General features: G+C 46.6%; 1 protein-coding gene across 1 annotated transcript; it reads left to right on the top strand.

Moving 5' to 3' along the window:
* The first annotated feature begins 68954 nt into the window (after nt 1-68954).
* CBL (Cbl proto-oncogene) lies at nt 68955-124650 on the top strand. The gene is made up of 16 exons (XM_044282351.1): nt 68955-69264; nt 78133-78380; nt 82792-82938; nt 88791-88947; nt 93876-93997; nt 94654-94791; nt 95282-95369; nt 96260-96391; nt 96499-96699; nt 98333-98464; nt 98554-98916; nt 99789-99883; nt 101545-101697; nt 101823-101923; nt 105926-106093; nt 123386-124650. The coding sequence occupies exons 1-16, from the start codon at nt 69124-69126 to the stop codon at nt 123643-123645; spliced, it is 2646 nt and encodes an 881-aa protein (XP_044138286.1). The 5' UTR covers nt 68955-69123; the 3' UTR covers nt 123646-124650.
* Nucleotides 124651-144179: the final 19529 nt, after the last annotated feature.

Below are 144179 nucleotides of genomic sequence, written 5' to 3'. Positions count from 1 at the left end.
GAGCAAAACCGAAAGTGTTGCGTTTATAAAGTGACCGGGGGGGCCCTCATTGCTCATGTTCCTCCGCCATGGCTGCTGTGGCAGGGTGGGGGGGTAGGAGCAGTTCCAGCTCTATCAGCGGCAACTTGAGTCTAGAGTCACTGATGAGCAGCTTTCTTCACCCGCCTAGTGAAGAAACTACTCACCAACAGCAGCAGCAGCTAGACCTGGAGAAGGACCTGAACCAGCAGGTGGTGGCATACTTGGACAGTACCCTGCCATTCACATTGAAGATCTGCTGAACCACTGGGCAGCCAAACTGGATTTGTGGCCGCAACTGGCAGAGTTAGCCCTGGAAAAGCTGTCCTGCCCGGCCAGTAGTGTGGCGTCAGAGCGGGTGTTTAGTGCTGCAGGGGCCATAGTTACCCCAAGAAGAACTCGCCTGTCCACCCAAAATGTGGAGAGACTGACCTATGTCAAGATGAATCAGGTGTGGATCAGCCAGGATTTCCACCCACCAATGCCTGATGCATCAGACTAGATCATCCATGGTGCTGCACCAACACTTTGACAAAAGAGACAGTTTTCTTCTGGCTACCTGCCTCAGCTACTTTTCTGATGCTGCCATCTGCCTGATGCCAAGTACTTCTTTCACCCACCATCTTCAGCTGGTACTGGTATTGCCTCCCACCTCCACACTCTGTCAACGGGTCACTCTGTGGTCTCCTGATGCTGCTGCCACCTCCCCACTCAGATCTCTTGATGCTGCTGCTGCCACATCCACACTGTCATTGTGCCACACTGTGGCCTCTTCCTGATGCTGTTGTTGCCACCTCCACACTGTCATTGTGCCATCCTGTGGCCTCCTCCTGACGCTGCTGCAGCCGCCACCTTCACACTCTGTCATTGGGCCACTCTGTGGCCTCTGCCTGATGCTGCTGCCACCTCCCCACTCAGATCTCTTGATGCTGCTGCTGCCACATCCACACTGTCATTGTGCCACCCTTTGGCCTCTTCCTGATGCTGTTGTTGCCACCTCCACACTGTCATTGTGCCATCCTGTGGCCTCCTCCTGACGCTGCTGCAGCCGCCACCTTCACACTCTGTCATTGGGCCACTCTGTGGTCTCATCATGCTGCTTCCACCTAACCACTCAGATCTCTTTATGCTGCTGCTGCCACATCCACACTGTCATTGTGCCACCCTGTGGCCTCTTCCTGATGCTGTTGTTGCCACCTCCACACTGTCATTGTGCCATCCTGTGGCCTCCTCCTGACGCTGCTGCAGCCGCCACCTTCACACTCTGTCATTGGGCCACTCTGTGGTCTCATCATGCTGCTTCCACCTAACCACTCAGATCTCTTGATGCTGCTGCTGCCATATCCACACTGTCATTGTGCCACCCTGTGGCCTCTTCCTGATGCTGTTGTTGCCACCTCCACACTGTCATTGTGCCATCCTGTGGCCTCCTCCTGACGCTGCTGCAGCCGCCACCTTCACACTCTGTCATTGGGCCACTCTGTGGTCTCATCATGCTGCTTCCACCTAACCACTATGTCATAGGGCCACTCTGTGGACTGCTCATGCTGTTCCCACCCTCCCCACTGACTGGGCCACTATTTTGCCTTTCGGCCTGGCTGACATCATCATTTATTTGACCTTCTTCTGATCTGTCAGAAGGAAGGAAAAATGAGACGCACAACTGTTCCTGTCTATATAACAGCTGTAAGGCCTGTATGGTCCCATCAGCATTGGCTTGTGATTTGGTAGCCAAAAGCAGGAGTTGGTACAAAACAAGGAAGACATGCAAATATTCAATTCACTTGTCAGTCTCTGTTTTGGATCCTGTTTTTTTTTTGGCTTTAGCAATACTGATGGATTACTGACCAAATGCTGACCGAGTGAAGGCGGATGCTCAACAGACAGGATCTGTTTTTTGTGGGTTATTGTTCTGACAGATCAGAGGAAGGGCAAAATAATCAGTGACGTGAACATAAACTTATGCTGAAACCCTCTCCACTCTGTTGGGGGGGCTCTACTTGTATAAGCGTTTAATAGAACAGGTTCTGTAGAAATCTATGTGGAATCAGTGAATTGCTGTAAAAGGAGGGTGCTCTTTCACGCTATAGTAGGATCTTGTGCACGGTTCTTTATACCTGGCACTAATATTGACCTGTAAGGCTGAGTTCATACTTGAGTTATTTGGTCAGTTTTGGCCCCGTGACTGGCCAAATAAGTGAAGTGTACAGTGATTCTAACAGCAACGCCTATCATCTGCATGTCATACTGACTCACAGTATTATTTCACTACCACAGCAGACTCCCTATGCGTGTTACTGCAAGGCACAATGTTCTACACCACTACACAGGCTCTCTGCAGCCAGGAAATAGCCATTTTTAATGGGATTCGCCACAAATAAATTTTGATCGAACCAAATTTTTTTCATAAAATTCGGCCAACCAGCTGAATCACATTTTTGAGAAATTTGCTCATTTCTAATTTCTACAATGTAATTAGATCTCCCCTAAGACCTATTTTTCCACACTAAACAAACACAAGTTTGATAACCTGTCTTGGTACTGCCATCCAATTCACCCATTCTCTTGCTTACTTCGGTCACCCTCTGTGGTGCCCTGAAACAAGGGTACTTTGAACTTTGTACTTTGAACTATGAGCATTTGTGGACATTTGCCCTTATTACTGCTAAACTAAGCCATAATCTCCCTATTTTTTCACTTTGAAAGTTAACGTGCACTGTGATTTATGTTGTTGTGTGCACTTATATCATTTTATATTGTTGAACTGCATTTACAGTATATGTTTATTTTGATGTATCCTGTTCATTTGCACTGTTATTACGCTATATCTGCACTGCACTGTGGAAAGGGTTAATGCACATCCAGCTTAGGCTACACAATTTGAGTAAGGGCCATCCCACGGCCATTTTTAGCACTGGGGCTATTCACATGAGTTTTTTTTTAACGGCCATTGAATAGCGGCCTTCAAAAAATTTGACATTTCTAATTTTGGGCAGTTTTCATGGCCAGACAGACCCTATTTGAATCAATGGGACTGTTTTTAACGGACATGCACACGCAGAGGCAGTTCCTCCTCTCATTGAAAAGGATCTGCCGAAGGATCTGCGCTCGGTGTGATGACGTCACCACACGCTCATGCTGGGAGTCCTTTGGCAGGTCCTTTTCAATGAAGAGAGGAGCAACTGCCTCTGCGCGTGCAAGTGGATGAGGTGAGTGATTTATTTATTTTATTTGCTAAAACGAAACATTACATCTTGTGGCCACTATGGGGGACATTATTACAGAGGGGGGCCACTATAAGGGGCATTATAACAGATGGGGGCCACTATAAGAGACATTATTACAGATGGGGGCCATTATGGAGAACATTATGTGTACTGAGGGCACTGCAGGGATTGGAATCTTTAATAAAAAAAAGCCAATAATTTTTAATTGCCATAAAAAACGGACGCAAAACGGCCATTAAAAATGAACAGACGGACAGAAAATAGATGCATAAGTGGTTGGAAAATGGTCATGAAAAACAGACAGTGTGTCCATATTTAACAGACTTTTTTTCACTGTCGTGTACATGTAGCCTAATACTGAGAGACTTTATGACTTTCTACTTAAGCAACGATTTGGAGGGAAAAAACAGACACACTGTGTGACGGACGTTTCTGCGACAGGTGGCAGGAGATCAGTGAGACTGGCAACACATGATTTGATCGGACAGGTTTTCCTTGTGGATCAATAGGTGTCTGTGTTGTTTCTGGTATGGTCACACTCCTTGCCTCCAGGTGTTGCTTGTGTGGTCATTTAACCTTCCTTTTTTATAGTTGCTTCTCCCACTATGCTGTGCGGTCTATAGCTTCAGCTCCAGTTGTGGCTTGCTGGTGTGTCGTCTCGGCAGAGTTCCTGGTGCTTCCATTGTTCCTTTGAAGTTAAGTCTTTCCTTTCCCTTTTTGTGTCTTGTTTGGGTTCTGTGTGTTGCTTTTCCCTAGTATTTGTATCAGGCCTGAAGGAGACTCCTGTTCGTCCTTCCTTTTGGAGGAACAGGTAGTCTTGTCCCTGCCATTAGTACCAGGGTCCTGTAGGGCTAGATAGGACTGTAGGGCTAGATAGGACTCTAGGTATTCCTGTGTATGAACACACCTACCTCTGGGGTCTGTTCATACTGGTAGTCAGTCAGGATTTTGGTTAGGATTTTACTAGGAGGTGTCCATCTTCCTTCCCTAGTTCTCAGGCCTGATTCCCTATCCCCCCTTCCCTCTTATGCTCGGTGTAGTGTTTCCCTCCCACACCGAAGCGTGACACACTGACCTTCCGACTATCTGGTTTAGCACCCAGAAAGCTGGGTGAGAACGAGGAAATCTGGTCCTTCTCTGGGCTTTCCTTCTCTGTTCATCAGCTAATCTGTTAATGAGGGGTAAATAGCAGCCAGCTGAGGAGCTTAGTGAAATGCTGGCTAAGCTCTTTCCGGCTGGCGAAGAAGCAGGCTGTGCCAAGGCCTGTGGAAGCCAGGATCCTCTGATCATATGTGTGGTATACTCTTCAGAATAGGTCATCAATATCTGATTAGCGGGGGTCCGACTAAATGCACTGCACTTCGTCTCAGAATGAGACTTGACGAGTACTTGCTCCATTCAAGTGTCTGGACAAGTACTTGTAATTGCACTATGTCGCTGCTCCACAGGAGATGAAGCGTAGTGTAATGACCCGAAAGCGGCGCTCGTAAGGAGAGCTGTCTCCTCATTAAACAGCTGATCGGCGCGGGTGCCGGGTGTCGTACCCCCACCGATATGATATTGATGACCTATCCTGATGATAGGTCATCAATATAAACAGCTCGACAACCTTTAAGCTCCCAATTTTGAGTATTATAAACATCCTTATGGGTCATACGGTCATAACATCCCTATGGGTCATACCTTAATGGCCCTTTTACACAAAGCGATAATCAGGTCAACTTTCGGGATGATTGTTGCTCGTTCCCAAAAACTGGTCTGTGTAAAAGTGTTGGCTATCATCCGATCAGTAAGCAGTCGCTTGTTCATCCGGTCATTTTTCTTGCACTAAAATTCATTGTTCCTGTTCAGCAGATTTTATTGTCTAAAATGCGATCTGCTGCCCCGTAACAATGATTTACTATGGAGGACAAGTGAAGACTTTAGTGATCGAGAGTCTCTATATAGCGGAGATTATTGCTGCATGTACCTCATCTCCGCTGATGATCAGGTAATTTTAAGGGATTTGTCTGGTCCATTCCAGATAATTGTCTGACACATTGGTCAGTGTAAAAGGGACCTAATGACCTGAGATGAATATGTATAGAAGGTTGGATGTAACTTGGATGTAACTGCTGGAACCAGAGATAACTCCAATCCCGGCAGTTTAATACCTTAGGCGCAGTAGCCACGGCCACTACACAGTGTAATTCCAGTGTGCCGGAGGTACGTTAAAACAACATGATCATGGGGGTGCTGGAAGTCAGACCCCTGCCAATCTAATATTAAAGGCTATGTACACCTTCGGAGGCTATTATTTTTTTATGATTGCATGTTACTCATTTTAAAAATTGGCCTTTATTAAAAATATTGACCTGTTCTGTCACAAAAGGCCAATTATTTTTCTAGCTGTGTGACTGGTATTTTCACTTTGTGCATGGTCATCTAATAAACCATATCTATAAACTACTGAGAGGTCAATTATTTAAGCCACATTCTTATCAGTAAGATAAGAAAAGAGCTATAAAGAGTGTTTATAATGTCAAGGAGCAGAGATAAGGAGCCCGTCAGCTCCCTGACTAACGGAAAAAGCTGAAAATCCAAAGGGTTCTTCTAGAGCATCTCAGCTCTGTACAGAAAAAAAGTATGCCATATTTTTAATAAAGACCAAATTAATAAAATATTTTTGGCTCAAAATGAGTGCAATGGAGTAATAAAAAATAATTGCCCCAAAGGTGTACATAGCCTTTTGATGTCCCTACCTACTTTAATTCATGGTATATGTGGTTTGTTATCACAGGCATAGCTAATAAAGATATTAATCCTAGAAGAAATGATCTGTGCCTCTAGCTTCTTGGATGAAGCTAAATCAAGAAACAATAAAAAAGAAATCACTGCATACTATAAACTTCTGCTTAATTTTTAGTTACCGCAATTCACATAAAACAAAAACACAGGGCGAAATTAAATGTAAGCATGTCATTAGAATAAAGAGATCAAGTACAGAAAAGTGGTAGGTATGTGGCAGCCAGCCCTGCTTTATGTAACTGTAATCATTTTCTAAAAAATTCTATGCCAGTATGACTCAAAAGTCAGGCTTGTCATGAGATACATTTTTCAAATCTTTCTTCCCTGTGCTTTTATTATAAAGCCTTTATATTTAGGGTAACTGTCATTAAAGAGATTTATTGTATGTTTCATTACTATATTGTTATACTAGGATGTTCGTCCATTGTATAATCAGCGACTGATGTGAAGCTTGACCTGAAAACGTAAGAATTCATACATTAATTACTAGGTAAGGATTTACAACTAGAGATGAGAGGATGGTAGAACCTATAGTTTAAAACAAGTTTTTATTTTAATCATATTTTTAATTTCCCATGCCACCATCTATAGTTAAATCCTAAAATCCTGCAGTTTTCGTCTAATAATAGGTACCTCTTCTTGGTCTGTTCAGATAACTTTTCAGCATTCATATTATTATCATCATAGGCAGGGATACAATGGCAGGTATCATCTATATATAGATAACACACGGTCCACCATTCATAAAAGGAGATATCACAGCTCAGCTACTCTGATCCTGAGATTAAAGGGTTCACAGAGTTTAACCAGTTAGTGGCTGAATTCACCTTATCACAGCAGTCACTAACGGGCCACCGCCTTTTTTAAGTGGCCTAGTCCAAGTGCTGCACTGGTCTCGTACGCAGAGGAGAGCAGTAGCCCAGTGCTTGCATGACAGCCAGGCTTCTGCTCTAATGGCCTGGATTGGCAGAAGCTCCAATCTGGGCCGTTTACCCCCTTAGATGCTGCGGTCAATAGTGACCATGGCATCTAACTGGTTTAGAGGGAGGGTTCTTCCTCTCTCAAACATTGGGACCTATGCAAATGGGATAGTAGGGTGCCGATGTCTTAGTATAGCAGCCAGGGCCTGATGAAGGTCTGTCTGCAGTGTATTCTTATGGCACCCTGATAATGGCTGTCTATTTTGTTCTAAACAAATCTGTGACTTTTTGTGATTTTTTTACGCTTTGCTCTTGCCACTTTAGGAAAGAGTGGGTATGGTTAGCTAGACAAGTAAATATGCAAAAGATTTATTAAAAGTTACATTTTAGAGAAGTTCCAAATACGGCACAATTTCACTCCTGTAGGGGCTGGAAGAAAAAAAAATGGATTACCATCTCCAGACAACAAATTCATCAAACAAGCTTCAAAGTTTCATAAATTTGGCACAAATTACAGCAATTTGGACTGACTTCAAAACTTCCCGTCATGATAAAACTCTCCCATGGCACCTGGTGTGAAGAAGGCTAAATTTGCTATCAGAAGAATTCAGTTGAAATAAATGGGGTTGCTCTCAGTATAGCCGTGGGCATGTGCTTTATGGCCGCTTCAGTAAATGGATGTGGATGGATAGGCATACGGTAGGACTTCAAAAACCAAGGACATCTTTAATAGAAGAGGCAAAGAGAAGAGGGCAGAGATGCAGAGAAGTACTGGAAACTGAAAGGTTACAAGGTTCTGCAAGTAGCTAGTACTGAAGGTGAGCAACAGTTGCTAATGGTGAGCACCACCTCCGAGCCTAGTGAGGAAAAACTATTGCTAGCACCAAAGATGAGCTGAGGCGGAAGCAGAGAGATCCAACCAGATAATGCATCTGTCACGGCCACGGTTAAGGCCGTGACTCCTTGGGAGTCGCATACAGTTGCCCGCGGTTTGGGTTGTTGTGTCAACCGCAGCTGGAGGCATAATGTAGTTAGCCTCAGTGCGGTTGCCGCGGACAACAGCTATGTGTGCGGTTCCCTTGGAGTTGTGTGCTTGTTTATATGCACTTTTGTATGTCTGTGTGCACTGTGTTGTTTTGGTGTGCACTGACATCATTCCCCTCACTGTGGTTGCCCGTGGCAACGTTTGGTGGTATTGTGTACATGTGGTGGCACTGTCCCGGCCTTCGGGCTGACTCCCAGGACATGGTTGCCACCCATGTCGTTGCCAGCGGCAACAGCCACAGTGTGTGACGTTAGTTGGTCACTTCCCCGTTTATGTGGTGTTTTCCCTTTCCTTCTGTGGTGCTGGAAGGGTTAACTCCCTTCCCAGTGTGTGTGTGTCACTGGGTGTGTCCAACCGTTGGGTGTGGCCACTTGGGCCTATATAGTCTCTCTCTTTGGCATGGTTCAGTAGGTTGCTTGAGCCTTGCTAGCTGGAGCAGCCTCCTATGTTTGCTATCTGCCAGTGAGAGCCACCACTGTGGTCATAAGTTTAAGTCAAGTCTGTGTGATGTTCTGTTTATGTTTTCCTGTATAATTCTGTGCAGCCATGTATCTGGGTTCCTGTGTGTGGATGAGTTTGTGCTGAGTTCTGTTTGTTTATTTGTGGACTTCAGCTTGCCTGCACACGGATCCAGTCAGCAAGGCTGTGGCAGGTGGCTGGAACTAGTGCAGCACCTGCCATATACATAGGCTTGCATTTGTTCCCCATTCCTTGCTGCTTGGCCATTGAGACTCCTGCTCCTCCGTGCCTAGGAGGAGTAGGTCGTCTTACCCAGCTCCTAGCTCAGGGATCTGCGGAGGGTAAGACAGGGCTCCGAGGTTCCTGCGCATGAGTCCTCCTACCTTTAAGGTCGGCCCATGCAGGTTAGGAGTTAGGGTCAGGGTAGGGACGCTGTAGGAGGTGACCTGCTCCCTATCCTGTTCTCCTGGCCGAGCAGCCACAACATCATCTGGCATCGCACGGCTGAGGATTTCCCCCATCCTCAGCCATGACAGCATCCTTATCATGGTCACTGCCTGTGGAGGTGTGAGATGGGGAAACAGCTCTCCTTGTCTGAACAACTGTTTGCATAGATTAAATTAAATGATCTGGACTGACATTGTGCTGCTTGGCCACAAGATGCCGCTGTTTCCTAAACACAGCTACAGACTGCATATATATCCATATTCATGAGGGGTTGAGTTACACAAAGCCTGGAGAGGAAGAGAAAGGAAGCAGCCATCTTAGAGGAAGCTGAGACTGAGGAACTGTGTCAGCAGAGGATCCGACGGCATCCAGGTGTGGGAGCCTCAGTGACCAGAGCAGCAGCTAAGTGAAGCTGATAGTGTCCAAGACCCTGATCCTCTCCAGAGGAATGAGGATTGCTTCCAGGAAGGCTGATGAGAGCTGATGAGCAAAGCAATATACACTGCGGTACAGCATGCTTGTTGGAGAGGCATTTGTTCTGTTCAGAGTCACCAGCGGAGGCAGAGCAGACCCAGGTCGGTAAGATCGTGCACACACCTCATTACAGTGTTGCCGCCTAGAGACTGAGACCAGGCCTGTAGTTAGTTAGATAGGGTCTCTGTTTGTGTCAGGGCACAAGTGTTGCTACTGTTCATTGTAAAGACACTATAACTTAAAGTGACATTTCATACCGGAGAGCTGATAAACTTCACACAAACTCGAGCCAGGCTGGCGTTTTGCTCAGGAAGAATACTTAGGCACGTGTTACAAGACCAGTTATGGGAGGGGGAATCCTGTAGAGCTTTGTAAGATTGCAAGCTGTTATGGGGCACCGCAGGCTATCCCGCACCACGCACCCAAACAATTGTTCTTGTTTTTTTAGGTTAATAACAGGTAAGTTGTGGCAGTTTAGTTGTGCCCGCCAGTAGGTAAATTGCCGTATGGAAATTTATTTTGTATGTTCCCAACATTTGTGGTTGTGTTCATTACCACGTTTAAGTAAAATTCTGTTTTGGCAAAAGCTGGTTTTGGAGTTGTTTTCCTCGTTCGTGACTTCACTGTATCCTGGGGAGCCCATCCCGGTACACGGCTTACAGCCTGCAAAGAGCAAATCTATGGAGTGCCTGACTGTGATTTACGAGGGCCAGAGTTCCTTCTAAGCTGCGCAGCCATGTAGCTTCAACAGTGCCCCCGCTCGGGACCTCTGTAGGACCGCTCACCACCGCAAGCTCGGCATCAGACTATTTCACAGAACGTCCTGACGCTAGCGATCACCTCCACAGTATGAAGACAAGGGATGGCTATTGCGATTATCATCCTCATACCGATGGACACCACGGTCTGCTGCCCAGAAATTATAATTTAGATGCCTGCACTAATAACAGTTTCATCGAAATGCTCATTCATCGGGTGATCGGCTGCACCTTTAGACGGGCAGAATGTCTGGAACGAGCATTCGCAGGAATTTTAGTTTCCAATAATATGCCTGATTATTGACCCTTCTAAATCCACCTTAAGTAGGACTGGCATGTATGGAGACATGGGTTAACCTTGCCTTTCTGCTGCCTGAGGCGAAAATTTTAATGGAACCCCCTCCCCCGACCTAGTTAATGGAATACTGTAATACAATTGACTATAGAGAGAAGCACTCATTTACCATAGCCCTGTCACCGCCCCATCTTGTCTGTAGGTCATGCCACCTGAGGCAATCGCCTCATCTGGCCTCATTGGCGGTGCACATCTGTATTGAGATGGACTCGGTGGGCTTAGTGGTGTGGTTTAATGCAAAAAGATTTGCTGAAGAATGCTGCACAGGGGTTGTCCTCCTTTGATCTCTTTGAAAGCTAGGAGGTCTGCTACTATCACTGCTGCATAGGGCCACAGGGAAGGCATGGTTGCTGGAGCTGGAGAGGATGGGAGTGGTGGTCGTGGCAACTACGGTGGCTGTAGTCTTACAGTGGCTAATCCCTCTCCCTCTAGCACTCCTCGGGCCGAATTTTCAGTGAGCAGAAGGGCGCAACCCTTCTTCCCCTTGGAGCACACCCCTGGCCTTTGGTAGATGGGGTGTTCTTAGTGTTAGGTGGACAAGCAGATGAGCGTGACCGCAAGGCAGGAGGGCAAAGGTGCAGGCTGATGATGGAGGCAATGACCAGGCCCATTTGAGTAGAGCAAACAGAGTGTCTCTTTAACTGAAGAGATGATAGGAGTCATAGTATAAATACATGCAGCAGGCACAGTCTGGAGGTATTTCACAGAGTAGGTTTTTCCCAAAAGCTGGATACAGAAGCTGGCAATTCTCTAAGTCTCTCTCTAGATACACTATGCAATCTTTCCAAATAACCACAGGTGTGCAATCAATCTCAATATACTTTGTGCAGTTTCTGGTTGCAGGGTGCAGTCCTTTAAAGGATGGCCAGTCCCTCAGAAGTGTGACAGGTAGCTAAAGCGATTAACCCTTTCCACATGCATTAACCACTTCAGCCCCGCTAGGTGAAACCCCCTTCATGACCAGGCCACTTTTTACACTTCGGCACTACACTCCTTTCACCGTTTATCGCTCGGTCATGCAACTTACCACCCAAATGAATTTTACCTCCTTTTCTTCTCACTAATAGAGCTTTCATTTGGTGGTATTTTATTGCTGCTGACATTTTTACTTTTTTTGTTATTAATCAAAATGTAACGATTTGTTTGCAAAAAAATGACATTTTTCACTTTCAGCTGTGAAATTTTGCAAAAAAAACGACATCCATATATAAATTTTTCGCTAAATTTATAGTTCTACATGTCTTTGATTAAAAAAAAATGTTTGGGAAAAAAAAAATGGTTTGGGTAAAAGTTATAGCATTTACAAACTATGGTACAAAAATGTGAATTTCCGCTTTTTGAAACGGCTCTGATTTTCTGAGCACCTGTCATGTTTCCTGAGGTTCTACAATGCCCAGACAGTAGAAACACCCCACAAATGACCCCATTTCGGAAAGTAGACACCCTAAGGTATTCGCTGATGGGCATAGTGAGTTCATAGAACTTTTTATTTTTTGTCACAAGTTAGCGGAAAATGATGATGATTTTTTTTATTTTATTTTTTTCTTACAAAGTCTCATATTGCACTAACTTGCGACAAAAAATAAAAAATTCTAGGAACTCACCATGCCCCTCACAGAATACCTTGGGGTGTCTTCTTTCCAAAATGGGGTCACTTGTGGGGTAGTTATACTGCCCTGGCAATTTAGGGGCCCAAATGTGTGAGAAGAACTTTGCAATCAAAATGTGTAAGAAATGACCGGTGAAATCCGAAAGGTGCACTTTGGAATATGCGCCCCTTTGCCCACCTTGGCAGCAAAAAAGTGTCACACATGTGGTATCGCCGTACTCAGGAGAAGTTGGGGAATGTGTTTTGGGGTGTCATTTTACATATACCCATGCTGGGTGAGAGAAATATCTTGGCAAAAGACAACTTTTCCCATTTTTTTATACAAAGTTGGCATTTGACCAAGATATTTTTCTCACCCAGCATGGGTATATGTAAAATGACACCCCAAAACACATTCCCCAACTTCTCCTGAGTACGGCGATACCACATGTGTGACACTTTATTGCAGCCTAGGTGGGCAAAGGGGCGCATATTCCAAAGTGCACTTTTCGGATTTCACCGGTCATTTTTTACAGATTTTGATTGCAAAGTACTTCTCACACATATGGGCCCCTAAATTGCCAGGGCAGTATAACTACCCCACAAGTGACCCCATTTTGGAAAGAAGACATCCCAAGGTATTCCGTGAGGGGCACTGCGAGTTCCTAGAATTTTTTATTTTTTGTCACAAGTTAGCGGAAAATGATGATTTTTTTTTTTTCTCTTTTTTCCTTACAAAGTCTCATATTCCACTAACTTGCGACAAAAAATAAAAAATTCTAGGAACTCGCCATGCCCCTCACGGAATACCTTGGGGTGTCTTCTTTCCAAAATGGGGTCACTTGTGGCGTAGTTATACTGCCCTGGCAATTTAGGGGCCCATATGTGTGAGAAGTACTTTGCAATCAAAATCTGTAAAAAATGACCGGTGAAATCCGAAAGGTGCACTTTGGAATATGCGCCCCTTTGCCCACCTTGGCATCAAAAAAGTGTCACACATCTGGTATCGCCGTACTCAGGAGAAGTTGGGGAATGTGTTTTGGGGTGTCATTTTACATATACCCATGCTGGGTGAGAGAAATATCTTGGCAAACGACAACTTTTCCCATTTTTTTATACAAAGTTGGCATTTGACCAAGATATTTTTCTCACCCAGCATGGGTATATGTAAAATGACACCACAAAACACATTCCCCAACTTCTCCTGAGTACGGCGATACCAGATGTGTCACACTTTTTTGCTGCCAAGGTGGGCAAAGGGGCACATATTCCAAAGTGCACCTTTCGGATTTTGCAGGCCATTTTTTACACATTTTGATTGCAAAGTTCTTCTCACACATATGGGCCCCTAAATTGCCAGGGCAGTATAACTACGCCACAAGTGACCCCATTTTGGAAAGAAGACACCCTATGGTATTCCGTGAGGGGCACTGCGAGTTCCTAGAATTTTTTTTTTTTTGTCACAAGTTAGCGGAAAATGATGATGATTTTTTATTTTTATTTGTTTCTTACAAAGTCTCATATTCCACTAACTTGCGACAAAAAATAAAAAATTCTAGGAACTCACCATGCCCCTCACAGAATACCTTGGGGTGTCTTCTTTCCAAAATGGGGTCACTTGTGGGGTAGTTATACTGCCCTGGCAATTTAGGGGCCCAAATGTGTGAGAAGTACTTTGCAATCAAAATGTGTAAAAAATGGCCTGCAAAATCCGAAAGGTGCACTTTGGAATATGTGCCCCTTTGCCCACCTTGGCATCAAAAAAGTGTCACACATCTGGTATCGCCGTACTCAGGAGAAGTTGGGGAATGTGTTTTGGGGTGCCATTTTACATATACCCATGCTGGGTGAGAGAAATATGTTGGCAAAAGACAACTTTTCCCATTTTTTTATACAAAGTTGGCATTTGACCAAGATATTTTTCTCACCCAGCATGGGTATATGTAAAATGACACCCCAAAACACATTCCCCAACTTCTTCTGAGTACGGCGATACCAGATGTGTCACACTTTTTTGCAGCCTAGATGCGCAAAGGTGCCAAAATTCTATTTAGGAGGGCATTTTTAGACATTTGGATCCCAGACTTCTTCTCACGCTTTAGGGCCCCTAAAAAGCCAGGGCAGTATAAATACCCCACATGTGACCCCACTTTGGAAAGAAGACACCCCAAGGTATCCAATGAGGGGCCTGGCAAGTTCATAGAAATTTTTTTTTTTTCGCATAAGTTAGCGGAAATTGATTTTTTTTTGTTTTTTCTCACAAAGTCTCACTTTCCGCTAACTTAGGACAAAAATTTCAATCTTTCATGGACTCAATATGCCCCTCAGCAAATACCTTGGGGTGTCTTCTTTCCAAAATGGGGTCAGTTGTGGGGTGTTTGTACTGCCCTGGCATTTGAGGGTCTCCGCAATCATTACATGTATGGCCAGCATTAGGAGTTTCTGCTATTCTCCTTATATTGAGCATACAGGTAATGAGATTGTTTTTTCCGTTCAGCCTCTGGGCTGAAAGAAAAAAATGAACGGCACAGATTTCTTCATTCGCATCGATCAATGTGGATGAAAAAATCTCTGCCAAAAAAAAAAAATGGAGGGGAAAGGCGTCTGCCAGGACATAGGAGCTCCGCCCTACATCCATACCCACTTAGCTCGTATGCCCTGGCAAACCAGATTTCTCCATTCGCATCAATCGATGTGGATGAATAAATCATTGCCGGGATTTTTTTTTTTATATATATATATATATATATACAAAGTGCTTGCCAAAGCATAGGAACGCCGCCTCCTCCTCAGCTCGTATGCCTCGGCAAACGTATCTGTCACTGCAGAGGAGAAAATCCCGTCTTGCAGCGCCGCATACACCGACTTGCGTGTAATCTGACAGCAGCGCAATGCTTCTGTCAGAATGCACATCGGTGCTGCAGCTGGTCGATCGGTTGGTCCACCTGGAAGGTAAAAAAACAAAAAAAAAAAAACAGGCCACAACGCAATAATTTTATTAACTTTGGAACAGAACATGTAACTTTAACTTTTGGAACTAAACATTAACCTGTTTGCTTACCTGTTTTTTTTTTTTTTGTTTTTTTACCTTTATAGAACAAACCTCTCCTTCCCCATGGGACAATGTGCAAAGCGCAAATCGCCCAAAGATGTGGCGAAGTGCGTTATGCACTTTGTCCCATGTGAAAGGAGACGTTTGCAGCAGCTGTGAGTGAATGGGCCCTAATAGCCCTGTGTGCCTATCCTGGTGAGATGATCCCTATGCTAATAGTGTACCTGTGAGTGGTACTTCCGGAAACACTCTCCAAAGCATAGGGCAGGGTGGTCCGGACAGTCAGGACAGAAATAGCGGGTGTCACGCCTTATTCCACTCCTGCTACAGACACGACATTTTTTTCGGGGTGGCGGTCGGTTTGAGGTACCAGCAACGACACTGGGGAAGTGTCGCTCGTGTAGACGGCTAACTACACTGGTGGATGGGGCCACGGAACCTCCTGGATACAGGAGGTTCGCAATGATCTCTTCCTGAAATTTGAGGAAGGATCCAGTTCTCCCAGCCTTACTGTAGAGAACAAAACTATTGTACAGAGCCAATTGAATTAAATATACAGACACCTTCTTATACCAGCGTCTGGTGCGTCGGGAAACTAAATACGGAGACAACATCTGGTCATTGAAGTCGACCCCTCCCATGTGGAGGTTATAGTCGTGGACTGAGAGGGGCTTTTCAATGACACGGGTTGCTCGCTCAATTTGTATTGTCGTGTCTGCGTGAATGGAGGAGAGCATGTAAACGTCACGCTTGTCTCTCCATTTCACCGCGAGCAGTTCTTCGTTACACAGTGCGGCCCTCTGCCCCCTTGCAAGACGGGTGCTAACGAGCCGTTGGGGGAAGCCCGCGCGACTAGTTCGCGCGGTACCACAGGCGCCAATCCGTTCTAGAAACAAATGCCTAAAGAGGGCCACACTTGTGTAGAAATTGTCCACATAAAGATGGTACCCCTTGCCGAATAAGGGTGACACCAAGTCCCAAACTGTCTTCCCACTGCTCCCCAGGTAGTCAGGGCAACCGACCGGCTCCAGGGTCTGATCTTTTCCCTCATAGACCCGAAATTTGTGGGTATAGCCTGTGGCCCTTTCACAGAGCTTATACAATTTGACCCCATACCGGGCGCGCTTGCTTGGGATGTATTGTTTGAAGCCAAGGCGCCCGGTAAAATGTATAAGGGACTCGTCTACGCAGATGTTTTGCTCTGGGGTATAAATATCTGCAAATTTCAGGTTTAAATGGTCTATGAGGGGCCGAATTTTGTGGAGCCGGTCAAAAGCAGGGTGGCCCCTGGGACGGGAGGTGCTGTTATCACTAAAGTGCAGGAAACGCAGGATGGTCTCAAATCGTGTCCTGGACATAGCAGCAGAGAACATGGGCATGTGATGAATTGGGTTCGTGGACCAATATGACCGCAATTCATGCTTTTTTGTCAGGCCCATGTTGAGGAGGAGGCCCAGAAAAGTTTTAATTTCGGAAACTTGGACTGGTTTCCACCGGAAAGGCTGGGCATAAGAGCTTCCCGGGTTAGCGGTTATAAATTGTGTGGCATATCTGTTTGTTTCGGCCACAACTAAGTCTAAAAGCTCCGCAGTCAAGAACAGCTCAAAAAATCCCAGGGCCGAACCGATCTGAGCTGTCTCAACCCGAACTCCAGACTGGGCAGTGAAAGGGAAAACTACGGGTGCGGCTGAAGTTGGGGACTGCCAATCAGGGTTTGCCAGCACCTCTGGGATTCTAGGGGCTCTACGGGCACGTCTTTGCGGTGGCTGCGACGGGGTCACTACTGCACGTGCCACCGTACCAGCTTCAACTGCCCTTCTGGTGCTCGCTACTTCACCAGGTTGTACGGCAGTGCTGGTACTAGGTCCAGGAAGGGCTGGGCTGCTGGTGTATGCCTCACCACGTAATCCGACAGCACCAGCCCCACTCTGCTGCTCTTGAAGCGGATCCTGCGCAACCTGCGGTCTAGCGACACGGGGCCGGGTACGCCTGCTGCTATCAGGGACCTCAACCTCCTCGTCCGAACTTTGGGTCAGAGAGCCACTGCTTTCTACAGGTTCGTATTCTGACCCGCTGGATTCATCAGATGAGGGTTCCCACTCCTCATCCGACTGGGTCAGAAGCCTGTAGGCCTCTTCAGAGGAATACCCCCTGTTAGACATGTGGGCAACTAAATTTCGGGGTATTCCCTGAGACTACCCAAGAAAAAAAAGCAAGCCTGTCTTACAAAGGGGAGGCTAGCGAAGTACCGGAGGCCGCTGCGGTTGATAAAAAATATCAAAACTATTTTTTTTTATCGCCGCAGTGCGTGTAAAGTGAATGTGCAGTGATCAAAAAAAAAAATTTTTTTGTCACTACGGTGGGGCGGGGCGTGGGCGAACGCACGTGTGGGCGACTGATCAGGCCTGATCGGGCAAACACTGCGTTTTGGGTGGAGGGCGAACTAAAGTGACACTAGTACTATTATAGATCTGACCGTGATCAGTTTTGATCACTTTCAGATACTATAAAAGTACAAATGCTGATTAGCGATACGCTAATCAGCGAATAACGGACTGCGGTGCGGTGGGCTGGGCGCTAACTGATCGCTAACTACCTAACCAAGGGACCTAAACTATACCTAAAACCTAACGGTCAATACCAGTGAAAAAAAAAAAAGTGACAGTTTGCACTGATCACTTTTTTTCCTTTTCACTAGTGATTGACAGGGGCAAGAAGGGGTGATCAAAGGGTTAATTGGGTGCTGGGAGGTGATCTGGGGGCTAAGTGTACTGTAGTGGGTACTCACAGTAATGATGTGCTCCTCTGCTCCTCTCCTGGAACCAACCGACCAAAAGAAGGAGCAGAGGAGCACAGCAGCCATATAACCCCATCATATTTACTAATATGTGGGGTTAAATGGCTGCTGATTGGATTTTTTGAAAATCATCAACCTGCCAGCCAATGATCGTGGCCGGCAGGTTGATGACGAACTTCTTCTTTGAATTTTGCCGGCCCGCGATGCGCATGCGCGGGCCGGCATACCCGGAAATCTCGCGTCTCGCGAGAGGACGCGCCGGCGCGTCCACTCAGAAGAGCACGACCGCCGCGAAGACGCAATCCTGCGTACGGCGGTCGTGAGGAAGTTAAAGTCTATTGTCATAAACATGCATTTACCTTACTGACTCAGTTCAGCACATCCTTTTCAATGGTTCTCAACCTTATGTAAATATTCAATGCTTTCTTTCTCTCTGGGGATAGTTCTTAATAAAGTTGCTTACTGTTAGTTTTCGACTATCAGGAATAGTGTTTTCCTGGATAAGGCTTCAATTTAGGCCTACTTTTCAGCAACACACATAAACAGTTTTTGTTTCTAGCTTTGCTATCTAGCCACTTTCTACACTACAAGCCTGGAAGTGTGTGTGTGTGTGTGAATCGGAATCAACTAAAGACTGCTAGTTTAACTAGTTCCTACCTACAGTATGTACAACTGTTTAGATACACAGTGCACACAACATCATCACAGTGAACAATTTGAAGTGCTGAAATGGTCAACCTGAGTATAACCCTTTTAACAGTGAATCACAGTATTAACCCTTTAGCAGTAAACCACCGGGTCACTGCATCATCTTAATGCATGGAATGCATCATCTTGATGCATGGAATAGCCTTCCTGCAGAAGTGGTAGCTGCAAATACAGTGAAGGAGTTTAAGCATGCATGGGATAGGCAAAAGGCCATCCTTCATATAAGATAGGGCCAGGAGCTATCCCTAGTATTCAATATATTGGGCAAACTAGATGGGCCAAATGGTCCTTATCTGCCGACACACATTAAAAGCAGCTTCCTAAGGTGGCCATACACCTTCGATAGCTGAGTGCTCATTCAGGCAAAGGTTTTGCTTCCGACCCCTTCATACTGGCAGCATTGATTGGATAGTATCAGACTGTTCAGGGACACTCCCTCGACTGGTAATACCCAAGTAGACCTACATTGCAAACTACTAGCAATTCATCTATAACTTTTAGCAGAAATAATAAAGGCACATCATGAATGGCACATCATATAATAAGAACAGATGCTCCAGAATTTGTATTGCATGGGGAATGCAAGCAGTTACTAAAACAGACATGTCAGGAGAGGGGGCGGCTCCTCATTAGCTTGTTAGACTACACTAAGCATCTCATTGCCCACAATTCCTCGTAAGTTGATTAAAAAAGGGGTGCTCCATGCTGAGCTATTCGAGAGTAAGCATCCCATGTATTGCTCTTGCACAGGAGTCCTTTGCTGTTTGTCCTCTGTAGGTTCCCTTTCCATTTGCAAATGGGTGAGGCAATGCTTTGGTATATCTCACGCTTATTACGGACAGCCTTGTGACTTTTTATGTTGAATATATTGTTAATTTTCTTTCTGCAAAAATACATTTCCTTACATTTCAGCATTGCCATTTCTGCTCGCTCACACTAATTCATGCAAAAGGAGCCCTGACCAAGTATTAGTGCATATACTGGACAGCAGGCCAACATTTCGGTAAGACCAGTTTCTACAGGTGCACGCAACAGTTCCTTCTGTCCTCATTCCACTAACCCTTTTTTATTCCTATGTATTCAGGTCAGGTTACGACAGCTCCTCCTATATACACTGTACAGGCTAATTCTCTGCGGAATACTGACATCTTGTGGAGAACTGCTGAAGGTTTCAAAACAGATACTAGTGCATCTCCATAAATTAGAGTATCATCGAAAGGAATTCATTTTAGTAATTCAATCCAAACTGTGAAACTCATGTATTCTATATAGATTCATTACACACGGAGTGATTTTTTTAGAGTATTTCAAGCATTTATTTATTTTAATGTTGATGATTATGGTTTACAGCTAATAAAAAGCCAAAAGTCAGTATCTCAGAAAATTAGAATAGTTCAATATTGTAGTCTCAGGGCAACATAGTAACATCATTTATAAGGCTGAAAAAAGACATCTGTCCATCCAGTTCAGCCTGTTATCTCGCAAGTTGATCCAGAGGAAGGCAAAAAAAAAAAAAAGTGAGGTAGAAGCCAATTTTCCTTCCCGACTCCAATCAGGCAACTAGAATAACTCCCTGGATCAACAACCCCTCTCTAGTAGCTATAACCTGTGATATTATTACACTCCAGAACAGAGGAGCACCCAGGAATGTTGTCTTAGGGCGGTGGGGGGATTTGTCTGAAAAGAAAAAAAGCTGCGTGCGGCGCACAATTTTTTGGGCCCCGCCCATTGTTATAAGCTCCTCCTACATATAATAGTCCACTCCCAACAAACACTGTACAGCTGAAAATATATTGTTGAGGATGACGGTAAGAGTCTCATCCTACATAGAAGCACTGTACTCAATACTCAGTGCCCTGACATAAAGCTCCTGTACTCACACTGCCCCCCATGTAGCTCCGTGGCAGGAGCTGTTGCAGTTTCACTTCCTCCCTCCTAGTCCTGAAGGCGCCAAAAGAGGAGTGGAGGAAGAGCTGCGCGATATTGAAGGTGTGTAGGTCCGGGTAGAGGCCCGGCTCTACACATCATACAGAGAGGGGAGGCCTGTCCTGGGTGCACTGCCTGCTTCACATTATACAATAGACAGCAGACTACAGCCAGGAAGCTCCTCCGATCTCCCTCCCCAGATCCTGCTCAAGGCCTGTGGTTCCCCCCACCATCTGCCACCCGCCCGCGGCCTGCTGCCCCCCTTGGCCGTCCTCACCCATCTCTGAATCCTCCTTCTGCAAATGGCAAGGGGAGGAGCTGGAGCATCTCCTCTCCTACATAAGACGTTCTCTTTCCTCATCTTCTCCATTCAGACCAGACCGCCATGATGATTTTTCAGCCATCTCCCGTCTCTGCAGAGATTGACAAACAGACATTAGTTTCCAACTTTTCCATCAACTTCACATCTTCTGAACACCCTTTCCTGCTGACTCCAATACTATACTGCAGAAACAGTCCCCCTGGAAATACTACTACCACACAGGTAGTGCCCCCAATACTGTGCCCGCTGTGCTCCCCAATACTATACTGCAGAAACAGTCCCCCTGGAAATACTAGTACAACACATATAGTGCCCCCTTTAACAATTATTTACACACAGTGGTCTAAAAAAAATAACTGCACCCAGTAAATAGTGTCCCGGACACTAATAAAATAAACATAATGTCCCCAAAATAATTGTGCTAAGCTGATACTGTGCCAGGGTGCCCCACCAAAGTAACACTGCTTCCCAAAATCCCACCTATAGAAACAATTCTCTGCCAGAGCACACTTAATAGTAATAATGCCCACATACTGCCCATCCTAGTAATCATGTTCCCCATGTCCCCCAGTAGTAGTAAAGCTCACCATAATGCCTCCTAGTAGTAATAATTCTCCTTATAATATGACAGCACAAAAAATACCCCTCCGCTTAGTGCCCGCAGCACTAGCTAATGTCCCCATAATGTATGCCAGTATAAAATACCCCTATATCAGGGCTCCTGGCGCCTGGGTATTTGCTCCTGCTTAAAAATAGGCCCATCACACCAGCAGCCGAGCGCAGTAGCACTTTAAGTTTAGAGTAGATGCGGCGTCATGCAGGAGTCTGCGTCTACTAGGCCCACCCCTCACGCTTCCCACCCCAGACTACAGTGAAGAGGACCGCTACTGGTTCGGGCTCCTCATCGCTGCGGCGCGTCTCCTTCTCAGAACTGTGGCGAGTAGTGGTACGATAGGGGGCGGCCTCCCCCCATCATTGGTGGGCAGTGCGCCCTCCCCCCATGATTGGTGGCAGCGACAGTTCCGAGCGGAGTACCAGCAGTGTAATGCTGGGGCTCCGATCGGTTACCATGGCAGCCAGGACGCTAAGGAAGTAGTGGCCAGTTACTCTGCAGAAATATACTTGCATGCGCTGTGGCCACCCGGCGCTCCTTCTTGTAACTCGTCACAGGTCTGTGCGGCGCATTGCTATAAGCATAAGCAATGCGCCGCAGAGACCTGTGAGTTACAAGAAGAAGGAGCGTCCGGTGGCCACAGCGCATGTAAGTATATTGCTGCAGAGTAACTGGCCATGGCAGACAGGACTTCAGTAGCGTCCTGGCTGCCATGGTAACCGATCGGAGCTCCAGCATTACACTGCTGGGACTCCAATCGGAACTGCCGCTGCTACCAATGATGGGGGGGGGGGCGCACTGCCCACCAATGATTTTAATACTGGGGAGGGGGGGAAGAGGGCGCACTGCCCACCAATGATTTTAATACAAGGGAGGGGGGAGGGCGCACTGCCCACCAATGATTTTAATACAGGGGAGGGTGCACTGCCTACCAATGATTTTAATACCGGGGAGGGGGGGCCGCACTGCCAACCAATGATTTTAATACTGGGGGGTGGGGCGCACTGCCCACCAATGATTTTAATACCGGGGAGGGCCCACTGCCCACCAATGATTTTAATACTGGTGGGGAAGAGGGCGCACTGCCCACCAATGATTTGAATACAGGAGAGGGGGGGAGGGGGGGCGCACTGCTTACCAATGATTTTAATACAGGGGAGGAGGGGGAGGGTGCACTGCCCACCAATGATTTTAATACAGGGGAGGGTGCACTGCCCACCAATGATTTTAATACCGGAGAGGGGGGGGCGCACTGCCCACCAATGATTTTAATACCGGGGAGGAGGGGGAGAGGGAGCACTGCCCACAAATGATTTTAATACCGGGGAGGGGGGGAGGGCGCACTGCCCACCAATGATTTTAATACCGGGGAGGGGCTCCTAACTTTATTTGCTGGCTCCTAGATTCCAAGGAAATTTGTCAAGCCCTGTCCCTATATAGTGCCCCAGTAAATGCCCCCATAATGTGTGGTCTGACTCTGACTAGTGATTTGTATTTTGTATGGTGGCAGGACTATGTTCTCATCACTGACATCTATGCCCCTATTGATGCAACCCATTATCTTATTGGCCTTGGCAGCAGCTGCCTGACACTGGTTTCTACAGCTTAGTTTGCTGTTTACTAAAATTCCAAGATCCTTTTCCATGTCAGTGTTACCCAGTGTTTTACCATTTAGTATGTACGGGTGACTTGCATTATTCCTTCCCATGTGCATAACCTTACATTTGTCAGCTGCCACTTATCTGCCCAAGCCTCCAATCTATCCAGATCCATTTGTAGCAGTATAATGTCCTCTGTAGTATATATATACAGTATACTGTCCTCTGTAGTATATATACAATATACTGTCCTCTGTAGTATATATATATATATACAGTATACTGTCCTCTGTAGTATATATATATATACAGTATACTGTCCTCTGTAGTATATATACATATATATATATTATACTGTCCTCTGTAGTATATATACAGTATACTGTCCTCTTTCGTGTTAATTACCTTACACAGTTTAGTGTCATCTGCAACAATTGATACTTTACTATGCAAGCCTTCTTTAAGATCATTAATAAATATATTGAAAAGAATAGGGCCCAATACTGACCCCTGAGGTACCCACTAGTGACAGTGACCTCATCAATACTGACCTCTGAGGTACCCCACTAGTGACAGTGACCTCATCAATACTGACCCCTGAGGTACCCCACTAGTGACTCTGACCCCTCCAATACTGACCCCTGAGGTACTCCACTAGTGACAGTGACCCAATCTCAGTGTGTACCATTAATAACCACCCTCTGTTTTCTATCACTGAGACAGTTACTTACCCACATACAGACATTTTCTCCCATCCAAGCATTCTCATTTTATGTACTAACCTTTTATGTGGTATCGTATCAAATGCTTTGGAGAAGTCCAGATATACGACATCCATTGACGCACCCTGGTCAAGTCTAGAACTTACATGCTCATAGAAATTGATTAAATTAATTTGACATAACCGATCCCTCATGAAGCCATGCTCTTAGGATATGGTGGTGTATGCCATCTGGTCCCAGTGATTTGTCTATTTTAATCTTTTTAAGACGTCGCTATAATTCTTCCTGGGTCAGGCAGGGCACTTTTAAAGGAGTATTCCCATCACAGACAATAGGGCATATCTACAACGAGAACGGAGCAGGGAGAGTTGTGACTCCCCTGCATAACAGAAACGGGACGGATCCGTTTTGCAGCCCATAGACTTCTATTATGACAGAATGAATAAAGGAATGCCTCTGAAGGCATTCCGTTATGCATTCTGTCATAGAATTGCGTTATGGTCCGTGGTAACGGAATCCATAATGCAATTCTGCTTTTACCACCAAGGGAAGCATGAACGAATTTTAAAATATGAAATTCGCTCATCTCTACTGATGATCTATCCCTGTTATGGCTAACCTCCGGCACTCCAGCTGTGGTAAAACTACAACTCCCAAGATGTACACTTGCTTGGCTGTTCTCAGAACTCCATAGAAATTAATAGAGCATGCTGGGAGTCGTAGTTTCAGCATAGCTGGAGTGCCGGAGGTTAGCCATCACTGACCTATCCTATCCCAGCTGTCGGACCCCCACCGATCAGCTACTGATGACCTATCCAGAGGATAAGTCATAAGTAAAAAAAACTCTCAGAAAACAGTTTTAACATTAAAAAAAGAAATGTTAGAAATAGATGACTCTGTGAATTGAATCAGTGGAATATATGAATTTCACTTTTTGAATTGAATTACCAAAATAAATTAACTCTTTCATGATATTCTAATTTATTGGGATGCACTTGTATACTGGGGAGAATTTATCATGAAGGTAATAGCTCAAGTCAGTTTAGCTTACTTTGCGCCAATTTTATGAAATGTCACACGTTGTTTGTTAAATTTATTACAAACCTAATACCTGTTTCTCGAAATGCCACTCCAGTTTTTCTACGCCACCCTCCCTATAGGAGTGAGTTTTCATATGTTTGGTTTTTTTTTTTTAAAAAGGTGCAGTGATAAAAATTAAGTAATGCTCATTAACCATGCCAACTTTCCCACCCGCTTTTCAAAACTTACGTGGTCAGGGGTGGACTGGGAACTTAAAGAGGACCTTTCACCATTTTCTTTTTATTAAACTAAGTAATTTTACAAGCGGGGTACGCTCCGCTAATGCTACTATAACTTTTCTTTTTTTCAAACTCCCCTTGGCCGCCCCGCTGTGCCTCCATTTTCGCCCTTTGTATGCTAATATATAGCATCCATACAGGATGGAGGAGACGCCAGCACTTCTCAGTGGGTATCTCATTCTCCCTGGCTGTGGCGCGGTCCAATCGCAGCGGACCACTTTACAGCCAGGATGCAGGTGAGCTATTTTTTCTCTCTGGCTGTGACGTGGTCCACTGCGATTGGACCGCGTCACACCTAGGGAGAAGGAGGCGCCCACTGAGGGTCCCAGCTTGTAAAGGTACTTAGTTTAAAAATAAATAAATAAGTTCTCCTTGGAGAAAAACCTAAAAGTGGCCCCTATTTTGTAGGTAGGTCTAAACTGACAGAAGACAGGGCCAACAAAAGTAGTTAGGGTCAACACAAGAAGTTGTGGTCAGCAATACCATAGTACAGCACAGATTACCATCCTAGCAGAACCAAATACCACAGGGCAGCACAAAATACTGCCCCAGAAGATGCCCTTATGGGTTGGCCATCAATAGCTACCATGTTCTGTCCTCCTCTAGTTGTCTCTAAAATATGGACAGGGGGCTTAGGATGTGAGATTTGGGCCACACTAACAAACCAGACCTGTCCTTCAGCATGCTGCCTAGACTGCCCCCAGAAATGACCCTTATAGTGCCTCCAGTAGTATGTTCCCCATAAGGAAAGAAAAATGTCCCATTCCAAGCTGCCGAATTTGGTTCAGGCCTCAGGCCTTTTCCAACCTGTGAACTGAGACACCTGGGCATCTATGCCATTTGTACCACCTCATATAGTGGCCTATGAGGGTGAACAGCAGGACATGGAACCCTGGGCTCCTTTGCCCTTTGTGCAGTATTCAGCTGTATCACAGTCCCGAGGACAGCCATACAATTGAATCAATTTAATTTAGGGGGCACCAGTGGCCACCAGCCAGGTACATAAGTACCTGATGCTTCGAGCGTTAATTAACACAGAGAACATTAGATCATTAGGTACCTGGTCAGCGACATTGAGAAGCACTTAGGCAGCCCCTTGGGGACTCGCCCACTAGGGAATCTCCCTGTACGGTCTATGACCAGTCTACCTCTGTTTGTGCAAATAAGCTCATGAAATCACATAACCCCAGTGCATGGCTTGATACATTCTTTCCATGGATTTCTGCAAACCCCATGAAGATGAATGGGGACTGATTTGCAGTAATAGAAATTCCTGCAACAATAACCTTTATGGTACTGCGGGAAACTAATCACCTGTTTTAGCAGCCGCACTTCCAATAAGGCCTTATACTGGTCAGCAGAGTCTAAGACCTGTTTGAGACGAGCGTGTCCTGTGCGCAAATCACACTCCGCGTGTGAGCGTGATTCTCCATTATGGACATTGCTCTTTTCACAGGTGCACATGGCATTATAACGGCAGTATACTGATTTATAATGAGGGAGTGTCTCTGCATGACCTTACTTCTACAGAATTATACTGACATAATGCTGAGGCAGAGACACATTATTATAACGCCGTGATTTCTGCACAGGACACGCTCATCTGAAACAGGCCTAACCCTGGGTTCACACCTGAGCGTTTTACAGCGCGTTCAAACGCGCTGTAAAACGCTCAAGACATGAAATCCAATGCTTCCCTATGGGAATGGTTCACACCTGGGCGTTTTACAGCGCGTACGAACGCGCTGTAAAAAGCCCGACGCTCAAACAAGTACTTGAGCTTCTTTGGGGCGTTTTGACGCGCGTTTGTGGCCATAGGACACTGCAGTCAATGACACAAACGCGCGTCAAACGCGCGTTTACTATTACAAAAAACGTGCATAAGAACGCGCGACAAAAACGCGCGTTTGAGAAACGCTCAGGTGTGAACCCAGGATTAAGGACTGCTGGTCTTCATACTTGCCCCAGTGAGGAGAGTTGGGCTTGGCGCTGCAAATCACCAAGTTGTCTCTGCAGAGTAGACAGCAACTGGTGGAGCAAACAGGGGAAGAGACAAGGCAAGGCTCAACACCTGATATCCAGAGAGGCACTGATGATCATTTTTCTGAATATATACATGACCAAGTCTAATATTTTTGACTCATTTGTTTGGTTATTTTTATCTACTTTTAGGACATCTAATGCAGTTTTAGGTCAAATTTATGCACACAAACTTTCAAGCACCACTGTGTATCTGCCACCAATCTTCTATCAAAAATGGGCCAGTTAGGATGATGCGAACCCTGCCTGGCCCTGTCTTTCAGCATGAGGAGGACGTGGCCAGAGGAAGAAGAGCTGAGCCTCTAGGAGTAGGGGCAACACCTCCATTGCTCATAGAGGCTCATTTGCATAAAATAAAAGTTCATTTTTCACAAAAACGGAGGCACATAGAAAGAAGGGACAAACACTATTAGCTTCAGCTGACATTAGTGCATGTCTAAAGCCAGGCAGTTTAATAATCATATTCCTGATGACAGAAGCCCTTTAACCCCTTAGTGACCACCCATACACCTTTTTACAGCAGTCACATGAGAGCCACGGCCCTGCTCTAAAAGCCCTGACCGGCAGGAGTGCCGATCCGGGCTGTTTAACACTTTACATGGCGCCCACCGCATGTAAAGTGCTGACAGAGGGAGCAGACTCCCTCTGTCTCCCATCGGCACCCCGCAAATGCGATTGCAGGGTGCCGATGTGTGTGAAGGCTGGCAGGGGTCTGATGTAGGTCCCAGACCAGCCTTCAGTAATTTCCAGAAGGCTGCGCCTCTCTGGCACAGCCTGCTGGTCAATGTTAGAATAGCATTGCCATTAAAATGCAATGCACTATAGAGATAGTGCATTGCATTTTAAAAGCAATCAAAATACTGTCTGTTATAGTTCCCTTGTGGTAAAAAAACTGAATAAAAAAAAACACATTTATTAAATAAAAAAATTCCATTAAAAAATGCCTTTTTTTCGTGGAAAATACGATTTTCAATAAAAAAAATTGCAAAAAACAATCTCCCCCATATGTTTGGTATTGGCGCGTCCGTAACGATCCGGAATACATAAATATCACATAAATTATTCCCTACGGTGAACGCCGTAAAAAAAAAAAAATATATATATATATATACACAATTGCTAATTTATTCTTAGTTGCCACCGAAAAAACATAATAACAAGCGATCAAAAAGCGCCATTTACTCCAAAATCATACCAATGAAAAATACAAGTCGTCCCACAAAAATCAAGCCCTCACACAACTCCATAGAAAGAAAAATAAAAAAGTTATGGGTCTTGGGAAGCAGCAATGCAAAAAACATTTTTTTCTTTAAAAAAAAGTTGTTTTAGTGCAAAAAAGTAGTAAAACGTAAAAATAAACTATATGTACTTGGTATCACTGTAATCGTACTGACCCAGAGAATAAAGATATTATGTTATTTATGCAGAAAAATGAACGCCGTAAAATTTAAAACGTAAAAACGCAGTGGCAGTATTGCTGTTTTTCCTATCTCCCTCCCAGAAAGAGTTAACCAAAGTTAATCAGAAAGTTATGTGTACCCCAAAATGGCGCCATTAAAAAATGCAACTTGTCCCGCAAAAAACAAGCCCTCATAAAGCTATATAGACAGAAAAATAAAAAGGTTATAGCTCTTGGAACGCGATGATCAAAAAAGGAAGAAAAATGCTTGGTCAGTAAGGCCCAAAACAGGCTGGTCACTAAGGGGCTAAGAAGTGGCACACTGTCCGCATCCATATGTCTGTCCATATAGCGCATGTCCTATTCTTGTCCGTTTTGTGGATAAGGATAGGCATTGTTACAATGGATCCGCAAAACTAACAGATGCAACATGTATGTCACACGGACGTCATCCGTCTTTTTTGCGGATCCGCATTTTGCGGATTGCAAAATACATACGGTCGTGTGAATGTAGCCTAATCCATATGCAGAGAGCGGATCTAAGGCAATATGTGCACCTTTGCTCCTTCTACTTCCTGTGCCAGCTCGTTCCTCTCCTTCTTCATTAACAAGGTGCTATAATTTACGAAAGAAGGGGGGGGGGGGGCTGGCAGAGGAAGCTGGAGGAGCAAAAATGCTTGGCTTGGGCCCACCCTCAATGCAAATAACTGTTCATTTGTATATGGTATAAATGTACGTTTTCTTTAGAATGAAGCATTGGATCATCCATGCACACAGTGGTTCAATCAATTTTAAAAGTTCATGTTACGTTGAGGGTAACCATGGCTTAACAAAGAAACGGAGAGGTTTGAAACGCGCAAGCGTTACCAGTGGGTTCATGAACCACTTTACACGTTTACTGGTAGCATGTTTTAATTCAAGATTTTTGGCTGAGCACTGGAAATTTTTCTTAGCACACTCCTCTTGGCAATCTTGCTGGGCATCCACTTGGACACATTTGGACATGGCTATGAATAAGGGTCCATTCACACATCCGTATGTGTTTTGCGGATCCACGGATCCGCAAAACACGGACACTGGCAATGTGCGTTCCGCATTTTGGGGACCGCACATCGCCGGCACTTAATAGAAAATGCCTAATCTTGTCCGCAATTGCGGACAAGAATAGGACATATTCTTTTTTGGGGGAACAGAATTGCGGACCCGGAAGTGCGGATCCGCATTTCCGGATCCAGACAGCACATCGCGTGGCCGCATAGAAATGAATGAGTCCGCAATTCAGTTCCACAAAATGCGGAACAGAATTGCGGACGTGTGAATGGAGCCTAAATTTGAGATACAGTGAGCGCTACTTCTGAACTATACTTGGCATTAGGTCTGCAGGCTTTGCCTGATTACAGGTTTACCCTACAGTAGTCTGTTTCCTGATTGTCCCATTGTTACTTACTCTTGGACTTCTCTATGACCTGATGATTGCTTTATGCCTGAATTGCTGAAGCCAGATGTTCCACAGCTCTGACTGAGGCTTCTTCAAAACTTTGTTACTCTCCCTGCCCTTGGGTTGCCAACACTTGATTTGTACCTATTGTCATTTATCTCAACAGACAAAATCTTTACCAAACTCAGTTCCTTGTGGACCTTATAACTTGAAGAATTAAGGAGGAAGACCAGTGGAAGACAACATTCAACAGACATGAGGAAGACCAGTGGAAGACAACATTCAACATACATGATGTTTGCCAAAGTACCTCGCGATGCTCTGTAATGGTCATGAAATCTTTTAGCACTTTGAAAACGAGATCTTCAAGGATGTGCTCTATGGGTACAACCAGATGGTCAGGTTTCTTGAAGCCAAAATCAAGAGTGGATTATAAAAGGAGAGAAAACATAAAGATCAGATACGACTTCTCCTCTTTTTTGAGTTCGCTCCTGTTTTTGGCTTCCAAAACTGCATCAGGATACCTGAGCATGTGGCTGTACTGTATCAGTACATACCTGTGTACTTAAACAATATTCTTATCTTTTCTCATAACTTAAAATACCTCTGGTTCATGTGTTTTCTGTATTACCCTGAGAGAAATGCCTATTTGTGGGTCAAAATCTCTCGCTTTTACGCTACATCGTATCTGCAGGGGAGCTACGAATGGACCCAGAAAAAGTCTTAGTTCAAAACTGGCCACCACCAGTTGTTAGCATAGTCTTATTACTCTCATTCAGAAAGATACAAATACTCATAACAGGTGCTCTCCATCATCCAGACATTAACAACCATTCTTCCTGGAGGCCAATTCCTCTACAATTGGAGTGGATGGCATTTTATTCCAGCCGTCCAGGGAAAATAAATTTCACCCATGTGGCTTTTTGTCCAAAAAGTTCACTCCTGCTGAGAAGAATTACTTCATAGGAGACTATTAACTTTTGGCCATAAAACACACCTTGGATGAATGACACTATCTTCTAGAAGGAACCAAATTCCTGAGACGATATTTACTGACGATAAAATCTTGAGTATCTTCTATCTCCAACATGTTGAGTTCTAGTCAGTCATACTGGGCATTTCTACTGTTTAAATATTCTGACTCCGACTGTTGTAATAGCGATTTATCCCTAGTGAGACCTCTATGCCTGGCCTGTATAAGCAGATATAATCACTGCGGACAATCCTTATCAGATAGCTTGAACTCACCAACACCGAGTTTATCCGTGTAAGTTGCTTTATTCTGTAAGCCAGAAAACAGAGTACAGCAGAACAGATGGATTCTAGTATTGTGCGGTCAAAAGATGATGCTTTTGTAAGCTTACATGGGAATACATGTCAGGGGCGTAGCTAAAGGCTCATGGGCCCTGGTGCAAGAGTTCAGCTTGGGCCCCCCTTCCCTCAAACCTTCGTGCTGCATGAGGCAAAAATTGAAACTGCACCCCCCTGCTCCATACCAAATTCTTAACCTAACCCCTTCTGTCCAGCCAGAGGTGTAACTTGCATACACTTTCTATAATACCAGTGTCTTCTTATGTGGCACAAGGGTTTTTGGGTCCCTCAGGCTCCTGGGCCCGGTAGCGACTGCTACCTCTGCACTCCCTATAGCTACGCCCCTGATACATGTGTACCTTGTGCAAATGCCGGGAGCAGTACAAAGAAACAGAAAGTGAGGTACACAGAAGAAGGGGTGGAGCAATGAAATGAATGACATATATCACGAACCAGAAAAACAAGTGCATTACTAAAAACGGCCACTAGATGGGAGCATATAACCAAATATAGAATATCATATGGATTAAAGGATATAGATTTAACTGTGTAGCAGCACACTCCCCATCTGGCATTGAAAATGTCACTATTTAAACCATAACGGTAGTTATATAATTGCAAATAAACAACAGTGCAATTTGCTTAATGTCCGAGGACCTGAAAAACAGAAAGAGAACAGGCATATAATGCAACAACTAAAATGTAAGGGTAAGTGTATCAAGTAAAGTTCAAACACTTCTTCCTTGAAGTTTCAAGTAGGATTCAGCAGCCTAGGCAATAAGTTCATTCGTCAAAGGGAAAGAGCAAAATAAGTTCCGTGATAGGCCTGATGATAGTCTTTACAGTCCCTTGCCTTGCAACTTTCACCTCCACCTTGCGTACCTTACCGTCATCACTAGGAACGCTTTTGGTCCCATAGGCCATCCGATTCTTTCGGCTTGCTGGTCCCTGAGCAGAACGAGATCTCCAACTTGTATGTTAGGGTACTGTCGTTGCCATTTCCTGTGTCCTTGCAGAGTGGAAAGATACTCCATCTTCCAATGATTCCAGAAGCGGTCGGCAAGGTTTTGTACTCGCTTCCATTGATCAAAGCACAGATTTCCGTCTTTAAAGTTTCCAGGTGGAACAGGAACGGACCCAAGCTTCTGGGTAAGCAGGGTAGCTGGGGTAAGGATAGTTGGGTTCTCTGGATCCTTGTCAGGTTCTAGAAGACTGAAGACGTCAGCCGTGGTCTCTTCTGTGTGATCCAGCAGGAATTCAGGACCTGTTAACCAGGAAGAATTTGCAAATACACTTGCAGACACTGGCCTAGTAGCATGATCTGCAGGATTAATTTCAGATGGGACATAATGCCATTGTTCAGGTTTAGATGATTTCCTGATTCTTTCTACATGGTTGCTGACGTAGACATAGAAACGTTTAGTCTGGTTGTATATGTAGCCCAGAACAACCTTACTGTCTGTGTAGAATTTGGTGTCATCTATCTGAATGTCTAGCTTACATAATATGAAATCTGCGATTTCTACAGCTAGCACAGTCCCACAAAGTTCAAGCCTAGGAATTGTGTGCTCAGACTTAGGTGCTAACTTAGCTTTCCCAAACAGAAACCCTATGTGGGTTTGATTAGCAGAGTCTCTCACCTTGAGAAAGGCAACAGCCGCTATGGCCTCAGTCGACGCATCTGAGAAGATGTAAAGCTCTTTTCTCCAGCTCGTAGCAAGGGAAGCTGAGGTGTAGCAGAGTGGTATATGGATTCCATCTAAGGCGTGTAGAGATTGCTTCCAGGACTCCCACTTTGAAAGCTTGTCAGATGGCAGTGGAGCATCCCAATCTTTATTGAGACTCTGAGAGCTGTCTAAGTAAGGCTTTACCTTGTATGGTGATGGGAGCCACAAATCCCATTGGATCGCATAGGCTGTTTACCACTGACAGAACACCATGCTTGGTAAATGGCTTGTCTGTAGAGCTGACTTGAAAGCTGAAAGTGTCCTTTAATAAGTCCCACTGTAGGCCCAGACTTCTCTGTATAGGTGGCATGTCCATTCCCAGTTTTAAGTCCTAAACCCTGTGGCATGATCGCCAGGTTGAAAGGCTTTCATAATAGCAACACTATTTGAGGCAATTTTGTGTAGTCTGAGGTTAGCCTCAGAAAGCATACCTTGTGTCCTTTGGAGCAGCTCTATGGCTTCTTCATCTGTAGGTAAAGACTTAAGTCCATCGTCAACATAAAAGTCTCTCTCGACGAATCCGTGCCATACTCCTTTTCTCCATCAATGGCAGTCCTTCGTAAACTGTATGTTGCAACAGCGGGTGAGGGACTATTTCCAAACACATGTACTTTTATGCAGTATTCAATAATCTCATTGTCCATGTTGTTGTCACGGTGCCACAGAAACCTTAGGAAGTTCCTATGGTCTTCACGTACAATGAAGCAATGAAACATCTGTTCAATATCAGCAGTTATGGCAACTGGTTCTCTTCCAAATCTCATAAGTACACCTACAAGGTGGTTGGTTAGATTTGGGCCAGTGAGAAGAACATCGTTTAGGGATACACTTTGATGCTTGGCACTGGAGTCAAATACTATCCTGAATTATTTTGGCTTACGTGGATGAAACACTCCAAAGAAAGGCAGATACCAGCACTCATCGTGTCTTTGAAGTGGTGGCGCTGGTTCGGTGTGATCATTGTCAAAGATCCTTTTCATAAAGGTGATGAAATGGTCCTTCATTTCAGGCCTGTTTCTTAGTGTTCGTTGAAGTGAGTTGAATCTGGATAAAGCCTGTTCACGATTGGTTGGGAGTTTGGCCCTTGTAGCACGAAGAGGTAATGGTGCAACCCAGCTGTTAGACTCATCCAGAAAGAATTCCTTATACATTATTTTGGTGAATTCTCTGTCTTCAACTGACAAGGCTATTTTGTTGTCCTCACTTGTAGTACAAAACACTGTGGTACCTAGGTTGTCATCATAAAGGACAGGAGTAACATCAGGTACTCCTTTACTTCATAATGGTAAGGGCACCAGTGTCGGACTGGGGTAACCAGGGCCCACCAGTAAAATTTATTTTGGGGGCCCACCGTATGGATACATTCAAATATAATAAATAATTTAACAAGTTTTTTATATGAACATAGGCTGGTTGAGGTGCTGTACATTAAATATATGTATGTAGTGCAGTAAATCTAATGTGTTATGTGCCAATTGTGCAGGGGGTGGGATACTAAGGGCCCATCTTGATCAGGGGCCCACCGGGGGATTCCCCTGTAACCCTGTGGGCCAGTCCGAGCCTGAAGGGCACTGTTTGAAGTGGGATGCACGTCCATTTCCCAACACGTAAGTTTTGCAGGAGTGGATCTCAGATGGCGTACACATCCTGTCCAAGCATAAATCGCCCACTATTACCCAGCCTAGGTCAAGTCTTTGTGCATAAGGGGCATCGTCAGGCCCATCGCACTGATCATGTACTTTTGTACTCTGAGAATGTCCCTTCCTAACAGGACTAAGATTTCAGCACTCTTGTCCATTGCAGGAATCTCATCAACAAGGTGCCTTAAATGAGGATGTTGATATGCAGCTTCTGGAGTGGGAATCTCTTCCCTTTCGTCTGGTATCTGGTCGCACTCGACTAACATTGGTAGGGGTATGCCCTCTTTTTTGTTGATATGAGAGACCATGAACCCATCAACCCTTCTGCCGAAGGTCTCTACACGACCAGAACAGGTTCTGAGAGTATATGGTGTTGCGTGACCCTCTATGCCAAAGATCTCAAAGAATTTAGCTGCTGTGTTATTATACCTTGATGATGGTGAGGATGAAGCAGGCAGGTTGGGTTTACTGAAGCTGAAGCTGGGATCGTTTCTCATCCAGGCTTGATCACTAATAAACCTGCAGAAGTATGAGAATGGAGGAAAGGATACATTATTGTCTATTTTGTATCTTGAGCCCTGTTGTGCCCATTTCTCTTGTAGGCCATATGGCAGTTTAAACACCACTGGGTTGATACCATGAGCGGTGTCCAGGAAGCTTAGTCTAGGTAGACGTAGGTCAGTCTTTGCCAACTCTAGCTCCATGAGGAGGTCACAGATTTTGGAGCTTCCGATAGTCTTTGTTCCCTATTTATGGGAAGTTTTGCAGTCTCTTGAATAGAGCGCTTTCTATGGCTTCAGAGCTACCATAGGCTTGCTCAAGTCTTGCCCATGCAGCAACAAGACCTGCATCTGGGTGGTCAACATGTACTGTTCTGAGTCTTTTAACACGACCTGCAGCTTCTAGTCCCAGCCACTTTATGAGCAAATCCAGTTCTTCCTTAGCAGTAAGGTTGAGATCAGCAATAGTAGCCTTGAAGGTTGCTCTCCAGGCCCTGTAGCTCTCTGGACAGTCATCAAACCTTGAGAGGCTGGTGTTAATGAGCTCACGACGTACCATGTATCTGGCAAAGTCATTCATGTTTGGTATCTCACTCCTTGGTGTCAAAGTAACTTGTGGAACCCCTTGAGTGTGAAAGTTCTCTGGTGATGTAGGGTGAGGTTTACCAGGGTAAAATGATGTTGCATGAGAGTTTAACTGTGGTGTAGTCTCTAAGGCTTGTGCTGGCTTTGGTTTGAGCTGCGGATTATCACCGTAAGTCACCTTGTTGACATGAGTTAATCCGGTTTGCTGCATAGATGTACTTGTGTTGTAGACTTGAAGAGGCTCAGACATATAGAGTTGAGAGGTCCCTGCGTTGGGAGTCAGAACAGTGTTGTTAGTAGGAGGTACAGGAGATTACTTTGTATCTTTGCAGATGTTATGCTTTAGAAAGTATTCACTGATACGTTGAGCTGGATCTTCATCCCCTTCCATTTGCCGAATCTGCTTGGAGAGCTTTGCTTTGAGCTTCCTTCTTGGCTTGATGAGCAGCCGTCTCTGCTTGATTTCTGGTAAAGGAGCTTTGCGCCTTTTTTGATTCGGCATCAGCGGGTGCCTCTATTAACTTGTCGCTTAATGTTGATCTTCTGGAACGAGAGGATCCGAAAGAGAGTGCGCTTGGTTGTGGTGGATCTGTGAGATCTGGTTTCTTGCAGTTGAGTAATGCGGAGTTCTGCCTTAAGCTTAGCATTTTGCACTGCGAGATCCTTTGTTGGTTCAGTGCATCAGTCCTGGTCAGTTCTGCTGAAGAATCCTCTATATTAGAGTCCTGCAAGAAGGCTGAGTATTTTGCAGACAGCCGCTGGTAGCGTACATACACAGCAAATAGGTGATTCATAGAGTCTCTTATTTCAGCTGGTTGATCATTAGAGTGTGACAAAACGGACATGCGGTGTGAGGTTCTGTCCCAGAGGTCTGACAGATTATTGGAGAACTCATCTCTAGTGGCTTCATAGTTTTCTCTGAGTTTCTGTGTTGGTTTTATTGTACATTTGGGTCTTACACTCTGTTCGGTAATAACTGTAGAATCTGCTCCCTGTATGTCTGCGGGTTCAGAGGCATGATGTATCTGCATTGGTTCAGCGATAAAAGAGTGTTCAGAGCCTTGTCTAGACATTTCTTACTGTTTTGCGAAAAATGGTACTGTCTCTTTAAGAAGACGAACAGCTGCTTAGACAGGTGAGGTAACACAGTGCAATGTAGAGAAACAGTTTTCAACATTCACTGAAGTGTAGTAAGCTTGTGCGACCATGTGCTTTCACAAGATGGCGGATGGCACTGAGCTTGATTGCAGATTAGGCACACACATATCACAGCAGGCTGTAGGAATTCTATGCATCTTTTGACTATTCTGACTCCGATTGTTGTAATAGCGAATTATCCCTTGTGAGACCTCTATGCCTGGCCTGTATAAGCAGATATAATCACTGCGGACAATACTTTTTAGATAGCTTGCTTTATTTTGTAAACCAGATAACAGAGTACAGCAGAACAGATGGATTCTGGTATTGTGCGGTCAAAAGATGATGCTTTTGTAAGCTTACACGAGAATACATGTGTACCTGTGCAAATGTCTGGAGCAGTATAAAGAAACAGGAAGTGAGGTACACAGAAGAAGGGGTGGAGCAATGAAATGAATGACATGTATCACGAACCAGAAAAACAAGTGCATTACTAGAAATGGCCACTAGATGGGAGCATATAACCAAATATAGAATATCATATGAATTAAACTATATAGATTTAACTGCGTAGCAGCACATTCAACTTGGTCACCACTTAACATGACTTTGTGTAATAACTGGGTAGTGTACCGTATAAATCCTTCTGGTTTGGTCCTTTTCAACTTTTGCTGATCCAAAATGAACTCTGATTCTAGATCTCCATGTACAGTACGTTGTCATAGACTTGGACTTCTACACAGGGCTATACTACCATCTAGGTGGTAGTGGATCTGCAGCGACCGGGCCGCAGGGGCGCACGTGGGTGTGGGTGGCCGGATGGGTGCAGTAGTCATAATCACGGTTTCCTGAAAGCTCCCTGGGCCGGTGTGCAGTGATGGGAAGGGCACACAGTTTTTTCCCTTTGGGATACACTCTGGTTCTAGGGTTCTCCTGCCTGATGGTGGTTGAGGTGCCCTTGATGTTGCTGTTTTATGGAGTGAGGTAGGGTCCCGGTTGTCATGACGCCAGCATCTTCCGGTGCAAATGTAGTGTGATATAATGATGAGACTGATGTTGGTATAACAAATCCACAGTACTTTACTGAAGCCGGACAGCAGGTGATCCACACAAGCACTAATCACATGAAATACAGTCTTTACAGTCAATTCAAGTAGTTCCCAAAGGTTGTCTATGGAGGATAGCTTCTCTCTCTCTCAGTCAGACTGGTCAATCTATCCTTTTACTGGCCTAAGGCCTCATGCACACGGCCGTTGTTTTGGTCCGCATCCGAGCCGCAGTTTTGGCGGCTCAGATGCGGACCCATTCACTTCAATGGGGCCGCAAAAGATGTGGACAGCACTCCGTGCTGCGGATCGGATGCGGACCACAATTGCGGACGTGTGAATGGAGCCTTAAGGAGTGAGTAGTATAGCCTCTGGATGGTTCGTCAAACTAAAAGTGACAGGACAACACGCCCTTTCCCTGTCCATAACCACCCCCTCTCCACCCACAACCCCTCCCAGTCCAGCCCAAAGCAACGCCCATTGCCCGCCCCAAACCACGCTTAAATGCCGCCCATCCAATGCCCCTTATTCTGTCAATCATTCTCCCCAGTCGACGTGGCATTTCTGAAGCCAAAACAGTATATGTCGGTAATATGTAATCAGTATATGGCGGTAATATTGAGTATATGGTGATAATATGTATGTGGGTAAGTAACTGGCTCATTAATAGAAAAAAGAGGGTTGTTATTAACGGTACACACTCAGATTGTGTCACTGTCACTAGTGGGGTACCTCAGGGGTCAGTATTCGGCCCTATTCTCTTCAATATATTTATTAATAATCTTGTAGAAGGCTTGCATAGTAAAGTATCAATTTTCGCAGATTACACTAAACTGTGTAAAGTAATTTACACTGATGAGGACAGTATACTACTACAGAGGGATCTGGATAGATTGGAGGCTTGGGCAGATAAGTGGCAGAGGAGGTTTAACACTGACAAATGTAAAGTTATGCACATGGGAAGGAATAATGCAAGTCACCCGTACATACTAAATGGTAAAACACTCGGTAACACTGACATGGAAAAGGATCTAGGAATTTTAATAAACAGCAAACTAAGCTGCAAAAACCAGTGTCAGGCAGCTGCTGCCAAGGCCAATAAGATAATGGGTTGCATCAAAAGGGGCATAGATGCCCGTGATGAGAACATAGTCCTACCACTTTACAAATCACTGGTCAGAACACACATGGAGGACTGTGTACAGTTCTGGGCTCCTGTAAACAAGGCAGACATAGCAGAGCTGGAGAGGGTCCAGAGGAGGGCAACTAAAGTAATAACTGGAATGGGGCAACTACAGTACCCTGAAAGATTATTAAAATTAGGGCTATTCACTTTAGAAAAAAGACGACTGAGGGGAGATCTAATTACTATGTATAAATATATCAGGGGTCAGTACAGAGATCTCTCCCATCATCTATTTATCCCCAGGACGGTGACTGTGACGAGGGGACATCCTCTGCGTCTGGAGGAAAGAAGGTTTGTACACAAACATAGAAGAGGATTCTTTACGGTAAGAGCAGTGAGACTATGGAACTCTCTGCCTGAGGAGGTGGTGATGGTGAGTACAATAAAGGAATTCAAGAGGGGCCTGGATGTATTTCTGGAGTGTAATAATATTACAGGCTATAGCTTCTAGAGAGGGGTCATTGATCCAGGGAGTTATTCTGATTGCCTGATTGGAGTCGGGAAGGAATTTTTTATTCCCCTAAAGTGGGGAAAATTGGCTTCTACCTCACAGTTTTTTTTTTGCCTTCCTCTGGATCAACTTGCAGGATGACAGGCCGAACTGGATGGACAAATGTCTTTTTTCGGCCTTTTGTACTATGTTACTATGCTATATGGCGGTAATATTTATTCAGTATATGGTGTTAGTAATATGTAATTGTTATATGGTGGTAATATATAAAACTGTATGTTGTTAATATGTAATCACTATATGGTGCTAATATTTATTCAGTCAAAATGGACACTGCGGTCAAAAAATAAGGGCGTGTTTTGGCTTTAGAAATGTCACGTTGACTGGGGAGAATGATTGACAGAAAAGGGGTGTTGGATGGGCGGCATTTAGGCGTGGTTTGGGGCAGTGATGGGCGTTGCTTTGGGCTAGACTGGGAGGGGTTGTGGGTGGAGCGGGCGTGGTTATGGGCGGGGAAAGGAGCGTGTCGATCTGTCACTTTTAGTTTGACGAACCATCCAGAGGCTATACTACTGGAGTGCACTTTCTCTTTCATCAGTTATATATAAGTATATGATGTCCACAGTATCCCCAGAGGAATACCGTCTCTGAACAGGGGGTCATCCTGTCCTTGGGTTATGGTGGGCAGCTTGTAGCCTACAGTGTTTCCACAACATGCAGAGGAGGCTGTAGCCAGATTGGCAGTGATTACGTTCTTTGCCAAAGTCTGCAATCCCTTTCTGTTGGCTAAACCTTAAATAGATCTTTTTCCTTCTGAGAGCTGACACATAAGTTGCTTGTGGGCTGTAGGGGAATGGAATCTCCCTCCAGGAGCTGCTTCTTGCTCCTCTGGGGTGTTCACTCTCCAGCAATCAGCCAATAACTCCAGAGGAAGGGTGGAGCCTGCCCTGACTAGCCTCCTGGGACCTCCCACTCCCTACACAACCTTATGGGATTTGTACTACATGCAAATAATACATGAAATACAATGATATTAACACTTTCAATGGTTTGCAGTGTATTTCAAGACACTGCAGATCACTTCTCTAAAATGGATAATTTTATCCCTTTGCCTGGATTACCCACTGCAGCACAAGTCTTCTTCAAAGAGATTTTCAGTTTTCATGGTCTATAAACTCGCCTAATCTCAGATTGCAGCGTTTAGTTCATCTCTAAATTTTGAAAAGCTTTGTGCAAGTCTCCGGGAATTACTCTAAATGTCTCTTCTTCAAACAGAGATGATCAACAACCAATCTCTTGGATGAATGTCTTACCTTGGACTGAGTTTGCCTATCTATTTGAGTCTATCATAAAAGCTCCATTGATGATTGTACAGATGGATATAAAGGACCCTTTATACTGTCTGAGAATTGCATAGATCATCGCTAATAAGCGTTCATAGTCACACTCGTTAGCAATGATCTGGTGGTGTAAATGCACCACTGATTACTCGATGAACGAGCAAAATGCTCGTTCATCGGGTAATTGGATCGTTTGTTTGAACACAAAAACCCTAGTTTCCCGACAGCAGATCGTGCTGTGTAAACACGATTTGCTGTCCGGAAACAATGAGTCGTTATGGGGAACAGCGATGACATTAGCGATCGCTCCTCCCCATTCTAGAGGAGGTCTCTGCATCTAAATACAATGGTCTCCTCCACCAGCAAGCAGTAGATTGTCGGGAAGGACAATCTGTTGTAATATTGTTCCGTGTAAACTGTAAAGGGACCTTAAGCCAAAGTTGCCTCTTCCTATCCCAGGTACCCAGGTAAATATTTGGGCCAAGGTCCAAAGTAACTTCTGCCAAACCTAAGTATGCGGAAAACCATAGATGTTCCACTCCTGTAATCTTTCCTTGGGACAAGGTTTGGCTGTCTACAAGAAATATATGTTTGAAAGCCACTTGTAACAAATGTGCCTCTTGCTTTATTGGTGTTTTCAGTTGAAATGTCCACCAACGCTTCAGATTCCAGATTGCTCCTATGTTTGTCTTCTTCTGTAAGGAGGGTGTTAATGTTCTATTACGTCTCAGAAAATTCAAAAAGTTCCGAAAATTCTTCTGGGAGGAACCCTAAAAGAGGCAGAGGGGCCTACCGTTACTCATCCATCCAGGCTCCGAGCCAGCTCTTCTACATCTCCTGCTTTGAACTTTATTGTTCTCATCACCCCTGGTACTTCTGCTGACTTCCTGTTGCCAAGCTCTGCCTGTTACTGGATGTTTGCTATTTCTGCATCAACCCTGTCAATCTGACACTACTCCGGGAAAGTGTGACCTGGAGATGCACTGTGTGAATTCGCATAATCCCTTAGTCTACACCCCGGTTGAGCCTGTGCAAGTCAGATTATGGTTTAGAGGATCCATCACTGCACCAGCAATGTAACAGTATATCTATCTACAAACCTTAGGCTACTTTCACACCTGCGTTCGATCGGATCCGTTCTGAACGGATCCGCTCATATTAATGCAGACGGTGGCTCCGTTCAGAACGGATCCGTCTGCATTAGAACTTAGAAAAATTTTCTAAGTCTGAAAGTAGCCTAAGCGGATCCGTTCCGACTTTACATTGAAAGTCAATGGGGGACGGATCCGCTTGAAGATTGAGCCATATGGTGTCATCTTCAAGCAGATCCGTCCCCATTGACTTACATTGTAAGTCGGAACGGATCCGCTCGCCTCCGCACGGCCAGGCGGACACCCGAACGCCTCCACTGAGAATGCATTAGGGCCAGACGGCTGCGTTCAGGGCCGCTCGTGAGCCCCTTCAAACGGAGCTCACGAGCGGACACCTGAACGCAGCTGTGAAAGGAGCCTTAGAAGAGGTCAGAATAATGAACCTGTGCATGGCGGAAAACAGTCCAAAGAAATAAAAAGCTTACCTAATCATTCATGCATAATGTGCACTTCAAGACTCCAAGAAGCCTCACTCCTGAAGGCTGGAGCAATGAGGCAAACCACTCAGGGGCGTAGCTAAAGGCTCATGGGCCCTGGTGCAAGAGTTCAGCTTGGACCCCCCACCTTCCCTCATTGCTTAATGGCAAGGGGCAGGGGTGCACCTAGCCTTTCTGCTGTCTGAGGCAAAAGTTAAAACGTTTCCCCCCTATGCCAAATTCTCAACCTAACCGATTCCCTCCAGTCCTAATGTTAAAGGGGTTGTCCTCTTTTTACTACTGATGATCTAGCCTCAGTACCCCGGCCGATCAGTTAGTTTGAGGAGAGGGCAGCGCTCATATGAGAGCTGCTATCTCTGCTCTGTTCACCTGCTCGCTGCAGCATTTGCAATAATGAGCAGGTAAACAGAGCAGAGAGTGCAGCGCTCGTATGAAAAATAAAGTGGACAACCCCTTTAACCACCTCCCGACCGCCTAACGCACCGATGCGTCCGGGAGGTGGTTGATTTACTCCTCCTGGACGCATCGGCGCGTCATCTTGCGATGCCCGAGATTTCCTGTGAACGCGTGCACGCAGGCGCGCGCGCTCACAGGAACGGAAGGTAAGCGAGTGGATCTCCAGCCTGCCAGCGGCGATCGCTCGCTGGCAGGCTGGAGATGTGATTTTTTTAACCCCTAACAGGTATATTATACGCTGTTTTGATAACAGCGTCTAATATACCTGCTACCTGGTCCTCTGGTGGTCCCTTTTGTTAGGATCGACCACCAGAGGACACAGGTAGCTCAGTAAAGTCGCACCAAACACCACACTACACTACCCCCCCCCCGTCACTTATTAACCCCTTATGAACCCCTGATCACCCCATATAAACTCCCTGATCACCCCCCTGTCATTGATCACCCCCCTGTCATTGATCACCCCCCTGTCAGGCTCCGTTCAGACGTCCGTATGATTTTTACGGATCCATGGATACATGGATCGGATCCGCAAAACACATGCGGACGTCTGAATGGAGCCTTACAGGGGGGTGATCAATGACAGGCGGGTGATCACCCATATAGATTCCCTGATCACCCCCTGTCATTGATCACCCCCCTGTAAGTCTCCATTCAGACGTCCGTATGATTTTTACGGATCCATGGATACATGGATCGGATCCGCAAAACACATGCGGACGTCTGAATGGAGCCTTACAGGGGGGTGATCAATGACAGGCGGGTGATCACCCATATACACTCCCTGATCACCCCCTGTCATTGATCACCCCACTGTCATTGATCACCCCCCTGTAAGGCTCCATTCAGACGTCCGCATGTGTTTTGCGGATCCGATCCATGGATCCGTAAAAATCATTCGGACGTCTGAATGGAGCCTTACAGGGGGGTGATCAATGACAGAGGGGTGATCACCCATATACACTCCCTGATCACCCCCTGTCATTGATCACCCCCCTGTAAGGCTCCATTCAAACGTCCGCATGTGTTTTGTGGATCCGATCCACGGATCCGTAAAAATCATACGGACGTCTGAATGGAGCCTTACAGGGGGGTGATCAATGACAGGGGGGTGATCACCCATATACACTCCCTGATCACCCCCTGTCATTGATCACCCCCCTGTAAGGCTCCATTCAGACGTCCGCATGTGTTTTGCGGATCCGATCCATGTATCCATGGATCCGTAAAAATCATTCGGACGTCTGAATGGAGCCTTACAGGGGGGTGATCAATGACAGAGGGGTGATCACCCCCTGTCATTGATCACCCCCCTGTAAGGCTCCATTCAGACGTCCGCATGTGTTTTGCGGATCCGATCCATGTATCCATGGATCCGTAAAAATCATACAGACGTCTGAATGGAGCCTTACAGGGGGGTGATCAATGACAGGGGGGTGATCACCCATATACACTCCCTGATCACCCCCTGTCATTGATCACCCCCCCCTGTAAGGCTCCATTCAGACGTCCGCATGTGTTTTGCGGATCCGATCCATGTATCCATGGATCCGTAAAAATCATACGGACGTCTGAATGGAGCCTTACAGGGGGGTGATCAATGACAGGCGGGTGATCACCCATATACACTCCCTGATCACCCCCCTGTCATTGATCACCCCCCTGTCATTGATCACCCCCCCCTGTAAGGCTCCATTCAGACATTTTTTTGGCCCAAGTTAGCGGAAATATATATATTTTTTTGTTAGTTTTTTCTTACAAAGTCTCATATTCCACTAACTTGTGTCAAAAAATAAAATCTCACATGAACTCGCCATACCCCTCACGGAATCCAAATGCGTAAACATTTTTAGACATTTATATTCCAGACTTCTTCTCACGCTTTAGGGCCCCTAAAAAGCCAGGGCAGTATAAATACCCCACATGTGACCCCATTTCGGAAAGAAGACACCCCAAGGTATTCGCTGAGGGGCATATTGAGTCCATGAAAGATTGAAATTTTTGTCCTAAGTTAGCGGAAAGTGAGACTTTGTGAGAAAAAAACAAAAAAAAAATCAATTTCTGCTAACTTATGCAAAAAAAAAAAATTCTATGAACTCGCCAGGCCCCTCATTGAATACCTTGGGGTGTCTTCTTTCCAAAGTGGGGTCACATGTGGGGTATTTATACTGCCCTGGCTTTTTAGGGGCCCGAAAGTGTGAGAAGAAGTCTGGGATCCAAATGTCTAAAAATGCCCTCCTAAAAGGAACTTGGGCACCTTTGCGCATCTAGGCTGCAAAAAAGTGTCACACATCTGGTATTGCCGTACTCAGGAGAAGTTGGGGAATGTGTTTTGGGGTGTCATTTTACATATACCCATGCTGGGTGAGAAAAATATCTTGGTCAAATGCCAACTTTGTATAAAAAAATGGGAAAAGTTGTCTTTTGCCAAGATATTTCTCTCACCCAGCATGGGTATATGTAAAATTACACCCCAAAACACATTCCCCAACTTCTCCGGAGTACGGCGATACCAGATGTGTGACACTTTTTTGCAGCCTAGGTGGGCAAAGGGGCACACATTCCAAAGTGCACCTTTCGGATTTCGCAGGCCATTTTTTACACATTTTGATTGCAAGGTACTTCTCACACATATGGGCCCCTAAATTGCCAGGGCAGTATAACTACCCCACAAGTGACCCCATTTTGGAAAGAAGACACCCCAAGGTATTCCGTGAGGGGCACGGCGAGTTCCTAGAATTTTTTATTTTTTGTCACAAGTTAGTGGAAAATGATGATTTTTCTTTTTTTTTCTTTTTTCCTTACAAAGTCTCATATTCCACTAACTTGCGACAAAAAATAAAAAATTCTAGGAACTCGCCATGCCCCTCACGGAATACCTTGGGGTGTCTTCTTTCCAAAATGGGGTCACTTGTGGCGTAGTTATACTGCCCTGGCAATTTAGGGGCCCAAATGTGTGAGAAGAACTTTGCAATCAAAATGTGTAAAAAATGGCCTGCTAAATCCGAAAGGTGCACTTTGGAATGTGGGCCCCTTTGCCCACCTTGGCTGCAAAAAAGTGTCACACATCTGGTATCGCCGTACTCAGGAGAAGTTGGGGAATGTGTTTTGGGGTGTCATTTTACATAAACCCATGCTGGGTGAGAAAAATATCTTGGTCAAATGCCAACTTTGTATAAAAAAATTGGAAAAGTCGCAAAAAAAGTCGCAATTTCACTCCAGTGAGGACCATGCTTATCTTATGAGACTTTTTAATAGAACATGCGACTTTTTCATAAAAACGTGCGACTTTTTCATAAAGATGTGCGACTTTTGTAAAGCTGCTTACTGACGGATAAACTGCTACAGTCAAACCACATTTATTACAGTCTTAAAGGGCCGATCATAAATCTGACTTGGCTAAAACTGACTTTAGCCATATGTGAAAGTGGAGTGAGCTGTCGGAGTCATGATAAATCTGGCCCATTCTCTTTCCTCATCTTCTCCTTTCAGACCATAGTGACTTCTTTCAGCCGCGTCTCGTCCCTGCAGAGGTTAATAAACAGACATCTTACTTTCCTACTTTTCCATCATCCTCCTCATCTTCTTAACACCCCATCCCCCCAATACTATACTGCGGAAACAGTCCCCCTGAAAATACTGGTACCATACAGATAGTGTGCCAGTACTAAAAAATACCCCCTTACCTTTTTGATCAGACCCCCATTTCAAACCCCAGATGAGACCCCCCATCTCAGACCAGACCCCCTTTAGACATCTGTCAGACCCTATATCAGACTCGCCTTAGACCTCCATGTCAGACCCAGACCCAATATCAGACCTCAGATAAGACCCCCATTAGACCTGTAGACCACCATTAGACCTCAAACCAGACCTCCAGATCCCCATTAGACCTCCAAACCCCAATTTCTGACTCCCATTAAACCTCCAGACCCCCAATCATCTGATTAGACCTCCAGACCCCCAATCAGACCCCCATTAGACCTCCAGACCCCCATTAGACCTCTCCAGACGCGCATTATACCTCTCTAGACCCCCAGTCAGACCCCTAATCAGACCTTTCAGACCCGGAATAAGACTCTTCAGACCCCAATCAAACCCTTCAGGCCCCCATATCAGACCTCCAGTCCCAACCCGTTAGACCCTTCAGACCCCCATATCAGACCTCCAGTCCCCCCATTAGACCCTTCAGACCCCATATCATATCTCTAGTCTCCCCATTAGACCCTTCAGACCCCATACCAGACCTCCATTTCCCCCATTAGACCTTTCAGACCACATATCAGACCTCCAGTCCCCCCCCCCCCCCATTAGACCCTTCAGACCCCCATATCACACCTCAGATCAGACTAAAATAATAAAATAACTTACCTCTCCTGCTGCCACTCTCTCTGTCCTGCTCTCTTCTCAGGGCCGGCACTGCCTGCAGCGTCGGGTCAGAGTGCGCTCTGTACGTCCTGAGAGCGAGCAGGAGGAGGGGGTAAGTACGGTGCTCACAGCGCTTCTCTCCCTGCCTCCTGCATACTAGTGAGCGCTTCCATAATGGAAGCGCTCACTAGGATTCTCTTTATAAGATGCACTGCATCTTATAAAGGGAAAATATAGTGCCACTGGCAAGGGGGGCCCTCTGAACCCCCCTGGCTTAGGGGACCGGTCGCAACTGCGACTGCTGCGACCCCTATAGCTACGCCACTGAATCCCCTCTATTTTCATATAATTTGGGCTACCAGAAAAAAAGCACACAAACACCAAATCCCAGTTTGCAAACTACAAATCCCAGTTTGCTACTACTAATAAAGTGGGGACCACTCTATAATATTCTGGGTAGAAAACTGAATGTGAAAACCAACATTAAGGCTACGTCTACACGACGACATTTGTCGCGCGACATTTTGTTGCACTAATGTCGTGCGATAATTTTTATAATGGCAGTCTATGGTGTCGCACTGCAACATGCTGCGACTGCAATGCAACAGTCGCAGAAAATCCATTTGATTTTTTTGCACGTTGCAGTGCGACACCATAGACTGCCATTATAAAAATTGTCACGCGACACTAGTGTAACAAAATGTTGCGCTACAAATGTTGCAGTGTAGTTGGGCCCTATCTGTCGCGCGACTTATTGTCGCACGACAAATGTCGTCGTGTAGACGTAGCCTAACAACTTATAAGTAACTGAGAAGAAGACCTCTGTGCTGCCCAGGTACCTAGTGTTAGGTCAGCTGTCTATGTCTGCTTTTAGGTGACCTTTCTTTGACTAAGTGCTTCCTAATCTTTCACCTGCCAATGGCTGGGGGTCCATGGGTATTTAAGACACCCACCCGAGTCACAGCGTGCCTGAGCTTTAGGATCCTGGGTGACCAGCAAAAGTGTTCTAATAGTCTTGTGCTATTACGATTTACCTGCATTTATTCTGTGTTTGTTCCTCCAGAGGATAGGTCACCAGTATAAAACTCCTGGAAAACCCCTTTAAATGCTTTTGTGCAGACCCCCCAGCGTGGCCAGACATGAGATGGGATTCATACTTACCTGATCCCCTCCGTTGGGTTTCTTGGGTCTCCCCGTGTCAATATGTGGTTGACTGTCTTCATCAGTGACATGTCACCCATTTGTCATGTGACCCAGTGATATGACGCATGGGTGACAAATAACCACTGTGGCCGGTCCTTGGCTGCAGCAGCCACATGACCAGCTTGAAGGGCAGGGAGACCTGAAACCAGTGGCGACTCTAGGAACAATATATAGGGGGGGCACAAAGATACCACAGTCAAAAATGGGGGGGCAAAAACAAAATAAGATTACAAAATACGAGAGAGTTGCGGTCTGCAGGGATACAGTTATAATAAAACAATTTACTTACAAAAGAAGCTATTCAGTCGTCTGCTGTGCTGTCCTCTGCTTGCTTCCACGGATTCTTTCCCCTTCTTTCTGTCTCTCGTCAGTGCACAGGCGCAGTGTTATGGTGGATCTGTGGAAGACACACTGTTATGGGGGATCTGTGGATGACACATTATGCCTCTCATTAGCCCTCATTATGCCTCTCATCACTCCCATATCAGCCCCCATATAAGCCCTTATGCCTCATTAGCCCCCATTATTCTTCTTATTAGCCCCATTGGCCCCCATTATGCCTCATTAGCCCACATTATGCCTCTAATTAGCCCCCATTATGCCTCTTATTAGCCCCCATATGCCTCCAATTAGCTCCATATGCCTCCAATTAGCCCCCATATGCCTTAAATTAGCCCCCATATGCCTTCAATTAGCCCCCATATGCCTCCTATTAGCCCCCATATGCCTCCTATTAGCCCCCAATTAGCCCCCATATGCCTCCAATTAACCCCATATGCCTCCAATTAGCCCCATAGACCCCATATGCCTCCAATTAGCCCCCATATGCCTCCAATTAGCCCCCATATGCCTCCAATTAGCCCCCAATTAGCCCCCATATGCCTCCTATTAGCCCCCAATTAGCCCCTATATGCCTCCAATTAGCCCCTATATGCCTCCAATTAGCCCCCATATGCCTCCTATTAGCCCCCATATGCCTCCTATTAGCCCCCATATGCCTCCTATTAGCCCCATAGACCCCATATGCCTCCAATTAGCCCCCATATGCCTCCAATTAGCCCCCTATATGCCTCCTATTAGCCCCCAATTAGCCCCCATATGCCTCAAATTAACCCCATATGCCTCCAATTAGCCCCATAGACCCCATATGCCTCCAATTAGCCCCCATATGCCTCCAATTAGCCCCCATATGCCTCCAATTAGCCCCCAATTAGCCCCCATATGCCTCCAATTAGCCCCATAGACCCCATATGCCTCCAATTAGCCCCCATATGCCTCCAATTAGCCCCCATATGCCTCCAATTAGCCCCCATATGCCTCCAATTAGCCCCCATATGCCTCCTATTAGCCCCATATGCCTATTAGCCCCATATGCCTATTAGCCCCCATATGCCTCCAATTAGCCCCATATGCCTCCTATTAGCCCCATATGCCTCCCATTAGCCCCATATGCCTCCTATTAGCCCCCAAATATGCCTCCACTTAGCCCCCAAATATGCCTCCAAATGCCCCCATACATCTCCAATTAGCCCCCAAATATGCCTCCAATTAGCCCCCAAATATGCTTCCAATTAGCCCCATATGCCTCCTATTAGCCGCATATGCCTCCTATTAGCCCCCATAATGCCCCCAGCAGCCACATTTTTTATAAAATTAAAAAAAAAAACACTTACCTCTCCTGCTCCTGGACGGACGCCGCCTGCCATTTTCTCCCTCCTCAGTCGACTGTGCGTGCTCTAAACTGGCGCGCACAGCGTGAGGTCACAGAGCGACCTCACGCTGTGCGCAGCCCTGCACAGCCGACAGCCGAGGACCAGGAAGTGGTGAGTACAGAGCGTTCACCACTTCCTGGTCCTTCTGTACTAATGAGCGCTTCCTTAATGGAAGCGCTCATTAGTATTCACTCGGGGGAATCAGCGGGGGGGCACCTGGGGGGGCAAGGAACAACATAGGGGGGGCAATTGCCCCCCCTCGCCCCCCTCTAGCGACGCCACTACCTGAAACCAGCAGTGTCTAGGGGGGAGTAAGGCTGCCACCCGACCAGTAACTCACCTGCCAAGCTGGTAATTTAGTACCCCCGCTGGTGGCAAAACATTTTTATCTACAGGCAGTAATAATTGCCAGTATTTTCCTATATGGACTGTAACTAATTGTGGAGCTCTCATTAGTACAGCCTTTAAAGGGGTTATCCAATTTCTCAAACAGCCCCTCACATGTAATATACTTACCCTGCTCCCCGCGCCGCTCCTGGTCCCTGCACCGTCGCTGCCGCTTCTCCCTCTACACGGGGGAGCAGCCAATGGCAGATGGGGACGAGCCTCCTTAGCATTGCATTACCTATGAGGGGCCTGGCACATGGGGAGGGGGCTGTTTGAGAAATAACTCCCGCCCCCTCCACCGCTTGTGTTAAGAACACTCTCTGCTGACTCAAAGCTCAGGACAGGATCTGCGAAACGTCATCATGCTGGAGCGGAGGTACTATCCAGTGAGCAGCGAGTGTTCACAGCGGTGCAATCAAATGGATGAGGTTTTGCAAAAGTAGAGAAGGGGGCATTATTAATTTTGGGGGCACTAATGGTGGTATTAGTAATTTGGGGGGCACTAATGGGGGCATTACTATTACTGGGGGCAATCCCCTAAAAATATTACCAGACCGCATTTAAGGTAGAAGTACAGGGAGTGCAGAATTATTAGGCAAATGAGTATTTTGACCACATCATCCTCTTTATGCATGTTGTCTTACTCCAAGCTGTATAGGCTCGAAAGCCTACTACCAATTAAGCATATTAGGTGATGTGCATCTCTGTAATGAGAAGGGGTGTGGTCTAATGACATCAACACCCTATATCAGGTGTGCATAATTATTAGGCAACTTCCTTTCCTTTGGCAAAATGGGTCAAAAGAAGGACTTGACAGGCTCAGAAAAGTCAAAAATAGTGAGATATCTTGCAGAGGGATGCAGCACTCTTAAAATTGCAAAGCTTCTGAAGCGTGATCATCGAACAATCAAGCGTTTCATTCAAAATAGTCAACAGGGTCGCAAGAAGCGTGTGGAAAAACCAAGGCGCAAAATAACTGCCCATGAACTGAGAAAAGTCAAGCGTGCAGCTGCCAAGATGCCACTTGCCACCAGTTTGGCCATATTTCAGAGCTGCAACATCACTGGAGTGCCCAAAAGCACAAGGTGTGCAATACTCAGAGACATGGCCAAGGTAAGAAAGGCTGAAAGACGACCACCACTGAACAAGACACACAAGCTGAAACGTCAAGACTGGGCCAAGAAATATCTCAAGACTGATTTTTCTAAGGTTTTATGGACTGATGAAATGAGAGTGAGTCTTGATGGGCCAGATGGATGGGCCCGTGGCTGGATTGGTAAAGGGCAGAGAGCTCCAGTCCGACTCAGACGCCAGCAAGGTGGAGGTGGAGTACTGGTTTGGGCTGGTATCATCAAAGATGAGCTTGTGGGGCCTTTTCGGGTTGAGGATGGAGTCAAGCTCAACTCCCAGTCCTACTGCCAGTTTCTAGAAGACACCTTCTTCAAGCAGTGGTACAGGAAGAAGTCTGCATCCTTCAAGAAAAACATGATTTTCATGCAGGACAATTCTCCATCACACGCGTCCAAGTACTCCACAGCGTGGCTGGCAAGAAAGGGTATAAAAGAAGAAAATCTAATGACATGGCCTCCTTGTTCAGCTGATCTGAACCCCATTGAGAACCTGTGGTCCATCATCAAATGTGAGATTTACAAGGAGGGAAAACAGTACACCTCTCTGAACAGTGTCTGGGAGGCTGTGGTTGCTGCTGCACGCAATGTTGATGGTGAACAGATCAAAACACTGACAGAATCCATGGATGGCAGGCTTTTGAGTGTCCTTGCAAAGAAAGGTGGCTATATTGGTCACTGATTTGTTTTTGTTTTGTTTTTGAATGTCAGAAATGTATATTTGTGAATGTTGAGATGTTATATTGGTTTCACTGGTAAAAATAAATAATTGAAATGGGTATATATTTGTTTTTTGTTAAGTTGCCTAATAATTATGCACAGTAATAGTCACCTGCACACACAGATATCCCCCTAAAATAGCTAAAACTAAAAACAAACTAAAAACTACTTCCAAAAATATTCATCTTTGATATTAATGAGTTTTTTGGGTTCATTGAGAACATGGTTGTTGTTCAATAATAAAATTAATCCTCAAAAATACAACTTGCCTAATAATTCTGCACTCCCTGTATACTTTATTAATATATCAGATTAAAATAAATTCATACAGAAAACAGGTGCAGGAAAGGCCGCATCCACAGGAGGAAGACACAAGGGCATTGACTATGTTGAATTATCCACATAAAAGGCATAAAAAAGTGCAAGTGCAAAAAAACACAATGTCATAATCATACTAAAGACAGACCATTACCCATACCGTGCTTCCTCCGGCCAGCCCCGACGCGTGTTTCGGCGAGCCTTCGTCTGGGGGTGGCGTTATCACAGAGGGGCACACCTTATATGTCCCAACCAGCCAATCACATCCCCGGCAATTAATTAAAAAATTATGAACATCCGATGCTGGCCGCCATAAGTGCAGTGATGCTGCTGGCTGTATCATCATGTGATGGGTCACGTGACAAAAGTCACATGACCACACAAGAAATGAACAGATGACCGCGGCAGTCTTGTTTGTTTACTTGTTTAGTGGTGACAGGTCGGGGCCAATTTCTTATCGCCTCTATTTTGTTTACTTGGGGTTTGATCACTCTGCACCCAATGACATACCCCAAGTATTTGGTCTCCTCTAACCCTATTGCAAATTTTTTTGGGTTAGCGGTTAATCCAGCTTTTCGAAGGGAGTCTACTACAGCCTGCACTTTGGGTAGGTGGCTTTCCCAGTCGGTACTGTGGTTGACAATATCGTCCAGGTAAGCCGAAGCGTACTGACAATGTGGTCGCAGCACAATGTCCATTAGCCTTTGGAAAGTGGCGGGATCGCCATGCAGACCAAAGGGTAACACCTTTTACTGGTACAGCCCCTCCGGTGTGATGAAGGCCATTTTCTCTTTGGCAACCTCCGTTAAGGGTACCTGCCAGTACCCTTTGGTGAGGTCCAAAACAGAAAAATACTGGGCTTGTCCTAACCTCTCAATCAGCTCGTCTACCCGGGGCATGGGATACGCGTCAAACTTAGATACCTCGTTTAATTTTCAAAAATCGTTACAAAACCGCAACGTCCTGTCCGGTTTGGGTATCAGTACTATAGGACTGGTCCACTCACTTCTAGACTCCTCGATGACGTCTAGTTGCAGCATTAGTTGTATTTCCTCAGAGATGGCTTGTCGCTGAGCCTCAGGTACCCCGTATGGTTTAAACAGGATTTTGGCCTGAGGCTCAATTACAATGAAATGCTGGATTATGGAAGTGCGTCCAGGGAGGTCTGAGAACACATCTGTGTTCCTGCTGATGAACTCCCTGGCCTCCTGAGTCTGTTTAGAGGAGAGGCTGTCAGCAATCTTCACTGTGGCATCAGACTTAGGGGCCAGAACCTCTCTCCCTAGAAACTCGGCCGTGGGCTATCGTCAGTAAATTTACATGGTACACCTGCTCCGGCTTCCGCCGCCCTGGCTGGTGTACCTTGTAGTTTACTTCTCCAACCTTTTCGAGCATCTTGTAGGGTTCCTGCCATCTAGCCAGTAACTTACTGTCCACTGTCGGTACCAGAACCAAAACCCGATCTCCCGGGTTAAAAATACAGATCCTGCCGATTATACACCTGACTTTGAGCTCGCCATATGTTCCTTTACCAGCAACAACACGGTTTCCATACATTCTTGCATCTGGGTGACGTATTCAACAACACTTTTATATGGTGTGGGTTGTTGCTCCCACGCCTCTTTGGCTATGTCCAACAGACCACGTGAATGTCTGCCATATGGTGGTTCGAAGGGCGAGAACCCAGTAGAGGCCTGGGGAACTTCTCGCACTGCAAACATAAGATAGGGCAGAAGAAGGTCCCAGTCCTTTCCATCCTTAGCTACTACTCGTTTTAACATAGTTTTTAACTTGGTTTAAACCTTTCTACTAGGCCATCAGTTTTTGGGTGATAGACGGATGTCCGTATCTGTTTGATATTCAGCAACTTACAGAGCTCTTGCATTACCTTGGACATAAAAGGAGTCCCCTGGTCAGTCAGAACCTATTTGGGTATCCCCACTCAGGAAAACATCTACATTAACTTTTTTGCTATGAGTTTGGCCGATGTATGTCGCAGTGGCACCACCTCCGGGTACCGAGTGGCATAGTCCAGGACGACCAAGATGTCTTGGTGCCCCCTAGCGGACTTCAGTACTGGGCCTATGAGATCCAAAGCGATTCTCTCAAATGGTACCTCGATAATCGGGAGGGGCACTAAGGGACTGCGGAACAGGTGCTGAGGGCTAGTGGTTTGCCAGGTCGGGCAAGACTTACAAAAGTCATCCACCTCTCTAAAGACACTGGGCCAGTAAAACCATTGTAGTATTTGGTCCTGCGTCTTCTGCAGTCCCAGATGACCCCCGAGAACATGTTGGTGGGCTAACCCTAACACGAGTTTTCGATAGGCCCCGGGCCCCACCAACTGTTCAACAGGTTCCTCTGGTGGACCACAAAATGGGAAACATCGACTCGGCCCCAGGTTGTTGAGGTACACCATCAAGTATTACCACATTCTCCCAGGCCCGGGATAGGGTTGGGTCTTGGCGTTGGGCTATACCGAAATTCTCCCCGGAGACATTGAGGTCTGCCAACCCAGGACCCTCTGGCAACTCCTCCAAGTCTCCCACCATTACCCTACGCAGGGTTGTCTCCCCCTCTTCCACCGAAGTGGCGGTCACCCCTACTGCTGGCCCTTCGGCCTCAGGTTCTGGCCGTCCCCCTGAACAAGGCCAATCTCCTGGACTTATTCCTGTCTCAGGGGTATCCTTAACTCTCACAACCGGCCATAGGGCAGGGAAACCTGGAAAGTCTCTCCCTATTATGAGTTCATAGTGGAGATCTGTGGCGACTGCCACTTTGTGGGTCCACCTGCCGGCCACTGTGGTTAGAGACACCAGTGCAGTGGGGTAATTTTTTAAGTCTCCATGAATGCACATCACCCCAACTTTCTGACCAGTATACTCAGAGGACCACAACAAGGTAGCCCTTACCAGGGTCACCAAGCTCCCTGAGTCCAGCAGCGCTTACGCTTGAGTGTCTCCCACTTCCACCTGGCACAAGCCTCCGGGGTACCTGTGGCACACAGTTTCCTAGCATATAGCGATTGTCGGTAACCACAATTAGTGTCCATGGGCTCAACCCGATGAGGACACTCAGCCCTGGTGTGGCCAGGTTCCAGATTAACTGGGTCCAACCCATAGGGGAAACCTCCCGGGGGGTTTCATTGGCTTATACCAGTGGGCCTGAGGTGGGAAGTTCTGGAGTTTGCCTGACCTCCTCCCAAAAGAACCCCCCTTGAGCTTCTTGGTGGCCTCATAGCATGTCACTAGGTCCACCATTTTCAGGGCATTTCCAGGAGATATCTGGCCAATCCAGTGCTGGAGAGGGGGTGGCAGCGCCCTCCAGAATATGTCAGCCAATAGTCTATCCAACATAGCCGTGGGACTCAGCACATCAGGCTGCAGCCACTTTTACAAAAGGTGGAGTAAGTCATAATACTGGGGTCTCGCGGGCTCAGCCGGCTTAAATCCCCACTGATGTACCCGCTGGGCCCAGACCAACACATTCACCCACAGTCTTGCGAAAATCTCACCCTTTACCTTCGGGTAGTTAGCCGATTGATTGTCTGGCAAGTCGAAATACACCCGCTGGGATTCTAATGCCAGGAAAGGAGCGACGACCTCAGCCCACTGGTCTCGGGGTAGCTTTTCCCTCGTGGACACTTTCTCGTACACCGCCAGGTAGGTTTCGATGTGGTCTGCCGGTGTCATCTTGTCGCGGTCATATTGGTGTTTGACCGTGACGCAGTTGCCATGCAGACTGGTTGCCGGTGGCAATGTGTTGTTGGCAGTTTGCATGTGCACTTCCTGTTTAGGTGTGCCTCCCTGCTGTTTGGTGAGCAAGGGGTTGATCTTCTTGCTAGTGGGGATTAAGGTGTTTCCTGGGTGTGGCCACAGGCTTGTTATATATACCTGTGGCTTGCTGGCTGGGTGCAGTTGTACTACAGCCTTGCTTGGTGTTGGAGCTTTGCTTCTTGCCTGGGTCTTTCTGCCCAGTCCTTGAGGGCCACCTTATGGAACATAAATTGTCCTTCCTTATGTACCCTCCATGTACCTTTACTTGTTGTATGTGTGGTGTGGGTTTATGTTCTGGGTGTGTGTAGCGTTTTGCTGGTTGTTACATATCTGGGCTGTTGTTGGTGTTGGTCCCTGCATGTATGCTATACGTCACCCGGTATGTTGATTCCTCCGGAAGGGGGTTGGTTTCCCGGAGGGGTGAATCAGCACTCCAGCAACTGCACCACCTGGCAAATGGTTCACCCCTCCGGGAAACCAACCCCCTTCCGGAGGAATCAACATACCGGGTGACGTATAGCATACATGCAGGGACCAACACCAACAACAGCCCAGACATGTAACAACCAACAAAACGCTACACACACCCAGAACACAAACCCACACCACACATACAAGTGATGGTAAAGGTACATGGAGGGTACATAAGGGAGGACAATTTATGTTCCATAAGGTGGCCCTCAAGGACTGGGCAGAAAGACCCAGGCAAGGAGCAAAGCTCCAACACCAAGCAAGTCTGTAGTACAACTGCACCCGGCCACACCCAGGAAACACCTTAATCACCACTAGCAAGAAGATCAACCCCTTGCTCACCAAACAGCAGGGAGGCAAACCTTAAAGGGGAAGTGCACATGCAAACTGCCAACAACACGTTGCCACCGACAACCAGTCTGCAAGGCAACTGCGTCACGGTCAAACACCAATATGACCGTGACACATCTTAGGGATCGCTGCACGGACTGCTTTCCTGGCACCGTGGACACTTGGGGTTGCTCCTGCTGTCTGCAAAGCCATCACATGTTGTAGCAGCAACTGGTTGGTCTCTTGCTGCTGCTTATTAGCCTTCCGTTGGTGCAGGTTGGTCTCCCGCTGCTGCAAATTAGCCTCCATGAGGGCCTTTACAACAGCCTCCATTTTTTCGGGGGGTATGGGTTGAAATACAGCTGGTTTGATGTACGACATACAACTGTGCCTAAAAATGCAAACCCAAAAATGTATTGGCGTTCACGCCAGCCTCACTGCGCTTGCCCGCATCCTCCACCAATTGTGGGGATTCGTTCTGGTAGTTAGGACTAGCGGATGCAGTATAGAGGTAAAGTATACAGTTCTTGAATCAGACAGCGGTGTTTCTTCACACATTGGTGTATCACAAAATGCAGATAAGGTGTATCACAAAACACAGGTGGCTTGGTGTTTGTTCACACACAAGGAAAGTCCATAAACAATAAAAGTCACCTTTTCTCCTGGGTGTTAATTCACACCCTGTTAGCAGTTCAGCCTCATCAAGTCCATAGGCGGCCTGTTCGCCTTTAGAGGGGCCTGAGTCCTTCAGCCCGGCTCAAACCTCAAATCCCAGCACAGCCCTCAGTTCACAGCACACAGACTTCTGAGCTCCACTGTCAGAGGGAGGTAAATCCACCCAGCACTTTGACTACTCCCAGTAAGAGCCGTCCTGGATCAGCTATGACAGCCATGCTAACTCTCAAGATGTCAATTAGCAATAGCTGCTGCTGACACATAAAATACCAGCTCTTACTTCACTGAGGCCAGGAACCTCGGTGACACATAGCTTCCATCCACGATGATTCCAGGTACCTTCTTACAATATATATGTATATTGTCCCTGTATGGAAAAATGGGAATAATTGTCCCAGTATATTCCCTGTATATGGGCCCAGCATGTTGGTTATTGTGCTGTCCATGTATGCCCCAGGTATAGTTGGGTGTATATATATATATATATATATATAAATAGCATATCCAAAGAATAGGCAGCACTCCAACTGTGGTAAAAGGTGACAACCCGTTTATTCCCTGGCAACGTTTCAGCCCACACAATGGGGCCTTTGTCAAGTAAACAAAGAGGCTGTTAGATTCTTTTACGTGTAGCCAGTCTCTTTAATCTCCTGACATCTGTCACAGGAGGGACGGTGCACTGCCTACCAATGATTTTAATACTGGGGAGGGGGCGCACTGCCCACCAATGATTTCAATACCGGGGAGGGAAGGGAGGGCGCACTGCCCACCAATGATTTTAATACTGGGGAGGGGGGGAGGGTGCACTGCCCACCAATAATTTTAATACCAGGGAGGGCGCACTGGGGGCTGATGGAGAGGGTACTGGGGGCTGGTGAGAGGCACTCGGGGCTGATGGAGATGCACTGACTGGGGGCTGATGGAGAGGCACTGGAGGATGGTGCGAGGCACTGGGGGCTGATGGTGAGAGGCACTGGGGGCTGATGGAGAGGCGCTGGGGGCTGATGGAGAGGCACTGGGGGCTGGTGACAGGCAATGGGGGCTGATGGAGAGGCACTGGGGGCTGGTGAGAGGCAATGGGGGCTGGTGAAAGGGACTAGGGGCTGATGGAGAGGCACGGGGGACTGGTGAGAGGCACTGGGGGCTGGTGAAAGGGACTAGGGGCTGATGGAGAGGCACTGGGGGCTGGTGAGAGGCACTGGGGGCTGATGGAGAGGCACGGGGACTGGTGAGAGGCACTGGGGGCTGCTATGAGGCTACTGGGAGCTGCTATAAGGCTACTGGGGGTTGCTATAAGGCTACTAAGGGCTGCTATGGGGCTACTGGGGGCTGCTATGAGGCATGGGGCTCTTATCTGAGGTCTGATTGGGGTCATACATATTGGGATCTGAGCTGAGGTGTGATCTGAGGTCTTATTGGGGTCTGATTAACATTGGGGGTCTGACCTGAGGTGTAATGAAAAATATTTTTTTTCCGGAGCAGCTTAGAGAAAAAAGGGCTCACAGTCTCCCACACTCCTTCTGCCCAGCCAAGCCAGCGAGCACCCCTGAGGCCAAGCCAGCCAGAACTCCTGAGGCCAAGCCTGCCAGCACCCCTGAGGCCAAGCCTGCCAGCACCCCTGAGGCCAAGCCTGCCAGCACCCCTGAGGCCAAGCCTGCCAGCACCCCTGAGGCCAAGCCTGCCAGCACCCCTGAGTCCAAGCCTGCCAGCACCCCTGAGGCCAAGCCTGCCAGCACCCCTGAGGCCAAGCCTGTCAGCACCCCTGAGGCCAAGCCAGCCAGAACTCCTGAAGCCAAGCCTGCCAGCACCCCTGAGGCCAAGCCTGCCAGCACCCCTGAGGCCAAGCCTGCCAGCACCCCTGAGGCCAAGCCTGCCAGCACCCCTGAGGCCAAGCCTGCCAGCACCCCTGAGGCCAAGCCTGCCAGCACCCCTGAGGCCAAGCCTGCCAGCACCCCTGAGGCCAAGCCTGCCAGCACCCCTGAGGCCAAGCCTGTCAGCACCCCTGAGCCTAAGCCTGCCAGCACCCCTGAGTCTTCAGAACTGTAAGTAAATTATATATAAGGGGAGGTTATAATATGAAAGAGACGAATTATGTCTGAACAGACATATAGCGCAAATTCCAGTTTTTGTTTACGTTTTATGTTGCACTGAATTTTCTACGAAATATATGTTTTTTTTTTTTTTTTTTTTTGGGGGGGGGGGGGGGAGGGGTGACAGTGGATCTTGGGTGAGTTCCCCAACCTTTTTTTCCCAGGACTTGACCCCTGAGGGACTGTGACACCACCCATCAATATTAACCCATATATTTCCACTGCCACCAATCCCTGCAATCAATATTGATACCCCTGCCCTATATCCCTGCCTATACCCCTGTCCTGCATCATATTAACCCTTGCAGTGCCACTACCATATACCCCTGTATCCCACATCTCTGTAACCCTTATCTTGTAGGGACAGTATAGAGCCAGGTGGTGGACGCTGTTATTAACGTGTGTATGTAAATCTCTGTCTAGATAGATTGGGGGGTGGAATTGTAGATTGTGTTGTGTTAGCGTAGTCAGGTTTTATAGTGTTGTTAATGTATTGCGGTGTGTGTCTATATGTATTGTGGGGATTCGCTCTTGTAGGCAGATTAGCGGAAGCAAGAACAGAGGCAAAAATAAAGTCTTTGACTTAAACAATGCAGTGTTTATTCACACATAAACAAAAATGACAATTATCAGGGGGAGAAAACAGAACTGGATCGCACATCCACAATGCTATGCTTTGATCTAACTCGCTTCTCAGCGCTATATTAAAGTGTACAGCCCCCCATACTGCATGCTGTACAAGAGGCATTAGTGTACATTTTGATCAAAAGGCATAAGCCCACTCACCACACCAAGGTCGCCTCTTTGAGTGGGACCTACTCTGACAAAGAGGCGCAGCGACAATGCAGTGACAAAGCGGCACTGCCCTAGTGGGCGGCGGGACCCAGGAGTAAAACAGCACAGCAGCTGTCTAACAATGCCACCCCTGGCACTGGGTCCCACCAACCCACCAGCAGAGCGCCACAAAAACAAAGGCCACCACGCAGTACTGCACCATGTGAACAGTTATCTAACACAATGCTATCAGGAGCTACAGGTCAATGACCACTTATATGCAATGACAGTTGGTTGTCTTGGTGTTTATTTACACCATGGCAAGTCCACAGAACAAAAAGCATTTTTTTCACCTTGTCAGCGGTTTTGGCAGTAGCAGTCCCCAACAGGCTTTAGGGCCTGCTTCCCAGCAATGCGGCTCTCAGTCCTTTAGTACGGCACACATCATGCAGATCTCAAACCACAGAGACTCCACAGATTCACTGTGAAATGGAGGATAATCCACACCACCTGAGACTGCTGGCTGGGTTTTATATCCCTAACCAAAACCCGTCCTGGAAGGTGGGGAACAGCCACCCACCCTGCACTTTGGGTTCTCCCAGTAAGAGCCGGCCCAGATTGGCTTTACAGCCACACTAAATAACCAATAGTGTCAGTCAGCACTAGCTGCTGCTGACACGTAAAATTACCAGCTCTTACCTCACCAAGGCCAGGAACCTCGGTGACACATATCTTCCGTCAATGACTGCCCCTTGCGCTTTTCTACATACATCCCCCCTTTTTTCAACACTGAGGGGGTAAACACCCGCCAGACAGTGTACCCGGGACAGGGCATCTGCATTTCCCTGTAACCTGCCTGCTCTATGTTCCACGGAAAACTTGAAGTTCTGTAGAGACAAAAAACACCTGGTGACCCGAGTATTCCTCTCTTTGGCTTGGCTCATCCACTTGAGAGGGAAGTGGTCAGTTACCTGACGGAACTTTCTCCCCAACAGGTAATAGCGGAGAGACTCGAGTGCCCACTTGATGGCCAGGCACTCTCCCTCCACTATACTGAACCTAGTCTTGGCTGGGGTAAGTTTGCAGCTCAGGAAAACAATGGGATGTTCCTCCCCATTGCTGTCCTGAGAGAGTACAGCTCCGAGGCCTACTTCAGAGGCATAGGTCTGTACCACAAACTCCCTCTTGAAGTCGGGTGTAACCAACACCGGGGACCCACACAGGGCCGACTTCAGAGCGGAGAAAGCATTTTTCGCCTGCTCATTCCACTGGACCGTCACTGACTTGCGTCCCTTCAAAAAGCCTGTCAATGGTGCAGCGACTTTAGCAAAGTGGGGGACAAACCTCATATAGTATCCCACCATTTCCAGGAACGACTTTACTTGCTAAGTAGTGACTGGTCGTGACCAATTCCGAATTGCCTCAATTTTGTTTAACTGAGGTTTAATAATTCTGCGCCCAATTACATACCCCAGGTACTTGGTCTCTTCTAACCCTATCGCACATTTTTTTGGGTTAGCGGTTAAGCCAGCCTTCCTAATGGAGTCCACTACAGCCTGTACTTTAGGTAGGTGACTTTCCCAGTCGGTGCTGTGGATATCGATATCGTTCAGGTACGCCGAAGTGTACCAACGATGTGGACGGAGTACAATGTCCATTAGCCTTTGAAACGTGGCGGGTAATACCTTGTACTGATACAGCCCCTCTGGCGTGATGGAAGCCGTTTTGTCCTTGGCAGCCTCCGTCAAGGGTACCCGCCAGTACCCTTTGGTGAGGTCCAACACAGAAAAATACCGGGCTTGGCCTAACTTTTCAATAAGCTCATCTACTCGGGCATGGGACATGCGTCAAACTTGGACAACTCATTCAGTTTGCGGAAGTCGTTACAGAAGCTCAATGTCCCATCCGGCTTGGGTATTAAGACTATCGGACTGGCCCGTTCACTTTTTGACTCCTCAATGACACCTGGCTGTAGCATTAGCTGCACTTCCTCCGCGATGGCTTGTCGCCAAGCCTCGGGTACCCAGTATGGTTTTAACCAGACTTTTGCCTGAGGCTCAGTGATAATGTCATGTTGGATTAGGGAAGTGCGTCCAGGACGGTCCGAGAATACATCCTTGTTCCAACTAACGAACTCCCTGACTTCCTGAGCCAGTTTAGAAGAGAAGCTGTCAGCAATTTTCACTGTGGCAGACGCTTCCCTTGCTTCAGACAGGGGGACCGAATGCACTTCCCCTAGAAACCCTGGAAGTGGGCTTTCTTCCGTACAGGTTTCCCTATCTTTCCAGGGTTTGAGCAGATTCACATGGTACACCTGCTCCGGCTTTCGCCTCCCCGGCTGATGTACCTTGTAATCTAGTAGTCTACCTCTCCAATTTTTTCAAGTACCTCGTAGGGCCCCTGCCACCTAGCTAGGAACTTACTGTCTAGGGTTGGTACCAGCACCAATACCCGATCACTCGGGTTAAAGTTTCGGACCCAAGCCTGCCGAATATAGACCCTACTCTGGGCTCGCTGCGCTGCCACCATATGCTCCCTAACCAGAGGTAACACTGTTTCCATCCGTCCTTGCATCTGGGTGACATACTCAACAACACTTTTGTGCGGTGTGGGTTGTTGTTCCCACATCTCTTTGGCCACGTCCAACAGACCGTGAGGTTGTCTGCTGTATAGCAGTTCGAAGGGCGAGAACCCAGTAGAGGCCTGGGGCACCTCTCGCACTGCGAACATGAGATAGGGCAGAAGAAGATCCCAGTCCCTCCTATCCTTAGACACCACTCTTTTTAACATATTTTTTAATGTTTGATTAAACCTCTCCACCAGGCCGTCCGTTTGCGGGTGATAGACGGACGTCCGCAATTGTTTTATGTGGAGCAACTTACAGAGTTCTCTCATGACCTTGGACATAAAAGGGGTCCCTTGGTCAGTCAGAACCTCACCTATCACCCGGCCTGGTCCCTATATCCAGAGATTGCCCCAGAGGATCTACGTGCCAGCCTCTTCATCACTGCTGTACGCCTGCCCAGGGTATCTTACAAACTGTGAGTACTAAGAGCAACCCTTGGTCCGTTAACTGACCCCCGTGACCTCACATTCGCTCACCCTGAAGGACTGGCGTACTGCAATACATCGCAGCCTGCGATGTAAAAAATTTCAGCATTCGCCCCATAAGACGCAGGGGCATTTTTCCCCCATTTTGGGGGGGGGGGGGGGGAATGCGTCTTATGGGGCGAAAAATACGGTAATTATTTATTATGGAATGCCTTATGGAATGCCCCGATTGAGATCCCTAAAAGGGTATATAAAATCTTAGAGAATCTATTCAGTGAGCTTATATGGAGGGGACGTACGCCCAGAATGAGATTACAACTTCTGCAACTCCCAGAAAGTGAGGGAGGATTGTCTGTTCCTGATCTAAAGATGTACTTTCTGGCAGGGGCAGTTAAAGAACTGTTTGGAGTGGTGGGAATACTCAAGGTTGTAGCGCAATCTTAAGTTCAGTTGATAAAAATATGCTAAACTGTGGGATATGTCAAGTACTTGAGACAGGTATCCATCTACAGGATCATACCAAGGGATCAATGACTATGACATTGATGTATAATATTTGGTTAAAAATCTGAACTTTGTGGGAAGATTTTGAGATACATGAGGACACCCTATTACGCAACAATTTGTACTTGAAAGAACTAACTGCAATTGAAAAAACACCTTGGCAGAAGCATGGGATCTATAAGTTGGGACAGATCTGGAAAAATGGTGGCATCATAGGGTTTCTGTCACGGATGTAATAGGGGAGAACACCAAAAGACAACAAGAAGGAAGGGGAAAGACACTAGGCCTCACCGCTAGGGAAGGAAAAGGGTCACCACCTATAAAACCCTGCTCCTATCCCTAACTCCTATCTGTATGGGCACCTCTCGATGGTAGAGATGCCCATACACAGGAACCTAGAAAACCCCAGTGACCCTCGGATGCCCTAAAGGTAATGACAGGGTAGAGACAACCCGTTCCTACCCTGGTGAAGGAACCAGCGTCTCGCTGAGGCCTAGTAAACAACCAGGAAGGGGGGAATACAAAACACAACAAGCGGAACACTTAACTTCTGAGGATGATGGATGAACAGGACTTCAACACGAACCACACTCCAGCTCTTCCAAAACAAAATGAAGCTATCCAGAGCAAGGAGTTATGGGTAAAGTCAGACTAAATAGGGATGGGTAACGGTCCCATGATCAGCACCTGAACAGGAGGTGTGGACATACCAGCAACACACAGACAAAGTGAAACCAAAAGAGGCTGTCAGATCACTAATGAGCAGCCAGTCTTTCAGACCTTCTAAGACCTGTCACAGGAGTGATAGTTTCAGGATCTCAAAGAAAGATATGGAGTTTTGGAGAAGGAATATTTTTATTATATTCAGCTTAGATATGCGGTAGGTGCATGTGTGAAGGAGGGTAAGGGTGTCCCGAGTTTACCTATGCCACTAAAACAAATTACTGAAATGACAACAGGGAAAAGAAGGATAGCCGCCATTTAGAATATTATATTACATCAAGGAAATGAAGAAATGGGAGTTAGGGCAAACCTGCATAAATGGGTGGGAGTAGTGGATACTGTTGACCACGAGGAATGGAGAAGGATCTTTTCAGGGATCAGGAAAATGTTGTCCAATCCAGCTCATAGGATGATCCAGTTCTTCGTGGTCCATAGACTGTGCTATTCCCCAGCAAAATTAATGAAATATTATAAGGATAAGGTTTTTAAATGTCATAAATGTGGAGAGGTAGTGGTGGATGATATTCACCTATTATGGAACTGTAATTACATCCAACAATTTTGGAGGGAGGTGATTTCTCAAATAACTGTTCTCCACCAAATAAATATACCAGCTACCTTAGATATGTGCATATTGGGTACCATGGTTGATTTAGGGAACCCTAATAAGCACGAGATAGCAGTTAAAATACTGTTTCAAGTAAGACGGTGTATAGTAAAGAACTGGATAGAAAGCAGGGCTCCTACGATTAAATTGTGGGAAAGGATGGTCAAATGTTCTATAACATGTGAAAGAATCTACCTTAACCCACACAAAAAAAAAAGATAAAAATTTGGGTATGGGAAAGATGGCTACTGGAAGGGGATTGATAGACGGATCCGGAGGGGGATGGGCAGGTTTTTTTTGTTTTTGTTTTTTTATTCCCTTCTGTTGGTCAATGGAGGGGCATGGTAGCAGGTTGAGGGATGAGGAAACCTGGGTATCATGGGAGGCATGGGATGGGGATTGGGTATATGAAAGGGGGTAACAGTCTATCATATTAAGGGAATTCTAAAATGTTTTAACAAATTCGCAAGTTTTTGAACGATTGTATATGATTATTTATTTACCCTCTGAGTGGTAATATTTTGTATGGTTTATATGTTAAAATAAGGGCTTGTTCACACGACCGTGTGAAGCCCGTGCTCTGGACCGCAAATAGCGGTCCGCTAAGCACGGGCACCTGCCGTGTGGCAGCCGCATAGGGATCGCGGCCCTATTCACTTGAATGGGTCCGCGATCCCTCCGTTCTGCAAAAAGATAGAGCAAACTGTATCTTTTTGCGGTGCGGAAGCACGGAACGGAACCTCAGAAAGCACTCCGTAGGGCTTCCGTAGTGTTCCGTTCCATGGTCCCGTTCCGCATCTCCGGATTTGCGGACCCACTGAAATAAATGGGTCCGCATCCGTGATGCGGCATGGCCACGGAACGGGACCCGTGTATTGCGGATCCACCAATGCGGTCCGCAATATGGGCACGGGCTTCACACGGTCGTGTAAACAAGCCCTAAAGGAGAAGAAAAAAAAAAAGATTATGGATTTTGAAGAAAGGGGATGATTTGAATTTTTGATATTTAAAAAAAAATAATGTATGTGCCCAAGTGGACCGCAACTTGTAATCATCAGACTGCAATTTGTATACAATAATGGAATTTGCTCTATTATTCTATACCGAAATTGCAATATTACAATTCAGTGCTGCCACCAGCATAGAACTCTTTCCCCGATCTCCACCGGAGGAAAGCGTTCCTGCCTCAGAAGTGCGCACTTCTTGGTTTTAGTCCTCTCAGACGCCATGGTCACATTTAATCACCGCATCTGAAGTCGGCATTACCGCCGATCGCAGACATTAGCAGGCACCCAGCGGCTATGGCGCTCACTCCGCTACATGTATGGCGGATGTCGTGAAGGGGTTAAAGTCTATATGCCTAAATCTGCATTGTTCTCATCCACATGCTGTGAAAAAAAATAACTGACAGCATAAACTGCCCCCTGGAATGGATTTTTGCGTAACAATTTATGCTGCGGATTTGTGATGGATTTTGCTGTGAAAACGTGTCCAAATCCGCAAAGGGAATTCCTAATGGTCGTGTGCATTAGGCCTTATTGTCCGCATTACGGACAAGGATAGGACTGTTCTATTAGGGGCCAGCTGTTATGTTCCAAAAAATACGGAATGCACACGGATGTCATCCATATTTTTTGCGGATCCGTTTTTTTGCAGACCGCAAAATACATACGGTCGTGCGCATGAGGCCTAAGGAGAATTTGGCAGCGTAGAAGTAGAACTGTCTGGATCATAAGCATCGTAAGTGGATGTGGTCGCATTGTGATCCTGACCCGACAGTCGAACCAACACTTTTTGGACTTTTTGAGACTGTCAGGTCCCCGCGGCAGATAGCCGTACGCAACACCGCCCCATTCACCTACACAGCTTACAATACAGAAGTTGAATCTGGGAAAGTCGTGATGTAGCCCCAGGCGATATGTGTCATGCGACATCGCATCTAATGATTTCAATGGTGTCGCATCAGATAATGCAGACCTGATGGATTCAGTGTCGCCGGTCACACGCCACTGTTACTCCATTGACTTAAATGTAAGGGTACTTTCACACTAGCGGCAGGGGACTCCGGCAGGCTGTTCCGGTGGGTGCATGCAGTACTTTTAGTCCGGCTGCCTCTCTGCGTGCGCTGCCGTGCTGCAGCCGGAACTCCTCCCCTATTATAGTCAATGGGGACGGAGCGGCAGTCTAGGGGCACACGTGAACCAGCGGCAGGACGGATCCGACAGGCTATTCACCCGCTGAAACCGCCTGACGGAGTCCCCTGCCGCTAGTGTGAAACTAGCCTATGTCATGCGCTATTTTAGAGCTGTGGTTTTTCCGGACACTTTTTTTTTTTTTTTTTACCCGATTTTCATTCCTGTCCGTTTTCAATAGAAATTCTGGATGTCCGCATCAGGAACGGACAGGGGTCGAAAACTTCTTTATCCCACGGTGCAGTTTTTAAAACCGCAAGCAGAAATAAAAAGCTCTGTAACGCGGATTGCCCATTGAAAACAAAGCGGAAGTTCTGCGTGCGTTTTTGATGCAGATTTTTGGCGCGGCGGCGTAATCCACACCCAAACTACTACATGTGAACCTCTGCTAGGGGTAAACGCACACGTTCAGGACTTATATGCGGACAGTCCGCACTGAAATCCGCAGGTGTTCACTGGGAAATCTGTGCGGCCAATCCGCATTAATTGGTACGGATTTTACTGTCCCCATTAAAGTGAATGGAGAAAATCCGGTCAGGAAAAATAAAATAAATTGCCATGCTGCGGATTTTAAAATCGACACCGTAGGTCAAAATCCGTCCGGAAAAATTCTGCATCGTGTGCATGAGAATTTCAAAATCTCATAGAATACAATGTACATGACCTACTACGGTTCGGAATTTTCGCATGCAATCCTGATTGTGTGCGTTTAGCCTAAAGCTCTGGAGTCCATCTCAGTACTGCACATGCCCACCACCAACAATTCTTTGCCAACAGGGGGCGCAAACCCTAACTACCCTCCCAGTGACACCAGTTGCCCACATCCACTATGGCCGCTGAAAGTTTTACCGTAGACTTAACTGCGCATGCGGCGTTTGTGACTCAGTCGTCCAATCACGTTGCTCGGTTGCGTCGGCCGCGGGGTGGGCGGGGTTTCCTCTGTAAACTCATTCTATTCGCGATGCCTGAGTGAGCTCCCTTCACATGAGAGGCGGAAGTGACGGCGGCGGCGCCTCTGTGCTCGGCCCCGGGAGACTCTTCTCCCCTCCCTGCCCGGCGTACACCGGGAGCCGCGGTGCTCTCCGGTAGCAATAACCTCCCTTCTGCTCCTTTACCATGGCGACGAATATGCGGAAAGGCGGAGGGCTCATTGGCCTGGTGAAAGACGCCTTCCAGCCGCATCACCATCACCCAGCTGCTCAGCCCGGGGCAGTGGACCGGAAGACGGTGGAGAAATGCTGGAAGCTGATGGATAAGGTGGGTGTTTTCCGCTTCTGTGTGGACGGATCCCCCATAGAGGCCTGTGTACACTGTGCGGTTACCATGATGGAGCCCTGATCGTTCTAATAGTGCGTTTTCTGGTTACATGTCTGTCTGTTCATCCTTCCACTGAGCACTTCTGCACTATTTGTCAGAAGTGTCATTTTGACCCATTTTCCTGTTATCAGATCTGTAAACCATCCTTAGGTGCTGTTCACATCTGCGCTTTTCTCTTCAGTCATAAGTGCAGAAAAGCTGGACACTAGTGGCGCTGATTGATTATAATAGGGTCCATCATTGTACTGGAGAGAGTAGCGATGCGCAATCGGATATGACAATCTGCATCGTATCCTCCGTGGCAGGTGTGAACAGGGTGTAGGTTACCTAGGCGAAGGATGGCAACGGCCATAAGGTTTGCATTGATTTGGGGTTCATAACTTTGCCGGTCCTGTATTACGCTGCAGATTTTCCGTGGCCTTGGAGGCAATGCGTCATGTGGGTGGCGTGAGCCCATGGGGTGGTTCTGTGGCAGGATCTACCTGAGCAGAGTGGATTACGCCGCCAGTCGAGATGAGCCGCGGCTCGTTCTGCCCACAGCAAAAATGGCTTCCTGAGACCTCATGCACGCAACCGTTTTGTATCCGCATTGCAAAAAAAAAAGTAGATGCAACACTGTCGCGTGCATGCTCAGAGTGCCGCTGGATAGAGAGCGGCTGGGACAGGCCGAGCCGTGGCTTTAAAAAAAAGTGACTTCAACTGGTCCACGGTCGGCAATTTGCAGTCAAGTATGGGACACGGTTTATCTTTTTGCAGAACGGGAATGGATGCCTACGGCGCACAGATGATCCCGTATGTCTGTGCCGCAGAAAGAACATGTCCTATACCTGTCCGCAAAATGCTGACTGTGGATCTGTTGAAGTCAATGGGCGTGTGCTGAGCTGGATGGGGGGGCTCCGAGGTTTTTATGGGTGCACTATGCCCCCTAGCTTAAAAAGAGATATATATATATATATATATATATATATATATATATATATATATATATATATATATATATACACACACACAGACAGACGTGGACAAAATTGTTGGTACCCTTTGGTCAATGAAAGAAAAAGTCACAATGGTCACAGAAATAACTTTAATCTGACAAAAGTAATAATAAATTAAAATTCTATAAATGTTAACCAATGAAAGTCAGACATTGTTTTTCAACCATGCTTCAACAGAATTATGTAAAAAAATAAACTCATGAAACAGGCATGGACAAAAATGATGGTACCCCTAGAAAACACAGAACATAATGTGACCAAAGGGACATGTTAATTCAAGGTGTGTCCACTAATTAGCATCACAGGTGTCTACAACCTTGTAATCAGCCATTGGGCCTATATATATGGCTCCAGGTAATCACTGTGTTGTTTGGTGATATGGTGTGTACCACACTCGACATGGACCAGAGGAAGCAAAGGAAAGAGCTGTCTCAAGAGATCAGAAAGAAAATTATAGACAAGCATGTTAAAGGTAAAGGCTATAAGACCATCTCCAAGCAACTAGATGTTCCTGTGAGTACAGTTGCACATATTATTCATAAGTTTAAGATCCATGGGACTGTAGCCAACCTCCCTGGACGTGGCCGCAGGAGGAAAATTGATGACAAATCTAAGAGACGGATAATCCGAATGGTAACAAGAGCCTAGAAAGACTTCTAAAGAGATTCAAGGTGAACTTCATGCTCAAGGAACATCAGTGTCAGATCGCACCATCCGTCGTTGTTTGAGCCAAAGTGGACTACATGGGAGACGACCAAGGAGGACACCATTGTTGAAAACGAATCATAAAAAAGCAAGACTGGAATATGCCAAACTACATGTTGACAAGCCACAAAGCTTCTGGGAGAATGTCCTGTGGACAGATGAGACAAAAATCGAAGTTTTTGCCAAGGCACATCAGCTGTATGTTCACAGACGAAAAAATGAAGCATATCAAGAAAAGAACACTGTCCCTACTGTGAAACATGGAGGAGGCTCTGTTATGTTCTGGGGCTGCTTTGCTGCGTCTGGCACAGGGTGTCTTGAATCTGTGCAGGGTACAATGAAATCTCAAGACTATCAAGGAATTCTAGAGAGAAATGTACTAGCCAGTGTCAGAAAGCTTGGTCTCAGTCGCAGGTCATGGGTCTTGCAACAGGACAATGACCCAAAACACACCGCTAAAAACACCCAAGAATGGCTAAGAGGAAAAAATTGGACTATTCTAAAGTGGCCTTCTATGAGCCCTGACCTCAATCCTATTGAGCATCTTTGGAAGGAGCTGAAACATGCAGTCTGGAAAAGGCACCCTTCAAACCGGACACAACTGGAGCAGTTTGCTCATGAGGAGTGGGCCAAAATACCTGCTGAGAGGTGCAGATGTCTCATTGACAGTTACAGGAAGCGTTTGATTGCAGTGATTGCCTCAAAAGGTTGCGCAACAAAATATTAAGTTAGGGGTACCATCATTTTTGTCCATGCCTGTTTCATGAGTTTATTTTTTTACATAATTCTGTTGAAGCATGGTTGAAAAAACAATGTCTGACTTTCATTGGTTAACATTTATAGAATTTTAATTTATTACTTTTGTCAGATTAAAGTTATTTCTGTGACCATTGTGACTTTTTCTTTCATTGACCAAAGGGTACCAACAATTTTGTCCACGTCTGTGTGTATATATATATATATATATATATATATATATATATATATATATATATATATATATATATATATATATATATATATATATATATATAGTGTGTGTTTTTTATTTTTTCTCATGCTGCTATGTACACCTCCGCAGAGGGAAGTAGAGCTCGCTCTCGTCACACGCTGCGCCCTGCGAAGTCTACAGCGATGCTTCCCTTTTCTGTCAGCGGTGGCTCCTGTCCGCTTCCTAATAACAAGCACTTGTGACTTCCCTCTTTTCAGCGCACTCATCGTGTACACAAGGTTCTTTGAACTTAATTTTGGTAAATCGTGTCAAAAATGGGTCTGGGCAGGTCTGCAATATTTCCCGTACACCGGGGCGACAGTGTGATTACAACTTATTTTTGGTCACGAGATGTTTGACCGCCATATTGTCTTCATTCACCGCAATGCACGTGCCTGTACGTGATATGATTGGCACTGCCGGCAGGGGCTTCAGCCCCAATCTTTAGCATCTGTAAAGTAGCCCCTGGTGGCCCCCGAAAGGGCATCGTGCTGCCATCTGATCTAATCAAGCGTCTAGAGAAGTTGGCTTCCTAACCGATGTCTTGTGCGCCCCGTGGTTCCTTGTCTTGCTGTGTGGTAGACAGTATCTTCAAGGGGTGTGAATGTCACCGTGGGGCACGCACCCCGTGCCGCAGGACGTGCCATCGGATAGGTCTCGGGTGGGACCTGACCCTGTCCCTTCAGGACTACGTAGGCAACTGAGGGGGCTCTGCTACACTGTATAGAGTGGCACCCATCACCTAAAAAAAAAAATATATATATATATTTTGATGGGTGGAAGAGCATATACTATGCTTTTAAACTTAAATGGGTTGTGTCGCCTCAGCAAATGGCATTCATCATGTAGAGAAGGTTAATACAAGGCACTTACTAATGTACTGTTATTATTCATATTGCCTCCTTTGCTGGCTGGATTGAGTTTTCCATCACATTATATACTGCTTGTTTCCATGGTTGCAACCACCTTGCAATCCATCAGCGGTGGCCGTGCTTGCACTCTATAAGAAAAAAAGTGACGGCCTATGTGCGCTCCCATGGTCCCGGCCACCAGAAAGGCTGGCGCTTTTTCCTATAGTGTACAAGCACGACCACTACTAATGGATTGCAATGTGGTCGTAACCATGGAAACGAGCAGTGTATAACGTGTCACAGCTCGGAGCTTCATTTAACGTCCCTTTCAGGCGCACAGGAAATGATTAAATCTCCCCCATAGTATCTGAACTCCAGGAGCGAGCGATATTTGAAGAAAGCAGGGTAGCAGCGTCAGTGGGGGTAACACCGCAAGGAAAGTTATTTATTGCAATTAATAAAAAAAAACATGAAAGGTCCTCTTTAAGAACAGCTGGGGGTTACTGACCCCGGTGTGGGTTTGTCCTATTTGGACATTTATGGTATATTGATAGAATATATCATAAATTTCAGAAAGGCGCTCGCTGCTCTCAAGAATTGAGGACGAGACGTGCGCACGGTGTCCTCTCCAGTCACTTCTATGGGGCATCCAGAGTTCGGAGGCTGCGCTGTCTGTGCACCCGGGGCTCTGTTCATGAGATCGGGTGGGACCTGCACCCATCGGACATTTATGATGCATCCTCTCCATATGCCATAAATGTCACAGAGGGGGAGCTTGTCAGCAGGTTCACGCTGCTTTGACCATGTGCAGCACAGCATACTGACGGGCTCCTTCAGGACAAGTATGTTACACTCCGACCTGAACCACCACCAAAGCAGGTCGATGTCCACACGTGACTTAACACCTGCGGATTTGACAGCTCTGTGTAATGCGGGTGCCCGGCGGTTTTGCTCACAGGTTCCCTATTCTAAGTGGGGGCATTGGCCTTGAAACGCGTGCAGGTTTCAAAGCCAACGCTGAATGAGGATCCAGCAGGAAGGAGAAGGACAAGTCCCTCCTTTATTGTTTCCATTCCTTTGTGATCACGAGAACGAGGGCCTATGTTCTGCCCCATTTGAGTCAAATGGCATTCAAGCACTCTTGTCCACCGCTCCATTCAACTCTATAGGACTGCTGGAGATGGCAGAGTACAAGTGCTCACTTATCTCCGGTAGCCCCATAGGGCTGAATGGAGCGGCAATGCACATACGTGTCCACCATGATCCCAAATTCTTGTCCCTTCCAGTGGATAGCAAAACGTTGTAAAGGGACAACCCCTTAAGTTTATTTTCTGAGATTTTTTAGCCTCATGTACACTTGCATTTGGGCAACCAGTAGCAATCCATCATTGATCTCCTCTCTCTGGGACCGCACCCTAGCTGTTCTGTGTCCTGACCACTATTGGGAGGTCAGGAGGTGCGCCATAGCTGTCTCTCTGGGTGCTGACCACTATTGGGAGGTCAGGAGGTGCGCCATAGCTGTCTCTCTGGGTGCTGACCACTATTGGGAGGTCAGGAGGTGCGCCATAGCTGTCTCTCTGGGTGCTGACCACTATTGGGAGGTCAGGAGGTGCGCCATAGCTGTCTCTCTGGGTGCTGACCACTATTGGGAGGTCAGGAGGTGCGCCATAGCTGTCTCTCTGGGTCTGACCACTATTGGGAGGTCAGGAGGTGCGCCATAGCTGTCTCTCTGGGTGCTGACCACTATTGGGAGGTCAGGAGGTGCGCCATAGCTGTCCTCTCTGGTGCTGACCACTATTGGGAGGTCAGGAGGTGCGCCATAGCTGTCTCTCTGGTGCTGACCACTATTGGGAGGTCAGGAGGTGCGCCATAGCTGTCTCTCTGGGTGCTGACCACTATTGGGAGGTCAGGAGGTGCGCCATAGCTGTCTCTCTGGGTGCTGACCACTATTGGGAGGTCAGGAGGTGCGCCATAGCTGTCTCTCTGGGTGCTGACCACTATTGGGAGGTCAGGAGGTGCGCCATAGCTGTCTCTCTGGGTGCTGACCACTATTGGGAGCTGCACAGAAGAGACCAGCAAGCTGTCTGTGCCCTTCCTGGTCATGGTGGTCATATTCTGTACGTGTGACAGTAGGGCAGTACTGTACCGGGGTCCAGAGCTCTTTCGGTTGTCTTGCACTGCGCGCTCACCAGGGAGACCTGCCGGAAGTGACCGTTCAATTTATTTTTAGAGCTTTCACTGACGACGGAAGATGATAACGTTCAGTGCGGTCCTCTGTCCCTGGCAGTGACTGCACTAAGACATTTCTGACGGCAGCACATACAGAGTTTGCTTTGTGACAATTTTTTATTTTTTTGTAACCTTCTGCTTTTTGGGTGCAGGACCTCCGAGGTGTGATCTGTGTTTTTGGTGCATTCTTCACACCTTTTGAAAGAAAGTGACGCCCTGGTCCATCTTGCCTGCCCTTAGATTATTTCCTTTGTAGCTTTCTCTCAGTAGTGACGCGGGTTTGAGCTCACCGGTATGAATGGAACGGCGGTCCCTACCACACCATTCAGACAGGGAACTCGGGGACCCCCTGGTATGAGTGTAGGGGCTCCTGCTCCCTGGTATTAATGGAGTGGTGGTCCGTACCATGTCATTCAGACAGGGAACTCAGGGACTCCCTGGTATGAGTGGAGGGGCTCCTGCTCCCCGGTATGAATGGAGTGGCGGTCCGTACCATGTCATTCGGACAGGAAACTCGGGGACCCCCTGCTCCCCGGTATGAATGGAACGGCGGTCTGTACTCCGTACCATGCCATTCAGACAGGGAACTCGGGGACTCTTCCATTCTCTGACTAATTTTGGGTTTCACCGTAGTCCAAGATTTATGCCCCATCCTGTGGATACTTTTGGAAGGACAATAGAGAATGGGGCAGTCTGTGCCTTGGTGTCAGAAGCCATGATAAATGCGCCTTGCACGTGACCACTAGGAAAGTACGTTTACACGTCTCCGATGTGATGCAAATTCAAAAAAGGAATTTGCGGCAGAAATCCGGCACTCGCACTTTTTGTAAAGGGAAAACACTCGGTATAATTTTTGGTGGCAGTTTTGTCATTTGGTGGGGCGTTAGATTACTTTTAGAAGCCTTCTAGAAGAGTTTGAGGGGTTTTTTTTCTGCCTCCTCATTAACTTCTATACAGAACGCCACCAAATCTCCATCATGGCAGTAACGTCACTTTCACAAGCGTTTTTTCCAATCGCGTGGTGGAGCAACAAGATGTGCTTGTCATTGAGTTTTTATATAGAAGTCAATGGGAAGCTGTTGGTTGCGGTATTGAATGTGGGTTAGGACTCATGCGCACTGTCGTAGCGGTTTTGTGGTCCACAAATTGCGGATCTGCAGAATATGGAGACCTTCCGTGTTGCATCCGCATTTCTGGTGACCCCTTGAATTCAATGGGTCTATGGCCTGCGTTTTGTGGACGTAGTCTATCTTTTTGCATAACAGATGCCAAAAGCACGCGGATGATCCGTTTGTCCGTTATGCAAATCATGTCCCGTACCCGTCTGCAAAATGCTGATGACGGACCCAATGAATTCAAGGCGGTCAGCAAAAAACTCGGACCTTATCTGTACTTTGCAGATCGCGAATTACGCTGCAGAAAACGTCTTCTTTTCGCCTCTGAATCGGTGACAGATTTTGCCCACTTGAACTTAGCCTAAGGCAGGGATCAGCGACCTCCGACACTCCAGCTGTTCTGAAACTACAACTCCCAGAATCCTTCTTTCGCTTTTAAGAACAGCCAAGTAAGTGTGCCTGCTGGGAGTTGTAGTTTCACGGCAGCTGGAGGTTGCTGATCCCTGTCCTAAGGGCTTTTTCGCACGAACATGATCGGCCCCGGAAACACGTCTGCCGGTTCCCCTGAACTGAACGGACTGTATTATGTTTTATGACTCAGTCAGTTCATATCTGATTGGGGATCTCTTGTACGAGACTCGCTGAGTACAGTACAACAGATCCATCATCTGATATGTTTTGCTGTACAGTGGGAAACTATACAAGCTGATGGTATACGAGAGACTACATCACCATATACACTGTATATCCTGTCTGATATCCGCTTCACGAGCTCCGATATTGTGAGCGGCGACCTCTCAGCCGGCCTCTGACCTCGGGCTCCAGCTGTTTTCATATACGTGTGAGCTCTTCTGTCTAATGTGGTCACGTGGGAGCGTGTGCAGCTGTCACCCCGGTGTGGCCGTGAGATCCTGTATAGTAAAGGAAACCTCAGAGGTGGCCTCGCTGGAAACTGTGACTCAGCCGGAGCCTCGAACATCGAGCCAGGTCTTGGCTGAGGGTAAGAAGTCGGGGAGGCTCACGGAAAGGATGATATGGGATGTGTAGAGTAGTTTCTTCTTCTGTTAAAAAGGGGGGGGGGGGGACCTCTCCCCTAGGTGAGAGGTGGATGAATACATCTGGTGTCCTAGCATGGCACGTGACGATTGGGGAGGCTCGTTTCCATCGTGGTTTGCTATTGGCTCCCTTCCTCCAACGGTGGATGGCGGCGGAGAGATGTGGCAGGCGTCTGACGAAACTGAGCCAAACGGATCCGTCCTGGCACACAATGTAAGTCAATGGGGACGGATCCGTTTTCACTGACACAATCTGGCACAATAGAAAACAGATCCGTCCCGATTGACTCTCAATGGTGTTTAAGACGGATCTGTCTTGGCTATGTTACAGATAATACAAACGGATCAGTTCTGAACGGATGCAGACGGTTGTATTATCTGAACGGATCCATCTGTGCAGATCCATGACGGATCCGCACCAAACGCGAGTGTGAAAGTAGCCTTTCCCTCGGCCGGTGACATTATAGTCATCGGTTACATGGGCCAGGCGCAGCTCAAGTGAATAGGACTGACCTGTGATAATAAGCACAGCCGCATTATGACGTACACAGCCGTGTTTTCACCGTCTACTCAAACAGCTTATTGGCGTAGGTCCCCGGGTGTCGGACCCCCACCGATCAGATACTGATGACCTATCCTGAGGATGGGACCTCAGTATAAAAAAAGTCAAAAAGAAGAAATACAACTTGCCCTGCAAATACGAGTCCTGATATCGCTATATCGTGTTGAATTTTTTTTTTTTTAATAATTAAAATTTTGCCTCTTGGAAGGCTGGGAGGAAAATACAAAAAAAAAAATTACCAAGATTTGCCTGATCCGGAAGGGGTTACGAAGCAGCAACTCATTCATTGTCACTTCTGTTTGCAGGTGGTTCGGTTGTGCCAGAACCAAAGGCTCGCCTTGAAAAACAGCCCTCCTTATATCTTGGACCTACTGCCTGACACCTACCAGCACCTCCGCACCATAATGTCTCGCTACGAGGGGAAGATGGAGATCCTTGGAGAAAATGAGTATTTTAGGGTCTTCATGGAAAACCTCTTGAAGAAGACAAAGCAAACAATCAGTCTGTTCAAGGAAGGCAAAGAACGCATGTATGAGGAAAATTCTCAGCCGAGGTTAGTTTGTTACCAATTTCTAGGGCACTGGGGGTCTTCAAAAATCTGTTTTCAAAGTGGGCATTCCACCATGTCAGGTACGTCCCCCGAAATATACCCATGCCTTTCTTGTAAAATCCAGTCCTCTTCTCCCAAGAAATGCTGCTTCTTATTTTTTATGCCAATAAGGGTTTTTGGTGCACCTTGGGTGGGCTGATCCTGTTGGTGCACCTGAGTTATCGCTACCAACTTTGAAATCTCGACTGCTGTCAATCTGATGAGGGGGTGGTACTTGCTGGTATTACCAACAAGCCCCTCCAAGCGGGCATAGGCGCCGCATCGCTTATTCAGCCTCTTCTCTTGTTGAGCCAGTGGTCCAGACCCGCTTGTCCTCCTCTGTCCACCAGCAGTGGCCCTGACCACTGACGCCACGACATTTATCAACACCTGGCATTCTTCAGAAAAGAGCCAAAGGCTAAAAAAGTAGCAGATTTGGATGTGCCATCATTTGTGGCTTTTTACGCTACAATAGAGGCATATCTACCCCCCCTCTCCAGCAACTAATTTAATTTTCTAATTCAATTATAATGTTTAATAGCTGGTCCTGTACCTTTTTTGTGGGCTATTCTGAGCGCGGCTTGCTCTGTAGACAGGCAGGTGTGTATAGCCACAGGCAGTTTGTTCTGTCTTCTTAAAGGGATCCTCTCACTTCAGCAGATGGCATTCATCATGTAGAGAAAGTGAATGCAAGGCACTTACTAATGTATTGTGACTGTCCATATTGCCTCCTTTGCTAGCTTGATCCATTTTTCCATCACATTATACACTTCTTGTTTCCATGGTTACGACCACCCTGCAATCCAGCAGCGATGGTCATGCTTGCCCACTACAGGCCGGCACCACAGGAGCGCACATAGGCCAACGCTTTTTCCTATAGTGTGTAAGCACGGCCACCGACGTTGGATTACAAGGTGGTCATAACCATGGAAACGAGCAGTGTATAATGTGATGGAAAAATGAATCCAGCCAGCAAAGGAGGCAATATGGACAATCACAATACATTAGTAAGTGCCTTGTATTAATTTTCTCTACCTGATAAAGTGAGACAACCCCTTTTAGGGCCAGTTCAGAGATTTTTTTATATTTTTTTTTTGGCCCTGATTTCAGAGCATTTCTGCTTCAATATCCACTCCATTCATTTCAGTGCATTTGTTTTTTGTTTTTTTCCACGTGGAAAAAGGAGCGGCACGCCCTACGTTGAGGCGGAATCTTCGCAGAATCTCCCATTGAAAATAACGGGACTTGGAAAAACAGCTCCTTGCGTGTCCATACAGTTTCAGCTTTTTGGGGTGAATCTGCGCCAAAAAATGCAGTCTTGTTTTGCAGTAAACAGCCATCGGTTTAAACAATAAAAATAAAGCGTCGTCAATCTGCACGAAAAAATGAACAGGAAAAAAAACTTGGGGATTCCTCTATGAATTTTAGTAGGCGGATTTTAAAAATCCATCATTTAAACATACCCTAATCCTTTGGCTAAGGGCTCATTCATACGACCATAAGCAGGCGGCGGTTCCGCAAGATATGGGTACCGGCTGTGTGAATTCAGTATTGAGGATGGAGACCCATTGACTTGGATCGGGAGCACTACCATGGGCTTTGGTATAGCACAGTAGTAGCAAGAGCCCGCTCTGCTCAGCTACATCCTGGCGTAGCACACCTGTACCGGGTACCCATGTATTGTGTCTGAGTTTAGCCAAGCTTGAGGGGCGCACAGGCAGGAGCAACCATGTTTGCTGCTGCCCCCGGTGAAATCCGTACAGCGCCGACCTGTAATTATGCGATGGCACCCTGGACTTTGAGCAGGAAAAGTGTATTACTGAATAATAAAGTATATTACAAGTCTTTTTATCTTGGGCTGTTTAGACTTAGGCTGTAGAAAGGTTTAGTTCACAATGACTCGTGCGTCAAATCCTGAAGGTGTGAACAGGTCTGTGATCAGACCCCGTCAACGCTCTTCATCCACCTTGCAGCATTCAGGTATTTGCAGCAAGTCTTGCTGTACAAAAAGCAGGAAGTTTTTGCATTGTGCAGTGGAAAAAGCGAGAGGAAGTGAATGTAACCACAGTCAGAATTGGTCGTTGACACACGAACATTGTGAAACCCGCGGAGAAACAGCGAGGCGATAGGTTATTTTTAAGCACAGTTGCTGGCTTCGGCCACAGGGATAGTTCCAGTGCGTTTCGGGTTATTAAGTCCGCCAGGCTGTAGCGCAAGCTTGTCGTTACTGGTTTCATACGGTCTGCTTTACTGGTATAAACTTCTAGGCTCGTCCTGCTTCTGAGCTGCTAGGATTTTTTAGTTCATTACAGACTTGCTGGTTTCGTCCGAGTTATAACAAAACTCCCCCGTCACGCGGAATGTCAGAAAATAATAAAAGAACACACGCTCAGCGCTTAATTCTCCGCCGTTTCCAGCGCTGCAGCACCTGTCCTCAACTGGTTTCAGTGGTGAGCTCGCTGTACATGGCACGTGACCGCAGCAGCCAGTCACTGGCCTCACTGATCTCATGCCATATATTGCTCAGGCCGGTGATTGACTGCAGCGATCTCAAGAAACCGGAGATGAGGTCCAGAGCACCGGAAACGGAGGGTGATTAAGCGGTGACTGTATCGTTTATTTTATAAAGCTTGGGGCGCTGCAGGAGGTTTCTTATAACCCGGACTATAGAAGGTAAAACCCAAAATATGGAATAACACTTCAAAGGCTAGTTTTTCTATGGGCCTCACTGAGCATGTGCAGGACATGCTCCCAGCGCTTGCGCGGAAGACATTATTCAGCTTTATAGTATCGATGGAGATGCAGTGGGCGGGTGTATTAGAAGCCAGGAGGTGTGGCGGGAGGGTATATTGGGAACCACGAGGTGCGGTGGGAGGGTATGTTCGCAATGGATGCTTTGGAAACCAGGGGGTGCGGTGGGCGGCTGGATTGGGAACCAGGGGGTGCGGCTGGCGGCTGGATTGGGAACCAGGGGGTGCGGTGGCCGGGTATATTAGCAATGGGTGCTTTGGAAACCAGGGGGTGCGGTGGCAGGGTGGAATAGGGGGGAACCAGGGGGTGGGGCGGCTGGGCGGAATGGGAACCAGGGGGTGGGGTTGGTGGACAATAAGAAAGCATTGGTGACTCTCGGCACTCTGCAGTGTGCGAAGTGTAGTAAGCTGCGCAGAACACAGACGTATCATATCATGGGGTGTGAGCCTGGCAAATCGGATTGCGAAAATAAATACTAAACGTGAAGTACTGAATTATCAAATCCTCAATAAAATCTTTTATTATTGCTATGTAATCATTTTCCATTTAAATGAGAGCAGATCAGAACTGATGGGGCACATCGATCACTTGGGCACTTGTGTCCTCTCCTTTTAGCAGACAGTTGGTGTCTCAGCACCTCGCCGATTAAAGGGCATCTGTCAGCAGATTTGTACCGACTGACACTGGCTGACTTGTTACATGTGCACTCGGCAGCTGAAGACATCTGTGTGGGTCCCATGTTCATATGTGCCCGCATTGCTGAGAAAAATGTTTTATTATATGCAAATGAGCCTCTAGGAGCAACGAGGGTGTTGCTATTACACTTAAAGGCTCTGCTCTCTCTGCGACTGCTGCTCTCTTTGCACTGTAGTGTAATTGTGATCACACCTGGACCTGAGAAGGCGCAGCAGTTGCAGAGAGAGCAGAGCCTCTAGGTGTAACGGTAACGGCCTCGTTGCTCCTAGAGGCTCATTTACATATATTAACACAAATTTTCTCAGCGATGCGGGCACATATGAACATGAGACCAACACAGATGTCTTCAGCTGCCAAGTGCACATGTAACAGGTCAGCCAGTGTCGTCAGTACAAATCTGCTTACGGATGCCCTTTAAAAATCTGGCGTGTGACTGTAGTCTGCCATGATAGGTGCCCCTAGAAGCTGTCAGCATCCTGTGGGATGGAGCTCCTGCTTGTACTCCACAAACGTGAGGAGAAAGGCTCGGAGCTGCATACCCAGATCTAATGATTCCATCTCGAAGGAAGGAAATCCTAATTGAGCGATCACTCCCCCTAGATTCGTATAACGCCAGATGCCAGGGCTCTTGTGCCAGCGGAGAGGTCTTCAGGCCGGAGACACTTGGATTGCTGGCTTCTTGCAGTACTGAGCTCAGCGATCATGACCTACCATGTCAAGGGTTAGTGACGCTATTTGCATTTTTGTGAAGAGGAAATTCTTGGGTTAACTCGTCACCTGACTCTTCCGGCTACGCTGGACTTAACTCTTTAGCTGCAAAATTTTCCCACTGTAATGCTAGACCGAAAAATTGCTGTTTGAAAACCTGTATGTATAGGTGTAATTTTTAATACTGACCGTTTTTGTTTTTTCTCTTTCTACCCTCTAGGCGGAACTTGACCAAATTGTCCCTCATCTTCAGCCACATGCTCGCAGAGTTAAAAGGAATATTCCCCAATGGATTGTTCCAAGGAGATAATTTCCGGATCACCAAGGCCGATGCTGCTGACTTCTGGAGGAAAGCTTTTGGAGAAAAGTATGGATTCTCGAATAGATGGAGTTTGTTGTTTCTGCCTTTTTTTTTTTTTTTTTTTTTGTGTTAAATACTGTATCAGCAGCGGTGCAGTTATTCGCCTTTAGAAGCATATTTGGGATATCCCCAGAAGCCGCCGCAGTACTCCGCACTTAGTCTTCCCATAGAGGTTGAGTGGGGCGGCAGGGCAAGTGCTGAACCATTCCGGGAATCTCCTCTTTGGGGTACGTGGGAAACCAGGGTCCCCCATTTTATTGATCAGTGAGGACCCCCACAGATGCAACCTTTACCACCCCTCCAATAGAAAGTTTACCCCTCCCCCCCCCATATGCATTTGAGGCCTCAGTGACCAACCGTTTTTTTTATTTTTTTATTGTCGCCTTCAAGAGCTTTAAATTTTGTTGTTGATGTAGCTGCATCGGTGCTTGTGTTTTTGCGGAACAATTTGTAGTCCTTAAAGAGGACCTTTCACTACAATAAAAAATCTAAACTAAGCATACAGACATGGAGAGCGGCGCCCAGGGATCTCCCTGCACTTACTGGGCGCCGCTCCGGTATCAGATTTTCGGCTCAACTGGGAGGAGCCTGCCGGCGTCTCCTTCTCCCAGGCCGGAGTGCTGGCCAATCGCAGCACTCAGCTCATAGCCTGAGAGGTTTTGTTTTCTCTCAGGCTATGAGCTGAGTGCTGCGATTGGACAGCACTCTGGCCTGGGAAAAGGAGACGCCTGCAGGCTCCTCCCAGTTGAGCCGAAAATCTGATACCGGAGCGGCGCCCAGTAAGTGCAGGGAGATCCCTGGGCACCGCTCTCATGTCTGTATGCTTAGTTTAGATTTTTTATTGTAGTGAAAGGTCCTCTTTAAATGGGATAATTTGGGGTACACAACTTATTAACATTTGTTAACTCTTTTTCTGTTGGGGGGGCGGCAATTCCACCATTAAAGGGATTCTCCAGGATTTTAATATTAAAGACCTATCCTCAGGGTAGGTCTTCAATATCAGATTGGCGGGGTCCTACACCCCAACTAATCGTCTGTACGACAAGATGGCGCACGCAGTGCACACATGCTGTCTTCCCAATGTCTATGGCAAAGCAGCGGTGAACAGGACGGGAGATGGCGCCGTTTCATGCAGCTAATGGAATATAATTAACCCGGGCGCCGTGGAAGATGGTCGCTTAGTCGATGCAGTACTGGCGGTGCTCAGCTCTTAATCAGCAGTCGGCCCTGGAAACCTGATATTCCCTCACTGCCTCCATGTCTCAGACTTCAGTAATGACCAGGGGCAAGAGATCTATGAAGTCCCAAGGGAAAATTTTATTTTTTTCTTTGCGAAAGAGCGAGGAAAAAAATAGAGGCGACACTCACTCCTGACCAGCAAGATGCGGCTCTTACTTACCCACTACAGAGAAGGTACAGGGTCATGCCCTCACTTCCCACCACTCACTGAGAGTGCTCAGAATGGAGTTGACAACTCCCCTACCTCCTCGCAGCATGATAGCCCCAGAGGGAGCCCTCGATCAGTAGGTCACGCGCCCCAGCTACCGCCATAATCAGCATGAGCTGCACGTCGCTCCAAACGGGTCTCTAGCCCCGTTCAGTAACACCCCGGGGCACACTAGAACAACACTTCAGGAGTTCGCTACCTAAGATGTGCCAGCTTCTGGGTCCCTCCTAAAAAGAAATGCTGCTGGCACTCAACAGGTCTATGCAGGATAATATGGCCTTGCTCGTATCCCCTCCGCAGGCCTCGGTCTCAGACCTAGATGGCAGAATGTCACCTTCTGAAACAAAAGATAACCAACTCGATGATGCCCATAATGACCTTAGATGAAAGGGTTTATCTGGGCTTTTAATATTGATGACTTATCCCTCCCACTCCCTGCACCTCCTCAGTATTATCTTCACTAAAGGCGCAGAGGCCTCCCACCCCAGTATTATCTTCAATGGTGGCGCAGTTGCCACAGGGTTCGCCATCCTCCTCAGTATTTACATTGGTGGCAGTAATAGCTTCCGATCGGAGCCCCAAAGTGAAATCCTGGGGCTCCGATCGGTTACCATGGCAGCCAGGACGCTACTGAAGCCCTGGCTGCCATGGTAATCTCCCTGCTGCGTGTACTATGCACAGGGCAGCAGGGAGAGTGTGAGGTCCTATTCACCCTGATACAGCTCTGTCAGGGTGAATAGGACAAGAACCAAAGGATCCCAGGTTCTAGCCCCTAAGGGGGGAAATGGTTATTAAATAAAAAATTTAATGTTTCAAAACGCCAAAATATAAAAAAAAATCGCTGTTTCCCAATTTTACATATAAAATATATGGACAATAAAAAAATAAACATATGTATTGCCACGTCTGAAAAAGTCAGAATTATCTAAATATAAAAAAATGTGCTGAACGCAGTAACTGAAGAGAAAAATAAAAAAAAATTGTCATCTTGTTCCCCCCCCCTTCCCACAAAATAAATTAAAATAGGATAGGACTGTTCTATTATAGGCTGGACGTTCCATAAAATGCAGAATTTGCAGCTTTTTAGGGGTTTATTGTTTTTCGCGTGGTATCGAGTACTGCAATACTTTTTTGTGGTATCGAAATCAAATCAAAATTTTGGGATCGTAACAACCCTGCATGCTGTGTGTTTTTTTTTTTTTTGTTTTGTTTTTTTGTGGCCTTTTTTATATTGGGAAAACTTTTTTAGACCATGGGAAATGAACCATACCCAGCACAGGCTCCTTTTTGAAAGACCCAAAAATGCAACACGTTAAAGAAAATGCATGAAACTAGTTTACGTTATATATCATCATAGTTGAGGTTGAGGGAATAAATAAAATGAATACGCAAATATTACTTTATTATAAATACCATATATTCCCAAATACCTTCTCCTAATCATTGCCCCCTAGACAAAATGAGCCATATAACTTAATGTAAGGTATTTGGGAATATATTTATAATATAAAGTAATATATATGTATTTTCATTTTCTTCAATCCCGGAGAACCCCTTATAAGCTAGAAGATACTAGATCTCGCCATCCCCTCTAAATCTATTTATAACAAAATTGTAACTGATCTCCTAGCACCCCGACCGGGTACCTCAATCGATGAATGCTCCTAGTGCTTCCCGAGGACTCCAAGCACTCCACTTGACACCGTAAGCTCTGCAGACCCCACGAACCATGAAGCTTGGTTGAGGTCTCACCGTCTCCTACCCACCCTGGACCTACGATAAGGCTCCAGTGGGTGAACCTCTCCTAAATCCAGAGAGCAGGAACAGCTCTTACAAGAGCTAGGAGTTATAGCCAGGGGAGTATACAGCCTATAGCAATCCCCATACACATGAGACGAGGCTCTATGTTGAATGTAAAACAGGAACTCTTTATTGAACACACAAGCATTGACTTATACACGTTTTCCAACAAGGTTACCAACCCCGTGGACCTGGTTGGGAACTGAGGACATGACCTAGCAGCCAATCCTTTGCAGCTTTACAGTTTAAACACCCCACACAAAATCCTTCCCTCTGCCTGTGATACAATTACCTTACACAATGGGTTGATGTAACTATCTCAGGCAGGAGAATACATAGGTTTAAACAATGTCTTCTGTCCTGGAGACAACCGAGGAGTAATTCAATTATCTCTCAGGACAAAGGCAAATCGCCAATACACACGTGGGGACAATAGGACAGACATCACTACTCAAATATACAATGTCCCAACCATTACAGTAAATAGACATTTAACATATCCCCAGATGGCTTGGATCTGAGCGCTCAATATATCCAAACCACGCTCAGATGCCACAAACGGTCAAATCGCCATGGGGTTTAAGTTTAGCATGGGCTGATGAGAGGGCCCATAATCCTGGGGCAAGAGGCTGGCAACCAGGCTTCTCCAGCACCCAGTGGCGAGGTTGGTTTCGCCACAAAAATATACTGAAAGGTTTTGTGCAGCAGAGCGGATGCTTTAGGATTTTCTGAGTGGGAAAAAAAAAAATATATATATATATATACATACACAGGAGTGAGGGGTATTCGGTGACTGATAGCATTGTGTGTGTATATAAGTGAGCATAATAGATAACGGTCAGTCACTGATAACCCCTCTCTCCTGTACCGATAGCTGTTCACAAGAGGTGAAAAAGGCAAAGATATAAATGTATAAATTACAGATTTTACTGAATCTTTTCCCATAAAACTATACATCCATCTGCTCAGCTCCTCCTGCTCTCTATTCTGCTGCTTTCAGATTGCATTTTGTAGTGACAGGTGCTATTTAAATGTGTTGTTCGTATCTTGCCCAGTGTGACACTGACCCGCCCTCAATGCAGGTGCATCTCTTTACACCTGGACTGGACTATCCCTTTAAATAGTAACTGGTAGTACTAGATTTTAGTGGTTGTCCCATTGCAGCAACTTTATCTCCTATCCACAGTGTCTGATCAGCAGGTGTCCGATAATTGGGGGCCCTCGTTTGAATGGACGTGCATGAGTGTCCACCGTCCCAGTCACCTCTATGGGAAGCTGGAGGTATCAGAGTATAAGTACTCCACTACGTCTGGAAGCCCCGTGGAGTAGCAGAGAGCATTTGTGTCTTTCACACCATTCACACAGAGGAGCACTGGCCCCCATTCTAGTGATCATTGGGCCCCCCAGCAGTCAGACCTCCACCGATCAGAGACAACCCCTTTAAGATTTCACATGTGCAGGACAGTGGACGTTGACCTTCACTCTTCTCTTGGTTCTGCAGTACGTTCTTACGAAATCCTGTTTCCAAGCGCATTTCTACTTTCCACTTCTCGTTCTGCACCCTAATGCTGGTTTCACACCTGATCAGGGATACGTTTCCCATTGAAGGCTCTGACAGGCTCTCCTGATTGTGCGCTCCCTCCATTATGCGATCATGTGCAGTCAGCCTAAAGCTGCAGCTTACAGGGGTTGTCCCAAGATTTACAGGGGAATTCCACTTTTTTCTTATGATTGCCTCGCCACAGCTAATTTGATACTGCAGGGGACCCCTGCCGCTCTCCACTTCCTACTAATGTCTCTGCACAGCAGGATATGACTTTAAATGCTGCTGCAGCAGCGATAACCCGTCTCAGCTAGTGATTGACGGAGCGGCAATCAAAGCCACTGTCAGCGGTGGAGGATGGACAAGGTAGTATGTTCGGTAATTTCTATAATTTTTTTTCATTATGTGCAGCATGAGGAAAAAGTTTATTTTCACTGGAAAACCCCTTTAAATTTATCCCCAGGAACCAGGGTAGTGGATAAGTGTCTGGTTGGGGTCTAACTAGTGGGGCCCACACTTGCAGCTGCTCTGTAGGACTGCCGTAGAGGAGCACTCTCCTATCACTGCCACGCCATTCATGCAGGAGACATCGGACCTCCGTTCCTGTGATCGGTGATGGTCCCGGCAGGTCTAGATCTCACACGTAGGATGTGTGATAAATATGGACCTCTCGGGTGTCCTGTGAACCCTGTTTGACAATTGTGTGGCTGCGGTCTCCACCTAGTGGGGGCTGGTTCTGTGAGACTTGGAGAGGGCCGAGCAGGCAGACTCTGGACCCAGAGGTGGGACCCACACATATCATGCATCTATGACACGTCTCGTAGATTGTACAATTTATAAATCTGTATATACAATACACATTTTTAAAGCCGCTTGCAAAATTCTGCAGGTTGCATAAAGGAACCATTTTCCTTGTGTTTTCTTCTCTGCATTAGGGGCACCATAATAGACGTCACATGAACGGCACCCCCTGTAGTCCTGTATCTTCTCCGCTTTTGATGTGCTTCTTCAGCCACTTGTCCGTACAGTAGAAAAGACTAAACAAAAAAATGTTTTATTTCCTTACAGAACCATCGTTCCGTGGAAAATTTTCCGGCATGCCCTGCATGATGTCCACCCTATTTCTTCTGGTCTGGAAGCCATGGCCCTGAAATCCACCATTGACCTCACGTGCAACGATTACATCTCCGTTTTTGAGTTTGACATCTTCACTCGGCTCTTTCAGGTACAACGTTTTCCTCTCAACTACATGTTAAGGCTACATGCACACGACCGTATGTGCAAAAAAAACGGATGACATCCATATGCCATTGTTTGTTTTTTTTTTTTGCGAATTCATTGTAACAATGCCTAAAACGGACAAGAATAGGACATGTTCTATATTTTTTTTCGGGGCTATGGAACGGACATACTAATGCGGACAGCTGTCCGCATTTTTTTGCGGACCCATTGAAATGAATGGGTCCACATCCTATCTGCAAAAAAAAAAACGGAACAGAAGCAATGTTCGTGTGCAGGTAGCCTAAAGGGAATGTGGCCTATTGTCTAAAATAGTTTAACATTAAACATTTTTTTTTATTTTTAATGCGATTTATCTATATTAAAAAAATAATAATCCCGCAGTTCTCACACTGGCCACTAAGTCTAAAATATGTTATAGAGGACCTTTCATGGGATTATGTGTTACAAACTGGTATGCTTACCAGTAGGGCTGCAGTAAACGAATATTTTTGTAATCGAGTATTCTATCGATTATATTTCTCGATTCATCGAGTAATCTAATAAGAAAAAGCTACTTAAAATAACGTACGTAATTAGGTATGTATAAAGTTATTGGTTTGAAGGGGGTTAATAACTTTATACATGCCTAATGCCAAGGTGCTTCCATTAACCCCTCCAAACCAATAACTTTATACATGCCCATTGGGTTTGGAGGGGTTAATGGAAGCACCTTGGCATTAGGCATGTATAAAGTTATTGGTCTGAAGAGGTTAATGAAAGCACCTTGGAGGTGCCTTCATTAACCCCTCTCTAAACCAATAACTTTATACATGCCAAGGTGGTGCTTGCAGCCTCCATTAACCACTCTCTCTCCATCTGCCCCCCCCCCCCAGCCTCTGATCTTTCTCTCCCCCCCCCCCCCCGCCAGTATTAATCATTGGTGGCAGTGGCCACAGGGTCCCCCCCCCCCATCATTGGTGGCAGTTCCGATCGGAGCCCCAGCAGTGTAATGCTGGGGCTCCGATCGGTTACCATGGCAGCCAGGAGTCACGCTACTGAAGTCCTGGCTGCCATGGTATGTTAGTGAGCAGAGAGCAGCGCATTATACTCGCGTGCGCTGTGGCCGGCGGTCGCTCCTTCTCATAGGTCTGTGCGGCGCATTGCTAATGCTGTAAGCATTGGCAATGCGCCGCACAGACCTATGAGAAGGAGCGACCGCCGGCCACAGCGCACGCGAGTATAATGCGCTGCTCTCTGCTCACTAACATACCATGGCAGCCAGGACTTCAGTAGCGTCCTGGCTGCCATGGTAACCGATCGGAGCCCCAGCATTACACTGCTGGGGCTCCGATCGGAACGGACACTGCCACCAATGATTGGGGGGAGGGGGGGGACCCTGTGGGATATGGCCGACACATTCATTGGTGGCGCAGTGGCCACAGTCCCGTCCCTCCCCTCCTCCTCCTACTTGGTCTTCAGCGGCAGCCGCGCACAGTGGGGAGGGAGAGACTCCCTCCTCCTCCTCCCTCAGCTGTGCCGGCCGCTCAGTCCTGCCTCTCTGGCCTCCGGAGGACACGGAAGCGGTGAGTGAGACACTTAATTTCACTCCCGCTCCGTGATCACGTGATCTAAACGATTCCTCGATGCAGGGAAACTGCATCGATGAATTTTTTTACTCTATTTAATCGAGTTATTCGAATAATCGTTTCAGCCCTACTTACCAGATAGGGCGGCCCCTACAGATGCAAGCATTCATTTTTTTTTTTTTTGCTAAAATACCCCAACAGCCAGGGAGAAGGACGCCCATTGAGAAACCCAGCCATCTCCTCTTCCCTGTACTGATGGTCTAAATTAACATATTAGATGCCAAAAACAGCAGGGGACACAGTGCCGGAACAGAAGGGTATTTGCATCTGTAGGGCGCCCCCTATCTTGTAAGCTTACCAGTTTCTTTTAAGAGCATGGTCCATAGACATAATGGACAGGAGGGGACCTCACTGACTTCTATGGGATGTTTTCTAGGTGTGATCTGTGCAGAGTAGATAAGCTGCGATGTGGCCTATTGTGAATGGTGGATCCTGTGTTATCTATATAGAGGTGTTACTTGTCATTGTAATACTGCCTGTGATAATGAGATGACTACTGAAAAGTTACCTGTACAGAACAGGAAAACATGACCTGTTATTAGACAAAGTGGCCAGTGTGAAAATTGTGTGTGAGTGTGTATATATGTATGTATATATAATATATATATATTTAATATAGATTTGGACTTGTGAAACAAAAAATGTATATGTACATACAGGGAGGAACAGGAGTATTGGAACACCCTGCGATTTTGCAAGTTCTCCCACTTAGAAATCATGGAGGGGTCTGAAATTCACATTGTAGGTGCATTCCCACTCTCAGACAGAATAAAAAATAAATCAGGAAATCACATTGTATGATTTTTAAAGAATTTATTTGTCTTGCACTGCTGAGCATAAGTACAAACCGGATTCCAAAAAAGTTGGGACACTATACAAATCGTGAATAAAAACTGAATGCAATGATGTGGAGATGGCAAATGTCAATATTTTTTTTGTAATAGAACGTAGATGACAGATCAAACGTTTTAGGCCTCTTTCACACTTGCGTTGTCCGGATCCGGCGTGTACTCCACTTGCCGGAATTACACGCCGGATCCGGAAAAACGCAAGTGTACTGAAAGCATTTGAAGACTGATCCGTCTTCAAAATGCTTTCAGTGTTACTATGGCAGCCAGGACAATATTAAAGTCCTGGTTGCCATAGTAAGAGCGGGGAGCGGTATACTTACCATCCGTGCGGCTCCCGGGGCGCTCCAGAGTGACATCAGAGCGCCCCATGCGCATGGATGACGTGTTCCATGTGATCACATGATCCATGCGCTTGGGGCGCCCTGACGTCACTCTGAAGCGCCCCGGGAGCCGCACGGACGGTAAGTATGCTGCTCCCCCGCTCCCCACTACACTTTACCATGGCTGCCAGGACTTTAGCGTCCCGGCAGCCATGGTAACCATTGAGAAAAAGCTAAACGTCGGATCCGGCAATGCGCCGAAACGACGTTTAGCTTAAGGCCGGATCCGGATCAATGCCTTTCAATGGGCATTAATTCCGGATCCGGCCTTGCGGCAAGTGTTCAGGATTTTTGGCCGGAGCAAAAAGCGCAGCATGCTGCGGTATTTTCTCCGGCCAAAAAACGTTCCGTTCCGGAACTGAAGACATCCTGATGCATCCTGAACGGATTTCTCTCCATTCAGAATGCATTAGGATAAAACTGATCAGGATTCTTCCGGCATAGAGCCCCGACGACGGAACTCTATGCCGGAAGACAAGAACGCAGGTGTGAAAGAGCCCTAATCCGAGCAAATGTATCATTTTAAAGGAAAAATGCGTTGATTCAAAATTTCACGGTGTCAACAAATCCCCAAAAAGTTGGGACAAGTAGCAATAAGAGGCTGGAAAAAGTAAATTGGAGCATAACGAAGAGCTGGAAGACCAAGTAACACTAATTAGGTCAATTGGCAACATGATTGGGTATAAAAAGAGCTTCTCAGAGTGGCAGTGTCTCTCAGAAGCCAAGATGGGTAGAGGATCACCAATTCCCACAATGTTGCGCAGAAAGATAGTGGAGCAATATCAGAAAGGTGTTACCCAGCGAAAAATTGCAAAGACTTTGCATCTATCATCATCAACTGTGCATAACATCATCCGAAGATTCAGAGAATCTGGAACAATCTCTGTGCGTAAGGGTCAAGGCCGTAAAACCATACTGGATGCCCGTGCAAGACAAATTATTTAAAAATCTTTTATTTTTTATAGTCTGTCTCAGAGTGAGAATGCACCTACAATGTAAATTTCTGACCCCTCCATGATTTCTTAGTGGGAAAACTTGCAAAATCGCAGGGTGTTCCAATCCTTCTGTTCCTCACTGTATACGTTTAACACAAAAACATCATTTTAACAATATGATGACACATTCCCTTTAAAGGGAACCAGTCTGGCGATTCATCCTGTCCTAACCGTGGGCACTATGAAATACCGTGTGGCTTCCTCTTTACAAAGAACTAGATTTTATTCTGAAATGATGCGGCTTTTCAGAGGAAACATTGGCCCCACGAATGGGATTGTGTATAAAACGTTACTGCAGCTCTGCACCCATTCACTTAGCCAAGGTGCGACCACTACACTTTGAACAGCCCTGCTTCCTGTTCCATTTAAAGTGCAAGTTCTATCACCAGAGGCTGCATTAAATAGCTGACTGGTGGGGGTGCGGGGTGTCAGACCCGTACCAGTCATTTATAAATGACCTCTCCTGAGGACGGCTCATCAATATGAGAAGCCTGGAAAACACTTTAATTTTTGACATATTTATTTAGCAAAAAATAGTAATCCGCTTCAACTCTGTTAAAGGGTTTTAAGCAGTTACTTCTACTTTTTATTTTTGTAAACTCTCTGCTTTGAAACGCTAAATGTATTCAGCATTGGAAACCTAAATTATTTATCCTAAAAATTCTCTGGAGTGTGGTGTACCCAATTAATTAGGAGCCGCAGGCCTGGCATAAATCGTGGTAAGTCTGTCTGGCCGTAACCTCCCACTTACAAAAAAAAAAGTGCGGAGTATAATAGAAAAAGTTGCACGTCTTTGCATAAGATTTTTGTACTTCCATAAATTCCCCCAAGGTTCTTTTTAATAGAGAGGGAGCCTGTCAGTATTTTACAATGTATGTGTTTACCGCCGCATGAAACTGCTGACGGCTTCCTTTTCTGTATCTTATTTCCTCCGGCGTGCTGCTTGATTTGTTGCATTCTGCTCCTAACGATTGTCCCTGATTTCGTGTCAGCGCGTTCATCGACTCATACAATGGTCCCACGCAGTCACGCTTCCTTTTTTCTTTTCTTATTCCCACAGCCATGGTCTTCCCTCCTCAGGAACTGGAACAGCCTGGCCGTGACTCATCCGGGTTACATGGCTTTCCTGACTTACGACGAGGTTAAAGCGCGACTTCAGAAATTTATTCACAAACCTGGGAGGTGAGTACGTTGACTATTCCTTTACATGGAGGACGCGTTATAGCTTGAAGATGTTGGTGCGTACGTGTAAGGCCTCATGCACACAGCCGTGTTCTGCGGACCGTGGAAACCCGGCCGGGATTCCTCCTGACAGCATGAGCGCACGGCGTCATTGGTTGCTATGACGCATATCGCTAGGATATGCGACCATTGTCTGATAGGTGCGGGTCCCACTGCTGGGATCCTCACCTATATAGAGAACGGAGCGCTGTGGCTGGAGGACCCCAGATTTCTCAGAAATGAATGAATGGAGGGAGGCTGCACATGCACAGTGTGCTCTTCTTGACTTTCGGGGCTCCCTTCTCGATATAGGTGCTGGTCCCAGTGGTGGGACCCACACCTATAAGACAACGGGGGCATATCCTAGAGATATGCCCCCATTGTCTGAGATGAGACAACCCCTTTAAGAGCCCAGGAAACCCCTTGAAGCCCTAAAATGCAAAAAATGTCCTAAAAAAACCTACAATTTTTCAGCCGCTTTTCTCAGTCCGGAGAGCCGTTTGCGTAGCTTGCAGGTCGCACATTTCCTCTTACCATATTCATTAACTCCTTCTACCCCATTGTCCTTTGTGGATGATGGGAGTCGTTTTCAGCATGTCGTCTTTTTTCTCTTGCAGTTACATTTTTCGCCTGAGCTGCACAAGACTTGGTCAGTGGGCGATTGGATATGTTACAGGGGACGGTAACATTCTGCAGACCATTCCTCACAACAAACCTCTGTTCCAGGCTCTGATTGACGGATTCCGGGAAGGATTGTAAGAGCAACAGTTTTTATGCTTCTAGCTGCATCATATGTGATCTGCCAGTAGACCTCAGAGACAAGTAGATTCCGATTGTATTCAAAGTTTTTTCCTTCTGAATCTGACTGGGAAAATTGACTTTTCATGGGAGTAAAAAAAAGTAATGTAAAAGTAGATGAAAAAGTAATGTAAAAAGAAAAAAAATCCTTTTATATACCTGTGGGTTTCCCTTGGCTGATGGCCTAGCTCCACAGAAAGGAGATCTTCTAGGCTGGGTTTATAACTTCTGTTGCAGATTTCATCCTATGCTTTGCAAAGGGTGAAAATCCACAGCTTTTCTGCGACATAAGAGCGTGTTGTGGATTTGAAAATCTGTGGGATACGGTATTGTAAATTGTGGTAGGACTGTAGCCCCAATCCACAGCAAATCTGCCATGTCTGGACCAGAAAACCAAGAGCATGAAACCTCGTGGTGGTACTCTTTACTGATTTTATTTTTTTGCAGTTACCTCTTTCCCGACGGCCGAAATCAGAACCCAGATTTAACAGGCCTATGTGAACCCACCCCTCAGGACCACATCAAAGTTACTCAGGTAAGCCGTTGTCATGTCACTTTTCTTCTTGGTTAAAGGGAATCCATCACCTTCCCCCCCCAATCAAACCGTTTCCATAGACACATAGCTATAGTTCATTTGATTAAAACACTGTTTTGCTTTTGTTGATCTGAGACTCCGTTCTTGAGTTGCAAATACGCCATTGCTGTTGTTGCACCCAAGCTATGCTCATTTCTGCGACCAGCATCTTCCTCGCCACTTTGCCACTGCTTGGCCTTGTCAATCAAAGCAGCCAAGGAGGGGCTGGCCACAGAAAGGAGCGGAGCTTGGGTGCAACACGAACAATGGTGATGCCCTCGTTGCACCAAAGACCTCCATCTGCATATTAAAAAGTATCCTAACTTGGGAATGAAGACTCGGATCAACAAAATCAAAACGGTGTTTTAATCGGGTGAACCACAGCTATGTGCCCATGGAGGTCGCTGGTGACAGATTCCCTTTAACCTCAGACATCAGTATTTCCTCTCTGCCCAACCTACTCCCTTCTCCCCCAACTTATAAACCATTCTACAGCACCACCATCATTTCTGCAGTGTCTCAGGCAGTCTGCAGTTCCCATAGTCCTACTTTGCCACCCTTAGTTCTCTTGCTCTTCCTGGCGCTGTTCACATCTATGGAGAAACTACCGCCAAAGTGCTGGTATACAGCTCCACTGAGGCGCCTATAGACAGTGTGCCCATGCTTGTCCTGACAGGAGGACATAACCCCAAGTAACATTACAAGACATGGGTATGATGAGAGGTAGTCGACAGGTTTATTTGCCAAGTCCCCTTTTTTTTTTAAATAGATATTGTAGAAAAGAAATCCGTATCGGCCATGCGTCTCTTACAATACGTAGGATCCTAATCTTCCTTTGCTTTCTTCTCCAGGAGCAGTACGAGCTGTATTGTGAAATGGGCTCCACCTTCCAGCTCTGCAAAATATGCGCTGAGAACGATAAAGATGTAAAGATTGAACCTTGTGGGCATCTAATGTGCACGCTGTGCCTCACTTCCTGGCAGGTGAGAATTTTGCCTCGTTTTCGCCTGTTATTATATTCCATTAGGAATCTGCTCTGAAATTGTGTTTTTTTTTTTTTTTGTTTTTTTTTTTCTTCTCCTTCTCTTAGGAGTCAGAAGGTCAGGGATGTCCTTTCTGCCGCTGTGAAATAAAAGGAACAGAGCCGATTGTAGTGGACCCTTTCGACCCCAGATGTGGTGGGATGGCGGAAATGTTACGCCACTGTCTAGATGGAGCGCCTTCACCTTGTTATGAAGATGACGACGATGACAGTGGAAACGATTCTCTCTTCATGTTAGCTGGAGCCAAGGTTTGCCTTAACGTTTCTTTATGGGCTTTCTGTGTGATTCAATGGGAATTTATAGCGGAAATAACCTCCAATTCTGACCATTTTAACCCATTAGATGCCTCAGTCAAAAGCGACCACAGCATCTGAGTGGTTAGAAAGATGGAAGGGAGCTCTGTCTGCAGTGTGATTGCAGGAAGCAGTTGGGTTTATGTGGCAGCTGGGGACCCTAATGAAGGTGTGCAATTTTTGTACTCCTATTGGTTCCTGCCAGAGACAAGGCCTTCATACAATGCCTATCAGCATTAGGCCTCCTGCACACGAACATGTACTTCCCGTTGCCGTATTGCGGACCCGCAATACACGGGTGCTGTTCCGTGGGCATTCCGCATCACGGATGCGGATCCATTCACTTTATTGGGTCCGCAAATCCAGAGATGCGGAACGGAACCCTACAGGAGCACTACGGAGTGCTTCCGTGGGGTTTCGTCCCGTACTTCCATTCCGCAAAAAGATAGAACATGTTCTAACTTTTTGCGGAACGGCCGGATCACGGACCCATTAAAGTGAATGGGTCCGCGATCCGCTGCGGCTGCCCCACGGATGGTGTTTGTGCATTGCGACTCGCAGTTTGCAGCACGACCACGGGGTGCACACGTTTGTGTGCAGGAGGCCTTATGCTGACAGGCACAGTACACTGTAATGCTGAAAAATTGCACTGTATTGAATCAGTGCACAAGATCTTAGTCACATCTCGTTAAAAATAAAAATGGTAAAATACAATTTTAAAATAATAAAACAAAAAATAAAAAATGTGGCCTAAAACACATGTAAAAATTGGAAAAGAGAATTGCTGTGTTTTATATTTTCTCCCAAAAATGAATAAAAAGTGGACAATAAGTCCTTTGTACCCCAAAATCTTACCAAGAAAAAAAAACTTAGTCCCCTCACAAAACAAGCCTTCAAACTGCTCTCAGAATATGGTGACTCAAAAACATACGATTTTTAGTGTGCAAAAAAATTGTGTAACATGGAAAAACTATGGGGCACATTCATTAAGACTGACGTTTTAGACGCCGGTCTTAAGCCCCTGCACTGGCGGTGGATCACCGAGGTTATGTGGAGGCACCGGCCTTTACATAACTTTGGCGGATCCACTGCTGATTCTAAATGTAAAACCGCTTCCTAGCGGTCTTGCATTTAGACAATTTTCTACACCTAAACCAGGCATAGAAAGTTATGAGTGAGACGGCCTGGTGGCCCTTCCTCACCCACGCCATGGCCATTTTTTCTTAGTCCTGGCATGAGCAGAGAAGAAGTCACAGATTGCGTCACAACATGGCATGCAACAGAATCTGCAGCGGATTCACCACAAAAATGGCGTATATCTGTTTGTAAATGACCCCCAATATATCTATCAATTTGCTGAAGCACAGAATACAATTTAAAGGGGTTGTTCCATCCCCCTTTACCTCCTTTCCACTGCAGCTGCCCACTGCTTCCTGTCAATTCTGGCGCTGGCTGTTTGCTCTCGGCATTACCATATTAAACAGCTCCTTGGCTACTTTGCCCAAGAGCTGTTCCATTGATTTCTTTTGAGAAGCAGATCCAGGCTACGTGCTGCACATTACATTGAAATGCTAGATTTTTCTTTTAGGTTGAAAGACCCCCATCTCCACTTTCACTCGCTCCCCCGACAGCCTTGCCACCAGTACCCCCTCGTTTAGACTTGCTGCAGCAGAGAGCTTCGAATCCGTCAGGGGCTTGTAGTCCTTCCACCAGCTCTAAGGTAAAGCATCTGTCTCCATACTTGGACTTGTGTCTCCTTTCTTTATCTTGCTGCTTAATCAATTTGTATGTCTGTATGTGATCGTTTAGGCTTCTACTAGTTCACACCACAAAGACAAACCGCTGCCTGTCCCCCCAACACTTCGAGATCTCCCACCACCTCCACCCCCAGACAGACCACATTCAATGGTGGCTGACAACAGACCTCAGAGGAGACCTCTTCCCTCCACCCCTGCAGAAAAGCCACTTCCTCTTCCCTCAAGTCGTCCAGACCCTTGGAATATGCGTTCTGTTCCCAAAGCTCCGGCACCCAGCTTAAATCCTAGTGACCCGTGGACTGGGGGCAAAGAGCTTACCAACCGCCACTCTCTGCCATTTACGTTGCCTTCACATGTTGATGATAAAAGGGTAGACCGTCATGGTAGCACGCAGAGCTTGGACATCGCTGGTACAGTAAGTAGAGTGCTGATGCTGAGAATTGAGAAGCTCTGGTGTGAATGAGTTGTAATGGAACTAACGAGTTTGTTTTTGGGGGAAATATTGAATATACTGAATGCTTCTGATGAGATGTAAAATTCGCCTGATCCACAAGGTAATTTCAAAATCACGGACATTACCTAAATACTTGAACACTTTTGTGTTTAGATGGTTTTTGGGCAGAGATCATAATTTGTTTTGCATAACAACCCCCTTAGCTATTAAAGGGTTTGTCATCAGAAATACCTAAATTAAACTGGCTGATATCAGCTGAACCTAACGAGCCTATAACTAGTTTTATCCCGTTACTCCATAAATGTAACTTTTATAATACGCAAATTATCTCCTAGACTAGAGGCTCCGTTCTCCCACCTCTGTCACCTCCCTCCAAGTCTTGATTGACAGGGCCAGGCAGCGTTCGCATCCTCCTGCCGGCCCTGAGTGCTGGGTAAATCCTGCGCCGTGCCGTTTGGTATTAGGCACAGTGAAGGAAGGGCGCTTCCTGGCTGCCGCCTTTTCTGCGCTTGTGCTGAATACTGAACGGCACAGCGCAGGAGTGAGACTTAGCATGCATTTAGGACTGGCAGGAGGATGCGAACGCTGCTTGGCCCTTTAATCAAGACTTAGAGGGAGGTGACAGATGTGGGAGAACGGAGCCTCTAGGAGCAACGCAACACCCCCCCCGCTCCTAGAGGCTAATTTGCAGATTATAAAAGTAACATTTATGGAGTAACGGATAAAACTAGGAATAGGCTCGTTAGCACATGGCTAATATCAGCCAGTTTAATTTAGGTATTTCTGGTGACAGAAAGCCTTTAACTCACATGATTGTTTTCCCTTTTGTTCAGAGTGGATGTGTGGAGCTATTGGCAGGCCTCGATATTGATGATCCCAAGGTGAAGCCATCATCTTCCGCCAATGCCATCTACTCCTTGGCCTCCAGGTAACATAACTCCAACTTAGTCCTCGTTCACACGTCCATCACTGTTTTGTGGATGCAAATAACATGTTGCATCTGCCTATTGCTTCCGCAAAGGTCCAAGGACATATCTGGTTTTTATTCACCATAGTTCAGTTTTTTTTGGGGGGCTTTGATCTGGAAAACATGCCAAAGTAGTGCATGTCTCCATTGTTTTTCCACTGATCCACGCTGAGCGGGAAAACAAGGATATGTGAAGAAACACTCTAAAATAAGTGTCTACGTGCACTGTTCGTAGAGATCACAGGCAGCACATGTCCATAAATAACTGATATTTTAGATTAAACACACCAGAATCGATGCATATGTGTACTTTTCGCATGGACAGCACATGTCTGTGATGTTTGAATAAGCCCCTAAACTAAGGCTGGCGCACCCACCGCCAGCTAAAGGGGTATTAAGACCGGCGTTTAGAATGCCGGTCTTAATGAATCTGCCCCTAAGTATTTACTAAAATCTGAAGAGACGGCATCTCCTTTTTAATTAATCTAAAATGTAATATATGATCCATTCCTTTTAATTTTAGGGATGACTGCAGTGTGCCCTCTTCATTACTTGAAGGTCCTGTGGTCATTGCTTTCTGTTCTCCTTTCTTTGTTTTATGTCCTTGCATCACAATACATTGCTAAGAAATTCTCTGCAAAACCTGACTCAGCTGTAAGGCAGGAAATGTCTTTGGAGGAAATTGAATTCAGATTGCAGCTGAGCATGGCAGACGCCTGGAGGTTTGAAAGGCGGAAAAGCAGATTCTTGCTTCATCACTTTTCCTACATCAAGGGAAAACTCATAGCCTGTTCACAGGATGCGACATAAGTGTCCAACTGCTGGGAACCTCGCCAATCATAAGAATGGGGTTCCTTGCGCCCCATTTGAATTGGGTGGCGGTTTAGCATATACGCTGATGTTCCATTCAGTGTCTATTGGACGGACCGAGATTGTCCTACTTGGTTATCTCCAGCAGTCCCATAGTGAGTCAGTGGAGGGGCAGCATGCATGTTCAACGGGGAAGGCAGGATCACCTATTTCTCTCCATTCAAATGATGGGCCCACGTTCTATGTGGATAGGTGATAGGTTGGCGTTCTGGGACTTCTGCCTTTTAAAGAAACACTCCAGGCAATATGGATATCCTGTGTTCTGTCAAAAGTTTTGATCAGTGGGGGACTGAGTTGTGAGATCCGACCAATTGCTAAAATGATGGAGCAGTTGCCCTGATCTGAGCACTTTGCCCATTTGTTTCAGCCCGGCTCTGCTCGCTTTTCTTTGGCAATCAGTGTACAGACTGGTATACTGTCCATGGATCCGTGCGCCGTTCCTTCGGCTCTTGGGACAACCGAGCAGAGCTGCTCAGATGTGGGAGCACAGTGGCTCCCCCTTTGTTTTAGTAATTAGTGGGGATCTCGGGGCGATCAAAATTTCTGACAAAAGTTTTTGTTTTTTTTCTAAATGATAGTTAATGGGAGCTGCCGTAATTTTTTTAATTTTCAGTGTTCATTAGGAAGTGTATTGAGTGAGGTGGAGAATTGTGTACAGCGAATACACCCTTCGGATTGATTGTTCTTCTGCGGTCTCTGCTGTTTCTCAAGAAATATTTTTTTTTTTCTCCGTCAATCCTCTTACATTATAGGCCATTCCCAGTGCCAAAACCTCCATTAGGAGATCATTCAGAAAGTGCTGACGATTCGGAGTATATGTGCCCATCCTCTCTGCCGGTAAATCCCCCTGTGGTACCAAAATGTGAGACGAAGAGGCCAGTGGAAGTGTTGGCTCCTGGGATGAGGTGAGCAGATTACCGCTCTTTGATCCTGCGTACATTTAACGCCTGGAGTGCCGTGACCTACGTCATGGTAGTTTGGGTTGCATACAGTACTTACACCTTTTTGCTTCCTTTTATTCATTCTTTAGCAGGCCTGGTGATCAGCTGATTGAAGGAGATTCCTATGAAACCATGTACAACATCCAGTGCCAAGCTGCACCAGTGGCTATGGAGTCGGGGAGGGAAGCGGGTAAGGCTTGTAGATTTAGGACATCAAATTTCTATAACTTTTCAGGTCAAGACTGACATCAGAGGCCAATGAGTCATTGGTGTGTCCCCGGTCATTCTATGTGCACATATGTTCCCATTTAAATGAGGCTTTCCGTTTTTTTTTTTTTGTTTTTTTTTTTTTTGTTTTTTTTTTAGCCCCCCCTTTATTAACCACCTCCCGACCGCCTAACGCACCGATGCGTCCGGGAGGTGGTTGATTTACTCCTCCTGGACGCATCATCTCGCGATACACGAGATTTCCTGTGCACGCAGGCGCGCGCGCGCGCTCACAGGAACAGAAGGTAAGCGAGTGGATCTCCAGCCTGCCAGCGGCGATCGTTCGCTGGCAGGCTGTAGATGTGATTTTTTTTTTTTTTTTTTTTTTAACACCTAACAGGTATATTAGACGCTGTTTTGATAACAGCGTCTAATATACCTGCTACCTGGTCCTCTGGTGGTCCCTTTTGTTTGGATCGACCACCAGAGGACACAGGTAGCTCAGTACAGTCGCACCAAACACCACACTACACTACACCCCCCCCCCCTGTCACTTATTAACCCCTTATGAACCCCTGATCACCCCATATAAACTCCCTGATCACCCCCCTGTCATTGATCACCCCCCTGTAAGGCTCCATTCAGACGTCCGTATGATTTTTACAGATCCATGGATACATGGATCGGTTCCGCAAAACACATGCGGACGTCTGAATGGAGCCTTACAGGGGGGTGATCACCCATATAGATTCCCCGATCACCCCCTGTCATTGATCACCCCCCTGTAAGGCTCTATTCAGACGTCCGTATGATTTTTACGGATCCATGGATCGGATCCGCAAAACACATGCGGACGTCTGAATGGAGCCTTACAGGGGGGTGATCAATGACAGGCGGGTGATCACCCATATAGATTCTTTGATCACCCCCTGTAAGGCTCCATTCAGACGTCCGCATGTGTTTTGCGGATCCTATCCATGGATCCGTAAAAATCATACGGACGTCTGAATGGAGCCTTACCAGGGGGGTGATCAATGACAGGGGGGTGATCAGGGAGTCTATATGGGTGATCACCCCCCTGTCATTGATCACCCCCCCTGTAAGGCTCCATTCAGACATTTTTTTGGCCCAAGTTAGCGGAAATATATATTTTTTTTGTTTGTTTTTTCTTACTAAGTCTCATATTCCACTAACTTGTGTCAAAAAATAAAATCTCACATGGACGCACCATACCCCTCACGGAATCCAAATGCGTAACATTTTTAGACATTTATATTCCAGACTTCTTCTCACGCTTTAGGGCCCTAAAAAGCCAGGGCAGTATAAATACCCCACATGTGACCCCATTTCGGAAAGAAGACACCCCAAGGTATTCGCTGAGGGGCATATTGAGTCCATGAAAGATTGAAATTTTTGTCCTAAGTTAGCGGAAAGTGAGACTTTGTGAGAAAAAAACAAAAAAAAAATCAATTTCCGCTAACTTATGCAAAAAAAAATAATTCTATGAACTCGTCAGGCCCCTCATTGAATACCTTGGGGTGTCTTCTTTCCAAAGTGGGGTCACATGTGGGGTATTTATACTGCCCTGGCTTTTTAGGGGCCCGAAAGTGTGAGAAGAAGTCTGGGATCCAAATGTCTAAAAATGCCCTCCTAAAAGGAATTTGGGCACCTTTGCGCATCTAGGCTACACATGTGGTATCGCCGTACTCAGGAGAAGTTGGGCAATGTGTTTTGGGGTGTCATTTTACATATACCCATGCTGGGTGAGAAATATCTTGGTCAAATGCCAACTTTGTATAAAAAAAATGGGAAAAGTTGTCTTTTGCCAAGACATTTCTCTCACCCAGCATGGGTATATGTAAAATGACACCCCAAAACACATTCCCCAACTTCTCCTGAGTACGGCGATACCAGATGTGTGACACTTTTTTGCAGCCAAGGTGGGCAAAGGGGCCCACACTCCAAAGTGCACCTTTCGGATTTCGCAGGCCATTTTTTACACATTTTGATTGCAAAGTACTTCTCACACATTTGGGCCCCTAAATTGCCAGGGCAGTATAACTACCCCACAAGTGACCCCATTTTGGAAAGAAGACACCCCAAGGTATTCCGTGAGGGGCATGGCGAGTTCCTAGAATTTTTTTAGTTTTTTGTCGCAAGTTAGTGGAATATGAGACTTTGTAAGGAAAAAAATAATTAAAATAAAAATCATAATTTTCCGCTAACTTGTGACAAAAAATAAAAAGTTCTATGAACTCACTATGCCCATCAGCGAATACCTTAGGGTGTCTACTTTCCGAAATGGGGTCATTTGTGGGGTGTTTCTACTGTCTGGGCATTGTAGAACCTCAGGAAACATGACAGGTGCTCAGAAAATCAGAGCTGCTTCAAAAAGCGGAAATTCACATTTTTGTACCATAGCTTGTAAACGCTATAACTTTTACCCAAACCATTTTTTTTTTTTTTGCCCAAACATTTATTTTTTTTTTTTATCAAAGACATGTAGAACAATAATTTTAGCGAAAAATTTATATATGGATGTCGTTTTTTTTGCAAAATTTTACAGCTGAAAGTGTCATTTTTTTGCAAAAAAATCGTTAAATGTCGATTAATAACAAAAAAAGTAAAAATGTCAGCAGCAATGAAATACCACCAAATGAAAGCTCCATTAGTGAGAAGAAAAGGAGGTAAAATTCATTTGGGTGGTAAGTTGCATGACCGAGCGATAAACGGTGAAAGTAGTGTAGTGCTGAAGTGTAAAAAGTGGCCTGGTCATGAAGGGGGTTTTAGCTAGCGGGGCTGAAGTGGTTAAGTGCTGGTGCTGCAGGATCCTGCCACCTGCGGTCTGACCATCGCGCTAAGATTCTCTGTGCAAGTTTCAGACTCCCATGGGGGCTCTCGTAGACCTGCATAGAGAATCTTACTTCCAGCTGACAGAGCCGCTGTATTAGCACGGCGGTCAGACTGCAAGTCACATGATCATGCAGCGCCAGGAACGGAGCCATCTTTACAGAATAAATAGGCTGCTACGGGCTTTCACTGTACTACCGTAACCCTTAGCAATGTTAAAAACAGGAGCAGGGCCAATTTAGAGGGCTTCTTGAACGCCAACATTCCAGTTTCTGTAAAGTGGGGGATCATATTACACAGTGAAACATGAATAGGACATATGGATTCCTTGTACCTTCGGGTCTGTGCAGTTGAACTGCAGAAGATTAGGCCAGTTTTTTACAGATCTGCGGTTTACTAGCAGCAAAACGGACGCGGTGGTGTGCATGGACCCTTAAGGGCTTTGCAAATGTTAGAAATCTCCCTATAAGCTCCTGGGTAGACCTGTGCGTGCCAGTTTGATGCAGCTGCTGCTCCTCCAAGGTGTGCAGACGGATCTTGCGTAGGTTGATCCTGTGGTCATGTTCTGCACCCCTGCTTCATCCTGCTAAAGGCTTCTGTGGTCAGAGGATGTCTCTTTCACATGCAACATTTTTTCCTGAGGAGGGGATGTTTTTGCAGAAGTCACCGCTTGCATAGCTAATCCAGAGTGGAGTTTGTATGCACATGAGCTAGAACAAATCTCGCCTGTTCACCGGTCTGTTGGGAGGATCCGGCAGACGTTGCCCGTAGAAACCCATGGCAAAGGATACGGTTATGTTTTTTTTTTGGTTTTTTTTTGGTTTTTTTTCTGCATAGGACAGTGTAGCAGACTATACAGTAATAGAGTGGTGGGGTGGCTACATCAGAGGTACAAATCAGGGAATACCCCCAACATCTGCCTCCACCATGTAGAAATAAAAAGTGTGAACAGCGCCTTACCAGGCATGTCAGAAACACATATATAGGAAGCAATACAGAAATCCTGCTCCAACATAGCAAGCGCTGATTATCGGGAAAATGATCAGATTGGAAATGACGTGACTAAGTAATTAGTAATCTGAGCTTAGTAGTAGCACGGTGTGATAACATAATTTGCTTTTGCTTCTTAATGCAGAAGAATGCTGTGCCATGTCCAGCAATGGGCCAGAGGATGATGAGGATGATGGCTATGATATCCCAAAGCCCCACTTGCCAATGGCTCCAGCCCGTCGCACGCTTTCTGATATCTCTAATGCCGTACCTGCCTTTAGTTCCATGCCCCCTGGCAGAGACCCTGGAGCAGGTACGTGGTGATTTAAGAAATAAATGTAAAAAAAAAAAAAAAAATGTTTTTATATTTGCACATACTTTTTTTTTTTTTCTTCGTACTAGAAGATTTTTCTTGCGTTAATCTTAGGACTGATATCGGTGGTCTTAATGCATGTGAAATAACCTTGGTCCGTTGTCATTCTCATTGTCTGCCTGTTTAAGTCCATGGTCTAGCCTTAGGGTAATTTCACAAAACAGTAAAAAAAAAAGTCTGTAAGATTGGATCCAATGTAAGTTTTTCATGGCCATTTTGCATCAGTGTGTGCATGTTTTCTCGTGCATGGCATTGGGGGACACAGCACCATGGGGACACAGCACCATGGGTATTTGTCCAACTACCACTAGGAGGCACTAGACACAAAAAGTGTTGGCTCCTCCCAGGTGGGCTATACCCTCTCCACAGGCACGAGGCTATTCAGTTTTAGTCTAGTGTCCGTAGGAGGCAGACCTGTCCTGCTTTTTTGCAGGTTCTGCTGTTTATTTTTATTCTTTTTCTTTTTTTCTCTCTTCCGCAGGTCGGTTTTTTTCCACCGTTATACCTGCTGCAGGCTGGGGCTCCATCGTGTTCCACTTTAGTTGCCCTCCCTGCGGGCGCGTACTTCGGTACCATCGCCGGTCACCCAGTCCCCACGGACTGCATCCGCAGTGGCTTGCCGGCATTCCCACGGTTCCCGTGTTGAGTCTGCCGAAGGGGTGACCGTGCTGCGCCCGAAGACATCGGATGGTGAGTATATCGGATGGTGAGTATACTCCCCTGTCCCTGTGTCCCTGCCCCAGGGTTAGGTTCCCTTCTGTGGCCAGGGGGATGGGATCCACCTTAGCTGGGGGTCCTGGGGAGCCTCTTCTTTCCTCCTAGCCAACCCCCCCCCCCCCCCCTCCTGGGGGGGTTTATATTCATGGTTTTTCCTCCCTTCTTTTCCCCCTGGCCACACAGTCTCTCCCTGGCTTCCCCGCTACTTTAGTCCCCGGCTTCTGCCGGGACTAGGCCTCATCTTCTATGGCCTGTCCCCGGCTCCCAGGTGCTCCGTTTGCCCTGATCTGCCTATCCCCAGGTGTCGCTTCTCCCCCCCTACCCTACTCACCTATTTCTATGGTTCGGTGGGCCCTCTGTCGGCCGCGGTTCACCCCGCCCCCCTTGCTCCATTCCCGGCCGCCTCATAAATCGAGGCCCCGGCTTTTGGGCCTGCTAGGCCGCAATCTTCCCGGCCCCTCCCCCTTGCTTCCCGGGCTTTTCTGAGCCCCGCCCGGCCCTCGGGAGGAGCTATCTCCTCTCCCTTTCCTGGGCTAACGTGTTTTTTCTGTTGGAGGGGGTGGTTAACCCCTCGATTGCTTCATGTCCCCTGCAGCCCTACTGACCACCTCTTTTTAGGGAACAAGCTGCTGCTGCACCTCTTTGGGGGAACACTGCGTCCGGGTCAGGATAGACAGCCTCTGCTGGCTGCTTTTTGAGCATCTCTTCTCCCAACAGCTCCTCGGTCGCCACGTGTTTTCACGTGCGTTCGCTGTCTACAATGGCTGCCATGTGGTCAGCCTGTCCCTGCTGGTGTGCAGTACCTCTTCCCAGATCCCATTGTTTTCCCTGAACAATCTTTTTGTGTAGGTTCCCCATGAATGGGTCCCTCCGTGTCAATGCCATGGGAACCTTGGCCGACTCTCCCTAGCAGTGTCGCTGGCACGCTACCAACCCATATTGCGGCCACCTCTGCCCTCCAGGGTCCTCCCTGCAGATGGGGCATGCTCAGTTAGGGGTACCTGCACCCGGGTTCGGCGAGGGGTAGCTCACAGTACACCCTCGGGTGGTCTCAACGGGGTCCCACCCCTCCTCGGCATCCTCGGATCCCCCCCAGGACAGGCCTGAGGCTGGTGACGAATCCTTCCTGTCACCCCATCCGTTGCCTCTGGGGACACCTCTGCACCGATTCCCTCGGAACAGAGCATCAGGCGGTCTTCCTCCATATAGAAGCCCTCTGGGAGGTCAAGACTACGTGCACAGAGGAACCTCTCCTACCTAAACAGGGTTGGTATCACCTCTAGTGGATTTTCGGATGGTGCTCCCCTGACCGCACAGGTATTCAACCGCACAGGTAAGGCAGCCGTCCCCGTGTTTAGCATACTGAGTCACCTACCCGGTGTCTGATACGTACGCCTTCGCCTTAACAGGGTGGTTCCTGCACCACTGCCATAGGCTGTCCCTGACAAGCCTTCCTGGTTCCCCTATACCAGGGGTTATCCTCTACACATTTGAGAGTGTTTCCGTGGGGTCCCCATCCTGGTGTTGGTGTTCGCCACTCTACCTCATTACAGGGAGTTCCTGTTCTGGGCAAGCGGTTAGCTCGGCTATCGCTTCCTGTAGGTTGGTGAGTTCAGAGCAATTGTACAGCCGCCTTGCCCCTTTGCTTAGGTGTACCTACAGAAGCCATTACTCCTGGCTGGCTCTATGGTGTTCCATACAGCACTATTTCTCCCTTCCGGGTGAGATATACAGGCCGCTTCAATTGCCGTTGCAATTGCACCTGTCTGTTCCCAGCCACTTTGCTCCTGTCATAGGTGGAGTACCTACACCATCTCCTGATGCTGTAGCCGATTCCCCTGGCTGGCGCTATGGTGTTCCATGCGACACTATTTCTCCCTTCCTGGCGAGAGATACAGGCTGCCTTTAATTGCCGCTGCAATTGCGCCTGTCTGTTCCCAGCCAATTTGCTCCCTTCACAGGTAGAGTACCTACGCCATCTCCGGTGCTGTAGCCGATACCCCTGGCGGGCTCTGTTGTGTTCCATGCGGCAACATTTCTCCCTACGGGCGGAATGTAGAGGCCACTTTCAATTGCCTTAGAATTGCCCCTGTCCGGTTCAGTTACCTGTCTGTTCCCTGCCGCCTTGATCCCTTAACAGGTGGAGTACCTGAGCCATCTCCGGATGCGGTAGCCGTTCCTCCTGTCCGGCTTTATGGTGTTCCATGTGGCATTTTCTTTCCTTACAGGACGAGATATTGAGGCCTCCTCCAATTGCCGTGGCCATTGCACCTACCTCATCATAGTGTGCACCAAACGGCCATCTTACTCCCTTCATGGGTAGAGTCCCTGAACCGTCTCCGATGCTGCAGCCGTTCAACCTGTCTGGCTTCTAGGGTGTACTATGCGGCCCTGTTTCTGTTGCCATTGCACCTACCTGATTGTGGTGTGCACCTGTCTTGTTCTTTGTGGTACCGTGCGGCCCTACTGGGTTCCATTCTTAACGCGGTTGCTGTTGCACCTCTCTGGGTCTAGGGTGCACCATGCGGCCACATTGCTTCGATCTTAAATGTAGTTCCTCTAACACAGCCATATTTCTACTTTACAGGTTGTGAACCTGTACCCTCCGAATGCTGTCTCATTCCCAGATGCTGTGGCTATGTTTCCACTCTCCTTAGTTGGCAACATGCAGCCACTTTACCCATATTTTAGGCGTGTGTTTGTAGTACCCCAAGCGCTGGGCCCTGTGGTGCGGTCTGTAGCTCAGACAGTTTCTGTATTACTGGGTGTTTTCTGCCCACGAGTTCTAATCTGTGCTGCGGTTGTTGGTTCCATCCATTTGGTTCTTCCATACATCTGCCACTCCTTTACTGTCGCGCTCATTGGTCTCCTTGTACCTCTCAAGGCACTGTCTGCACCAGGCCCCCTTCGTTCAGCATGTGCATGGTTACCATGTCTGGCAGGTGTGGGCCAGCCCAACCCCCACCTTGTCGGTCTACTGCTACTTCTGGTAGCTCCAGTATATGACCGATCTGTCTGATCCGGCGGGTGGTCCTCATTCAACCACGCTCCCTACTCCGTGGCCAGGTGGTTGTTGGCCTTTGTGCTGTAGTTGCTCTTGCCTTCTCTTTACGGTACTACGGTATGCTGTGCTCCGCGTTACCCCATGTTATAGGGGAGTACTCGCGTTGTTTCCTAATTGCTGAGCGGCCCATTCCTGGTGAAGTACAAGGATCTCCACTGGATCTTCTACCTTGTTTGGACACGTAGCTGGTGGCATCGGCCGCGGTTGCGGTTTTCTGTCATCGCTGGATGTCCGCCACACGGAATCCTTCTGGGTCCACGGCTTTTATCATTGCTGGACGTCCTCCCTGACTGGTCAAGGACAGGACCTCTGAGCGCCACACACACCTGTCTGAATTTTCAGCTGATTGCTCTGGTATCGGACAGGGCCCCGTAGTTCCTTCTGGGTCCAGGTGTTTTCGGTATTCCCTTGTATTTTCTGCTTAGTTGTGCTACATGGCGAAGGGGCAGTCCTCTTGGACCTTGCCGTCGTCTGCACCTGTCTGGTACTTTCTCCCCCCTGGAAGTTTTCTGTATGCCGGTCGCAGCTGGTTTCTACATTTCTATGTAGGCTACCCCGGTTTTTTCATGGCGACTTCTGCATTCCTTATGCATATGGATGTCTGTCGTTTTGTGGTACATCCCGAGCTGCTGTTCTTGCCCTCTCTGGGACAATGTTTAAGGTTTGCTGGTCAATATTCTTGGTACGGCTAGTTGTCCATGGCCAATGCCCCTTCCCCTATGGTGGTTTCTTTTCGCCTTTCCTGGATATTCTGGCTTGCGTTGTCTTCTGGTGGTTCAGCTCCTGGTTCCTTGTGAGCCCATACTGGGTACTCCTTTCGGGAGTCCCTGTTCATTTGAGGTCCTCTTTGGATTTGTGTCTCTTTTTTTCCATCCTCCCACGTCAAGTACCTGGTATTGAGTGGTTTAGTGCTGCGGTTTGCAGTTCCACCGTATGGTCTCCTTCGGGAGGGACCTCCTCCTGTTGTAGGACCTTTCCTCTTTAGGTTTTTTTTTTGGAGTGCTCTCCTTCTACTCCCATGTCTCTCAGTCCAGTGTGTCCTGCCGAGGTTGCCTGGCCTGTATCTGGCTTCTTTTTTCCATGATACTTCACATGCCCAGAGTTTCCTCTGGTCTTACGCTTCACGGTGATATCTTGTTTCGGAGGCTTGTGCCTCGTCTCCTGTTTTTGGGGACGCAGAAGCTATCGTTCTTTTCCTGGTTTTTTACCTACAACCCCCTCCTTCTCCAGGGTTGGCGGTTTCCTCTAGCAGCCTTGGGTTCACCTTTACATGGGGCGCTTAGCTTCTTTCCTGGCCTTGCGGTGAGGGGAGTCCCCTCCCTTCACATGTGAGCCTTGCTATGGCTTCCCCCACTCGTTTGGTTTTCAGTGCTTCCCTGTTTCTTTTCTCCCCTGGCCTTTCAGGGGATGGCCACAGGTTTTTTGGGTCTGAGACAATGTAGAGCATTGGGTAGTTTCACCACGCGGTGCTGTCCTAATTTTTTCTCCAGCCCTTGGCTGCGCTCTGTTTCCTTTTGCCACCTTCTTGCATTTGGGATTTTCTTCCAGTCATTTGTCCTGGGGTGCTGGCAGTCTTCCCTGCTTCTTCTGAGGTTTCTTCCTTGTTATGGAACCTCTTGCCCATCTCGTGTTTTTTCCCGTTGGGTCACATGGTTCTCCTGCACCTGTATGCCCAACCGGTGGCGCGTCTCTTCTTTTCCCTCCCTCAGGGACTGCTTTGGGACGTCCCATGGTGCTGTGTCCCCCAATGCCATGCACGAGAAAATTGGATTTTTTGTACTCACCGTAAAATCCTTTTCTCGTAGTAGGCATTGGGGGACACAGCACCATGGGGACACAGCACCATGGGTATATGTCCAACTACCACTAGGAGGCACTAGACACAAAAAGTGTTGGCTCCTCCCAGGTGGGCTATACCCTCTCCACAGGCACGAGGCTATTCAGTTTGTACCAAAAGCAGTAGGAGAGAGAAGAAAAGCAAGGAACCAACAACTCCCGTACCGGGAAAGAGACCAGCCCGGAGAAGCGGAAGAAAAAACATAGGGTGGGATCTGTGTCCCCCAATGCCTACTACGAGAAAAGGATTTTACGGTGAGTACAAAAAATCCAATTTTCTGGCCATCCGTCCATATTTTAATGGCTGTTTTGCATCCATTTTTAATGGCCATTAAAAATGGATAAGTATCATTTTGGGGGTAGGGAGTTCTGCTACAGAACTCTTGCAGATGTTGTCTAATTTCCACCCATTGTAATAGGTGAGGGTTGCAGCAAAATATAAATTTTTCTTCTGGGTTTCCTCCGGAGTTTGTGAATGCAGCCTTAGGCCGAATGCACACGGCCGTGAGCGGGGTCCGTGGAACCATGGGCTGGATTCCTGCTGAGAGCAGGAGCGCACGGCGTCATTGGTTGCTATGACGCCGTGCGCTTCCTTCTGCCGCCGCAATACAGTAGTACACTGGTATGATCTACAACAGTGTATTACTGTACTGCGGCAGCAGGAAGTGCACGGCGTCATAGCAACCAATGACGCCGTGCGCTCCTGCTCTCAGCAGGAATCCAGCCCATGGTTCCACGGACCTCTCACGGCCGTGTGCATTCGGCCTTAAAATGATGGTCCTATTATGGCAAGTTCTCCCCTACTGATTGGGGCGGGCTGGCTGATGCTCTCAACATTTCCCAGAATGAACAAGCAGCAGCACTGATGCGGCTTAAAGGGCATCTGTCAGCAGATTTGTTCCTATGACACTGGCTAACCTGTCACATGTGCACTTGGCAGCTGAAGGCATCTGTGTTGGTCCCATGTTCATATGTGCCCGCATTACTGAGAAAAATTATGTTTTATTATATGCAAATGAGCCTCTATTAGCAACGGGGGCGTTACCATTACACCTAGAGGCTCTGCTCTCTCTACACTGCCTGGTCCTTCAATCAAAGTGCAGACGATGCGGCAGTTGCAGAGAGAGCAGAGCCTCTAGGTGTAACGGCAACGCCCCTGTTGATTCTAGAGGCTCATTTGCCTATATTAAAACAAGATTTCTGGCACGTATCATTGGGGGGACACACAAGACCATAGGTATAGCTGCTTCCACTAGGAGGCGACACTAAACAAAAAAAAGTGTTAGCTCCTCCCCTCTGCTATACCCCTCTTGCAGACACTGAGCTAATCCGTTTTAGCTTAGTGTCCGTAGGAGGTAGACCAGGTCTGCCTGCGTTCCCACCCAAGAGACAGGAGTCCAGGGGGCCCGCAAGCCCGCTGCTCGTTCCCAGTCTCCAGAATGCAAGGAGGACCAGAGGTTCCTAAAAGCCTCTGTATCCCGCCAGCTTTTGGGTCACCAGTCCCCTTTGTTGCCGGTGTCTCTACCCTCACCAAGTGGTAACACACCGTAGCTGGTGACCTGGCTGGAGCCAGAGGGGCAGAAAGCACCAGACGGGTGAGTATTCTCTCAGGCCCCATTCCCCCCCTTCTCAGGTTTTTCCATGTAAATATCACCCATGGAGGTCTGTTTGCCTCCACCTGAGGCCTCCGTTTCGGTGGGGGGGGGGGGGGGGGGGTGTGTTTAAGACTTCATTTCAGGCCACCTTCTGCTTATTCCCAGCGTTCCGGTCCATGTCTTCCACAGTGGCCGCTGGTAATTGAGGCCCCGGCTTCTCTGTGGCCTACCCCCATCCGGCTATCCATCCATGGCAGCCAAGACGCTACTGAAGTCCTGGCTGCCATGGTATGTCAGTGAGCAGCATTATACTCGCGTGCGCCTTGGCCGCCGGTCGCTCCTTCTTCTGTCTGTGCGGCGCATTGCTAATGCTTATAGCATTAGAAATGTGCCGCACAGACCTATGAGAAGGGGCGGCCACGGCGCACATGAGCTAGAAGCATTAGCAATGCGCCGCACAGACAGAAGGAGCGCCCGGCGGCCACGGCGCACGTGAGTATAATGCTGCTCACTGACATACCATGGCAGCCAGGACTTCAGTAGCGTCGTGGCTGCCATGGTAACCGATCGGAGCCCCAGCATTACACTGCTGGGACTCCGATCGGAACTGCCGCTCTGTGGTCATATCGCAGTCCAACAATATAGGCGATATGCACAAAATCAATATCGTGGCACAAATTTATATCTCATATCGCCTATACCGCCCTCTTTCCATAGAGTAGTTGCACTACCACTGGTTCCTATACAGACTATCGCATTACCCTCCTTCATTAGGCGGGTAACTACACTTCCACCTGATACCATACGTCATGTTGCACTAAGGCTACTTTCACACTTGCGTTTTTCTTTTCCGTCACGGGCTCTATACCGGAAAAGAACTGATCAGGCATATCCCCATACATTCTAAATGGAGAGCAATCCGTTCAGGATGCATCAGGATGTTTTCTGTTCAGTCGTTTTGACTGATCAGGCAAAAGATAAAACCGCAGCATGCTACAGTTTTATCTCCGGCGAAAAATACTGAAGACATGCCTGAATGCCGGATCCAGCATTTTGTCCCATAGGAATGTATTAGTGCCGGATCCAGCATTCAGAATACCGGATCCATCCTTCCGGCCTGCGCATGCGCAGACCGGTAAAAATGTGAAAAAATATACAAGACGGATCCGTCTGTCCGCATGACGGATCCGTCCTTGCAATGCATTTGTGAGACTGATCTGTATCCGGATCCATCTCACAAATGCTTTCAGTTAGAGGCAGATCCGGCGGGCAGTTCAGACGACGGAACTGCCCGCTGGATCACACTGCCACAAGTGTGAAAGTAGCCTAATACTGGTCATCATCTGTCCTTTTTAGGATTTCCCCTTCTATAGGTGGATTAGTTGCACCACAATTGCATAATGTAGATCCTGTAGCATTACCCCACCTTCTATTGGCGGAGTAGTTGCACAACCAGTAGTGCTTACACTACCAGTGACGCGGTACATCTTGTCGGGTTCCCCTCTTGCCATCAATGGAGTGATTCCCTACCTCTGGAAGCTGTCCATCCTATCGTATTTTCCGTCTTTCTTAGGTGGAGTAATTGCTTGAACATTGATAACCGCGACTACTCTCACTTCTTCCTTGTTGGATTGCATCCTGTTCCATGGATGGCCTATAGCTAGACTCAGTCCCTACAGTCGCCTTATCTGCCGTCATAGGTGGTATTTTGGCACTACTACTGCATACTGTGACTACACCACACTATCCCCTTCCTCGGGTAGTCATTGTTTGGATTGGACTGGTGTCGGGCGCCTACGTGGCAGCCTCTGTCTAGGACTGTAGCTGACAGGCTGTTGACTCAACACGCTCGGCGTCTATGCTCTGTCAGTAGGTGGAACGTCTGCACTGATGGCCAGTTTCCTTCTTAAGTGGAGCACTGCGCTAGCACCATTTTCTTGGTGACTACTGCTGTTTGGCCTCGTTCTCAGGGGGGAGCCTCCCCTTTGGGACATGAGGCAGCCTTGCGCTGGCCATAGATTTTATGGCTACTCCTGTTCCGTAGCTACTACTGTGTGACTCCGTCCCAGGGGGAGTATTTGTGTTCATCGTTTTTATCGCATCTCCGTTCTCCATGTGGAGTATAGGCCCTGGTGCTTTGTGCGGTATCTGCGCACTATTACTCCTTCTAGGGGTGGAACATTCTCGCTAGTTGTAGCTGTGATTGTCCCCATTTCCTTCTCACAGGTGGCACTGTGCTCATGTTCCGCCATCTCCGGGTGCGATAGATCCTCCAGGCCTTATATGTATGGTGTTCCTGAGGTGCTGGCTGACAGGTACTCTTATTCCCTATAGTCTGTCATCTGCCCAGACCAGGACATGCTGCAGCTGGTGGGTTTGCTCACTTCTTGTGGGTATTAGTATGGTTTTCTGTGCATGGCATAACCTTCCGATTTCTATGGCGCTGGCTTTGCGCCTTCTTCCCTTCGCATGTAGTGCATTGCATCTACCATCTACTACGGTGACAGCATCAGCTTTGCCTCCTTGTGGTTTTGGGCATGCACTTATTCAGTTTGCATATGTGAATTGTTTCCATGGCATCCTGGGTAGAGCGGTCGTCACCCCTAAATGCTGGTTCCCTACTGAGCTGCATCAGCCTCTTCTACTTCTATTGGTTCTGTTACCAGTTTTTTTTTCTGAGACTTGTGGCGTTTGAGGTCCACCCTCCTTTCCTGATGCAGTATTTATTCCATCTCTGGTTCCTTTCGGCCCGTTTTGTGCATTCCTCGGATAACCCCATGCTTTTCTTCGTTAGGCGGAGTTGTTCCGCAGTGGCGGTCAACAGTGTCTGATGAGTTTACACAACCTTCATATTTTCATCCCGTTTTCTTCTTCATAATTCTGGAATTAAAGGTCCTCCTCTACCTATCTCTACTAAACACATTGGCGTTCCCCTTGGGGAACACTCTTATGCAGCAAACCCCTTGGCCGTAGGTCTGAATCATACGTTTTTGCTTCCGGAGGACCCTTTTTTTTTTTTTTTTGTGGTTTGGGTCAGTTTCACTGCCTTGTTCCCATTGACTTTCTTCACTCCCTCAAGAACTTTTTCTTGTGGGCCATTTTCATGCCTGTCATCTAGGTTTCCTGCCCTGCCTTGTTTGTCATAGTCCCGCTGGAGTGGTTTTCTCTTCTGGCAGCCTGTTATGGTTTTGGGGCCTTGCCTTCTGGCACCCCTACTTGGTCCAAATTTTTGTCAAATCTGCACTTCTCTGTCCCTTGATATCCAGATTCCATTTTTAGTTCGTCTTTTTTGCACCGTTTTTTCCACTGAGTGGTTCCCTTTTTTCTTCTCACACCATGTTCTGTCTGTTGATGGCTCTAGGGTGTGTGTTTTTTTTTTTTTTTTTTTTTTAACCTGGGGTTTTGAATGCATGGGACTAACACAGATGCCTTCAGCTGCCAAGTGCACATGTAACAGGTCAGCCAGTGTCATAGGGACAAATCTGCCGACAGATGGGCTTTAACCCCTTAGGGACACAGCCTTTTTACACCTTAGGACCAGGCCATTTTTTGAAAATCTGACCAGTGTCACTTTAAGTGATGATAACTTTAAAACGCTTTGACTTATCCAGGCCATTCTGAGATTGTTTTTTCGTCACATATTGTACTTCATGACACTGGTGAAATAAAGTTAAAAAAAATATTTTTTTTTGCATAAAAAAATGTCAAATTTACCAAAAATTGGGAAAAATTAGCAAATTTCAAAGTTTCAGTTTCTCTACTTCTGTAATACATAGTAATACCCTTAAAAATTGTGATGACTTTACATTCCCCATATGTCTACTTCATGTTTGCAGCATTTTGGGAATGATATTTTATTTTTTGGGGATGTTACAAGGCTTAGAAGTTTAGAAGCAAATCTTGAAATTTTTCAGAAATTTACAAAAACCCAATTTTTAGGGACCACTACAGCTCTGAAGTCACTTTGCGAGGCTTACATAATAGAAACCACCCAAAAATGACCCCATTCTATAAACTACACCCCTCAAGGTATTCAAAACTGATTTTACATACGGCGTTAACCCTTTAGGTGTTGCACAAGAGTTATTGGCAAATGGGGATGAAATTTGAGAATTTCATTTTATTGCCTAATTTTCCATTTTAACCAATTTTTTCCACTAACAAAGCAAGGGTTAACAGCCAAACAAGACTGTATCTTTATTGCCCTGACTCTGCCGTTTACAGAAACACGCCATATGTGGCCGTAAACTACTGTACGGCCACACAGCGGGGCGTAGAGTGAAAGGTGCGCCGTTTGGTTTTTGGAAGGCAGGTTTTGCTGGACTGGTTTTTTGACACCATGTCCCATTTGAAGCCCCCTGATGCACCCCTAGAGTAGAAACTCCATAAAAGTGACCCCATCTAAGAAACCACACCCCTCAAGGTATTCAAAACTGATTTTACAAACTTTGTTAACCCTTTAGGTGTTGCACAAGAGTTATTGGCAAATGGGGATGAAATTTGAGAATTTCATTTTTTTGCCTAGATTTCCATTTTAACCCATTTTTTCCACTAACAAAGCAAGGGTTAACAGCCAAACAAGACTGTATCTTTATTGCCCTGACTCTGCCGTTTACAGAAACACGCCATATGTGGCCGTAAACTACTGTACGGCCACACAGCGGGGCGTAGAGTGAAAGGTGCGCCGTTTGGTTTTTGGAAGGCATGTTTTGCTGGACAGTTTTTTTGACACCATGTCCCATTTGAAGCCCCCCTGATGCACCCCTAGAGTAGAAACTCCAAAAAAGTGACCCCATCTAAGAAACTACACCCCTCAAGGTATACAAAACTGATTTTACAAACTTTGTTAACCCTTTAGGTGTTGCACAAGATTTAATGGAAAATAGAGATACAATTTCAAAATTTCACTTTTTTGGCAGATTTTCCATTTTAATATTTTTTTTTACCAGTTACAAAGCAAGGGTTAACAGCCAAACAAAACTCATTATTCATGGCCCTAATTCTGTAGTTTACAGAAACACCCCATATGTGGTCGTAAACCGCTGTACGGTCACACGGCAGGGCGCAGAAGGAAAGGAATGCCATACGGTTTTTGGAAGGCAGATTTTGCTGGACTGGTTTTTTTGACACCATGTCCCATTTGAAGCCCCCTGATGCACCCCCAGAGTAGAAACTCCAAAAAAGTGACCCCATTTTAGAAACTACGGGATAGGGTGGCAGTTTTGTTGGTACAAGTTTAGGGTACATGTGATTTTTGGTTGCTCTATATTACACTTTTTGTGCGGCAAGGTAACAAGAAATTGCTTTTTTGGCACCGTTTTTTTTTTTGTTATTTACACCATTCATCTGACAGGTTAGATCATGTGGTAATTTTATAGAGCAGGTTGTCACGGACGCGGTGATACCCAATATGTATCCAATTTCTTTTTTTTTATGTACGTTTTACACAATTATTTCATTTTTAAAACAAAAAAAATGTTTTAGTGTCTCCATAGTCTAAGAGCCATAGTTTTTTAAATTTTTGGGCGATTATCTTATGTAGGGTCTCATTTTTTGTGGGATGAGATGACGGTTTGATTGGCACTATTTTGGGGTGCACATGACTTTTTGATTGCTTGCTATTACACTTTTTGTGACGGAAGATGACAAAAAATGGCTTTTTTTACACCGTTTTTATTTTTATTTTTTTACGGTGGTCATCTGAGGGGTTAGGTCATGTGATATTTTTATAGAGCCGGTCAATACGGACGCGGCGATACCTAATATGTATACTTTTTTTTTATTTATGTAAGTTTTATACAATGATTTCATTTTTGAAACAAAAGAAATCATGTTTTAGTGTTTCCATAGTCTAAGAGCCATAACTTTTTCAGTTTTTGGGCGATTATCATGGGTAGGGTATGATTTTTGCGGGATGAGATAACGGTTTGATTGTTACAATTTTGGCGTAGATGCGACTTTTTTGATCACTTTTATTACCTTTTTTGGGAAGTAAGGTGGGCAAAATTCCAATTTCATCATAGTTTTGAATTTTTTATTTTTATGGCGTTCACCGTTCGGGTAAAGTAACATTACCGTTTTATAGATCAGGTCGTTACGGACGCGGCGATACCAAACATGTGTAGGGAATTTTATTTTTTTCATTTTTAATCAGTGATAAATGTGTTTTTTGATTTTTACTTTATTTTTCACTTTTTTCACTTTTTTTTTGACCCAGACCCACTTGGTTCTTGAAGATCCAGTGGGTCTGATGTCTGCATAATACAGTACAGTACAATATATATAGTACTGCACTGTATTTTACTTACACTGAACAGATCTATGCTTTCAGCACAGATCTGTTCAGCACCATGGACAGCAGGACGCCTGAGAAGGCGTCCTGTTGCCATGGGAACCTTCCCCGTCTGCTCAGTAGTGGCCAGAACTGCGCAGACGGGGAAGGGTAAGGACGGGGCTTGGGGGGCTGCCTGGAAGCTCTCTCCCTCTCCATTCGGGGGACTGCAAAGGCACAGCAGCCCCCCGATCGGAGAGGGAGGGAGCTCCCTCTTACTGTTAACCTTTTCCATACAGCGGTCCGTACGGACCGCTGTATGGAAAGGGTTAAACGGCTGACATCGCATCACCGATGTCAGCCGTTTATACCAGGGTGCCAGCAATGTGCTGGCACCCTGGTATACCCACTAGACGCCAACGATTACGCAATGGGAGGCGGGCGGGGGATCGCGATCCCGCCTCCCGCACCGCCCGCACCGCCCGCAACCCTCCCCCTGCACCTCCCACCGTGCTCGAACAACTCAGGGGTGCAGGGGGGAGGGATACAGGAAACAATTTTTAATCCTAAAGTTTCTGATCCCCGCGGTCAGGGACCGCGGGGATCAGAAACTGCAGAAATCGCAGCAAACCGCAGGTCTGAATTGACCTGCGGTTTGCCGCGATCGCCGACATGGGGGGGTCACGGGACCCCCCCGCGCATTTAGCCTAGGTGCCTGCTCAATGATTTGAGCAGGCGCCGGGTTCCGATCACTGCCAGCCGCACGGCAGTGATCGAAAATGCACAGGGCGTACATGTACGCCCTGTGTCCTTAAGTACCAGGGCACAAGGGCGTACCTGTACGCCCTGTGTCCTTAAGGGGTTAAGAGTATAAATAGAAAACAAGTCAGTTGAATGTCTATTTCACACTTTTGACATATGCAAATAAAGCCTGAATTATAAAACTAAAATAAAAAAATAAAAATATGTAAAACTGTATACTGTTCCTTGCACTACATTTATTAAGTATTAGGCTACTTTCACACTTGCGTTCGGGGCTCCGCTTGCGAGTTTCGTTTTGAAGGCTCTCGCAAGCGGCCCCGAACGCATCCGTCCAGCCCTAATGCATTCTGAGTGGCTGCGGATCCGCTCAGAATGCCTCAGTCTGGCACCGTTTGTCCTCCGCTCAGCCGGCGGACACCGTGCGGAGGCAAACTGATCCGTCCAGACTTACAATATAAGTCAATGGGGACGGATCCGTTTGAAGTTGACACAATATGGTGCAATTTCAAACAGATCCGTCCCCCATTGACTTTCAATGTAAAGTCTGGACGGATCCGTCTGAGCCACTTTCACACTTTAGAATTTTTTTTCTAAACTATAATGCAGACTGATCCGTTCTGAACGGATCCCATCGTCTTCATTATAGGAGCGGATCCGTCTGGGCAGACCCCAGACAGATCCGCTCTGAACGCAAGTGTGAAAGTAGCCTTAGGGTCCATTCACACGTCCTGTTTTTTTTCATCCTGAAAAACGGTCCGTTTTTTGCGGATCCGTTGTTCCTGAAAATGTTTCCGTATGTCATCCGTTTTTTGCGGATCCGCAAAAAACGGGAGCATGTATACATTTCAATAATCAAATAAAGTTGTTTGGATTTCTTTGAAAAAAAATTGAAAAAAAAAAAAAAAAAAAAAAAAATTTGTTATGTGTTTCCAGGAACGGAATCCGCAAAAAACGGATGACATACGGAATGACATCCGAATGTCATCCGTTTTTTGCGGATCCATTGACTTTGTATTGTACCAGGATCCGATTTTTCAGGACAAGAATAGGACATGTTTTATATTTAAACGGACATGCGGAACGGAACAACGGAAACGGACAGCACACATTGTGCTGTCCGATTTTTTCCAGGACCCATTGAAAATGAATGGGTCCAGATCTGGTCCTGATCTGTTCCTGAAAAAACGGAACAGATCAGGAAAGAAAAAACGGACGTGTGAATGGACCCTTAAGTGGTGTGGCGCTTATGATGCAACAGCTGGATTTAAAAAAAAAAGTTTAAAAGACTTCCATTAAGTTTTTAGAAAAATGGAAAAAAGCACATCTGTAGTGATCAGTCTATAAATACACAGTAGTAAAAAAAAAAAAAAAGCCAAACAAAAAAATCTTTTTTGTTCATCCCATCTCACAGAATAAAAAGTGATCAAAAGGGTTGATTGCACCATAAAAATGCAAATAAAAACTTAAATTTGTCCTGCAAATCAGACTGTCATGCCTTACAGCACTATCTACATAAAAAATGTCCTAGATCTATGAATGTGATGACAGGAAAACAAATAATTGTTATTGTCCAAATATAATAAAACATAAACTTGATGATAAGTTTGGTATCGCTGTAATCGTATTGACACAGAAAATATAGCTTACGTGTTATTTATACTGCATGGTGTGAAATCAAAACAAACTATTTTAGAATTGCTGGCAGAGAGCTGTTTCTGACAACTCCCTTCTCCCACCTTCCCTTCTTTCAGTGTTAGAGATGGGAGGAGGTTGTACATATGACAGTTCAGAGTTTGGACAGGGAGGAAAGCATCTATGGTGGGCAGCTCACACAGGGTGTAGATAGGAAGGCAACGCGCGCACACACACAAGACAGTTTGCAGGGGAAAACAGCAGCATCCTGGACACACCGATCCAGCATGTATTAGACTTCTTGCACACAAACTTTTTTTTCCATTTGCGGGATTTTTTATGCGCTGCGTATACAGAACTACTCATTTCAATGGTTCCGGAAAAAAACAAAAATTGAATCTACTCTGTATGCTTTCTGTATTTCCGTTTTTCTGTTCCGTTAAAAGATAAAACATGTCCTATTATTGCCCGCAAATCACGTTCCGTAGCTCTATTCAAGTCAATGTGTCCGCAAAAAAAAAAAAAAAAACGAACACCTACGGAAATGCATCCGTATGTCTTCCATATCCGTTTAGTTTTTGCGGAACCATCTGTTGACAATTTTATGCCCAGCCCGATTTTTTTTTCTATGTAAATACTGTATACGGTATATACCATACAGAAAAACGGACCAGAAATGGAAACAAACGGAACAACGGATCAGTGAAAAACAGACCGCAAAACACTAAAAAGCCATACGGTCGTGTGAAAGAGGCCTTACTGTCTGAAACTAGGACCAGGATACAAACCTGAATATAAGTGAAGAAATTAACATTGCAGAACCTTTTTTTTCTTTTTTTACTTAAAGGGAACCTGTCCCAGGGATTTTGTGTATAGAGCTGAGGACATGGGTTGCTAGATGGCCGCTAGCACATCCGCAATACCCAGTCCCCATAGCTCTGTGTGCTTTTAATTGTGTAAAAAAAAAACAACGATTTGATACATATGCAAATTAACATAAGAGTCATATCTTGCTTGTGTGACCAGAGAAGTCCTATTTTTAAGCTCTGACTCCTCTCAGGTTAATTTGCATATTTATCAAATCGTTTTTTCTACACAATAACAGCACACAGAGCTATGGGGACTGGGTATTGCGGATGTGCTAGCGGCGATCTAGCAACCATGTCCTCAGCTCTATACCCAAAATCCCGGTGACAGGTTCCCTTTAAGGTACCCTCTGTTTAAAAACTTATTTTATCATTTTTGGTCTACGCCGTCCATTGCCTTTGTGATATTGTTGCAGATCTGCATCCTGACTCTGAATGTTGTTAGGATACCATAAAACCTGACCTTATCAAATATTTTCCTCTGTGCAGGGGCCTTCGAGTCTTCAGCTGTTCCAGAGCGTCCACCAAAACCCTTCCCAAGGAGGATGAACTCTGAGCGCCGGCCTGCGCCTGCTGGGGATGCAGGGTCTGCTCCGCTCTCCAGTGAGATTGAGAGTTTGTTGAACCAGGGCTATTCTCAACAGGATGTGAATAAAGCCTTGCTCATCGCTCATAACAACATAGAAATGGCCCGGAACATCCTTCGCGAGTTCGTGGCCATACCCTCTCCTCCTCACGTGGCTACATAGCAGTCGGATCCACGAAAAAACTCCCACACACCGTGTCACGAGAAGAGTCAAGAGTGCACCTCTGATCCTTAAGCTCATGGTCAGCAGGGAGCAGCTATGGGACCAGTGGGGGTTAACTGTGTGGGTACACGGATAACAGGAGGAAATTGTCCGTACTCCGCCCCTAACTGGAAGCATACAGGGTACGGGCACAAGCCTGCCCACTGATAAGCATTACAAATCAGGTGATTCCTAACCAATCAGAACGCACTGTTCAAGAAAGCTCCGTTTCCCCCGTTTCCTTCTTGTCATTGGAAAGAAAGCCTTTCTGACGATGCGAATGTGGGAGGCTCTGATTGGCTCGGGTGATTATCATGGATACACTGAACCCACTTTCTCAACCCTTTTATTTTTATTATTTAACAATAGGCCCTATGAGTTTGTTTTTTGAGTTCCGCTCTGAAGGCAAGAATTGACTTTTTTTTTTTAACAATTCAGTAGTTATTTAATATACTTCACCGGCATCTTGTATGGATGCAGAATGGGGGACCTCACCGATATTTTAAATCATGTTGCCTTGGAATAAAATTCACGACGGCCCTTTTAAAACGGTTAGCATTTACTGATCATATTCCGAATACCGCTAGTCCCCGGGTTTCTGTTACCTGCTGTGTATTTTTGTTGTGTTATTTTATCATTATAATTGAATCCTGTGACTAAAGGCAATGACGCATTCTGGAAGTTGGGTTCTCCCAACTTTTAGGAGTGAACTAATGCCGCCTAACTCAGGGTGAATGATGATGCGAGGGTGCTTGTGCAGGGAGGAAGGAAGGGGTGAAGATATAGCACCGCTGATGGGCTCCTCATCATTCATGATTCACTGGTCCCAGATTACGTGCATCACCAAGTATACTGATGATTGTGCAACTCTGTAATTCTCTGTATACATATGTAACATATACAGTATATTTATGTGTATGTAAAATGTGTATATACACATGTATGTAAAAGGTACGTACAGATTTATCTATTGTAGCCATTCTTATTCTGAACAGTATAGTTACGGGAGGATCTCCACTTGCGGTTCTATCTATGTGAAAATCTGAGCTGTACTTACCTTTCATATATATCCAGATGGCCCAGTGATCCAGCGCGAGGCATCTTTCACACGTAAGTGAATCACGGACATGTTCTACTCATGGTCTCCATGGACTGCACGTGACTTTAAGGCCTCATGCACACGACCGTTGTGTTTTGCGGATCTGCAAAACACGGATGGCGTCTGTGTGCGTTCCGCAATTTGCGAAACGGTATTGACAGCCATTGATATAACTGCCTATTCTTGTCCGCAAAACGGACAAGAATAGGACAGGTAATTTTTTTTTTTGTGGACCAAGGAACAGAGCAACTGATGCGGACAGCACACTGAGTGCTGTCCGCATCTTTTGTGACCCCGTTGAAGTGAATGGGTCCGCATCCAAGCCACTCGGATGCGGACCAAAACAGCGGTCGTGTGTATTCCCACACCAGTGGTTTTCCATGTATCGCAGGTCCGTGGCGACACCACGAAAGCACACCCTATTTTTGTCCATGATTACGGATTCCTCATGCACATTATAGTCCAGGCATGGCCAACCTGTGGCTTTCCAGCTGTTGTAAAACTACAACTCCCACCATGCCCTGCTGTAGGCTGATGGCTGTAGGTAGTCTGGGCATGCTGGAAGTTGTAGTTTTGCAACAGCTGGAGAGCCTCAGGTTGGCCAGCCCTGTTATAGTCCACGGGTCTGTGGAAAACACGGATACCCACCGTGTTTGGTTGGTTTTCCCGGATTGTTGCCACGAGATGCTCTGGAAATTAATTCTCAGCTTAGAAGTGTCTGTGGAACACAGAGGGCAAAAAATGGACATGTGGCCCAAACACTGGTCATTCTCGGATGAACCACTGACATATTTTCACGTATGTCAGGCATGCTCAACCTGCGGCCCTCCAGCTGTTGTAAAACTACAACTGCCACAATGCCCTGCTGTAGGTTAATAGCTGTAGGCTGTCCGAGAATGCTGGGAGTTGTAGTTTTGCATCAGCTGGAGGGCCGCAGGTTGAGCATGCCTGACGTATGTCACCACGGACACTGCTGTGTGACAGAGGCCTAATGCTCCTCATAACCACTTTACTGGTCCCTTCACATGTATCTATTTAGACGTAAGCTGGACATATATTTTGGTAGCTGTCAGCCTAACACTTGTATGGCTGACAGCGATTCTTCCCAACTACATACACACATGCATGTGTTCCCAGCAGCAAGATGGAAGAAAACCGCGGTCAGACATCTTAGGTGGCCTCTTATCTCCCTTGAGAACAAAAGAGCAGGCAGTGTTGAAATCCAACATGCCTTGACATCTAGTGTCGGAGGATTCAGGACACCCTCATGCACATGTCGGCCAGTCCTGCCGGAATCAGCGAGTCGGCCGACATTCTCCTAGTGTGTATTGATACCCGTAGTTTTCTCTTGCTTTTTTTTTTTTTTTTCCACAAAATAAAGTAAAATGATACCCCAGAGAAGCACGAAGTAAAGCTGAGGCCTCATTCACACAACTGTATGTTCTGGTCTGCAAATTGAGGAAATGCAAAAATATGGCTACCGTCTGTGTTGCGTCCGCATTTTGAGGACCCTTTGACTTCAGTGGGTCTGTGGTCCGCGGTCCGCATTTTGCTGCCAAGTACAGGACATGTTCTATCTTTTTGCGGAACGGACATGCGGATGTGGAAAGTACACAGATCGTCTGTGTGCTTTCTGCCTGTCTGTTCCACAAGAAAGATAGAACAATGGGGGAGACTTATCAAGACAGCTGCTTTATGCGTTGGTCCTGATATCCTCTGTGCGCGCCTCACTTACGATGAGGCACATGCCTCGTCATAATTGGACGCATCCTCCTGCAGTCCGCGCTCCTAAACAGAAATCTACGACGGCTCGGTAACACCATTTATCGGGCGTAAAGGAAGATTGGGGAAGAATTAATGTCCTTAAATGGGACAACAGAACCATTTACATCAATGCGTTCGCAAAAAATGTGGATGTAACACAGACCACCAGTATTTTGCGAATCTACGATTTTATAGGCTAGGAGATAGCAGATGGTGCCAGCCTGGCTGAAAGGTCCAGTAGATTGCTTTCCCTATCCCTGCACAACATGTTTTGCCTGCTTTTTATATTTTACATTAGAGGGACCCATCTTTTCATTTAAACTCTGCCTTGTGCCGTTCCTCTGTTACTCCTTCTGGAAGTGTATGAATAAATTGACATCTGGTTGTTACCAGTTGGGGATGTCTCCCTGCACAGTCTGTCCAATCCGTACTGAATAGATCGGACTGTGCCAACACCCATCTGCCAATTTTTTTTCACACCTTTCTTGGAGGAATAATAGCGGTACGTCACACGCACAAGAGTCATGAGAAAAGATGCTTCAGAACGGTTATATGATGTGGAAGGATTTACTTAAAATAGAGGTCAGGAGAGTTGAGCGGTCTTCTTTGAGCAGTTGACCGGTCTTTCTCCTTTACATGTCTGTTACCATTTTTTATTTTTATAAAAAATTTTTTTCCTTCAACTTTTTAAATCATGTGACCATTATCAGAATTTTTGTTGCAGCATAGATGGGCAACTCCAAGCAAAACATTTTAGAGGGTCAAAATTAATTTCCATCTAAAGGACAGGGTATGTACTTTCGGTCATTACCTCGTGCTGCGGGATTTTTGTTCTCCTTTTTTTGCAGCACCTGCTACATTTTTAGGCATTTCATGGCTGGGAGACCTTCAACCATTGAGATGTCCGCATTATCTGCTATCACTGGTGATGCATTTATTTGCAGTGGTTTATTAAACCGGTAAGAGGAAGTATAGAGGGTTTGCAGCATAGGCACCACTTTTTCTCAGATTTATTTCTCCCTCAAAAAACACTGAATTTTTTTAAGGGTGTTTGCCATGCTATGTACTTTTTTTTTTTTTTTTTTTTTTTTTAATTGTGTGGCCAGCTGCCCTAACAAACTTTATCTTCTTTTTTATGCCAGTTTTCTGGCACAAATGAAGCTCGAAATCTTTGGCGGCTCAGAGCTGCTGTAGATTTGTTTGGGTGCACGGACTGTTGGAGGATGCACCTAATTTATTACTCATCTTTAATTGGGTGCAACCTCTGGCAGCGCAGGGGATATCAAGACTGGTGCAAAAAAGTGCCAGTCTTGATAAATCTCCCCTTTTGTTTTGGCAGGGAAGTATGGACCTCTTCCTCTGATGTTACATTTTCTTTAGATCTTTTCTGAAATAACACCATGCAAAAAATGCTACACTGCAAACGAGAGGAAAAAAAAAAAGCCACTGAAAAAACACATTTGTTCTGTATTTAATTTCTTATTCGATGGCGGCTTTAGGGGAGTATTTTTACAAGCATTTTAGCAGAGGATTGGCAAAGGTTTTCGAAGGATTTTTCTTGGGAATATAATTCAGAAGCGTTTTTGGTGGTGGAAACTCCACTAAAAACATTTCTACTAGCATTTTTCTTTTTTTTTTCCACTTCCCCACTGACTTCAATAAAAATAAATAAAAAAACCTCTCTCAATCCACTTCCAAGAAGTAAAATGCCACTTCAGAAGCAGACCTCAATTTAGCGGCGGACAAAAAAGCTATTGGCGCTATGGCGGATTTCAGGCGAAAACTTCAACATGCAGCGTTTAAAAAAATAAATAAAAAAATTATATATTACACATACCACCACTTGGAAAAAAAATTGCTTGTGTCCTGCATTTCATATTTCCCATAGATATTATGCTAAAAACTACAGTGCAAAAAAATGCCACGTAAACAGCAAATGTGCACAAAAACACCATTAAAAATCTAGCAGCGACTCTACCCTAATTAAGACAGTTTCCAGTCAAATTTTTGGTCCCTTGGTGTTTACCCATAGTAAAAGGGGGGAAAAAAAGGCTGGTGTTCAGGAGTGACCAGCGTACGATGCAGTTTGTTGCGTCCCAGGTGTTCGCAGTGTTACAAGCTTGAATGTTTCATGACCAGAAGCCTCTGTTTTTTTTGTTTTGTTTTTTTATCAAGACCCCAAAGGTAAATATTCTTACGTATGAGGGGCCCCCGTGAATGCCCTCATCCTGATATGTTTGTATTTTATGCCTGTGTTCTTTTAACGATTGTAGATTATACTAAAAAAGAAAAAAGTACAGCTTATTTATTTAATGACTTTCTTCTGTTAACTAAAGAGCTTTTCTTATTTTTATTTTCAGTTTTTTTTTTTCTGTACAAGTTGTTGGGGAGAAAATTATTTTTAAAATAAATTTTTTTTTTTTGTCTGGTTTAATTGTCATGGACTTTGTCTCGACATGCGTGTGCTTTGTGTGTACGGTGTCTTAGGCCTCATGCACACGACAGTATGCATTTTGCGGTCTGCAAAACGTGGATCTGGAGAATTCAGATAAAAGCAGTGTTGCATCCGTGTGTGTGTTTGCTTTTTTTGTGGACCTATTGACTTTAAAGAGTAACTATCATATATTTTTTTTTATTTGCTAGTTTATTAGAGCTAGGCATGTATACCTGAGTTAGTCTGTCAGTTATTGTCAAAAGATCTGTAATTACCTTATAATGACAGCTTTCATTAAGGTCTCCTGTTCCTTTCCACTGCTCCCTTAAAAGACCCTTGCTAGGGCTTGTCTGTCTTCGGCTAAGAAGACAGGAAGACAGAGGGGCGGTCCTTCACACTGCATGCCTGCATTATGCTTCAGAGTGAGGAGGCGTGTCTCTCAGTAATCCAATCTGATTGGCTGGCAGGGAGCTGCTGGCTACAGCAAGTGTGTATGGGAAGTGAGGGAAAGCAGTTTTGGCCTCAGAACTGGCAGAGGAGCCATCTTGAGAAGGTCCTCATATTGTAAATGTTTAAACATCCGTAACTAAGGGAAAAACTCAAGGAAAACAGTGGTATGTGAAGAAACAAAAGATTGCTTTATGCATAATGCTACTGCAGTAGTAACATATGCTAAAATTGATTTCTCGTGCTTTTTTCCATTGGGGGACACAGGCCATGGGTATAGCTTAGAGGTATTAGTAGGAGGGACACTATGCAAATGAAAGAGCTCCTCCTCCTCGGGCTATACCCCCAGACTCCACCAGGAGGAACTCAGTCTTTGCTTAGTGTCTGGTGAAGGAGGTTGACACTCTCTGATTCTACTCCTTTTTGTTATTTTTATTCTAGATGGGGACACAGGTCGGCATGGCGACTTCCTGGTCCCCCGTGGAGTGCCCGCCGCCATCTTTGGGACGTTGCCTGGCTGCCTCCATTTCCCCCCAAGAAGATAAGTGGATCCGGGCTCGACCTGTTAGCTCCGGCATCCCACCAGCTGCTGGGACGCCTGCTGCCTACCCTCCTCCAGAGCACTGTTCTCCTGGATTGGAGTCAGAAGTCTGAAGAGGCGCATCCCTGCTGGTCTGGACATCGAGGGAGCATGCTGAGCAGATAAGTGTTGCCCAATCCCTCCCCCTCCCTCTGTGTCTATTTGTCTGTGGCTACCTGGGTGAGCTTGAAGAAGGATCCTGATGGGGCACTTTCTTCATTTTGGCACTGGAGTACTGGCATCTCTTCCCCCTTAACCTGTGGGCTTCAGCGCTTCTCTCGTCGGGCCTTGGCTGCTGCGCTCCCTCAGCGCCCGCCGGCAGGCCGCTCCTCCACGTGGTGTTTGTTTAAATCACGCGCGCGCTTATTTCCGCGCGCGTGCGCTTATTTTCGCGCGTGCGCTTATTTTCGCGCGCGCGCTTATTTTCGCGCGCTTTTTTCGCGCCATAATGACGCGTTCGGGGAGGCGGAGCCTCGGCATGCCGCTCTGACTCTCCTTACATCGGAGACTCTGTTTGCTCATGGCCGTGCAGCTCCTCATCACTCTACTCTGTTTTGTGCCAGGCAAGCTGGTTGCTCAGTGGTACTGCTGCTGCTGCCCCATGTCCAGGCTTTCTGAGTTCAAAGCCCCTTTCAGCCTTCAAAAATTGTTTATATTATTCTAGATGGGGACACAGGTCGGCATGGCGCCTTCCTGGTCCCCCGTGGAATGCCCGCTGCCGTCCTTGGACGCTGCCTGGCTGCCTCCATTGCCCCCCAAAGAAGACAAGTGGATCCGGGCTCGACCTGCAGCTCCGGTATCCCACCAGCTACTGGGTCTCCTGCTGCCACCCTCCACCGGAACACTGCACTCCTGGACAAGGAGTCAGAAGCCTGATGAGGTGCATCCCTGCTGGTCCTGGAGTCGAGGGAGAAGTTCTGCAGGAGAAGTTCTGCAGGAGCAGATAAGTATTACCTGCATCCCTGCCTTACCCCCCTCCTCCACGTCCCTGGGGGCCTGCGGTCCCCGCTTGGGCATCTGCCATGTCCAGCGCGGCCGCTAAATTGGTCTTAGTCGCCAAGGCAACCATGTCCTTTAATCCTGTGGCGCTAACGACTCCATCTCTCTCAGTGGTCCCCACAGTGGGTGACTGACTACGAAGAGGCAGCGTGAGCGGCAGCATCCCACCTCGGATGTCTCCGTCTCTCCACCCCCCTCACCTCGCCGGTGGCGCTTGCGGACTGCTCTTCCCCCTCCCTAGGGAGAGTAATCCGAAGGAGAATTATCCGGCTCGGACGAGCCAGGTCCTTTTTGGACTATAGGGCATTTTCAAATCCTGTGACGCCAACCACCTCTCTAAGTGGTTTTCCACAGAAGACGCCCGACTACTAACAAGGAGCGTGAGCAGCAGCATCCCTCCTCGGATGGCTCTGGCTCTCCCCCCCCCCCCCCTCGTCTAGAGGCGCGTTCGGGCGACTCTCCCCTCCCTTAGGGAGCGCAAGTCTGAAGGAGAATTTCCGGCTCTGATTAGGTCATGGAGCGGGACCCCTCGCCTAAGCTCTCCACCAGGGTGGCTGACTTAGTGGTGACTGTCCGAGACACCTTTATTCTCCAAGGGGATTCTCCTCCTTCCACTGGTCAGGAGTTCCCCCTTTTTCCGTCCAGGCAGTCGGAGACTACCATGTTCCCGGTCCATGAGGGATTTTTCCGCGGTCATGTCCAGGGCCTGGGGTGGTCTTAATAAGGTTCTCGACCACTCAGCGCATGAATATACTTTCCTTTCCCTGCTGACGGCGAGGAGAGGTGTCTCCTCCCCCTAAGGTGGATCCTCCGGTGGCCGGATTAGCCAATTATGTGGCCCTTCCTGTCTTAGTCAGTTCCTCTTTCCAGGATGCTGTAGACAGACGCATAGACTCTCTTCCAGGTCCTTTTTTCGCTGGCAGCGCGTCCCTGTGACCTACCTTTCACTCAGCAGGGGTAGCCAGTGCTCTCTCGGTGTGGTTACAACACCACCACCAGGAACTGGCGGTACGAGATGCGGCTACTAACACACTGGAGTTGGTTCTCCAGATGTCTCAGGCTTCTAAGATTCTTTGCGAAGCTTCTAGGGACATTGTTTCCCTCTTTGCCCGCAGGTTGGCCATCTCTGTCACTCAGCGCGAAGAGATCTGATTGAAGGTGTGGGACGCTGACGCCTCCACCAAGCGTTCCCTTGCTAATCTCCCCTTTGGGGTTTCCAGACCTTATGGGGATCAGCTGGACGAGTTCATCTCTGCATGCCTTTTGCCGTTTCTCATCTGGTAGGCCGTCGCCTGCTTCCTCCGCCGGCGGTCTCAGGTCGCCCGCAAAGAGCCCTTCCTTTGCACCAGCCTTCCCGGCACTAGAGGGCCCAGTCAGCCCGCCCTGCTGCTCCTAGGCCTATCACATGTCCCGATTGCGGAATCCCACCATCGATTCCTGCGCTTCGCCATTATGGGTCGACACTGTCAGTTTGTCGCCCTTCCTTCGGGTTGGCGACCACCCCGCGGGTCCTTGCCACGGTCCTGGACCGCTCATGGCGCTTCTTCGTACCAGGGGCATTCCTTTGCTGCCCTATCGGGACGATATCCGGATAGAGGCCCCCCTCTCTACCGCAGACCACGGACAGCGTCCGGATCACTGTTCAGACCCTGGAACGGTTCGGCTGGCTGGTAACTTTCCCAAACTCCTGCCTCTTCCCGTCCCAGAGGCTCTCCTTCCGGAGGGTGATTTTGGACACCTCGGCTGCCTAAGTATTCTACCAGCCTTCAAGTCCTCCCAGGTCCAGGGGGCAGTGTCGCATCTGCTGCGCTCCCCGTGCCTCTCCATTCGGGAATACTTGCAGGTCCTGGGTCTTATGGTAGCCTCTTTCGAGGCCTTCCATATGCCCAGTTTCACACTCGCCTGGCGCAACAGGAGATCCTTTACCTTTCAGCGGGTTCGGGCAGCTCTCCCTTGGTGGCTGTTCCCAAAGAACCTGAGGTCGGGGAGTTCCTTTCTCGCATTCTCCTGGACGATCGCCGCCACAGATGCCAGCATCCGGGGTTGGGGGGGGGGCGTTTTCCAGTCTCGCACGGTTCAAGGAATTTGGTCGGCGGCAGAGTCTCGCCTTCCAATCAACTTTCTGGAACTGAGGGCGATTTTTTTCCGCTCTCTCTCTCCTATTGGACCTCTCTCCTTGCGGGCCTCCCAGTGCGGGTTCAAACGGGCAATGCCGCGGCCGTGGCCTATATCGACCATCAGGGGCGGGACCCGCAGCCGGATGGTGATGCAGGAGGTGAAGAGAATTCTGACGTGGGCGGAGACGCACGTTCCGGTGTTGTCAGCAGTTTGCATTCCAGGAGTGGACAACTGGACAGCGGACTTTCTAAGCCACAACACGGTGGATCCAAGCGAGTGGTCTCTGCATCCAGAAGGGTTCGAGGAAATCTGCCACAGATGGGACCGTCCGGATGTGGACTTAATGGCGTCCGGGTTCAACAACAAGATCCCAGTGGTCCTGGCTCGCGCCCGAGATCCGGAGGCGTACGGATGGATGCGCAGGTGTCTCCGTGGCAGGACTTCAGCCTCCTCTGTTTTCCTCTCCTACCAAAGGGTCTACGCCAGTTCGAGGCGGAAGGGACTCCGACCGTTCTCATCACCCCAGAGTGGCCTCGCCGCGCGTGGTTTTTTCGGACGTGGCTCGGTTGCTGGCGGACGCCCCATGGCCTCTTCCCGACGGACAGGACCTACTGTCTCAGGGCCCGTTCTTCCACCGGAATTTGCGGTCTCTTCGTTTACCGGCGTGACTGTTGAAACCGCCATCCTGATAAAGATGGGGTTCTCGGATTCAGTGGTTAGGACCATGATCAGTCCGGGGAAGTCTTCTTCCTCCCGGATTTACTATCGTACCTGGATGGCCTTCCTATCCTTTTTTGAGGGTTCGGGGTTCCCTCCCCTTCGGTTTTCCATCTTGATAGTACTGTCTTTTCTTCAGTCTGGGCTTGTGCAGGGACTGTCGCTTAGTTCCCTGTAAGGTCAGGTTTCGGCGCGGGCCGTCAGAGGTCCCTTGCTCTTAAGGGTCCGGTGGTGACCTTTCTTCGGGAGTGGCGCATTCGGTTCCCCGTATGTTCCCCCTTTGTCTCCTTGGGATCTCAATTTGGTTCTGCGCGCTCTGCAGTCGGCCCCCTTCGAGCCTTTGAGGAGGGTCTCTCTGACTGTTCTCATCTGGACTTCCTTGTGACCATAGCTTCTGATACAGCTACATAGCGTAGTGATTAAAGTTCTGGGCTATTATGCAGTGGCTGTGAGTTCACGTCCCATCACAAGCTTTTAAGTCAGACTGGTGTCGGAGCTGGCCGCTCTTTCCTGTCAGGAGCCTTTCTGGTTTTCCACCAGGATTAAGTTGTGCTCCGTCCAGTCCCCTTCTTTTTGCCCAGGGTGGTCTCTCCCTTCCGCCTTGATGAGGATCTTGTCCTGCCTTCCTTTTGTCCTTCTCCGGCTAACCCCAAGGAACGCACTCTGCATTCCCTGGATGTTGTACGGGTCCTGGAGGTGTGTCTCGCGGCTACTGCTTCCGTCCGCCGTTCTTGGCGCTCTGGATCTGCTTGGCTATTTCCGCGGCTTGTCACGCTTGTGGTGGAGTTCCCCCGGCTAGAATTGCCGCTCTCTCCATTGGGGCGGAGGGGGCTTCCTGGGCAAGACGCAGTCGTGCCTCTGCATCTCAGCTGTGTACGGCGGCCACCTGGTCGTCCTTGCATACCTTTGCAAATTTTTGTCAGTTGCATTCACTGGCTTCGGCTGATGCGGCTTTGGCCGCAGGGTTTTGCAGGCTGTGGTTCCTGTTTGACCGTTGGGGCGTTCCTCCTGGCGGTGCTGGTATTTTTTCCCACCCCATGGACTGCTTTTGAACGTCCCATGGTCTGTGTCCCCCAATGGAAAAAAGCACGAGAAAAGGAGATTTTTGTGAAACTCACCTGTAAAATCTTTTTCTCGTCTTTTCCATTGGGGGACACAGCTCCCACCCATTATTCCTGTTGCAGGAGGGGTCTTTAGTTCAGTTTTTCTGTTTCTGGTTGGACCTTATGGCTTGGTCCGATGGTTTCCATGATTTTTTTCTTGCTCCTTCTCCTACTGCTTGTGCAACGCCTGAGTTCCTCCTGGTGGAGTCTGGGGGTATAGCCCGAGGAGGAGGAGCTCTTTCATTTGCATAGTGTCCCTCCTACTAATACCTCTAAGCTATACCCATGGTCTGTGTCCCCCAATGGAAAAGACGAGAAAAAGATTTTACAGGTGAGTTTCACAAAAATCTCCTTTTTTTGATGAAAACATGACAGTTACCCTTTAATGGGTCTGCGGACTGCATTTGCTGCCATCAACAGGACATGTTCTGTCTTTTGCGGAATGGACATACGGATGCGGAAAGCACACAGATGATCCGTGCTTTCTGCATCCGTATGTCCATTCCACAAAGGGGTTGAACATGTCCAATTGATGGTCGAACAATACAGTCCTATGGAAGTCAGTAGGTTTGCAAATAAAAATGGATGTCATCTGTGTTTTGCGACTGAAAAATACATACAGTTCTGTGTAAGAGGCCTTTATATTTTTATTTATTTTATGCACTTACATCGCGCTGACACATTCCACAGCCCTTTACAGACATTCTCATCACTCGCTGTCCCCAACGGGGCTCACAATCTAAGTTCCCTCTCAGAATGTCTGAGAACCTGGAGAAAACTCACGCAAAGACGGGGAGAACATCCATCCATGCAGATGTTATCCTTGGTCGAATTTAAACCCAGGACCCCAGAGCTTCAAGATACCAATGCTAACCACTGAGCCACCGTGCTTGTATACTGGTGCAAAAAAAATAAACGTTGGCGCTTCAGTGACCAAGTTAGACGCGTCCTTAAGGGGTTAAATGTAATGATGATTTAAATAAGAGATTACATGGACCATAAATGACAAATTTAAGATCTAAAACGGTTTATTGTGACAAATGCCTTCTCTGTCAGCAGACTGTATTTAAAGGGTATATGCGCGTGGTGCGTATTAAACCCGAAATTTCCGCATGGATTTTCGCACTGGAAATCCTCAGTGTAATACAGTACCAGCTAAGCAGATGAGATTTTCAAATTCCCAAGTACACGGTATGGAAATGTTCTGCTTGGAAACTGACCTGCGGTGCAGATTTTGCTGCCTGGTAATTGCTGAAAAGGATTTTCAGTGCAGATTTCACTGACTGAGGTCTGGGACAAATCTATCTACCAGATGTGGAGTGTGCTGAACATGGCTACCACTAGATGGCACTGTAGAATACCATTGCACATAATGAAGTTCTAGAACAGCAATATAAAATAAATCTATCACTGGGCAGTGGCTTTTTCTGTATTGTAGCTTATTTAACCCCTTCAAGACCAAGCTAGTTTTTACCTTCAGGACCAGGCCATTTTTAGCAAATCTGACATGTCCCTTTTATGTGGTGATAACTTTAAAACACTTAATTATCCAGGTGTTCTGAGATTGTTTTCTCATCACATATTATTTTTCATGACCGTGGTAAAATGGAGTCAAAAATTGCATTTTTATTTATAAATACCAAATTTACCCCAAATTTGGAAAAATGAGCAAATTTAAATTTCTTTACTTTTATAATAGACAGTAATACCTCCAAAAATAGTTACTACTTTACATTCCCCATATGTCTTCTTGGATGTTTGGATCATTTTATGAATGCCATTTTTATTTTTTGGGAATGTTAGAAGGCTAAGGGTACTTTCACACTAACGTTTTTCTTTTCCGGCATAGAGTTCCGTCACAGGGGCTCTATACTGGAAAATAACTGATCAGGTATATCCCCATGCATTCTGAATGGAGAGTAATCAGTTCAGGATGTCTTTAGTTCAGTCATTTTGACTTATCAGGCAAAAGATAAAACCGTAGCGTGCTACGGTTTTATCTCTGGCGAAAAAAACTGAAGACTTGCCTGAATGCCAGATTCGGCATTTTTTCTCATTGGAATGTATTAGTGCCGGTCTGTGAAAAAAGATACAAGACGGATCCGTCCTTCCGGTCTGTGAAAAAAGATACAAGACGGATCCGCCTCACAAATGCTTTCAGTCAACGGCGGATCCGGCGGGCAGTTCCGACGACGGAACTGCCCGCCGGATCACACTGCCGCAAGTGTGAAAGTAGCCTTAGAAGTTTAGAAGCAAATCTTCTTCTTTTTAAAATTTTTCAGAACATTTCCAAAACCCACTTTTTAAGGACCAGTTCAGGTCTGAAGTCACTTTGTGAGGCTTACATAATAGAAACCACCCAAAATTTTTAGAAACTACAGGAATTCAAAACTGATTTTACAAACTTTGTTAACCCTTTAGGTGTTCCACATAAAGGAAAATGGAGATGACATTTCAGAATTTCACTTTTTTGGCAGATTTTCCATTTTAATCCATTTTTCTCCAGTTACAAAGCAAGGGTTAACAGCCAAACAAACTCAATATTTATTACCCCATTTGTTGTCGTAAACTGCTGTACAGGCACACGGCAGGGCGCAGAAGGAACGTCATACGGTTTTTGGAGGGCCATGTCCCATTTGAAGATCCCCTAGAGTAGAAACTCCAAAAAATGACCCCATTTTGGAAAATACTGGATAAGGTGGCAGTTTTGTTGGTACTATTTTAGGGTACATATGATTTTTGGTTGAACTATATTGCACTTTTTGTGAGGCAAGGTAACAAAAATAGCTGTTTTGGCACTATTTTTATTTACAGTGTTTATCTGCCAGGTTAGATCGTGTGGTATTTTTATAGAGCAGGTTGTTACGGACGCGACAATACCAACTATGACTTTTTTGGGTTGGTTGTTTAAGTTTTACATACCGTTTTTTTTTCGCCCGATAAGACGCAGCCCCCCCAAAAGTGGGAGGAAAATGGCAGTGCGTCTTATGGGTCGAATGCTGCTGTTTACACTGATACACCGCCGACCGCATGCTGCACAGCGCGGTCGGAGGTGTATCGGCGAGGAAGGGCTGGGGCCCGGCATCTTGTTTTGTAATGGCAACGGGGCCTGGTGCAGTCACTGTATTCTATTGCACCGGGCCCCGCTCACTGTACTAATCGTATCTAACTGCAGGCAATGTTTACCTATAGAATATCTTCAATCCAGCAGCCTGTACTGATGTCCGTAGCAGGCTGGGTGGGCACTGGCAGCGTAACGCACTGTCACGCGCCTGCTCTGCCCATTTTATGAATGAAGCAGGCGGTGCGTGTAGTAGTGAGTTACGCTGCCAGTGCCTGCCACCCCAGCCTCCTGCCCGCTATGGACGTAAGTACAGGCTGCTGGGTTGAAGATATTCTATAGTTAAACATTGCCTGCAGTTAGATACGATTAGTAAAGCGACCGGGGCCCGGTGCAATAAATTACAATGACTGCACTGGGCCCCGCTGCCATTACAAAACTACTGTAGCTGCCAGCACCCACCCCCTGTATTGGGGGTCATTCACAATACACAAGAACGATGTTATGGGGGGGGATCTGCGTCAGCCACAGGTCCCCTGTAACGGTGCGTTGGCCACAGGTCCCCCGTAACGGTGTGTCGGCCACAGGCTATCATCAGTTCAAAGCCCACCAAAAACACACCTTTTAGTTCAAAATATATATTTTTTTTCTTATTTTCCTCCTCAAGCACCTAGGTGCGTCTTATAGGGCGAAAAATACGGTAATAAAGCATTTTTGAAAAAAATTTGTTTTTTTGTTTTTCCATATTCTGAAAGCCTTAGTTTTTATTTTTATTTATTTTTGGGGCAACTGTCTTATGTAGGGTCTAATTTTTTTTTTTTTGCGGGATGAGATTACGGTTTTATTGGTACAATTTTGGAGTGTATGACTTTTTTTTTAATCGCTTGGTATTACACTTTTTGTGATGTAAGGTGACAAAAAATTGCTTTTTTTTACGGTTATTATGGACGCGGCGATTAACTAATATGTATACTTTTATTTTTTTATTAGTTTTACACTAACAGCATTTTTTAAAACAAAAAAAAAATCATGTTTTAGGCTGGTTTCACACGGGCGTTGCGGGAAAATGTGCGGGTGTGTTGCGGGAACACTTGCGATTTTTCAGCGCGAGTGCAAAACATTGTAATGCGTTTTGCACTCGCATGAGAAAAATCGCGCATGTTTGGTGTTCTTTAGATTTGTATTTTTTTCCCTTATAACATGGTTATAAGGGAAAATAATACCATTCTGACTACAGAATGCATAGTACAATAGGGCTGGAGGGGTTAAAAAAAAAAAAATTATGTAACTCACCTTAATCCACTTGATCGCGCAGCCGGCATCTCCTTCAGTCTTCATCTTAGCTGTGTGCAGTAACAGGACCTGTGGTGACATCACTCCGGTCATCACATGATCCATCACCATGGTAAAAGATCATGTGATGACCGGAGTGACGTCACCACAGGTCCTGTTTAGCAAAGGAGGAGACAGAAGGAGATGCCGGCTGCGCTATCAAGTGGATTAAGGTGAGTTAAATATATAATATATATTATGTTAAAAAAATAAAAAAATATATATATATATATATATATATATATATATATATATATATATATATATATATATATATATATATATATATATATATTTATATTTTTTTAACATAATATATATTATATATTTAACTCACCTTAATCCACTTGATAGCGCAGCCGGCATCTCCTTCTGTCTCCTCCTTTGCTGAACAGGACCTGTGGTGACGTCACTCCGGTCATCACATGATCTTTTACCATGGTGATGGATCATGTGATGAACGGAGTGATGTCACCACAGGTCCTGTTACTGCACACAGCTAAGATGAAGACTGAAGGAGATGCCGGCTGCGCGATCAAGTGGATTAAGGTGAGTTACATAATTATTATTTTTTTAACCCCTCCAGCCCTATTGTACTATGCATTCTGTAGTCAGAATGGTATTATTTTCCCTTATAACCATGTTATAAGGGAAAATAATGATCGGGTCTCCATCCCGATCATCTCCTAGCAACCGTGCGTGAAAATCACACCGCGTCCGCACTTGCTTGCAGATGCTTGCTATTTTCACGCAACCCCATTCATTTCTATGGGGCCTGCGTTATGTGAAAAACGCACAATATAGAGCATGCTGTGATTTTCACGCAACGCACAAGTGATGCGTGAAAATCACCGCTCATGTGAACAGCCCCATAGAAATGAATGGGTCGGGATTCTGTGCGGGTGCAATGTGTTCAACTTGCGCATCGCATCCGCGCGGAATACTCGCCCGTGTGAAAGGGGCCTTAGTGTCTCCATATTCTGAGAGCCATATTTATTTTATTTTTTGGGGGCAATTTGTCTTGGGGTCAAATTTTTTGCGGGATGAGATGACTGGTATGATTTTGGTATGACTTTTTGATCGCTTGGTATTACACTTTTTGTGATGTAAGGTGACAAAAAATGACTTTTACACCTGAGGGGTAAAATCATGTTTGTTTGTTTTTTTTAATATAGAGCAGGTCGTTATGGACGTGGCAAGACCTAATAATATGTATACTTTTAATAAAAAAATGTATACAAAAATTTTTTGTATCCATAGTCTGAGAGCCATATTTTTTTTAATCTTTTGGGTGATTTTGTTTTAGCTAGGGGCTCATTTTTTTGCGGGATGAGGTGACTGTTAGATTAGTACTATTTTTTTTTTGGGGGGGGTGCGTGCATACGCCTTTTAGATTGCTTGGTGTTGCACTTTTAGTGATGTGAGGTGACCAAAAAAATTTTCTTTTTTAGCACGGTTTTTATTTAACTTTTTTTGACAGTGTTCATCTGAGGGGTTAGGTCATGTGATATTGTCCGTATAGAGCAGCTCTATAAAAATATGTCAAAAAAAAAAATCCCTATTTTTTTTTACAACTTTTTTTTAGACTTTATTACTAATTTTTTTTATTATAAAATAACACTTTTTTTTCCACTTTTTATACTTGTCCCACTGTGGGACTTCATCTTTTCAGGGTTTGATCCCTATTTCAATTCAGTACAATACATTCTGCATTGTACTGAGTTGAACTGTCAGCGTCTTACACAGTGAGATGCTGACAGTTGCCTAGGAGGCCCAGCGCTCAGGCTGGATCTCCTGGGCTTCCGTAGGCTGGCAGTGCTGATGCCTGTGTAAGACATTGGGGCTGCCATGGCAACCATTGACCCCCTGCCAGCGCAGTGGGTGATGGAGTCAGAGGGAGCCAGCCCCCCCCCCCCCTCTCTGTATACCCCGCAAGCACCACAGTGCTGACTGCTGCACGTGAAAGGGTTAATTCCCCGGCATCACCGCACACACCAATGCCAGCGGATGCAGCAGGGGCTTGGCTATCAGTAACAGCTCTATGCGAGCTCCAGAGAGAGCCGAGTGCTGTACTCCGCTATGTCAAGCACTCCCTTTAAAATGAAAGAAGCCACAGAGTGCATTTCCCACCAGCTGCTCCATCTATTTCAGGAGGGCTCCATAGGGTACAGGGCCCCCATTTTTGTGCTCAGTGCGGGTCCCAGTGGTAAGACCCCCCCCCCCCCCCCCCCCCCCCCACCGATCTGAGAGTTATTCCCTATCCTGTGGAAACTGAATAACTTGTTATAACTTGAATACTCCTATAAAGGCTTATTATGGCAAGCCTGGATGCCTCCACAGTAACCGATCCGAACCCTAAAATTTTGTAAAGGGGGCTCTGATTGAAGGAGAAAGATAGCCGTTAGTGTTGAGCGAATGAAAGCATCTGAAATGGAATTTGGTCCGAAGTTTAGAAACCATTACATACGAATCTGAATTTCCTGGCGCTTGGTAACAAATCAGTTTTTCCTAAAATGGCGGCTGCACATGTTACAAAGTGAAAGTAAGAAGCCCGGTGAACATGATATGACCCATAATGCCGTGCAGCCAGCCAATCTGCCTGTAGCAATTCCCTATAAAACCCCGATCCCACGCGGTCTCCGACATTGTCCTGTATGCTGAGCACCGGGAGAGATGTGGCAAGCGCTCATGCGCTAGGGACTGTGTTGCTGCAATAATCCAGCGACCATGTTTGATCCATCCACCATGTTCGGCATCTGGTCTTAACCCTAATAATTTTAAAAGCAAAATACCACTAGGTTCATAGTAGGGAGGGATCCACATGGGATGATGCTAATCCCTGTTGTGGATTCCTCAATTGTATTGCTTTGAGGAGGGTTTTCCTGCCTAAATGCTGTGTACCATCACACAGGAGCTGCTGCATACATGCTCCGGCTCCCCCGATCCTCACCGGGGAAAGCCAGAGCATGTGAAGGGTTAAAAGCCACAGATGTTAGTGCCGGGTTTCTGCAGCAGAAGCCTGGCAGCCATGGCACCTGCTGCAAGAGCCCATGGGCGCCATTATTAAATGTCCAGCTGTCAACCAAATTTTACGGTCGGCAGTTGGGAAAGGGTTAACTTCCAAGTCTTCACACTGAGATTGGGCCACCAAGTGGGAAGAATATGATTAGGCAGAGTGGTCTGGATATACCTCTTTTATAGTGATTTGTGATTAATTCGAAATAAAGCAAATTTCTTGGCAAACTTCGGCAAATCAAATTTTTTAAAACTTCGCTCATCTCTACTAGCCATACAAGTTAGGGCTCGTGCACACGACCGTATGCCCTCCGAGTCATACGGTTTGTGAGTGGGCCATGTGTCCCGGAGTGGCATACATCGTGCGCACGGGAGCGCGCAGCATCATCGGTTACTATGATACCGCGGGACTATTGTCCTGCACTCATATATCAATAGCCCCGCGGGCGGCCCGATGCACACAGTATCAAAGTAACCTATGATGCTGCGCGCTCCCGTGCGCACAATGTATGCCGCTTCGGGACCCATGGCCCGCTCACGGACCGTATGTCTCGGAGGGCATACGGTCGAGTGCATGAGCCCTTATCCAGTGATTTGCGGTAAAACTGTGATTTCAGTGCTGGTACACCACCGGTGCAGCGGTGGATCCTCCAAACCATATTCCAATTGGCACAGGCCACACTGGAGCATGGGTTAAGGAATTACGTGTTCTTCGCCCTATGCCCCTCGCAAGGACGGATGGACAGTCACTCCCCAGGATACATTCACCTGGAGTAGTTCTAGATTGATGGTGGTGAAGGATTCATAGCAAATGTAGTCCCGAAACTGGCAGAGGTCAGCAAAAGTACCAGGGGGAAAGCGAATAACAAAGTCCAAAGCAAGCAGGGGTCAGAACCGTAGAACCAGAAGTGTCAGCAATCCAAGGTCAGAGAGTAACAAGTTCTTGAAAAACCGGCAGCAAAGCCATGGAACGACAGGTCTCAGCAAACCAGAAATAAAGCAATAATCAGGTCAAAGAGACGTCCAAGAATCAGCAACAAGGTGTACGTCAGGAAAAAACTGGGTTTAAGGCTACAGTCACACAAACGTGGTGCTTTGCGGATTCGCAAAACACAGATACCGGCCCATGTGCGTTCCGCAATTTGCGGATTGCACATGCAGCGGCTATCATAGAAAATGCCTATTCTTGTCCGCAATTGGGGACAAGAATAGGATATGTTCTATTTATTTTTTTGCAGGGCCGCGGCACGGAGCAACAGATGCGGACAGCACATGGTGTGCTGTCCACATCTTTTGCGGCCCCATAAAAATGAATGGGTCCACAACCGTTCCGCGGAATGGATGCGGACTCGTTCATACGTACGTGTGAATGTAGCCTAAAGGAGATAGACTAGTGCAGGGATGCCCAACCTGCAGCCCTCCAGCTGTTTCAAAACTACAACTCCCAGCATGCCCAGACAGCCTGCAGCTAACAGAGCATGTTGGGAGTTGTAGTTTTGCAACAGCTGGAGGGCTTCAGGTTTGGCATCCCTAGACTTGTGCAATACCTATAATCGGGCAACATCTGCAGACCAGAAAATGGTATTGGCGCCGCCGGTGACATCATCTTCAGGCGCTGGCAGCCTTGGCGTCACAGGAGGAAAATCCAGACGCACCAGAAAAGAAAAAATCAAAAACTCACTATCCAAAAATCCTAAACTTCCAACAAATGACACCACTCCAATCCCCCCTCCAGGCGATACCGGCAACGCCAACAATAGAGAACTAGAAAGAGAAAAGGGAATTTTTAACCTTTCCAGTTACACCCTTCAACCCGATGAGATAAA

Source organism: Bufo gargarizans, chromosome 2, assembly GCF_014858855.1.
Source record: "Bufo gargarizans isolate SCDJY-AF-19 chromosome 2, ASM1485885v1, whole genome shotgun sequence".
NCBI classification, from domain to species: Eukaryota; Metazoa; Chordata; class Amphibia; order Anura; family Bufonidae; genus Bufo; species Bufo gargarizans.
The sequence above is the reverse complement of the archived record's forward strand: the minus strand, read 5'-3'. Positions and strand labels throughout refer to the sequence as shown.

Excerpts from the sequence above, each read along its gene's own strand:
- CBL (XM_044282351.1), top strand. The coding sequence starts at position 69,124 with ATGGCGACGAATATGCGGAAAGGCGGAGGGCTCATTGGCCTGGTGAAA. Across the intron at positions 99,884-101,544 it reads ATCTACTCCTTGGCCTCCAG|GCCATTCCCAGTGCCAAAAC; the intron begins GTAACATAACTC and ends CTTACATTATAG. Across the intron at positions 101,698-101,822 it reads GTGTTGGCTCCTGGGATGAG|CAGGCCTGGTGATCAGCTGA; the intron begins GTGAGCAGATTA and ends TTCATTCTTTAG.